The sequence below is a fragment of the Stegodyphus dumicola genome, chromosome 9 (genome assembly GCF_044657685.1).
Source record: "Stegodyphus dumicola isolate Sdum_Otavi_A_Nest chromosome 9, ASM4465768v1".
NCBI lineage: Eukaryota > Metazoa > Arthropoda > Arachnida > Araneae > Eresidae > Stegodyphus > Stegodyphus dumicola.
The window spans coordinates 110,033,932-110,178,110 of NC_140776.1; the positions used below are offsets into that span (position 1 = coordinate 110,033,932).

General features: G+C 34.4%; 2 protein-coding genes across 4 annotated transcripts; both read left to right on the forward strand.

The window, feature by feature from the left end:
* The first annotated feature begins 7,996 nt into the window (after positions 1-7,996).
* Positions 7,997-60,218, forward strand: LOC118179412 (uncharacterized). Of its 2 annotated transcripts, none has more exons than XM_085823897.1 (5): positions 7,997-8,067; positions 37,333-37,409; positions 47,511-47,551; positions 49,245-51,122; positions 58,901-60,218. In XM_085823897.1, the coding sequence occupies exons 2-5, from the start codon at positions 37,373-37,375 to the stop codon at positions 59,093-59,095; spliced, it is 2,151 nt and encodes a 716-aa protein (XP_085680023.1). In that variant the 5' UTR covers positions 7,997-8,067; positions 37,333-37,372; the 3' UTR covers positions 59,096-60,218. The 2 variants fall into 2 exon arrangements, with proteins under 2 accessions (XP_085680023.1, XP_035204472.2); XM_035348581.2 differs by lacking the exon at positions 7,997-8,067 and adding an exon at positions 19,680-19,773.
* Positions 60,219-68,068: 7,850 nt separating this feature from the next.
* On the forward strand, positions 68,069-91,860 carry LOC118179419 (uncharacterized). Of its 2 annotated transcripts, none has more exons than XM_035348601.2 (4): positions 68,069-68,158; positions 79,431-80,229; positions 83,028-83,166; positions 84,483-91,860. In XM_035348601.2, the coding sequence occupies exons 2-4, from the start codon at positions 79,468-79,470 to the stop codon at positions 84,725-84,727; spliced, it is 1,146 nt and encodes a 381-aa protein (XP_035204492.1). In that variant the 5' UTR covers positions 68,069-68,158; positions 79,431-79,467; the 3' UTR covers positions 84,728-91,860. The 2 variants fall into 2 exon arrangements, with proteins under 2 accessions (XP_035204492.1, XP_035204485.1); XM_035348594.2 differs by having other exon boundaries at positions 68,077-68,272.
* The last annotated feature ends 52,319 nt before the right edge of the window (positions 91,861-144,179 follow it).

Consider the following 144,179-nt stretch of genomic DNA (forward strand, 5'->3'; position numbering starts at 1 on the left):
CTAAGACGCTTCTGTATGGCCATGTACAATTACGTAAAATTCTTCAATAAACTCCCAAGGTGGCCTCATGAGGCTCCTGGGAGTTGCTGCCACTAGATAGGGGAGGGCGCGGGACATATGCCTGTTTACCTCTGTTAAACATCAGGCGTCCCCGTCCTCCGTCACCTGTCACCTGTATAAACCACAGAGTCTTGTAAAGGGTTTAAGTCCCTTTTTATTCAACGTAATAAATTACAATTGCGTTCTCTTGACGCTTACAAACGGTGCCAACTCGGCAGTCAAAATAAAAATAAGAACCTGAAAAGAAAGTAAAGACAATATTCTAACTACGAGGCTCTCTCAAATAACTAACTCACCGCGTTTTACAATACTGCTGCTAATTCAGCAGACTTGAAGCTCACTGGAACAATTGCAACTACTTCCCGCCAAGCACATAGGCCGCAACGCGGGGTTCTTCTATTCTCGATTTCTACCTCCGCGCTCGCTAAGTAAGAATAACTCTCACCGAACTCGTTTCCTTCTATTTAAATCATACTACTTCCGCTGATAATTTGAATGCTTGCGCGTTCTACTCAAATTTACATATTCTGGCATTGGCAGTTCCAGGGGAAAGTAAGGCTTGACAGGAAAGATAGTTTAAACTTAAAATAAATGTTAGTTAAAATAAATATAAACCCTACAAGCAACTAATTCGGACGGAGATAGAAAACTGGAAATAGATCCTGAACATAGTCGTGAATGCTGTATTTTATCTTTCAACAAACTTTCTTTCCGTGGTTCTGATCAAGACTCTAGCAGCCTGCTCACAAAATGTCCTCGGCCTAGTCAAGGAAATCATTTGAATTTAATGTCCGCACTCGCTAAATAATTCGTCTCTTAAGTACCAGTTAGAGCACCTAAAAGAGGAACAGCTTTATAAGAAACTTTTAAAGTGAACATAAATTTAGTTCGTTACATTCAATCCGGTTTGCTATATCAGATTCAAAACGAAAAGTAGACTATCTCTCAAAAATGTATGAAAAGTGAAAGATGAAAAAAAAACTGATTAACATTGCCTCACCTATCAAAAGAAGTAAATCAGAAATCTAATTTATAAGAAATTATAGTAAGATTTAATTACAGTTATTATTATAGCCAGTTAATAAAATTTTCGGTACTATTTTTCCACTTTCACTATATGTTAATCATTTTACATGATAAATTACTTATCATAAATATCATTGATCTGGTCTTTCTTTAGAATTAACCATTTAAATATACGATTAATTATATTATACATAATAATATAAGAAACCTTAAAAATAAATAAGAGAAAAATGCTGACCAGTTTATCTTAAGTAAGTTCTGGATTGAAAAATTATCTGTCATTTTCTGTTAGCATAATAATAATAAAAAAGGCAAAAAAAGATTCGATAACCTTCGTATAGAATATCCTATGTCTTGCAAAATGTAAGGAATGCAAAACCCTTATTCTAAGGACCTCACTTGGACAGTATTCGGACTCAAACAAAATAAACCTATAAAGAACAAAATTTCATTCTCTAAAACACGAATCAACTGTACAGCCCGAAGCTAACATGATTCATTACTTCTTTTTTCCTGAATAGTAAAAAATTTAAAATTTCCATTATAGCACCAGCTTTGAGTAGAGCTCTGTCAATGAAAGAATTTGGAAAGCTCAATGAAAGAATTAGATTGGAACCAGAGAAACTATTTATGTTTTTTGGTTCAGTGGTGAGTAACATCATGTGCTGTCCTATGAAATATGGATCTAAATATAATAAATGTGAATGATTATAAGGATTAATGTTTTTTTTTCGTCAAAATTTGCAGAAATTATGGAAAAATTATGAAAATTACAAAAAAAAAAATTCAAGGAAAGATATGCATGCAGTTTGTTACACCCGGTTTTAATACAGTGCGCTCTCGATTACCCGGGTGATGATTATTCAGTTTGCGGATCATCCGTGCATGGCGATGCCCACGCAACTACATTCAACGAGAGTGTGTAAAATAAAACGGACGGTATGTAAAATATATGTTATAGAAGAAGTACAACGGACGGTTAGATATTAGAAGTTCAATTTAGCCAATGGACCAAAATGTCATGTATTCAGTGAAACGACAGTACCTATCTGGTCTTATTCTCGAGACAGCAATGATTTCTATTGAAGCTCAATTGTTCTTCATATGGATTATCCATGTTTTTCAATTATCCCTGATTTGCTTCTCAAGCATGAACACGGATAACAGATAATACACTGTACCTGAGGAAGTTCGTTACAAAAGCGCAAAACAACATGCAAGTGAGCAGAAAATTGGACTGGACTAAAATTTTCTTTCGTTATATCTAGAGTTTTCTTATAAGCCGCATGCGTTATAGTGGGATTCGACTGTACTGTATATTAATACCAGTATATCTCGTTGATCAGTCATCTATCAATATCTAATCATACTTGCAAAGCACCATCAGGGAACTTCTTGGCAGCTATCACCATTTATAGTAAAAAAGGTTAATGATTTATTCTTTTTTCTTATCACTATATCAGAAGAAGAAGGCAATGTTTTGAAATGAAATGAGATATGATTGCGCCCTCGGGACATGAGTCTTAGCCGCGCCTTTCACGAGAATGAGACAGCGATCATCATGATAATTAGAGTATTGCCATACTAATAAAAAGTTTCAAACGAATCGCTTTGCTGGATATTTATTGTTGATTCGAGTTACGCCATATCTTTACTTCTTTCCAACAAGGGAATCATTCTTTCCAACAAGGGAAATGTTGCCATTTTGCAAAACGTAAAATATCAGTCTTTCAATTTGTTTTTTAACAAACTCAGGTATTTAAAAGCAATGTGTTACGAGTGCCTGAAATGAAATACCTTTACCTTCCATGAGCCAGCCCTTCTTAAAGACGTAAGATATTTATCATTCAAATTTAATGTGTCTGTTACTGATTAAGAAACCAAACGATTGAAAAGCAATAAACGCAGTTCTTAAGAATATTTTTTTGACTTTTCCGTCTGATCTGTTTAAATAAAAATGCATTTAAATCGTGAGATGTCTAATTAGAAGTATTTAATCTTTTTATCAAATGACACCAACTTTAAAAATCATTACACATTTTATTGGTTTTTAGAAATGTTTCTTTACTGCTGTTGAAACCGTTGTTAAAATCTTCGCAAACGTTTCAAACGACTAGCCCAGCAAACTGCTAGTCACCTAAAACATTCGCGATTTTCTTTTTTTGTGCTAGTAGATAATTATTGCTATCTGTTGATTAAACATCCTGTTCAAATTCATTAAATGCAATAATTATTGTATTCATTTTTTAAAAAAGGAAAATATAGGAAAAAAAAACCGAACTTAACTCACTTAATTTGAACTGAATATTATAAATATAGATATATAAATTTTTATATAGTTCTTTTGATTTTTCCCTTTCTTTATCTCCTCTTAGTTTTCTCTTATTGAATAGGTAGACTATTTTCTCTTGAAAATCTCCTAATACATTTGGTTTCTCTTTCAACATTAATTTATTTGAAATCAACTGGTTTCCACGGAGCATTACCGGAAATTTAATTTGCATGATTAATTGAAGTTATTCTCCAAATTAATCTTATCTAAAGTACAGGTAATTTGTTAACATCAATTTTTGTGTTAATTATAATACGAGTTATTCCTGTTATCTGAGCTTTTTACCTTCCGCCAATCTATATACATAGATTATAAGGTATTTCTCCCCGCCTTCTTGGCATGCCTTAGTGGTGTGGTGGTCTGCAATCTAGCGCGTATTCCAGAGGTCCGCGTTTCAATTCCCAGCGAAGGCGTTTGCTCATTTTTCATCATTCCTGCTTCGAAATAACATAATATCTCTACAGTGGCGCCCAAACTAAAAGGGTGGTGGATAAGGATTCTCCACACCCAGGATTTGACGACTGCATCTCCTAAAAACCCCAGTCGCCTTTTAAAAAGGGGTGTATATAAGGTATTTGAAATGATTATTTTAAACAAGAAAGAACAAAAAATTGTCATGATTTTAATCAGTCCTGTTACTGTAATTCCCTTATCCAGCGAATATTCCTAGTAATAGAGAAAGAAAAATGAGTTTGCTGCTTTTAAATCGCACTGACGCATGGGAGATAAAGGTATTTTATTTCGAGTAATGGCAACCACATATCCTTTAAATTACTGTTTTTTTTTTTATTATATTTCGAACATAAGTATCTTAACATTTCTCCAAGCGCTAGCAGTTTGCTTTTATATCGTTGAGTTTGTTGATCGAAAACTTATTAAATTCTTACAAAACATGAAGTAAATAAAAAATAAATTCGAGATTCAAAATTCGGATTCTAGGAGTACATAACGGGATGAAGGCGTACATGTCCTCAAACTTTGGTGGCCTTAGGTATTATTGCTTAAGCGAAATGCAAGGAATGTACAAATAAATGTAGGAATACAAGTGATTCGATACAAACAAATAACTAGATAAACAAATATGCGTACATGCAAATTCCTCCTTATTTAATAACAGAGAAGATCAATAAAATTTTTCTATACTCTATTAACTTTTAAAAAGCTCTTAGAGAGACGACTAAATGTTCATTAGAATGCATAACATTTTAATAAACTTTCACTTAGCTCTACTATAAAATTATGAAGAGTTTTTTTTTTTTTTTTTTTTGAGTATGTTTGCATGTTTCTTGCATTGTGAAATACTTAGAGCAACCAAATTTTGAATACAAGTACCTTACAATACCAATACAAACTACCTTATAATTTTTATATTGAATTTTCAGAACATTCTGATGTTGCCATTCCGACGCAGCATATGTCTTTTTCCTTTATTCGTGACTTGCGATCTTTAGTTTCTTTCTCACCTGCGAGGGTCATTTGAATTTTAAATTCGTAAAATTGTAAAGAATTTGAAATTTCTCCTTCGGGAAATTTTATATGAACTATTTAAAGTCTCACTAACCTATTTTCTTAAGACCTCAAATGAATTACGGGTTTTATTTGGTGCTACAGAACGCAATTATTTAAGAAAATAATCGCCTTACATACAGATTCTTCAAAGAATGGCCCAATTAGATCACAGATCTAGAAGATCTTTTCCTTGAGGAAGAACAACTGAAATGAAAGTTAATGTGACATTTTTCTTTCTTTATCCCTATTAAAACGGAAGAACAAATGAAGATGCGTTGAGCTGAGAAAAGAATAAAGTAAGAATAAAATTTTCTTGTTTGTTTTGAAATATTGCTTGCGATGATTAGAATTGATGCAGATTCCGCAGGTGCATAAAAAATAAATTATTAATTGCTGATTATATAATGCAATATGATTAAGATATTTCGACAAGATAAACTGAAACAGGACTTTTATCAACGAGTTCAGGCATTAACATGCACAGCAAATTTCTTAGAACCTTTATTGCAGAGATCTCAGTGCAATAAAGCTTCAGTTATCCTAGCTTCAGTTATCCGATCTCTAACTATTGAAGTAGGATCACTTTTTTTAAAGATCAAAAAAGACTATTAGTTTTGGAATGAAATTTTGTGATGTACCATTATAAATGTTGGCTCACTTTAGATGGCTGAATCCCTTTTCAAATTTCTAGCACCAAATACTATCGTCCTGTATTATTTTTAAAGTAATTAAGTAAATGAAGACCTGAATGTATATACGTATGTTCTTCGCATCGTGAAAGACGACGGTATCCAAAGCCATGGAATTTTCAATAACGTAGTACTCCACTCGAATATGTGCATCTGGAAGCCCGAATTTTGAATTTTAGAATTTTTTTTTTACAATTTATTTCATGTTTCTTAAAACTTTAATGCATTTTTATTAAACAGGATTTAAAAGCGAGCATGGCAACACTATTAGAAATTAAACACTTTTATCTCCGGTGGGCTAGACTGTTGCCATTTGCAGAAATGTAAGAAGCTTATCTTTAAATTTTAATTAACAAACTCAGCTCTGTGAAAGCAGTATGTTGCAGCGGCCGGAAATAAAATACTTTCAACTTCGATGCGCTAGAGAATTGCGATTCAATTTTAATATTCTAGTTAAATTAAAATTGCTTGGAACTTACTAGGACTGTGGAGCGACTATTTGCTAAGTTCTACTGGATCAGTAACAGCTGAAGATGAAACCTTTTTTATTCACTCAAGAACAATTAACAGAGGGCCCTTCTCGTGTTTACAAATACCTCAACAACACTTTTGACGGTAACTCAAAAAGAGAAAGTAAAATTAAAACTAAGTTGAATAAATGAACCGAAGTTTCACACAGCTATTTAACTTGCATTTGGCTCTTGACTGATACTACTGACTTAGATGATCCGACAATTAATATGCAGGGTCGTAAAATAGCAAGCTGTAACTAGTAGCGAAACAAACAGAACACGCTTTAACTGAAGTAACTCAGACCTCAGCTTAAATAGTAGCTTTCTAGTTTGTTTTGCATAATACGCGAAATGAAATTTCATTCAGGCAAGAAAGCGTGGGATGGAAAATGAGAGATTAAAGGAAAGGCTGTTTCCAAAATAAAATTGACTGCAATGAAAGTAAAATAAAATTCCACAGAGTAAAGCCTAAGATACTTTCAGATTTAATCTGGAGGTTTTTTGAGTGTTAAATTAAGCGATTTATAAGCAATAAATACAGTTCATAAGAGTATTTTTCTCTACTTTTTAATGTGATTGATTTAAAAAGGATGTATTAAAAATCATGATATGCCTAATTCGAATATTCAGTATTTTTATGGAGTTCACTAGGTAGATTTATTGATATCATTATACACTTTTTCTTTTTTTATGATAACTATTTTAGGCAGCTGTCCGCTCAGAGGGCTAGTTTTTAAAGAACTAATACAACGAATATAAAAATATGGGTAGCAACCTCTGACACTCTATCCGAAATTCTAAAGATGTGCTGATATGACATATTTTATGATTTTGCTGTTGATTTGAAATTTATTTGACGTAAGTGAGAAGAACGTGATATTTAATAAATAAAGTTAACACGCAAAAATTTGATAATGAAAAGACAAAAAACGGGGGTACTTATGTGTTATTCCTCCGCATCCATGAGAGGTGCTTTTTAAATAGCCAAGTAGCGATATTTAGCACCTCTTATGGATAACCGCTTCCTTTATGATTCTGCCGTGAAAACTGGCGATTGGTGAAAGCTGTTTGAATTTCGGCCAGTGGTAGATGGGAAAATGCGTGAATACCGAAAGCATTTTTTAAGTCATCTTGCTAAGAAAACTGAACATTGATATGATGAGCTGAGAAAATACTAAAAAATAGAAAAAGGTATACCAGCTCTTAACTCTACATCGGGAATTCTGAATATATACTTCTATGTTGCTTTCAAGAACTTTGTGACTTCGTTGTTAAATCGTATGCGGTGTAAGAAGAAAACGATTAGGTTAGGGAGGGGAAGCGGGCAGCACTTTTGGGGGCTGGTTAAATTTCACAATAAATCATAATATCTTGTAATCAGAACTAAAATTTTGAATCATTTTTTTTTTTCATATTTTTATCGCACTTTCAATTCGAACCGATTAAAATAAGCCCTGTTTCTAGCGACTGGCAACACTGTCTGTCTAAACTTTTGTCTTGATACAATTCCCCGTGTATTATTTTGTGCTCGCATTGTTCACGAAGAATAATCCGCAAGAATTAATTCTTTCATATAAAGAATAAAGTGCAATATTGTCTAATAACACCTGCAACATCAGTCGTTCAATTCACATTGACTCAATTAGCCTGCTACAATTCATTATTTTTTTTAAGTGCGTGTTGTGATTTGTAATTGTTAAATTACTGAACTTTGTCGAAGAATTGTATGTAAAGCATAAATCGATGATCTGCATGTTCGACTGTTGGTATATAAAGTATTTCTCCCACTTCCCTAGCGTGTCTTTGTGGTGTAACGGTAGCACGCTGGGCCGGTCTTCCAGAGGTCCGTGGTTCGATTCCCGGCGAAGGCGGTTGCTTATTTTTCATCTCTTTGGCTTCCAAAAAATCCTAATGACTCTACAAGTATACATACAACCGTGTGAGTATTACAATTTTTATTTTTGTTTACCTGCTAGTTACAAGTTATTATGCGGTCAATTTTATAAGTAATAACCAAAATCTTTGTACCTGTACTAATTTGGTTAGGATACAGTGGTAATTCAATATATGAAATATCTAAATAGTGAATATTATAATCTGAGTTTTATGCCCAATTACATATTCATTTTTTGATAAAAATAACGGGTTAGTAAATTAATTAATTACGTAATTTAAACCAATAAATTTGTTAATAGTTACGTTACTCACATATCTGTAATTTTGGACCTCCTAGTTTGTACCATCAATACAATTATTAATGGACAATCAACGTTAAGTATTCATTTCTTTGCAGCTAGGGAGGCGGCGACTTTGGCCTACGCCATTGACGATGCTTAATAATAAAGATAGCCCACCAGCGGCCGAACGGTAAAAGCCGCTGAACACTGGTAGTTTGGTCCGGGGTTCGAGTCCTAGCGAACGGTCTGCCTACATGGTCGTTTTCTTGGTTTTCCTCGTGTTAAACGTGGATAAGAACCTTTAAGAAGTCCTCCACGGGGCATTCTTCCCTTCCCGTGTAATGCCTAACAGCCGAGCACATAATAATTGAATTGAACATTAAAAAAAAAAAAAAAAAATTGAAAGGTTTCAGACATTAACGGTCACCCAAAAGAGTTTGTAAACGTTTCTTTAACTTCTCCTTGAGCTCTCAGTTTGCTGTTACATTCATCACTGCTAACCCCCCCCTTTTTTTTTTTTTTTTGTCTTTTTAGCTTTATCATCATTTTAGCTTCATCTTTTTAGTTTTATCTTCAAAAGAATCCCTTTCTTCTCAGTTATGCCATGAACAATTCAACAGCTAAATTACAAAATTTTAAAAACAGCGTAGCAATATACGTTTAGAATTTCCGTTGAAGCGTTAAGTGTTAGCATAAAATTTCGGTTTTTTTCAGTCTTTTTTGAGTTTATGATATCAATGTTCACTTTTCTTACTAAGATGGCTTTACAAATCTTTCTTTTATCTTTTTATTATTAACGCTTTTTGTGTTTACTTTAATTATTAAATATCACGTTCTTGGCGCTTACATAAACACGTTCTTGGCATATTAAATATCACGCTCTTCGCATATAAAACTTAATTTACAGCAAAATTACAAATTATTTAAAAACGGCACAAATTTTATAAATTTCCAATAGATAATCTTGCGCCCTGGAGGTTTTTTTTTTTTTTTTTTTTTTTTTTTTCCCAGTACAGTTAAACTTTTTTTTTATAGAGTACCTGTTTTCAGTACCACTGCTCACTTTGAAGTCGCTGAGTTTGTTAATCAAAAATTATACAAATTTTTGATATACATAGTTTTGAAGTTTTACAAAATAGAAAATAGGTTGTAAAACAAATTCGAAATTCAAAATTCGGGCTTCCAGGTGCCCAGGTTTGGTTATGCAATATTCGATGGGTCTAGGTACCGATGTTTTTTCACAATGCGAAAAACAGGCAAGCGTCCATGCAGATTCTTCATTATTTAATTTCTTTAACTATAATACAGAGCGATAATATTTGTTGGCAACAATTTGAAAAGTCATTGTTTATAGTGATTCAACGCAAAATGCCACTTCGAGACTTTCACCCTTTTCAGGTCTAACGTGCCTTTTGGGTTAATAAGTAATGAAGCTGAAAAGAGAAAACAAAACCGGTTAGCTGGAGCGAGCGCAAAAGCAGATTGGTAGATGCGAGCTCAACGAGAGCTTAAATGCCTAAAACCCTTTTGGACGACTGTTAAAATATGAAATCTTTTGGGATTTTTTTTCCTCTTTAAGCTGAATAAAATGTAATTTTATTGTTAATTTGTTTTGAAATTTTCATTAATTTGAATTGCTATATTTACTCGCACATTTGTCTACTTCGCGTATTTTCCTCCGTTCGGCAAGGTACGCGTACCACCAGTTGATAATCGCTGATGTAGAGTATCCTATGTCGTGCTTTTTTATAAATACAGTATATATTTCACCCACTGAATTTGTATTTCAGTATTAAACAGTGCTCTAACAACCAAAATTTTTTTTTTTTTTTTTTAAAGATCGGATGAATTGTTTTCCTTTTATTTGTTATTGGAAAAGTTTGTGTGGTATACATTCAAGGATCTGGAATGGATTTATGGCCAGTAGGATGTATCAAATGCTTAATGTACAGAATCACTGCTGATTGATTAGAATCCTCATTCGAATTGTCCTTCATGATTATCCACGATGATTTGCATCAGCGTTTCAGATTTTTGCTGTTGCTCCAGCGGTTTGTAGATTCGCTTCAGCAATTTGATTGATTTCCGTGAATGTTATTGTAAAGTTAAGCATATATAATATCAGTTCCATCTTTTTAAGGACAAAATTGTAATAGTACTGAATAATAACACTTTGCGAGTTTGTATTATAAATAATGAAGAATTTTTATGTACATAGGCATGTATAAAACAATGAAGAATCTGTAAGTATGTATGTAGACATGCATTAAATAGAGAAGAATCTGTATGTACGTAGGCATGCATTAAATAATGAAGTAAGTATACATTTCGACATATATTGAATAATGATTAATTTGTATGTATGCATGCAGGCATGTATTGAATAATGAAAAATTTGTAAGTATGTACGCATGTATTAAATAATGAAGAATCTGTATACACTCTTTTGCAAAAAAATCGAAGGACCGTGAAGGAAGTGGTTGTTTTTGATGAAATTGAATATGTGTATAGCTCATACACAGGTAATAAAATGATTAAAAAATCAAGGTTATAGTACCTGTTCACGGCTCACAATCACCCATTGAGTGATCAAATTAGTAGTTGGTCGAACGGCCCCTGGTGGCAATGCATGCTTGAATTCGTCTAGGCAAGGAGTGGTAGAAGTTCTTAATGTCATCCTGCAACACATTCTGCCGGGCATTCATCAGTTGTGGTTCCAGATCTGCGATAATTTGTGGTGCCCGAATCTGGCGGCCCCAGACATGTTCGATTGGTGAAAGGTCTCGTGATCTTGTTGGCCAAGGAAAGAGTATCAACCGCACGGGTACAGTCCAGAGATGTGCATGCGGTATGTGGCCTGGCATTATCTTGTTGGAAAATGGCCCCAGGATGATGTGCCATGAAGGGTAATGCAACCGGCCGCAGGATGGTATCAACATATCGTTGAGCTGTTACAGATGTACGGAGGATGACTAAAGATGACCTGCTGTCATAAGAAATAGCGTCCTACACCATCTCAGCAGGGGTTATGGCTGTATGCCTTTGTAAAACAAAGGCTGATTAGGACCGCTGGCCCCGTCCTCTCCAGACACGAAAACGGTGGTCATCTGCTTCAAGAGTGAAGCGGAATTCATCGCTTAACACTATACGATGCCAGTCTGATGGCAGCCATGATGATCGGCAGCGACACCACTCCAGACGACTCCGCCGATGTTGTGGGGTCAAAGGCAAACGTCTTAAAGGCCTCTGTGAGCGTAAACCCACCTCAGACGAGCGCCGTGAGATAGTGGGCGGTACCACGGGAGGTATAAACGTGGTTGTAGTGCGTTGAATAGTCGACAATGATACCGTTGGGGCGGTTCGGGCTTGGTGAACAATATTCCTGTCTTACCGAGTATTTGTACTCCTTGACTTTCAAGAGCCTTTATTTCGTCGGCAATTTCCTTATAGCAACACTTGCTGCCAATATCTTTGCACATCAGTGTCTGTACACTGCAGGTGGTGCCCTATTGCTCGGTATGACCACCCAGCTTCAAGCAACCCTACAATGCGACCACGTTCGAAGTCGTTTAGTTGTCTGTAAGGTCTTCGATATCGTCGTTATGGCATCTTTAGTTGTTTCTTTACTGAATTACAATGGCAGCAACAAAAAAATATAAATTTCCCCCCTCTGTTAGTGGTTTTATACTTTGCGAACTGCGCACTAGGCATGCGCGCTATGATCTCAATTCCTGCTCATTTGTCTTGAAACTTTGATCATTTGCATGTTCGATCAAGATGCTTTTGCATACTAAATTTCGTCACGATCGCAAAAGTCCTTTTTGGTGCTTCGTTTTTTTTGCAAAAGACTGTATATGTATAGGCATGTTTCTTCCTCTCACTGTGGAAAAACGGCCCACGTAGAACTTCCCAATTTTGAATGCACGTAATTCTCCAACGAATAATGACCAAAATTGTCCTGACTGTTTAATTTTAATTTAAAATTCCTGAAGCCCAAATTTTTAACTTCAGATTTTAAAAAAATATTTATTTGTATAAACTAAATGAAATTTTCATAAGCAAACTCAGCGCTTTAAAAGATATGTATTGTCATTCGGCATAGCCTAAGATATTTGACAATCAGTGACATACAGATAACAGACAGAGCAATTGAAAGGAAATGGGCTGCCATTGCTCAAAATAAAATATTTTTATCTTCTACGTCCCAGTGTGTTGCCATTCGGGAAAGTATAAGGCATTTATTTTTTTCTTTTATATTTAACTTTTTTTTAAATTTAACTTTCCTTTCAAATTTAACAAAGACAGCTGTTTAGAAGCAATAAGTAATTGCTCTATCTGTAATTATTAAAACAATTACACATATTTTTTTTTCTTTTGAACAATAACTGTTTTAACACCCCGTAGTGTTACATGATTTGTTAAATAACCTGTATCGTGACATGAAGCCGTTTGCAAGTTTTTCAGTACATTCATTTCTGTGACTGCATAAAGTAAGGAATATAATTTTTAGAACGTTTGTTGTCTTAAAATTTGTTGTGTTGTTTTAGAACGTTTGTTGAGTCATTTAAAAAGTATTGTCATGAAAGCCAAACCTTCCCTACATTAATTTTCTTTCGAGATGGTGAGAAGTGTGGAATTCGTAGATTCAGACATTTTATTAAACTAGCCGCTTGTGCTGCCTGCCGCCTAAAATAATTATCACATGTTATTGAAAAAGATATCATGGTCTTAATGAGTCCAGCTAGTGGCACTTCATAAAAACATTTTACGCATCTCGTGACTTAAATGCATATTTATGTCTTTGTACGAAATAAAGAAATCGTTTAAAATTTCAGATTTCAGATTTTAGCAAAATATCCATTTTGACCATTCCAGAATCCTTTTTGACTATTCTTTTTTGCGTCATATCTGTACTGACGAACAGAATAAAGGACTCTTTTTTCCAAAATGAATTGTAAAATATATTTAAAATGAATTTTTTTTCTGATGTCTGTATGTACGTGCGTATCCCGCATAACTTAAAAAATAAAATAAAATTAAATAAATAAATAAATAAAAGATTACAGTACAACTTTGAAATTTTATATCTGGGACTGCTATACTATCTAAATGTGCACCTCTCTTTTTTACTTCAATCGCCAGTATACCAAAAGTATTTTTTCTGACGTCTGTTCTTACGTACGTATCTCGCATAACTAGAAAAAGACGTTACAGTAAAAAGTTGAAATTTTGTACTTGAGACTTCTATAACATCTAGTCATGCCCTTCCGTTTTTTATTTCAATCGGCAGTACCAAATATATACATATCCAAACCCCTTACCTCTCTTAAAAGTCCTTACCCAGCCTTTATTTTCGCATTGTTTGGCCTTAGTCATATACTTCCAAAATGTTTGCCTAAGTCATATATTTTTAATTACATAAGTGTTTTAAATGACAAAACCATTCATGTTTTGACTATTTTAAATTAAAAAAATTTAATTTCGTACTAATAACGAAATCTGACTTTTAATGCTGTCTTCCGTCTATTATAGGCTACAGTTGCCTTCCAAGCGTGTCCCAAACGTGTTCTATTGATGAGAGGTCTGGTAATATATCAGGGAGAAAGAGGGAAAAAAAAGAGGGAATATATAAGGTATTTCTCCCGCCTTCATAGCATGCCTTCGTGGTGTAATAGTCAGCTCGCTCGGCCCTTATTCGTGAGGTCCGTGGTTCCAGTTCCGGCGAGGGTAATGCTCATTTTTCACGATTCCCGCTTCAAAAAAATCCAAATGACTACAGTAGGCGTTTTAATGGACGTCGGCAGCATATACCAGATTCGGTCAGTCGTCTCCGAATGGTTTCCCTCGATACCAACGGATGTCTGGAAGGTGGTAAATGACGCCCAATCCATGCCAGCGACGTTGTTGAAGCTGAAGTGTCCGCTCTAATGACTGCTCGATCCTTGAGCTCATTTATGTTTCTGGGCGGTCTGACCCTCTGTGACTGTAGACTATCCTTTCCATGATACATTGTCGCTAGCACCAAGCAACTACCATATCGCTCCGACTGAGGTGGCGGCCGATACGCATATTAGACCAACCTGCTTCACTGAGGTCCCTTTTTCAAAGTCGTATTGCCGCTGGTTATGTCTCAGAGGCATCTGTAGTCACAATACCGTCCATGCCATGGAGGTAAGAAAGGATACTTCCTACCTCCATGGTTTCATTCAAGTCGAAAGATTCGTTTGAATCGCCCTCCTGCACGAGCAATCATGCTTTTAAACTCTCCCAGCTGTGCATCTGATATATGCATAGCGCGCTTACCCCTGTTTCATTTTCGTCGAAATTTAAATCATTTGCATATCTCTTACCAGACTACATTTCTGCCGAGTTGCGTGATTGTGGCTCTATTTCTTCTGAGTGCATATGTTTTTTTTTTTTTTTTTTTTTTTTTTTTTTTTGTGTGTGTGTGTGTGTGTGTGTGTGTGTGTGTGTGTATGTGTGACAGAGTGTAATTTCGTTTTTATTGTAACTTCTCTTCTCTGTTCCCTCATCGAAATGTAAATCACTTACACAGCGTTTAATTCGAAGGTTTCGGACTGTAGAACAGAACGTGTTTCAGTCTTTCGAGGCCACGTTACATTTCTCAGGTTTTGGTAGCTCTTATAAGATTGCAGTTCATCAACTTTGCGTTATTGCTACCGACATTAAAACTGCTACGCCGGTGAGAAATTCTGACCCAACTTAAAATTTAAAATCAGTTGTGTAATCTTTGAGTACTAGACTTAGTTAACTTTCAAACTGATTGTGACTTTTAAGATGCATCGTAACAAAGGGCGCTGATTTGTAAGCACGAGACGTGCATTTAATGTCCAAATTCTGATTTAATAAAAAGGATGTTTTAAACCTTTTCAAGACTCTGTTGTTACTTCAGACCAAGCGATGATGCGCACCAAGTCTGTTTGATACTATTACTAACAAAGGACACTCTAGGTTCATCAGATGTCCGGCTTTAACTGGGATTGTCCCGGTTTCATGACATGCTCCCTGCGTCCCGGCAAGTTTGTCATTCTGTTCATATTCTTTGGTAGAAATTTTAAAAGTGTCGAATAGACAAGAAGAAAAATAATGCAGCGTCTGGTAAAACGGCTATTTAGCAACTTAAACATACCGTTATACTTAGTATACAGTTTAAATAACTTTGTCCTTTTCATGTTGTCTAGGTGTTTTCTTTCGAGATGACGACAGATGTCTTTCTTACATTCAGCTATAGGAAAACATTTTTGGTGGAATACGATCTTTTCAATAATCAATTTCGATAAACAACAGCGAATTAAAATAGTCTGCAATTGAAGCTTCAGGAGAAAACAATAATTGAATTATCGTAAAATAATACAATCGGCATGGATCAAATTCTTGATCAGAAAGGCTTTTGGTTAGCTAATGATGAAATTTAGAAAAATAAAGGTTGTGAAAAATAAGAGAGAAACTTTTTCAGTCATATAATAAAGGTAAAAATATGATGCGGACTACACATGACTTTTTTCTACATACTATTATATATTATACACATTTTTGCTGAGCTTCATTTAAATTTATTTTCTTGAATTATACTAACTAAATTAATAGTTCTCTCCAGAAAAGTTGAAAATGACATAAAAAATGCAAATTTCAGAATTAAATATCCCGATTAAATTTTGTAGTACGGAAGACAAACTTCTTATAATTTTATTTTTTCATAATGAGTATAAAGCTTTCCCATATATAAGTATGGGAATCGGGAGACTGTATTCAAAGTTAAATTTCGTTACTTGTCCAATTTTTTTAAATTTGACATTTCCGAAAAAGGAATATTTATGCCATTTAAAACATTTAAGTTATTGGAAGTATAAGACTACGACCAAAGATTCCGAAAATAAAGGTCGGATAAAAGCTATTGAGGAGGGTAGGAGGTGGTCGGGTATATATATATATATATATATGTAATAAAAGCAAAGTCAGAAGTAACTGAAGAGCAGGAGGAGGACTTTGGATGGCGCAGAAGTGCAGATCCATAATGACTAGGAAATTGGAGGCGAATGCAGATTAAATCTTCAGTTTTATTTTCAGAAACATGTTGCTGCTACACACAAGTCGACACATTAAATGTGCCTGTTCCAAAGGGCTTACATGTTTGATAGATTTGCAGCAAAAAAGAAGAAGCAGACAGACTACAGTTCAGCTAAGGCAAAGCGTAGAAAGCAAGTGCGTAATGTTCAGGATGAAATCTCAAGTCAGACTGAGTTAGTTTTGGATTTCAAAGCATTTTGATTGGGCAGTTAATATTGCTGTAAAATTACTATTGGCTGGTTAATTTTTAGTTCCATTTACATCATCATAATTACGTAAAAATCATATGACGTAGAAAAGTCTCGAAATGACGCAGTGCAGAGAGTGACTATTTTTGGAATAGAGAAAGGAAATTAATTTACGCTGCTAATTTAATCTTTTACATATTCCCTATTTTTCTTACATATTCCCCCCCCCCTTCAAGAAGAAAAAGGTGTAGCGACGTTCATGTTATGAAGTATTTTTATCTGTAATATGTACCTTTCAGATTAAAAGAAAAGAATTTAATCATATAATACAGGTTAAATATATCATATAATACAGGTACGAACTGCGCGAAATTTATGGAAATTTAATATATGAGTCTGTTTAAAGTGGATTTGCCGAAATAGCTGGATGTGTGTACTAGGAGAAAGCTATGGGGTCTTCTATTTTGTGTAAAATAAGAAAATTGTAAAATGTAGTAATAAAAGTAAAACCATAATTTCAATCATGCACTTGCAAATGATAAAGCATTACTTATAAATTTGTAAATTAATGTGGCGTAAAATTTCAAGATTTATGACCATTCGTAATAACTAATGGGTATATGAAATTTTCATAATTGTGATATTGTGTGTAAAAATTTTTGGAAATCCTTCCCTGAAGTATCAAAATTGCGATGTGAAACTTCCAGAAACAAGAAATTTCTACAAATTGGACTCAAATCTTCAAAGGACTCTTAAAATTATTTTTGAACTCAAAATGTTACGTATTATAATTTTATTGTTCAAAAGCTGATATTATATTTTGTATGTTTCAAAATTATATATCTCATGTTTTGCTACTCTAAAGTTATTTCTCTCAAAAAGGCTTCTCTATGGCTCTGCCTTTTCTCTTTTTTGAAACGGGGGAATGTGTAATACGAAAGCAAACTTCTAAATTTAATTCACTATAACCTCTTTTATTTTTTGTTTCATTTGGGAACTTCATCTATCTGTCCTAAAAATAGCGCTGTAAGTCTAAACTGCGTCATTCAAATTAATCATGCGATCTTACGTAACCCTTAATGCCAATCACCAAATTGTAAACCAAAACTAAAAACTGAAACTTTTGACTCCCTCCCTTTTTTTTATGAACTGATGCGTCACTTTTGCTTGTGCTTTTCCCTTGGCCAGACGCCTTTCTGCAATCACGTGTGTGCTGCTACATTCGCTTCTATGGCAATAATATCAAAATTGTAAATGTTCTTTAATAAGAGTGCCAAGTGAATTGTGGCCACAAAATGAGAATTTTAATAAATAAGAGGAATTTAATCCAGCTCGACTGCTTCTTCCTCAAAATGGATGAACGCTTTAAGCATCAAGTATCTACGTAATCAGCATTTCTGCGCATAGTGCTTCCGAAATTTGTGCTATCATTACATATATATATATAGACAAAAAGTGAGAAATGTAGAACTAATTTTACACAAAGACGTAAAATCAGTGAAATTCAATACCAATAAATTTCAAAATATCCTATAGATATACCAAATAAGAATAATAAAAATGCGAAACTAAAAGTTATAAAACCTGAAAAATATAAAAGAAGAGGAATTCAATCAAATCAGATGTAATGTTATCAACGGGGAGATATGTTAGACTCAATTACAGACCTCCTTCCATTTAAAAAAACACTGCGTTCTGTATCCAAAATTAGTTGTTGAACTAAAGTATTTAATTATAAAAGTTCATCTGAAAATTTTGTCCTTTCCAACCAGGGTATAAATTCCAATGTCAAATCAAGCAAAAGAATTAAATTAGAAATTTCTTACTCAATTTAAAATTGAAATAAAATTTTCTACTTTTTTGAAATTTTGAAATTTACTGGTATTGAATTTCACTGCTTTTGAGTTTTTGTATAAAACTGGTTCTAAAATTTCTTACTTTTTGTCTATGTTGATCAATTTTCAGCAGCATACTGCGCGGAAATACTGGAAATAATTATGTCTTTAAATAAACAAAAATTGTGACTGCAATCTGTTTTGAAAACACGAGTCCTTTATTCTGTCCTGACGTACAGACATCAAGCAAGGAAAAAGCCGTCCAAACTAATCCGGTAGCGGTCAAATGGATATCTTCTTTAAAATATTATACCTGAAACTTTTCGCAGTTACAATACTTCCTATAGCTCGTACAATGAAGTAAAACATATTTCATTGCCAGATCTTGCCCAGATAATAGAAAGAATACATTCTGAGCGTGCCAGATGCATTTGCAGCAGTTGAAAAATATTCTCAATAACGAATATCATATGATCCGAAGAACGAGACAGAACAAGTGAATCAACCTAAAAATTTTACAAAGCTGCAAAATTAACAAAAAACTAAACTGCAGTGAATTTTTCGATGTCATTAAAAATAACAAGGGGGAATTTTTAAAGGAAGTTCCCATTAGTGATAAATACTAATGACTTCTTAATAATAAGAGATGTTCTTTCAACTCACTGTTATCATATAGGTTGTGAATATTTTTTCAAAATTGTCCCTGTTTAAGTCAAATCCCTTATAGTAAGCCTATCTGTGCTGAAACTTCTGCTTGGTTTTTATGTCACCTATATAGAGCGGATACTGGAAATAAGGTATCTCCCAAAAATGCAACAACAGAACAATGCTTTCCAATTTACGCATCTTTCCCAACAAACGAGACTGCCACCTATCATTCAATCTTTTTCTTAATGATCAATCTCCCTAAAGCGGAAAAAATGATAAGCATCAGTAAAGATGAGCTAGAAGAAAATCAACACTTATATTTCTGGACAAAATCAAATAAAAACACGAGCGATGTGAATGAAAATTGATTGGGAAAAAGAGAAAAGAATAATAAAATAAAAATTTCTGTCCACTCTTGTTTCTTATCCAATGTCTGTAGTTGAATGAAATTATTGCTTATTTACATACGAGAGTAATCGAGCGACACGTGACTGACTTCATTGGCTTTTCGGAACCTGAATGGGCTTTGTTTCGGATGCGTCGATGACCGACTTCCGAGGGGTTGCGTGACCCCGATATTGAGAACTCTAGAGAACAGCTTTTCCTTCCTATAAATAGGGCTACTTCTGGTCAAATCTAGCTTTCGTTTATGTTGATACCAAAGGATAGCCTTTCCAGTAGAAAGAGGAAAATAGTGGCCCTTGAAAAGGTAAGAAAACATTGATCTTTCAAAAGTTCGACTATGAATAATTAAAGTTCGAATAATCAACTAATAAATAATTCATATTAAGAATATATATTTAAATAATATTAAAAAAAATAAAATTAGCAGAAAATTTTAATTTTTGTCAAACTTACGCAAACCTATTACAGAAATTTAAATTTTCTCCTAAATTTATTTGCGTAATTTTCAAAATAATTTATCTCTGTTATTAATTAATGAAGAATCTGTGGGAATGTATGAATGTATTCATGTGTTTAAAATGAATGTGGCCAGCAACATCACTTAAACGCTGAATCATAAAGATAAATTTACAGCCTTCCGGATTTCTGGATAAACGTGCTTAAGTTTCGGTAGTGCATCTGACAAAAAGCAATATTTTTTTTAGCCCATGAGGAGATTAGTTTCTTAAATAAGTTGGCCTGTAGCACCGGATAAAGCTTCCAATTTGTCTGAGGTCTCAAGAAAATAGGTCAGCAAAATTCATACCGAGATATCGAATAGTTCCTGAAAAATTTCCCGAAATAGAAATTTCAAAGACTGTACAGTTCTACAAATTCAAGTGAGAGCGGCAAGCGATGAAAGAAAATAACGATTGCAAGTCAAGAATGAAGAAAAACGAGTTATACTGTGTCGGAACGGCAACATTAGAATATTCTGAAGACTTGATATAAAAATCTTAAAATAGTTTAATTTATTTTTCAGCCAAAGGAGATTTATCCCAGAAGGGCTATTAGTCTGAAAACGGAATTTTGTGTTGAATCACTGTAAAAATCTGAATCACTTTTCAAATTGGTGCCACCAAATGTTAGAACCCTGCATTATATTTAAAGAAATGAATAATGAAGAATCTGCATAAATGTATGTATGTTTCTGTCATTATGATAAAACAACGGTACCTAGAGTATCAAATTTTGAATAACGTAATCCTCCACTGAATCTGGGAGCCCTAATTTAGAATTTGTTTTATTATCGATTTCATATTTTGTAACACTTTAACGAATGTTTGATTAACAAACTCGACGATTTCAAAGCGAGCAATGGCAAAACTTGGAGAATAATAAAGCGGTAAATTCTATCGTGTACAACAGTAAAGTAGGCTTGAGATTACACAAATCAGAATTAATGCAATTTGATAAGAATTAAAAAAAAAAAAAAAAAAAAAAAAAAAAAAAAAAAAAAACACCTCGTTTCACTTTTAGGCACAGTTTTCTAAATTTCATAAAGATAATTCTTTATAACTATAAGGTAAGTTTCAATATTTATGACAAGCGACAGAGGATCACACTTGTTTTCGGACACTTGCGTTCTTTAGTTTTATTTGCAAATATCAGTTATTGAATTTTAGGAAAAGGACTCTTCTTTTCTTTCGCATATACTATTGATCATCTATTTTGAAACTTACTTGCTTTGAAAGAAATTATTCGAAAGGGTTTTGTTAAAAATTTATTTATTTAAAATGTTCTAAAAATAACCCATGTAAGTACACACTTTGAATAAACAGTTTATATTTACTAAAAGATCAAAATAACGGAACATTCAGTATTTCATTGGATATCCTTTGGCTAAGATCAAACTTCTCATGTGTTTAACATGGATTTAACAAATGTTTTGGTGTAAGAATACAGTATTTGCATGAATTAAAGCAAACTGAGGAATTTGGGAAAACTAGAATGGCACATCAGATTTCCAGACATGGCAGAGTGATTGAATATGAGCCTTTCTGTTGTTTAGTTTACTTAGAGCCTGACAAGAATGTAGATAATAAGAAATAAAAAAAGAACGAGATCCTTGTTGTTTTCGGTCCCTCTATTTAGAAAAATAGAGAGAAAAAGAAAAAATGTTCGAAAGAATTCAGATCTTAACATCGCACCAGAAGATTTGTGAAGTTTTCTATGTTGCTACTGAACATCGCATATTTCTAGTCTGGCTCTTGGACTCATTCTTGCTTTTTTTTTTTTTTTTTTTTTTTTTAGCTTTATTGTTACGAATCGCTTTTTCCGTATTTGTACCACATAAAATTCAAGAATTCCGTATTTGTACCACATAAAATAATAATTTTCTTTTAAACAGGATATACTTAGAATTCCCAACATAGCGCTACAAGTTGCCGTACATTTTTTTATATTCGCTATATTATTTCTTTGAAAACTAGCCGTTGAAGCGGCCCACAGCTTAAATGAGTCATAAAAAGAAAAAAGTATAAAATAATTTGAATGAGTCCAACTAGTGTTATTTCCTAAAATTATTTTATATTTCTAATTAGTCATGGCATGATTTAAATGCATCAATCAGATTAAAAAGTAGAAAAACAAATGTTTTTAAGAACTGTATTTATTTCTTTTTAATCAACAGTTTGCTATTCAGTGAAAATTAACCATACTCTTACTGAATGGCAACACGTTGCTCACGGAGAAAATAAATATTTTATCTGAGGCAGTGGTTACACATTACTTTCAAACAGCCGAATTTGTGGATAAAAGTTGAAAGATAAATATCCTGTATTTTGCTGAATGGCGGCAGTCTTCCGAAGGAGAGATAAAAATGTTACATTTCGAACGGTGTTTCCACTTCTCGCTTTAATCACTGAGGTTGTTAAATTAATATTCGTTAAATATGTACAAAATATGATCTAAATCATAAAGAAATTTGAAATTCAAAATTCAGGCACCCATGTCCGGGTGGAGAACTACGTGTATTAAAAATTCGTTTACTGTAAGTGCTGTCGTTTTCTCACTGTGTGAAGAATATACATAAACTTTTGATAACTTTTGATAAACTACTTTTTGATAAACTACTTTTTGATTCCTTTTCTAAAATAACACATGAGCAGAACCTGACTAAGGGGCAGTTGCCTCTGGCCCCCACATCAGAGGAGGCCCCCAAATCGAATAGAAAGTTTATTTTACGTTTCCTTTAATGAAAATTTTTTAAGCAAAATATTACTACAGTATAAAATCCGTCAGTTTCATGTTAGCTTCTTCATTAATCTATCGTATGATCACAAAAAAAAAAAAAAAAAAAAAAAGAAAAAAAAAATCTATATATTTCGTAAATCCATGGCTTTCTAAGGCGGAATTAAGTTAAAGTTTCGCAATTACGATGGACGACAAATTTGGTAAATCAAAAGCCTCTATGTTTACATATCACAAAATGCGATAATGTTTACAAAAATACGGGCTTCTGATTGGCTTAATTGAGCCATCGTAATTGCGAAAATTTAGCTGAATTTCGCCATAATGTCAGCAAGGATATGAATTTTTCGCAGCAATCAATCAGAAAACTGCATTTCAGAAACTTGTTATATATCTATAACGAGGTGGAAAATTTAAATACCTCCATAAAGTTCTGTTCTGTACTACTAAAGTAGCGAAGCAGAGGGAAGCCCCCAAAGAAGTTTTTGCTCCGGGCTCCAATTAACTAAATCGGGCCCTGCACACGGGGAAAACATTTGGTGGCAACAATTTGAAAAGTAATTCGGGCACAAAAGTGATATGGACAAAAAATCAGTTTCGAGACTAATAGTAACTTTTAATATTAATAAAAAAAATTCTGATGCGGCCACCACATGACTTCCTTGTATGGCCATTAAATTGTATACATTTTTTGCTTCATTTCATTTAAATTTATTTCCTCGAATCATTCTAACTTCATTAACCGAGTCTTCAACGCAAGTTGAAAATGACGTCAAAAACTGCGAATTGTGAAACTAAATATTCCAGTTAATTTTTGTTATACGGGAGTCAAACTTTTTATTTATTTATTTTAATTTTATTTTCATAAAGAAAACTTTTCCAAATATTGTAAAGATAGGGAGCGAGAGAACGCATTAAATTTTAGATTTCGTATATAGTTATTTTTTTTTCTAAGCGTGGCATTGTCAAAACATGAATGTTTTTGTCATTTCAAACACTTCTATAATTGGAAGTATATGAGTATATATATCTATATATATACTGCTGATTGTAATAAAAAAAGGGAGATGAATAACTAAACGCTACAGAGTCTCACACACAACGTACGTACAAACCTCACGAAAAGGAGGTCTCTTTCGAATTCTTTTAAAACCCCTTTTAAAATCTATTTTCGAAAAAAAAAAAGGTCCTTTAATATGTCCTTACGTACAGACATCATGCAAGAGAATCATCCAAATGGGTTCAGGAGTAGTCAAAATAGATATTTCTGTTAAAATATAATACTCGAAATATTTCACAGTCACAATACTTCCTTTACTTTATAAGGTATTTTTCCCGCCTTCTTAGCGTGCATTTGTGGTGTAGTGGTTCTGCACGCTGGGCCGGTATTCCAGAGGTGCGTGGTTCAAATTCCGGCGAAGCGTTTGCTAATTTTTCATCTTGCCTGCTTCCAAAAAAATATCTAATGTCTCTACAACTTCGTTGAAAAGAAGTAAGAAGGACGAAATCACTGTATTAAAATTTAAAGTACCGTATCCATTCTTCTTGTTCGTGACTCTTGACAGGCTTAAAAATCAAGCATCGCAACAAGACATCATGAGATGCCTAAAAACAGGCATTTCTCCTCGTTATTTCTTATGAAAGTAGAGAATTTTTACTTCAGTTCACGTACCAATTAAAAACAATTCCTCATATCTTCCTCATATGTAATGCCAAAAAATGTGACATTTTGTTTTCAGATCGTTAAAATTGGTGTATATATGTGGCCCTTTGTTGTTTATACTTAAGAAGATATGATAACGGCACTGACCCATTTCTTTGAAGACATGAAATTCCATGCAGCTTTATTCTATTTTCTTCTCAACAGCCTCTAAATCACTACTTAAAAGGAATGTCTTATCGAGCGGCAACTTCACATGCATTGTAATTTCTCATCAGTAATTGACTTTAGGGCAAACGTACGTAGCATTCAACAAAACTGAATGATCTTCAAGATAACTGACATCATGAGGGCAACATTTCAAATTTAGGACATGGTAAAATATACCTCAGGCGGAAGCTTTGACCTTCCCTTTCAAGTTCATACCTCAGAGACAATGCTCACGAAAATTCTTTCGCATTAAATCCATCGTGAAAAGAATCTTTACTGCGTGTTAGAAATATTTTTATCGAATTACATGTTGTATACTTTAAATTCGAGGTTTAGGAAGTTAAAAATAAATTCTGAAATTAAAATAAATAAATAAAACAATAAGGGAATTTGCAACTGCTCCAAAAGATATCTAAATTAAAACGTTTTTACCCTATTAAAAGTTTTTTTTTTTTTTTTTTTTTAGTCCAAAGGGATTTGAATCCCGAAGGACTATTAGTTTCGTTTTGGCATTTTGCGTCGGACTCATAAATGTCGGTTCACTTTTCAAACTGTTGCCACAAAATGTTAGAGTCCTGCATTATATTTGAAGAAATTAAATAATGAAAAATCTGCATAAATGTATGTATATTTCTCGTATTGTGATAAAACAACGGTACATAGAGTCATCGAATTTTGAATAACGTAATCCTCCAACGAATATGAGCATGTGGAAGATCAAATTTGAAATTTGAAATTTGTTTTATGATCGATTTCCTATTTTTTAAAACTTTGACGAATTTTTGATTAACAAACTCAAGGATTTCAAAGCGAGCAATGGCAACGTTAATGCAGAAAAAACATTTTTATCTCCGGCGCGTGAATTTTTGTATCGGAAATTCTAAAGATATGCTCATTTTAAAACTATTTTGCGATATTCCTGTTGAATTGAATTTTATGGTTTAAGTACGAAGAACATGATGTTTAACAAATAAAGATAACGCACAAAACGTTAAAAAAACGTAATTTAATTTGGACGTAATTTAAAATTTGAAACATTTCAGATTTTTTTTTTTTCCCCTTTATTCGAGTACACAGTTTTCCTTTAGACAGCGTAGTAATATCGCATTTTTTCGCGTATTTTTTCTTCTAGCTTTTTAACGCTAAGTTCGGAAAACTTTAAAAATATTCGCGCAGTTTTCCCCTTCTTCAATTATACATAGTTTTTCCCTCTGTAGGCTAGCTTATTGGTAAATAGCATTCCCTTCATTAATTTTATTTTTATTCAATGTGTTTAATTTTTTTATTAATTATGTGTTCTGATATTAGGCACTACACGGAAAGAGAGAGTTGCCCCAAATGTATTTATTTGTATTTGCATATTTTGTTATAAGAGCATTTTATCTATTTTATTTTGCCTTGCATTAATTAGCTAAAACGTATTTTGTATAGATTCTTCGTTAAGCCACGATTATCGTGACGGATGTTCTCACACTTCAGAAAGTATCTAAACATGTGATTTCGCCTTACTTCTATTATTTACGTTCCAGCTAGTTGTAGCTTTATTCCCAGATGATGTGTTCCATCTTTCAAAATTCTGTCTTTTATTCGCCCCCCCCTTCTCCTTCGTTCCTTGGATGTCCTTGGGAACCGGCCATGACTCATTCATGCTATGTGCCCCTGGGACTTTATTAAGAAATTGAACCAGCTCAATTTACGTCACATATCCGTCAAATATTGTAATATTAATATTACTACGTATTCTTATTGGAATATAGAGGATTTTTTTTTTCAAACAAATAATTTTGAGATAGTTACCAGAAGTTTATCCTTGACTCTTTTTCATTTGTTATGTTCTTACTGTAACCATGATCTTCGATAATTAAATTACTGCCATAACTTTCCCTTCTTGGTTTTAGGTTGATCAAATCAGTTAAAAAAAGAAAAAAATATTTGCGAGGAAATGAGGTATATGTGGATATATGTGCAATATTATATTCGTCTGTTTAATTTAATGAACAAACTCAGCGATTTAAGAGAAATGTGTTGCCACAGCCCGAGTTAAAATATTTTTGTCTTCCATGCGGCAGTGTGTTATTGTTCGGCAAAGAAGATGGCATTTAATTATTTTGCTTTAATCCGCTCTAGTCTGAATTAAGAGACAATGTTTTAAGAAAGTTAAAATAGCCTTTCATTGAACTTCAGAAATTAACAGAACGGTGGAGTAATGGAAGTTAAGCTGCAAGACAAAACTCTGCCGTTTGCAAGTATTTCATATAATATAAAACTGAAAGATTAAATTCAAGTAATGTAGTCTGAGACTATTCATAAAATAAGCTACTTAAGCTGGCTGAAGTAATTAATGGCGCCTGTTTAAAGTTGGCTAGCACAATAGATGAAGTCGGTATAAACTTTGGCAGAGCTGGCGATACTACGTAACTGCAATGCAAGGCTGTAGAAGCTCTCACACTAAGATATTCGAAATTTCGGTTTAAATATTCAACAACAAATTTGCGTGTTGGTGAGGACTACGGTAGGAAGTAGCAATAATGATTGAAATCATAATAAGAAGTTAGTTAGCAGAAACTCCTGCAACAGGGATTCATTCGTCAAATTCAAATGATAACGAACTATCGTTCACCACATTTTAGTTCGCCCACTACCTGTGCAGTAATTAGGTTTTTATTGAAGTAGTAAACATTAAAAATGTATAAAGCCCTTGAGGGGATTCCGATTCCAGACCTCTCTATTGTTACCCGGATATGCTACCAATTACACCATGGCCACACGCGGTAAGAAAGAAGAAAATATCTTACAATTTGAAAGCGATTCTGAACCATAGAAAAGTGAGAAAATTTTGAATAATGTCCGAAAAAAATAAATAAGGGGAGAAAAAACTAGAGATAGATACAAATGGGCAAAATCGATAAAACAATCATTTTGCTTTCATTCGTAACATGGAAAATAAAGAACGATAGTTTTCTACAATAGTGGCTGTATTTCATCAATTGAAAAACTGTTTCTTAGAAGTTAACCACAGAAAGAAACTTTACATAATTTACCCAGCAAAAATTGGATAAATTATCTTTATTCGCTTCCCGAGAGTTTGCTCTAAAATATGTAGCAGATGTCGCTTAATGTGATCACCATTAATGTTATCATTTGGATACTGTTATCGATTTGCCTAAGTCCAACCTCTTTGTATAAGGAAACATGAAAAATGCAACGCTTATTGATATCAACAATTAGATTAATATGATAAAAATATTACAGAATAAATAATTTTTAAACTGAAGTAAAGTTGACAAATAAGGGCAAAATAGAGTAAAACAATTTGCCAGGTGACAGAAAAAAATCGCCAAGTAAGAGATTAAGTCACCAAACAGCTAGGTATCGATTTTAAATCAACCATTTAAAATTAGGGGGAAAAAAACGCAACCTCAGTTTGGTGTAGATTTTGATTAACTCCATCTGTTTTGAAGGCACTGGTCACTCTTCCTCAAAAACACATATACACACGTACTCAAAAAAAAAAAAAAAAAAAAAAAAAAAAGAACTACCTGCAGAGATTTCCTTTGTTTTTTCTCGCTGCTTGGGGAGAAAATATTTACTTTGGACTTTTGGGCCTAACATTTTATTTTCCCATTTACATATAAAATTTTAAAAGAATAAAATTCTTTCCAAAGAGAATTCCAAAGTTCTCTTTGGTGTATTCTTTTATAGTGGCATGTTGGTGAAATTATTTCCAGAAACGTTATGAACCGTTTATAAATGAAATTTTCCATTAAAGGCATTCATAACAATTCATAAATAAATTTTTCCTTTCTCTAACGAAAATGCTGTCAAAGTAATTATTTATATGCTTTGGGCTATTTATGTGTTTGACAATTTATGAAAGCCATCATTCTATAGGACATTTAAGCATTTTGTAGAATGACAAAAATTGACCGATAGTGTATGAAACGATTAACATTTCATACATTTCCTAAATATTCCATAGAAAACTAAACGACAAACCGGCAGAGTATGAAATATATTTCGGATTAATTTCGAATATCCGTATTCTTAATACATTCATACATTTAATATATTCATTCCATAATTTTATACATGTCTATACATTGTTTTCTTTAATACGAGAGGCATATATTTTGTTTTGCAGAACTTCTTTGCTTCCTTAATGTATTTTGAATAAAAGTTTTTGAATGCCACACTTTTACCGTTATTCCTTGGTGAGAAATAAAGGAAGTATTGTAATCACGAAAATTTCGGTTATCAGATTTCATCGAAAATATCCATTTTGACCATGTTCTTTTTAGTCGTGACATCTGTAGCTACAGAATATAGAATTCTTTGTTCCAAAACGGATTTTAAAATAGATTCAGCATTGAATTTTTTTTTTTTTTTCGTGACGTCTCTAAACACGAGTATATATCTCGCATAATGCAAAAACGATTAGCCGTAGAACGTTCAAATTTTGTACAGGGTTTGTTGTAATATCTAGTCGTGCACCTCTTTTCTTACTGTAATTGGTAGTACCAAAAGTATATATATATAATATATATATATAGAGAGAAAGAGATACACACACACTTTCTTACCCAGCTTAAAAATCATTACTCGGCTTTTATTTTTGCAATCGTTGGTTATACCTCCAATTACAGAAGTGTTTGAAATGATGATAATATTCATTTTTTGATAATGATAACATAGTAATAATTTTATCAAATTTAAGTACCGTAATAATTTTGGGCAAATACCGAAGTCTAACTTTTAATGCGGCCTTCCAGTTCCTATACTTATATTTGGGAAATTTTTAATACTCTATATGAAAAAAAAAAATACAAGTCATGTTTAACTTGGCTTGAGTTATTGGTTATTTAAGTTAGAACCATTCAAAGAAGCAAATTTAAATGAAGTGCAGCAAAAATTGTTTGTAATTTAACAGGTTGTACAAGGAAGTCATGTGACGTTCACATTAGATGTTTTTTTACAGAATAACATTTGTGTTATTGAGAAATGTATGCCTTTTACATAATGACCTTTTTTAATACTTTGCCTAAATAGCATTTGCTATTCTATAGAATATCTACATACTATATACAATGCCTAGGAAATGTATATAATAATTATTATATCTTTACATTGTCGAAAAGCGCTGGGCATGTCACCAGCATTTCACTAATTTTCCTGCTGGTGACGTAAAAAGTCTAGGTATTCTATTGAATGTCGGGTTTCATACATTTCCGGTAAAATTTATATTAAAATACCAACATTCTGTTGCTAGCTTGAAAGGCACTGTCTCATCGTTTAATGTTATCATTCAATCAATGTTATCAAAATAGCCGTGGACAAAAGGGATCACATTAAGCGGCGCCTTTTATACCATGAAAGTTCAGGAGGATTATACTCCAGATATTGCTAAGAGGAAATAGCAAACCGAATATCTGACCATCAATGTTTTTCAAACCACTGAGTTGCCATATTTAAAATCATGTATCAAAATGGCATATCCAAATACCTATCATTTCTGCTCGAAGCTCAACGGCAGGAAGAAATTTTACACCATTTACCTGATAGAAACTGGAAAAATTCGTCTTTATTCTTTGGAGATAGTTTTACAAACCACTGATTGGGTATATTTGTTCTAAAGTGGACAGCAATGACATGTATCATAATGGCTAGACCCAAACACGAAAAAGGCACTAGTGTGTGAAAAATTATGATGCAGAGAAAATTCACAGAAGTTTTTTTCCATTCACTGTATAGAAAAGGTCTAAACCATAACACATGAAGGAATCCTAGGGAATTACAGAACCGCAAATCTTTCATAGATATTGGCAAACATTTTCTAGTGGCAAGGCTAAAGCTTTCGCCGCGCCACTGCATCCTGGATTTTTCCGCGTGGGACGGTCTCTGAACTTGCCACGCCTCTTGATATACAAACAGTAACGAAAATATGTCAAAATGGTATTTAGGGAAGCAAATTTAAATCTCTATGTTTATTTTGGAAGAAAATCATTTTTAAACGGTATTATTGTTTTACTTGTTTTTTTTTTTTTTTTTTTTGGTTTGAAAAACATCTCCAGATATAATGATAATAACAAATTTGTTAATCTTGTTGGGGCCCACAAATAAGGATTTTGAAACTATATGAGACCCATGAGCGGCCAAACGGCCAAGACTCATTTATATAGTAAATCGGTACAATGAAAACGTGGATAAACTTACAACGATAGACTGAAAAATTCTCTTTCTCTCTGATACCTGTAAGGAAGCAACAAAATTTGCAAGTTCCAAAAGCATAAAAAAAAAAGGTTTTGCCATTTTCTACTGTCAAATAAGAATTGATCAATATTGTTGACTTGTTAATTACCCCTTTGAGTAGAATTATCCGTAATGTTTTGCACTTCTTGAGATCAATGCGATGTGTAAGGTGGAAATGAGCCTGTTTCCCTTAGAAAGACCTTCAGGAAGGCATCCCTTAACTCCTGTGTTTCGCTATAATCAAGTGAACTGGTCATATCGAAATTTGCTGAAAACATTGCGTAATTGCTCACATTGCGTAATTTAAACACGTGCTGAGGCAATTTTCTTTTTTCTTTTCATTACAGTGCTAAGAATGCAAGTCCAAAGTACATTTTCATCATATTATGCTTATTTATATTTAAAACCTGATGTGGACATCACATGAGTTCCTTGTACGGCGTATTAACTTATACACATTTTTTGCTGCGCTTCATTTAAACTTATTTCCTCGAATCTAACATAATTAACCGAACCTTCAAGCAAATTGAAAATGGCATCCAAAATTGCAAATTTTGAAATTAAATTTCCCGATCTATTTTTGTTGTATGGGAGCCGAACACTTTGTGTTTTTATTTTTCATAACAAATATAAACTTACCCAAATGTAGGAATCGAGAGATCACATTAAAAGTTAAATTTCGTTATTTCTCCAATTTTTTTTTAAATTTGACACTGAAAAACTAAAACTATTTTCTTTAAAACACTTCTATAACTGAAAATGTATAACTACATTCAACGAGTGCAGAAATAAAGGCCAGGGTAGAACTTTTAAGCCGAGTAAGGCTATATGGGTAAAACATATATATATATATATATATATATACTTTTGGTACCGCAGATTGCAGTATAAAAGAGAAATGCATAATTAGATGTTATAACAATCCCATACGCGAAATTTCGACGCCCTACCGTTGCTTTTTAGTTGTGCGGTTGTTTTTGAGTTTATCGCGAAAAAATCCACTTTACAAACCGTTTTGGGGAAAAAAGAAACCCTCTACTCTATTCGTCGCGCAAAAAATTAGTCAAAATGGATTTGTGAAATGCTCAAAATGGATTTTTCAGCCGAAATCCGATAATCGAAATATTTTGCGATTACAATACATCCTTTGCTTTATACAAGAAGGGAAAAAATACTAGTTAGACTGCTCGTAAAATTTGTGCTTCATGTGGACAAAGTGCTGATTTTGATTATATGGTTCAAAGGTGGTTTGAGAAGTCAGGCCTAGGAATTTTGTCTTCAAAGATGATACCTCTTCTAGACCCACGGTTCTCAAACTGAGTGGCGTGAGCGTATGCCAGGGGTGCAGTGGCAGATTTTTCAAAATCTGCTCGAGATTAGCAAAGGCAGCAGTTTAAAACGGAAAAACGTGAAGTACGCCAACAGAGTTCTGGGTGTGTTAAAAAAGCAGTTTTGTTGGCAAGGTTGTTGCAATTTTGTTGCAGTGAAAGATTTGTGAGGTTTACATCAACTTATGTCTGCGAGTCTGAATGTTCAACGTATGCTTACATAAAACATAAAAACAAAAAAAAGCATAAAATGCATGCGAAAACATATGCAGGAGCAAACTTTCTGGCTCGAATGATTTAAAGGTAAAATTAACTGAACTTCATATAAACATAAAGAAATAATGAAAAATTCATCGAAATAGTTTGTCATAGCATTAAAGACAAATGAGAGGTAAAAATTAACTGTTTTTTCTTCTTTTTTCTCCTATTTAAATCGCTTTATGGGTAACTGCTCAGCAAAACTTTTTCAACCCGATTAGGGTCCGCGGAGAAAAGGATTTGAGAACTGCTGCTCTAGACGACCATGCTTCGTAAACAAGAACTTAAACTACCGCTGAAAATCTATGTTACACTGTTCAGGAATTATTTGACAGACTAAATATTCCAAAAAGTACAATATATGGTCATTTGTAGAAGACTGGGTATGTAAGCTGCTACGGCGTTGTGGCACCACATATTTTAACAGAACAGAATATATTTGAGATTCAGCATGTGATTCTTTGCTGAAAAGAAATAAATAAGCTCTTGTTCTGAAGCGGCTCATTACTGAATAAGAAGTATATAAGATACAATTATGTTGTCCCCCTCCAAGAAAACAGCATGGAATAAACAAAAAACAAAACAAAACAAAAAACCCTTATTAACATTGAGAGGGAGCTCCATCATATTTTTTTTTTTTTTTTTTTTTCAAAGCGTAATTCTTTGTGTATGGTAGGACTACAAGCAATACGATGAAATGCTGCTACCAAATCAGATGTAAAATCGAAAATCAACTTGTTCCCAGTTAGCAGTTTTAAAAGCAGAAAGCGAAGCAAAGCGCTCAGAACTGATCAGTCGCCGAGGTGTCGCCTTCTATCATGACAATACTCGGCTCCACATTTCGATGAATGTCAGAATTATTGAGTATGACTATGATGTTTTATGTCACCTCCCATATTCACAGGATCTTGCTACCTCGAATTTTGCATCTCCCCAGGTCAATTCAAAATTTTCTGAAAGGTCTGGAATTCATTGAAGACTTTCAAACAGCACTTCGATAGCTTCTTTACGAATAAATCTAATAACTTCTTTAAAAAAGGAATTTTCCTTCTGCCACAGAGATGTCAAAAAATCATAGAATAAAATGTTGCTTATAAAATTCAATAAAATTGCCTTATGTTTTTTTTTTTTTTTTTTTTTGCTGAGCTTTGTTTGTATTTAGCACTAAATGAAATGCCTGACATTGTTCTGACTTTGCGCAGAGTATAGAGACTTCATTTAGCGGAATAGAGGTACTTTTTCGAAATCCGGTTTTTGAAATATTCCCGAAATCCTGATAGACAGAGCATATAAATTCTACTTTAAAGGTTCTTCACGCTTCTCAAGAGTAAGCGAATATGACGCGATTTAATGGTTTTAGTAAGAACTCAGTGAACTCATATAGACAACATAAGCCTATAATGGGAGACATGATTTGAAAATTAAATTATGTAAAAATATTAATAGTTTTTTTTTTTTTTTTTTTTTTTTTTTTTTTTTGTAAAAAGCAACTAAGAATTCCATGCTTAGCATGTATGACTTCCACTGATAGCGGGTATGCAACAACGACGACGTGAACCTAAGATGAGTACTGTATACGCAAGGTGGGTGCCGTGAGTGCACGCTTCTAATATAAATACTTCGAAACCCTATGTAGGCAGTGACCTTCCTCTTGTTTTGAAGGTAAAGTAGGCCGAATTTAATCAAAATTGAAATAAAACTGCAGGTTTGTATGAATTATACGCATACAAGCAAAAATTGGACATTCTTCTTTGTATTTATATATATATGGGTGATTTTAATGAAACCAGCTAGTGTAATTTTCCGCTTGCAGGTAGTAATTAATAGTAACCAAAATGAACCTGCATTTACTGCTTTTGAACCCCTTTGTTTATTAATAAATGATTGAATGCATTTGAAAGAAAAATTAGATATTTTACGCTTTACTGAAAGACAACGCAGTTAAACCTACTTTAATTTGCTCAGTGGCAACAAATTTCTTTTAAATTGTTGAGTTTATGTATTTAATTCGAAAGACAAATATATTGCGTTTTGCTCAGTGGCAATATGGTTATTTTCTATTGCAGAGTCTTCCGATTAAATTTGAAATGTAAATAAATATCTTATGCTTTGGAGAGTGGCATGCTTAATCGTCGAGTTTTTTTTTTTTTTTTCAAAAGTTCGTTAAATTAGTGTAAAATATATATAAACAAAGAGTGCTGACCACGTGGAGTGGCTTCTGAAAAATCTTATATAGACAATGCCTCTTACTTTGAAGATCGAAACTACCAAATATACTGACTGAAAGAGAAATTCTATCGAAATTGATCGAAATCGAAATTCCCCCCCCCCAAAAAAAAAGATACCAAATTTCAACAAGATGGGAATGCAACTGTAGATTTGTATGCGAGACGAGCAGTTAGACTCTCTTGATTTATATAGATGAAAAAAACGCAGAACTTTACCTATGGCCCATTATATAGAAATGGAGGACAGTGGCAAGTTACTGAAACTAAAAGTCTTTATCAAGCTAGAAGGCGGACTTTTTAATTACTATTTTATTTCCCTCTCTTTTTTAATTGGCTGTTAAACAATCAAACGCCCAAAAGTAACATTTTCATGGTCTGGGGCAGTCTTGCTATTGTACAGGTGCAGTATTATATGTAACACACGCACACACACAAAAAAGAAAAAGAAAAGGAAGAAAGAAAACAATATGTTGCTCTAAAACAGCAGGAAGGTCACGATCACTTTATTTTTGAAGAGCAATATCGCAAAGAGGGAGTCCTACTTACGTAATGACAGTTCTAGAACGTGACGTAAATAATAGGCAAAGAACCGCTGCCATCGGAGGGCACTAAATAATCGTAGAATTTCGACCCGTCGAAGTCTTTGCTGCAGGGCGCAAACGGAAGCTCCCAAAAAGTGGGAGAATCGGTTCCCACACGCACAGGTGTTCGGCCCAGATGCAAATTTAATCAGATTAGCTATCGGAGAGAAAATAAAACGAATAACTCATGAAAGAGTAAAGCAAATATTAAAAACTTCTAAAAATTACTTTGTATTCAGGTCTTAGGGAGCCAGATCTCAGATTTTTTATTATCTCAGTTATTACGAGTAATGTTAATGTGCTATTTACAGCGGTAATTCTGAAACTCATATTGCCGACGGGCCGGATGCAGGATCTGAAAACAACTGACGGTCTAGATTTTTTTTAACCCAAAAGGGGCTATTAATTTCGAAATTGGATTTTGTGTTGGTTCACTATAAAAAGATTATCACTTTTCAAATTGCCACCAAATACTATCGCCCTGTATTATTTTTAAGGAAGACAGATGATGAAGAACCTGAATGCATGTATGTTTCTCAGATTGTGAAAAACCGCGGTACTCCAGAGCCTCAAATTTTGAATAACGTAGTCCTTTACCCGATCGTGTGCACCTAGAAACCAAAATTTTGATTTTCGAATTTGTTTTATTGTTTATTTCGTATTTTATAAAACTTTAACGAATTTTTGATTGAAAAACTCAACGATTTAAAAGCGAGCAGCGGCAAAATTCGAAATAAAACATTTTGATTTCCCCCTGCGCTAGATTCTTGCTCTTCGGAAATATGCAAGATAGTTAGTTATTTTTCAGTTTAAAGTAACAAATTCAGGTGCATGAAAGCAATGCGTCGCAGAGGTCGGAAATAAAGTACTTTTATCTTCCAAGCGCCAGGCTGTTGCCATTCAGTAAAACTTAAGATACTTTCAGATTTAATCTGGAATGTTACTGAATAATAAACTAAGCGATTCAAAAGCAATAAGCACAGATCTTAAGAATATTTTTCTCTACTTTTTAATCTGAAATGCATCATATCCTCGACTTGGGGGAGAACTGAAAAAGTTCAATCAGGAATGTGAGCGTTTGCTAGGGAATGGCTATATCAAATTACGGATGTAAAAGAGAGCTGATGAAATTCATCTGTTAGCGAAATTAGTGAAATTAGAGTAAATTAATTTTAATAAAGAGGACTCTTTATAACTGGGTGCCCTCTTCCTCATTCGTCCTTTAAGTAGAGGATAACGCAATGTATTTTCTTCCTCTTTACCTCATGCCTTCATCATAAAATTGGTAGCAAGCCCGGTTGGCATCGGGATTCCCGAAGTTCGAATCCCAGCGGAATGCACTGAATATTTTTTGGTACCTGCTTCGAAGTAAAATGCCTAAAACGGATACCCAATAAAATTCCTAATGATTCTCGAAATGGTGCCTGAACTAAAATGTGGTGGACAGTAATTCGTCACCACTTGGATTTAGCGACTCTCCAGCTGTCCTTAAATTCGGGAATAATGTAAGGAATTTTCTCCTCCCTTTTCTCGTACCATCGTGGTGTAGTTGCAAGCACTTGCTAGCAGTAGGGAGATTCGGTGTTCGAATCCCGGCGAAGGCGCTGCTGATTTTCCGTTTAGCTTGTTTCGAAAGCCTAACCTTTCTACGAACTTCTCAAAATTTAACTGTTTGACCCTTTGGCGGAGGTGAGGATAAGCAATTCTTTCTTCTTAGATGAGCACAATATTTGTCAATCGTAAATTAATATTGGGAACTATGTTCATTTGCGCCCACTGCAGTGCGTAGATGAAATGCGAGCTGAGCCCATTCATGGCCATCAAAAGATTAAAAGCACAAGTAAATTATTGAGAATACTTTTCTTTTAATTATGATATGGATTATTCATCTTTACTGTGCATTTCTTAACAGCTATAAGTATTAACCGAAATTTTGGATTAATCGAGGATGTTACTCCGGTTAATTTGGAAGTTCGGAAATTCTGCCTTCCTTTTTAAAACTGGTCTCTTCCTCTTCACTACATTAATAAATTATGTATTTTATATGTTTATTTATTCAATGTTTCTAACGTTATTTATTTACTTGCTGTGGATTAATGTGCTCAATTTCTTTTGGTTTAGGTGGTTTCTCTTCTTTTGAATACCATCAAGCGAGTTAAACATGAAACACTTTTTTCATCTGAAGATACTTATAATAGGTAAGTTAACAAGGCGCACATAATTGTATATCAATTGTTTGATTTAAAATTAATGTACCAAAAGAAAAGAAAGCAAGAAATATAAATACCACATCTAATAACTATACTTTAAGCAGTTTCACTCGGAAAATAGGACACAAACATCCATTTTTTAAAAATATAAAAGAGTTCATTAAAAATTCATAATACTTTTCCTTTTTATGCAAGGACCTCGTTTCTCTGAAAATCGAAAATATAAGACAAGAAAGAGAAAGCTGGGATCAAATTTTACTTCCTTGTCCGAAGTAAAGGAAGTATTGTTATTGTGAAAAATTTTGGGTGTCACAATTTCAACGAAAATGTCCGTTTTGACGCTTTCAAATCCACCTGATCCTTGTTTTTTTTTTTTTTTGTGTGTGTGTGTGTGTGTGTGTGTGTGTGTGTGTGACATTTGTACGTACGTAGCAATTTTTCCCAAAGCAGATGTTAAAATGGATTCAGAAGGGATTTATTCGGTGATGTCTGTACGTACGTGTAGGTATGTACATAACTCCAAAATAATTAGCAGTGCAATGTTGAAATATTGTATATGGGATTACAACAACATTTAATTCTGCCCCTCCCTTTTCTGTTGCATTCGGCTGAACCAAACATATATATATATCCACTCTCTTACCCGGCTTGGTGAGCTCTGTTTTCTTATTCTTATATGTTGGCAAATTGAAAGTTTTTTGCTTTAAAAGTGACTGAATTATTCTTTCCGTATATTCCGTTAGCATATTTCGTAAGTGGACATCTGTATCGCCACCGCGGAAATGGTTTCTAAGAGTAGACCAATGACCTTCCAGTAATGTTTTTGTCATTTCACATGACCTTTGCCGCGGTTAAGCAAGATGGTTGAAAATGTTTTGCCATGCAATTTCCTGTAGAAAATCATTAAAGCATCATGGATTTCTGGTAAAAATTTTCAGTGCGACGTTATATCAAATATAACCATAATTATATATATGTAAAAAGTAGTAATCCTAGTATTTTTTATTCCAGTCTATATGAAAATATATTCTATAATAATAGCTAATGCACAGTTTTATTCAAAGTGAATTTTCCAAATTTGCATTCCTAGACATTTAGTTGTGTTAAATTTCACATTAATGACTATTCACTCTTAAATGCATTGCCTGCACAAGAAATATTCTTCAAACAGAATGAATTTATCTTATTCACAATGAGTACATTTAATTTCTTCATATATAACTTTTAATGTTAACAGTAGGCATAGTCATATCATTCACAATATATATTTCGAATCCTACACTTTCAAAATCGAAGGCATGCAAACATTGAAATAAGAAAGTACTAGATTCATTGTAACACTTGGAGTTATTCTCAGCTAAATAAAAAATACTTATTTAATTCTCTTAATCCACAGGTACTGCTAAATGTATAATATTCGAGGCTAACTGTAGGCTGATTCATTTTCTCGATATAAAGAGCTATAATATGCCACGAACATGAATCTGAGTAGCAGTGTGTGATAAGTTACGCAAAAGTAAAATATTAACAATTAAGTAAACTTACAAAACGAATACGCTACGAGATTTTCTACTTAATAGTAGCAGCATTTATACCACCGTACCTTTATGGCTACGAAACAAATGCAAAATAAAACGTAAACGACAACATTCGCTCATATACACAGTTTCAAAGATACAGAGTCACAAGAGCAATAGAAGCTCATTGATGTATTTTTAAAACCCCTTCCTCCGTGGCGATACTGATGTGCATTTGTTAATTATGCTCCTCGTTAAGATTTTTTGCCTTTATTTAATCCGCATACAGTAGTTGTAGAATTATCAACAATTTAGTTAGTACTAGAATTAACAAATAGTTGTAGAATTAACAATAACAGCTCCTGGACAAAATTGTGTGACGCAATGCCTCATTAGGCCGCCCTTTGTTTAAATTTGAAATTGTTAGTAGAATCGAGAATAAAGTCAGTTGGTGCACCAACTTCTGGAGTTCGGGCTTTAGCAGGAAAAAATTCCGGTGTTACTTCTCAAATAAAGAAAGTCGCACCTGAAACTAAATTTACTCACTGCTCCAATCATCATGAAGCTTTAGTAGCCAAAACAATCTCCCAAAACTCGAAAATCGTTTTGAATCAAGCTGTGAAAATTATTAATTTTATTAAATGCCGAGCTTTAAATTCAAGAATATTTATGATTCTATGTCAAGAAAATATTTATTCAGTGAACTATGGTTGGCGCATTTAGCATAATTAGCTGATATTTTTGGAAAGTTAAATGAATTAAATTTAGGATTACAAGGGCAAAGTTTTAATTTGTTTACCATTAGAGAGAAAATAAAGGCAATGATAGAAAGAACTCAAGCTAATAATAAAAGAATTAGATAATACTATTTTAAGCTTTTTACCACTTTCAGAATGTTTTCCAATCGAAAATAATTTGAAAATAAAAGAAGAATTAGCATCCGACATTAAAAAATCATTGTTTTTCATTTATAAATAATTTCAATATGTATTTTCCCGAGGATTATGAAAAAGAAAATTGGATTAGAAATCTATTCTGTTCAAATGTTAATGGGATTTTGTCTCGTGAAGAAAAAGAACAATTGATAGAAATTTCCGCGATCGAACTCTAACTGAAGCTTTAAAAAATAACCCACTTGTTAACTTTTGACTGAACAAAAAAAAAAAAAAAAAAAAAAAAAAAAGATTTTAATGTCATTTCAAATAAAGCTACTAACTGTTTATTACCTTTTCGCACAACTTATTTATCTGCACAAGGATTTTCTTCCTTGTTCCCAACATCCTGTTTAAAAATATTGATATACTGAAATATTTGAAAAATAAATACTGAACAAAATTAAAGTGGATCCGGATTTATGGTTAAAACTAAGTGAAATAAGACCAGACATAAGTAAACCTATCTCTCTTAAACAGGTCGAAATTCTACACTAAATTTTAGAATTAAATTATTATATCTTAATTCTAAATCTTATTAATTTTGACATTTAAAATGGTAAACAATTTTTAGTTAGTCTAATGTTGTTTTAATGTGTCCATAAGTAATAAATAACCAATAAGTTATAGAAAGGGCAAAATTTTGTTTTTAATATTTCTATTCAGAAATTGAAAAATAATGATTGTAAAATGTAGTGGTGGTACTGAAGTTTTTCAATTTTTCTTTAGATGGTAATCCTTAGTCAAATGGTTGAGAACCGCTGGGCTAGACTGTCGTAAGGAACGACTTTAGGTTTAGGATTTGATGACTTACGCGTCCGAACTACTACGTCATTAAGCCTGTTTATGACTGTGTAAGGACTTTCCCAGGGTGACTGTAATTTAGAAAAAAGTCTTCTCCGTTGAATTGGTTTCCATAACCACACATTGTCATCTTCGTTGAAGAGATGTCTTGTAGCTCTTGTGTCGTATCGAGGCTTCATCTTCTTCGTCTCCAAGTCGACTCCCCCTCGTGCAAAACAGTGCATCACTTAAAAACGTATCTGGAGATGTTGGATATACTCCTCAAGCGAAGAAGCCATATGCGAAGGACGACTAAACAAGAAATCACAAGGCAGTTGAAAATCACAACCAAAGAACATCTGGGATATGGAATATCCGGTCGTCACATAGACAGCACTGTGATATTCCAGTAACCAGAGAGGTAACTTGCGTGCCAGTCGAGTCGGTTTCTGGAAAACATCAACAAAAGGTTATTATGGATGTTTCGATGAAATCTCTCTAGTCTGCCATACGACTGTGAATGTAAAGTTGTCGTTTGGGTTTTGTCTATGTGGAGTCGTTTGCAAATTTCTTTAATAACCGAGATAAAATTCCTTTCTGTATCGGAATGTAACTGAAAAGTCATTACCTCTGCTACCGTGACAGCCTCTTAGTCAGCAATAGAATATGCTTCCGTCCACTTTATGAAGTAATCAGTGACAACGAGGATGTATTCATTGCCATCAGCACTTCGTGACTCAGAATACAAAACACTATGCGTTCAAAAGGCGCTCTGACATTGTAACGTTGCAGTTTCCTTCGGCTGCGTTTGTTCGGTCTTTTCCGACACGCACAATCAACGTAAATTTGGCATCAGTTTTGTACGTCACCCTTGCATTCTTCTAGTAGAAGTGTTCTTGAAGTCTCTGCGAAATTTTTATTATTTCGAAGCTACCTCCTGTTGGACTGTTGTGTGGTTCTTTAAGGACGTCTGAGATTGATAATCTTCGAAGTATCAGCTGCCATCGGAATGGCTTCCTATCATCCGATTTGAACTTCCGGCACAAGACGCTGTTTAAATATGAAGTGAGTTCCAAAGAGCCCAGTATTGTTTTGTTGTAGAGCAATAGATCGAAATGTCCTGCCAGGTAGGTTTCCTACTTGAATACTCCATTAAAACAATTATGGGTTTAATGTCATCATCTTGTAACTGGTCTTTCCTGTCTTCCTTGTCCCTCCATGGGCAATTTAAATCAAAGGATTCTAAAAGTTGATGTTTATTATGAAAATTAGATATTTATATATTCTTAGATACGTTTCTTATGAAAGAAGTAAAATTTTTCTTAGTTTATGGTAATGCAAGTTAGTGATCATGATGATTTCGAAAAAATATTCAAAGTCCATATGAGTTTGCTTCACAATCTCTGTTATCTACATGAGAATACATAATTGATACATCAGTGTCAGAGAAAACTGAGTCAGATGATACTGAACTTGTAACTTGACGTGGGACTGCATTAACCGACTAATTGAAATAATTGTGTAGACAATTTTATGTACTCAATGCAACGCATGCAGCTTTATACTTTGCGTTTGTATGGCCATGATATGTCTTGATTTCGGAGTGTTGCTTTAGATAGTTGTGGGACCTTGAAGGCACCAGATTAGTCTATGCAATCCGCTGGGTGTACGGATATACTGTCACCTGCTGCCTGCATTGACCGGATCGGACTGTACTTTGACATGGAACAATACCTGCAGCTTTCTGGGCAGGGCCTTTAAGACAGGGCTTCGGCGTTTCCTTGTGAAAATCGTTTCTGATGACGGATGATAATGTCATACTCCTGGAATCTCTGTTTCGAAGATTCGGCTACTTGGACCTCGGTATTCTTGAAATTTAACAGTTAGGTCAATGGTGTGTGATCTGCATGGAGCAGGAATTTCCTGTCCCAGAGGCAACGGTGGAAATGTTCTATGGTTTTAACTACGGCTAGTACCTCCTTACTAGTGACACTATAATTCCTCTCCGGTTTAGATAGACATTTGCACCAATATGCTACGACACATTCTATAACGTTTATTTCTTGGGACGAAAAAACACCGATATGCTTATTGCTTGTATCCCTATCAAGAATAAAGGATTTGTCAAGCTGAGGATACGTCAGGATTGTCTCAGAATTTAAAGCTTTCTTCAGTTTGTTAAATGCATCCTCAGGTTCTTTTGTCCACACGAACTTTTGCTTGCTCTCTGTCAGCTCATGAAATGCTATTGCGATGGGAGAAAAGTTCTTCAGAAATCTCTTCAAATTAAGTTGATTCATACTAATTTGATTTTTTTTTTCAAATATGAGATAGATATACCCGGACACGATCTGATTCCAAGAAAAATTTTAAATCTTGAATGACGGGCAAACCATTGAAAAACCCGAATGCCGATCAAAACACGCCAAAATAGGAATAAGAAAAAAAAAATCAAAATATTATTCTTCTAAAAAAACTCTAAAATATTTTTTTTACCATATGTAACAGAAAAAATTAATTGTCCTATAAACCTGAAAATTGCAAAAATATGACCAAAAATTAAATTTGCTTACAAATAACTGGAAAACTCCTGCAGTGACGCTGGATAGTTAGCCATTTTTCTTAATCAAAGAGGTAGAATAGTCCTACTTAGGTTGCAATTCTTAAGAGTTGTAATGTTTCATTGCATACAGATTCTTAATTGGTTATCAGTGGATGTTCATTTGGCCAGAAAATTGTGAAAAGGAAGATCTTTGATCGGCTGCTAAATATATAAATCCTCTCTGGGGAAAAGTTGTTCGTCCTGGTCGTAAATAGTGTAAGATATCCATTAAAATTCTAAGAGAACCATTTTGAAATGCTTACAGCTTCTTGAGTAGTGATTTACAAATATAGTTGACTGAATATTCAGGTACAGACAAAGCGTGACTAAGACAGAGGCATACGGAGCAGTTGCCGTGGGCCTCCCATCAGACGGGGTGGCCTAAATCGAATAGAAAGTTTGTTTTATGTTTCCTTCTTTAATAAACTTTTTTTTAAACAAAATATCAGTACAGTGTAAAATCCGTCAGTTTTGTGTTAGCTTCTTCATTAATCTAGCGTATGAACAAAAAAATTCTATATTTCATAAATCCATGGCTTTCTAGGGCGGAATTCAGCTAAATTTCTGCAGTTACGATGGATAAATTTGGCTAATCAAAAGGTTGTTTTTTTACATATCGCAAAATGCGATATGTTTACAAAAACACTGGTTTCTGATTGGCTTAATTGAGCCATCGTAATTGCGAAAATTTAGCTGAATTCCATCCTAATGTCAGCAAGGATATGAATTTTTAGCAGTTAGATGGCAAAGTTAACAATCAGATAACTGATTTCGGAAAGGTGTGAATAGTTCACAAATTGCAGCGATATGATTGTTACCTAGGTCATCTTAACTCTTCCGGCACGCTACCTTTTAAAGTCGGAGTTTTGATTTTTTTAAAAACGGTAGGCAGTCTAATTAGGCCTAGAGGAGTACACAAGTAAAATTTTGTGAAAATAGCACTTATCGTTTGTGGTTGTGCCCAAAGTGGCAAATTGATTTAATAGAGCTTCGAAAAGAGTGCTGAAACGAGAATTATTGTCAATGAACTGACCGATGAGATGCGGAAAAACAAAGAATACAGACTCTCTGTTGTCCTAGATTATCGGTGAGCCCGGTCTGGGCACACCTAGGGTTCGCCGTTTGATTTTAGGCAAGATTTCAAGGTAAAGATTTAAAACTAATATAGAATAAGGAGATTAGCATACAGCCGAAAAATAGCATAGAAATTTCTTTTCAAACAATTCCTTTTATACCCTAAAAAAATCTGGAAGATTTCTTTGAAAAATGAGGGTCTTAAAAAACTAAACATGGCTAAAACATATGGACTGGTTTGTGTTGAGCTGCCATCTACTATAAATAAAGAAGGTTCAGAGTAACCTATAGTAACCTATAAATCCTTTTTCATTCAATTTTTCTGTGCGTACAGAAGGAAATTTTTAGGTTTGTCCAGACTGGACACACTGCGCCGCAAAGGGTTAATCGCAACTGCGAAAAATTCAGTTGCATCGTGTTCAGTGGATTCTGTTGGATTCTCACAACACTGAGAAATCACAATAATCATTTATAAATTGTATTTTCTCAAAATTCTTACAAAATGTCAAATATTCTTTTGATTAATTAATTTCATTTGAAATACTGTGAAAATCTACCTGGATCCCTTCCCAAATATCGAATAATAACGCATAGTGATGATTGCAACCGGTATCTTAACAGTTTGTTATTTTTCTTGCGCGTGGTATTGCATGTTGTACGCATAAGAGTTTTATTTTTTATTGGATAATTTATTGAGATTTATTTATTTTGACTAGGTTCTTATTTACACTGTATTAAAGTTACAATAAAATAAATGGAGCGGTCTTACATGTTTGGGAGCCAAAAAAAAAAAAAAAAAAAAAAAAGGAAATTAAAAAGACTTAAGAACTTGGCCAAAAAAAAAATTTGGTAAGAGAATGGCTGGTGTCATCAGCGTCAGAAAATAAAATATTTTGCTGGATTTGCAAATTATTTGGAAATACAACAACTAGCCTTTCAACATCTGGCTTCAATGATTGTAAGCATGTTGTCATTCGGCTAACAGAGCATGAAAATTCTTTTTATGCACAGGTAATCTATTTTAAAGTTTACTCAAAGATTTAAAACTGAAGAAAGAATTGATTCTACACTAATCAAGCAATATCAGGGTAAAGTGCATTACTGGCGGTCAGTATTACGAAGAGTTGTTGAAACAGTTAAATTCTTATCATCAAGAGGTGCAACATTTTTTGGAGAAAATGAAACATTCGGCTCATCTCATAATGGAAACTTTTTGACTTGCCTCAAATTGATAGCCCAATTTGACCCATTTCTTGCGAAGCATATCGAAAATTCTGGTAATCAAAACGCTGACAATGTGAGTTATTTATCATCTACAATTGTAAATGAATTTGTTAAATTAATGGGTGAAAAAGTCGTGAATGTCGCAATTAAGAGATAGATGCCAAAGGTTCATAAAATTTATACAAATTTTTGGTCACAATGCGGAACATTTAACTAATATTATACAACAAGTTTTGGAAGATTTAGGTCTTGACATACAAAACTGCAGGGGCCTAAGTTACGATAATGTCTCCAATTTGGGCAGGGAATATTCAGGTATTTGAGCAAGAATTAAAAATATTAATCCTACTGCAGCTTCCGTACCATATTCTGTTCATTCTTTGAATTTGGTTACTATAAATGTTGCAGAATCTTGTACTGATGTTGTATTTTTTTTCTTTACTACAAGAATTATATAATTTTTTTCTAATTTAACATACCAATGGCAGATTATTATTGAAAAATTTAAAGAAAGTAAACAAAAACCGACTTTAAAATATCGTTCATATACACGATGGTGGGTTGATGCAAATTTTACTAAGGCATTGTGTGAAAACTATGCTTCGGTTCTAAAATCTTTGAGTTATTTGGCAGATGATCAAGAGAAAATTCCTTCCACTAGAAATGAAGCTAAAGTTCTTTATAAAAAAATTACTAAAGATTGAAAATGCACTAAATACAGTTGTGTGAGATACTATTTTACAAAGATTAATCAAATAAGTCAAGTTCTCAGAATTCTATGGCACAATTAGATTTAGTATCATCGTTATTTGAAACTTTAATAGATTTTGTGCAGTCTGCTTGAAATGAATTTGAGAAATATGAAGCTGAAGCGCTAGAATTGCCAGAAAACAGTGTGTATGAGGTAAAAAAAGAAAAAAAGTTACACATCGAAGTAGAAAATAGAATAGGAAGAAATCTATTATAATAAAATAGAATAATGAAAAAGAAAAGGAAGAAATCAATTATAATACAATTTAAGTATCAATTTATAAATAAATAGTAAGTATTATAAGATCTACATTATACTGATTTATCATGCAAAATTGTCTCATATCAATATTGTATAAAATTGCAAAATTTAAGTTTTATTACTGTACTATTTATAATCCCCCTCCGGTTGCATTGAATTTCTAACAAAGTATGTTTTTATTCATTGTTATTATTATTGTCTATGATATTTTTCGTTAATTAATTCGAATTGCTAAAAAAAGGTTTTACATTTTCTAATTATAAATTTAAATAGCATTTTTGTCAAATTTTGGTCCTTTAGATGTGCTATATACTTTTATTGACGGACATAGAATTATCAGAAAATCAATAAAATGGACAGAACGATATTTGGTCTGACCATTGGGAGGGGCGGGACTTTTTAGCTATTTTAGGTTCTAGTGAATTTTCTTGTTATATATTTATAATGAGATGAAAAATTTAAATGCCTTATTAATGCCTTCAACTTAAATAAAGCTAATTCAGAAGTCAAACAACTAAAATCAGCATTATGTTTTCACAGGATTAGTCCTGTGAAAATTTGAAAATAGAACGCTGATTTTTGTTGTTTGACTTCTGAATTAGTATTTGTTCGGCGTGTTATTGTGTCTTAATTAAATAAAGCTAATTTGCTATCTCCTAAGGAATACAGGAAGAGGAGTTTAAAGATCAAAATCATCGTAATAACTGGTTAATTAACACGTGGTTAATTAATCTTACACATATTTTGTGCGAAATTAAGGAACTTTTGATTAAAAACTGAGCAATAAACCACTCGGCAAAAGTAAGATATTTATGTTTTTTGAAATTTAATCATAAAACTCAGCGATGTAAAATAAAAAGAAATCTTGTGAAAATCATTGTTATTGTATTTTCAATTTGTGATTTCTTTAAAATACAGCAGATACTGAAGACACTTTATTTACAGGTATTGCACTGATAACTTCCTGTGAAAATCAAGAATTGCTGGTAAGTAAAATTCTATTAACGAGGCAGATAACATTTAAGAATTACAAAAATCAAACCATTTAATAGCTTTTCGCATCCGACGCGCTTTCGCACAGTGTGTTTTGCCTCAGTGTGCTTCTTTTTTGTACTTTTCCGCAATAGTTTTAATAATTTTTTTAATGTGTAAGTTTTTTTTTTTTTTTTTGAATTTGCCGCCTAAAATTGTTATAAAATTTTTTTAAATAAATACTGTTTTAATGAGTCCAATTAGTGTCATTTCATAAAAACATTGGATACTTCTAATTAGACATCTCATTTAAATGCATTTTTAATTAAATCGATCAGGTTAAAGAGGAAAAGAAATATTCCTTAGAACTGCGTTTATTACGTTAAAATCATTTGGCTTTTTACTCAATAGCAAACAGATTAAATTCGAAAGTTCAGTTTCTTAAGCTATGAAATAGATAATTTGCTGGCGCGTGAAAGGTAAAAGTATTTTATTTCCGGCAGTGACAATGCAGCGCTTTTAAAAAACGGCGTTTGTCGATTAAAACTGAATGAAAATTATTTTATTTATTTCCGAATGGTAATAGTCTGGGGCCCCGGAGGAAAAGAAATGTTTTATTTCGAACAGTATCGTCACTTCTCGCTTTCAAGGTGCTGAGTTTTTTAATCCAAAGTTCATTAAATTAGCGCAAAAGATGAAATAAAGCAAAAACAAATTCAAAAGACGGGTTTGAGGGATTCAAGTTGAGGATCGCGTGTCTTCAAAACTGGGTGGCTCTAGGTACTGCGGTATTTTCGCAATGTAAGGAATACAAAAACATGCATACAAACAAACAGATTCTTCATTATTTAATAGTAAATATTGGCCGAATGATAAAGTTAAACGATGAGAAAAAATAGCTTTCAAAATAGCAATGGAATTTAATTTAATATAAATATAACTGGAAATATATAGACAGTCACTTTGACAGTATTTTAATGAGGAAATTGCAAAAGTTTGTTTATGAATTGTTCATAAAGTTTCTGTAAATTATTTGACCGATGCTGTACCATTAATCTTTATACTCGGTGGGCATCCCTCATTGCAAGGAAACCTATCGATGTAAAATTTAAAATTAGACGAAACAGCAATCTTTGGTTGGCGTAGATGTTTTCAAGTAAAAAAAAAAAAAAAAAAAATGCAGATTTTTTTGCTCCTAAAAAAGAGGGACATATATGGGTTTCTCTCAAAGCCGATAGAGTTATTAAAAGTTTATGTCACACTAAGGGCACTTAAGGGGGGGCTAGTTTTAAATAGTTGACTATAAATGAAACCAAATTGTTTGGCAACTTAGTTCCTTACTTGGCGACATTTTTATGTCACTTGAATTCATTACTAATGGAAGACAGCAATTCACTAGTGGAAGACAGCAATTTTTACAATGCATTTTAAACCTATCTGGAGATTTTACTTAAATCTAAAAAATGTATTCTATAATATTTTGATCACATTAACCGAGTTGCTAATGGCAATAAGCTACGTAGTTTCCGTGTTTTGCATAAGAAAGGGGATACTTCGGCAATTTGATAACAATATCCGAATGATATCATTAACCGTGATCATATTAAACGGCATCTACTGTATTATAAGTGAAATTTATTTAATAACTAAAAGAATAGCATTTGGTTGTCAAATATATTTCTTGCATTTATTTAATCTTTCTTTCAGACGTTAAGTGAACCATTTAATCCCCATTTCGGATTCTTCCCGGAGCATCAGGCGGATGATTTAAGTGTGGCACTTACTGAACATCACCCTCTTTTTCTTTACGCTTCTTCTCAGAATCAGTTCAGTCATGATCATTTTCAAGCACCTCAGAATCAATTCAGAGAACACTTTCAACATAAAGAGCAACCTACAATACATTCTTCGAACAATAATGCGAGACCGAGAGAAGCAAGACAGCAGTTCTATGACTCTTCATTTTTGAATGAGCAACGTAACGCGAACAACAACAACAGGCATTCGAAGACCGATCATCCGCCACTAACATATGGATTTGTACCGCGCATACAGAAGTCAACAGCTGATAGGCAACAATCCAATTCTAATATTGCATACAATACACCACCCGAACAAAGAAATAATAACTTCCGAAATAACCCAAACAATGAGAGAAATCAGCAGCAATCCTTTAGAGTTGAAAATACTCAAGGACAACATTTCAGACGAAATAAACAGTTCTCAGAAAATGCCCGTGCTATTTTCAGTCACGACCAGCACGAATCTGCTAACTTAGCATCGATAAAAATCCAGAACGACCATTCAAAAATTTCCGGTGCTAATCCAACCGCCCAGAATTTTGCCTCAAATGCTTTCAACCCACAGTTCTCCACAAGTGGAAAACAGCATGAACTTAGGAATCATAATCTGAATACGGAAAATATTGAAGAAAGCGTGAGGCAACATACAATCTACGCCAATAATGGAGCCACCGAAAAGAATAATAAAGACCACAACAGAGAAAAAAATCCAGTTTTCCGACCAAACTTCATTACCAGATCACAAGTGGACAGAAATGTAAGAAATAGAAATCAAAATGAGAATCTGAACTCGTACAATAACGCTCGAAGAATTCCCGACCATAATAAGCCACAGTTACCATCGAGAAAATCACTGCACAACAATGGCATCAGAACAGAGATTCCAGAAGTAATTCCAGTTTTACACCTCGGTAGTAGCAACAGCAATACTGCTGGCAACAGCCCTCCTGTTTACATACGAAACACAGATGCACCCGAAAGCACTGCTCCGAATGATCCTGAAAAGAAAACGTACCTTGTATTCAAAGCTCCAACGCAAGTGACTACAGAACAACCTCCGTCATCATCGAATAGCATCAGTGATCTGGGAAACTTCTTAACAAATATTCACACTCCTGAAATTAATTACACCACACAGCTTCCTACCCTGCCAGTGTTCCCTCCTCAAAATGTCGGCAATGAAGCAATAATATTGGATTTAGTCCAAATACCAGACGAGGAAGCTTACACTAAAAATAATGACCCAGTTTCTGAAGGTTCTGCAAGTACTGATCATCGAATATCTGTAAATAAAGCTCGAAATAGCCTTGAAGATATTTCAGACTTTAAGAACAATGCTGGCACTACATCAGCGGATATCAATGACGATGAGTTTTATCATCATGATGAACAATATACAAAAGCAACAGAAGATTACCACCAGCTGAACACACAGAGCGTACTGGATCGTGTATTCCCAGAGTACAAAAAAGCGTCAAATGTTTCCTTTCTTCCAATATCCTATTCTTCTTCTATATCCGTTGCAGTGGATCAGGGTACTAATAAGAAGCCACAAGCATTAAAGAGTTCAAAGTTAACGTTAAAGAAAGCTTTATCTCAGAGAAAAAAGCCCAAGCTTCCCGAGAATCATGATTACATTTACTCAGATCCATATGGACAGCAAAATATTCCAGGCAAACCAGGAGCAGATTATCCAACTTATGGTGAAATTCCATTCACGAATTTCGATTGCAGAACATTCAAAGCTCCAGGATTTTATGCAGACTTAGAAGCTGGATGTCAAGTAAGTTTTATATGCATTCATCTTTCTTTATTAATACAACAAACTCTTACCAAACGCGGGGGTTACATCATTAATACATTGCGCTTACGCAGGGACATTCTTAGAGGGGATGCAGCGCGTAAAAGTACGCGGGAGGCGAAAAAGTACCCGGGCGGCTGTACTCTTGTCATACTACGACCAAATAATTTAAATTCTTTGTAAGTACTTGTCATATGTAATTACTTTTTATACAGTTTGTTAAGTGTAAGTACTTAATGAATATGAAATAAAAATTTTATTAATCACTGAGCACATTTTTTTTTTTTTTTTTAATTTGGGGCCTGCAATCTTAGAAAAGTACGCGAGCAGCCAATGACCTAGGAAGGGTCCTGCGCTTACCTGCGCTCAGCAAAGTTGACTTTCTATGAGAAAATTACGTTAGGTATAATTCAAATTAAGGATGCATGCGGAATCTAAACGAACCTAAATATTATTATGAATGAAAGGGAAAAACGAAACAATTGTTTATTGAAAGGATTTTTGCTGCTGCTTAATAAGTAAGGGATACAAATATTTGTTATAAAAAGCTGGTGATTTTTGCTTGGGACAATGATTGAGAAAATTCTTTAAAATTTGGCGGTAAGGAGCGCAGAGTGTTTTAATGCCTTTTATAGAATGACCTCTTCTTTCTCCATTGCAAACTCCGGCAGTTCCTGTGCCTTTTCTAACAATTCGTTTAACAAGAAGTTAAAAGGTAACTTCTTGCAAATCCAATCATTTTATCTTCATTTTATTCATCCTATCTTCTCCTTCACTATCGCTGCTTTCATAGTCCACTAATGTTATAAGATCATATAGTTCTTCATTCTTTATTTCTCAATCGTCATTACTCAAATAATTTTTTAATTTCTCTTTCTTAAATATCTGAATATCTTTTGCCCAATTGCTTTTGCAATTTGTACGATTTCTTTCGTTATATTCTCAATAGATGGAAATCCTTTAAACTGTTGATAACTTCTTGCCAAACCTCATATCAGCAAGCATTCAGTGTTGATTAGTGAACGTTAAACAGAGCATAAATGACACACTTGCGTTAGAAATTCAATGGGTACAATTAAAATAACACATATACGCGAAATCGTGCTTTGTAAATACTCAATTTTCAAGGGTTTACTCTAATATGATGTGCGAACTACAATATTTTAAGTTTAGTTTCGGCTGACATAATAAGTTCAACTTTATATTTACACCTGTTCTACAAAATGTAAATCATTATCAAGCTGGAGATGATTTGTTAAGTAATCTCAAATTTTATATTGACATTCTTCTTTGCTACATTCTCTTCTTTATATTATTCTAGTTTAACTTCAGTTTTGCTAAGCTTAAAGTTAGTTATTCTTAGTTTAATTCTTCATTCTCTTCTGACTTTTACCAGTTCTTTAAACATAAATACCATTTCTCTTAAATGAGATCTCAAAGCTAAAAGATATTTTTAAAAATTATATTTTTTGTACTTTTAGTTTTTAGACAGGATTGCTGTTAATGTGAAAAAGAATATAATATGCTGACAGAGTAATAAAGAAAATGTATACTAGATTTTACGTTAAATATCTAAAAACATTACTGTAGAATATGTAAGAGTAGCCTGTTAACTGTGAAGTTAGACGAAATTCATTCTTAAAAAATTAGCTCTAAATTTGTAAAGGGAAATAAGTATTTATATTGCCTTTCGAGAGGTAGTTTCTCTTTTTCTAAGACCGTTGCTGCAGAGTGTTTCGATGAAATCCTATTCTAAATTTTAAGCGAATTTATGTATTATCAGGTTCAATGTTCCGCCTTACTTTCTTTGGGAACCTGCAAGGACCTGACTCGGAACAGGGAGCTTACTAAAGCTGTGTCCAATAAATGTGGGAAGTAGACAAGATACACAGGAAGGGTATACGAAACCCTTTATTTTTCACTCTTTACAATAATTTCCGTACTTCGGAATACGAAGACCAACTACTTGTGGTCTGAACGAAAGAATATAAAAATATTTAACTAAACTCTAACTTAACTTTGGAATAATAAACAAGCGCCTACGTGGAAGATTGGCCGTATATTAACAGGAAGCCGTATGTAGTACAGAGAACTGTTAACCCTACAATACGTTTAAAATTATCACGAGGATTAAACCTCTGGCCTGGAAGGCAACCAGCAACCGAGTAAAACTGCTAAGGTAAGCGGCCTGCTTCGACTAACTCCTTCCTCTCTCTCGCTTGGCAAAAAGCCACAACTTAAGTACTTGGCGTTCGCCAGACAAATTTGCATAAATAAGTTAAAGCTTTTAATTCTGGCCGGAAGTAGAAAATAAGAAGTGATAGTAAAGATTTAAAATAAAAATAAACTTTAGTAAAACTTAAGATCCTTACATACTTCCCGCCAGAGTTAATTAGTTTGAAACTGAGGTCTAAAACGACCTTGATGAAAACTTTTAGCTCTAGAATCTAACGCGAGGCCAATCTTTTACAAACATTTCTCACTAGAAACTAGAAATTTTAAAAAAAATTGTTTTTACAATATCAGCTCCATGGACAACCAATTTTTCATCTGTACTGCATCTAAACAGGAGCTTTATTCAAATCTGGTTCCTTCCAGAGATCTGGAAGGAAAACTAGTTTAATGAAATGTTACACAACGAAATGGCAAATAACATGAATATTTATATTTCTCTTAACATTCTTATTTCATTCAGGACTTTATTTTAATTATCTCTCCCCGTGCTCTCTGACATGTGTTGTAAAAGAAAACACTAAACACGAATGTGTTTATGTATACGTGTTCAACACTGCCGCCTACAATCAAAACACTAACGTGTTAAAATTCAACATAACAAGACCTCGTAACACACCCTATCTTCAACTCTAAACCCTGAGGTACTATTCTGAAAGTGGCTAACTCTGAAGTGTAGCGTCAGAGAGCCTAACTATATTCATTCAACCTTTAACACATATTCACCATAATTTGGTCTTTTTACAGTCACACGAATAAAAAACTTTTTTTTTTTTTTTTTTTTTTTTTTTTTTTTTTTTTTTTTGCATTACTTTCACTTTTACCATATCATACTATTTCTTAACATTTAAAATAACAGTTCACATTGTATATAAGGTCATATTGACATGCCGTTAATTTTACGCATTTTAAAACATACATTAGTAGTACATTGTTAACTTGTATTCTTTTCAAAGCAAGTGCCAATTCTTCTACATTGAAATACTACATTTCAAAAAGTCTTTCAGACTAAAACTTCTTTCTTGCCAGAATGTTTTAAATAAAATTTATACAATAACTTTTACAATATTTAAGTATTTACACATTCCTATTATACATCAACTTTAGTTTTACGCGCGAGTAATTGAAAAACATAATACCAAAATCGGTAACAACTCATTTCTCGCCTTTTTGGCGATAAAGGTAGACCTCACATGAGGTAAAACTTCTTGAAATCTGCCACTTGCAGTAAGAATGAAAGATTAACTTAAGTTTGCAAAGTAACATAAAATTTTATTTATCTTTGTGATATTCGGACATTCTTTTCTGAGCCCAGTCCTGGAAGGTAGCGCAGATTCTGGTTTGATTTATCCTCCTTCTTGGGCGGGCTCGCCCTTCAGTGCCTTCCTCTAGAAGCTTTCTTTTTCCTCCAGTTCGGTCACCCTTGAATACCTTCTTTTTCGCCTCTGCCTGTGGTCTTGGCCGTTTGATGGCAGCTGGTGTTGGCGGAACCGGGATACTTCTCGCTCGTTCCTGCTTGGACCTCGTTGCTGGCCGTTCAAATTTTCCTTGTATCTTTTCCTCCGCCGCTGGTGGCCCTTCCGCAGTTCGGCGACATTTGCTGCGGAGAGTCCTGTCCGATGAGTCGATCTTCCGTTTGGAAGCCGGGTTATAGTTGCCGTTATTTCTCCTGGCTTTCTTTGCATTCGTGTTACTTCTCTCTTCTTCATTCTAGGGGTGTTCGTGAGCTCTCTTTTCTGGACGGTGGAACGGCTTCTTTTTCTTGTTACCTTCAATTTTCCAACGGGGAAACTTTCTTTTCAATTGCTCCTGCCTCCTAATGGCTTGTCCTTGTGCTTACGTTGTTCCACCTCTGGAGCTTGTGTCTGCCGTGCCGGATCCTGCAAAAGATCTTTGAAAATTTGCATTTTATTACGATCATAGTAGGGTTTTATTTGATCAACGTTTGCGGTGCAGGTTTCACCATTTCTGGCTTTTAACACCACTACAGCGTGAGTTATTTTTTCTATGACATATGGTCCTTCAAATCGTGGAAAAAATTTGACAGTTTTATCTTCTGGTGCTGAAGAAAGTGAATGCTTAATTTTTAACACTTCATCCCCTACTTTATAATTTACTCCCCGTCGTTTCAAATCATAATAAAGCTTGTGTTTTCTCTGTGCTACTTCAGTATTCTTTTTTGCTTCTTTAATTAATTTTTCTATATCACCCATTTTAAATTCTGGGGCTCTTTGTTGCACATAAAATAATTTATCTAACGGCGTTATAATCTTTCTGCCTAAAAATAACTCAGCAGGAGTTTTGCCCGTTGTATCATGTTTTGCGGTCCTAAGAGCGAAAGCAAATTCATTGACATAGTTATCCCAGCTTTTATGAAAATTTTTAACATAACTACGGATAATTTTCACTATATTTCTATTGACCCGTTCCGCTATATTTGATTGCGGCCGATAAGGGACCATTTTTAAATGACATATGCCCAGTTTTTGGCACATGTCTTCAAATATATTACCAACAAATTGAGGACCATTATCCGATATAACTTTTAGGGGCGCCCCGTATTTTAAAATATATTTATTTAAAATAGAATCAGTAACTAATTTCGCTTAGGCTCGTTTTAAGGGAACAATTTCGGTCCACTTACTAAAATGATCAACCATAACAAGGAGATAGCGACTTTTATTTAACTGACTTTTTGGGAAAGGGCCCAATAAATCGATGCCAATTATTTCATTTGGAAATTCGGATTTAATACTATTTAGAAACTCGGCCGGGCGGAAATTAATATAATTAACTGCTTGACATGTTGGGCAGGACTGGACATACGCCCTTGTTAACTTTTGCAGTTCAGGAAAATAGACTGCCTCGCGTACGCGTTGTATAGTTTTTCGAATACCAGCATGAGAAGCTAAAGGGCTGTCATGCAACTCCTGCAGGATATTTAATCTAAGACTATCTGGGATAACAGGTCGAAATTCGTTGTTGGAATTCGTAGTTTTTTTTATAAAATAATAGACCATCTATTAGTTCGTAATGGGCCGCCCTATTTCTTATCGCCACAATATCTTGGTGGCTAAAATTTTCAGCACAGGTTCTTCTTGAAACTCGGCCATGGTTATTCTTCTTCGTTGGGCGCCACTATCAGGTTCAATGTTCCGTCTTACTTTCTTTGGGAACATGCACAGACCTGAATCGGAACAGGGAGCTTACTAAAGCTATGTTCAATAACTGTGGGAAGTAGAGAAGATACACAAAAAGGGTATACAAAACCCTTTATTTTTCACTCTTTACAATAATTTCCGTACTTCGGAATACAGAGACCAACTGCTTGTGGTCTGAACGTAAGAATATAAAAATATTTAACTAAACTCTAACTTAACTTTGGAATAATAAACAAGGGCCTACGTGGAAGATTGGCCGTATATTAACAGGAAGCCGTATGTAGTACAGAGAACTGTTAACACTACAATACGTTTAAAATTATCAAGAGGATTAAACCTCTGGCCTGGAAGGCAAACAGCAACTGAGTAAAACTTCTAAGACAAGCGGCCTGCTTCGACTAACTTCTTCCTTTCTCTCGCTTGGCAAAAAGCCACAACTTAAGTACTTGGCGTTCGCCAGACAAATTTTGCATAAATAAGTTAACGCTTTTAATTCTGGCCGGAAGTAGAAAATAAGAAGTGATAGTAAAGATTTAAAATAAAATAAACGTTAGTAAAACTTAAGATCCTTACAAACTCACCCAAAATGGGTGGCGCATTACCATAGGTAGATTATGAAGCACACAGGTATGGCAAAAGCATCTGTGTCAGTGATAGTCCACATACTGGGATACAGAAAAATTTGTGCTCGCTAGAATTCCAAGACTCTTAAAAAGGGAGATGATGTGAACTAGGAAGAACGTGTGTGATGGTCTTCGGCAACATTTCTCTTGGGATTTAAGTCACTAGTGATTGACCTTCAGCATCACAACTGAAGAAAATGCAGCATTGCAGGATGTAACTAGAAGGATAACTGTATATTTTCGGAATGTCTTGAGAATATCCTGAGATGTGGCATTAAGCACTTAGGAGGAATGGCTTAGGAGGTTAATGGGATATTTCGGGATGTCCTAAGGATATCCTGGACATTAAACATTCGTTTAGGAATTTAATGGGATATCTCAGGACGAACTTTTTTTTTTAATCCTAATGGCAGATTGTTAACAATTACAGTTATAACAGAGTCCATTAATGTATACTAATGCCAGATGTGATGGTCTCTTTATTATGGAGGAACCTAATAGGTGAGCCACCATTGCCCCCAATAAAGGGACGGACAGTTACAACCATGCCTTCTCCGGGATTCGACCCCTGGCCCTTCGGTATCGCAGTCAAGCTCCCCTAACCACTATACCATCTAGGCGGCCCTCAGGATGTACTAAGAATGTAGGAAATTGGACTCCAAATCCTAAAATAATAAACCTTACTTTGTAGTTGGACCTAGAGAGGATACCCTGAATATATCCTGGGATGTGACATTAAGTTCTTGGAAAGATGTGCTTAGGAAAATAATAAGATATTTCGGAATGTCATAAGGATATCGTAGGATGTGATGTTAAGCATGGAAGGAGTGTTGGGAGAATGTGTTTAGAAGATTAATTTAATATTTCGGGATGTCCTGAGGATGTAGATAGTTGGTCTTCAAATCTTAATAACATCTCTAACTTTGTCGATGGACTTCGAGAGATTGTCCTGAGAATATTTTTAGATATAACATTAAGCACTTGGCAGGATGTGTTTAGGAGGCTAGGGAAATATCCCGAAGGTGTTTCTTGTGCTGTGTGGGAACGTGCGAAACCTCGCTGTCGTAAACTAGTTTCTTGTAATTAGTGGTAAAAAAAGAAAGTTACCAGATTTCATAGGTTTCCGTATATTTGTTTAATGTCATCCCTATCGATCCACATGGATTGTCAAATCTTTGTCGATTCGCATGGAGCTGATGTATTAGCCTTTTCCCACCAGTCGTGTTTACAGATCTATGACCAATTACTGATATATTCATTTCTTATCTACAGCTCTCTGAGACTTATTTAAAAGTTATACCAGAGCATAAATAATCAAAATGGGAAGGAAAGCACAAGCTCAGCACCAGATATAGATATTTTCGTGCCTAGGGCAAATAGCGTGCTTGGCGCCTTTTGATATAATACGAGTAGTGTCATACAAGCAAATAATATTTTGACAAATTTGACGTTTCATAAGCCTAGCGTTCATGGGTGGCTGTTATAACGTATCGCTTAATCCAGTGCCGCACACATTAGTTATTGCGAGTAAAGTCAGTGAAAAATTCTGACAATAGTTATGGCAAAGAATCAAAAGTAACATAGAAATCCATCTAAGAAATCTCGCAATCACTAATATAAGTATCTTTGTTTATTCTGTGTAATATAAAACTAAGTATACTTTCACGCAACATTAAAAATGTTAGTATGGAAATTATTATTTTTCATTGTCTGTTAATAATTTTTTTTTCCTAATTTTCCTTAGGTCTTTCACAATTGTGACATGGATATGACAAAACATAGTTTCATGTGTCCTAATGGTACAATATTTCATCAAGAACTACACATCTGCGATTGGTGGTATAATGTACGATGCGATGACTCGCCTGAATACTTCAGTCTTAACTCTGGCTTATTTACGATTGATCAGCATCACAAAGACTCTCCGAAGCAGTTCTAAACTCGTCAAAACTTAAAGATTAGTGACTTAAATACACTCAGCGATATCAACACTCCTTGAGCGAAAAGTGTTTAAAATGCTTAAAGTGCTTGGAAACTTATTTTTAATGAGAAAATTATACCAGATTTCATCAGTTCAGAAATTTTAGATAATGTATATTTGAGCAAACTTTATGTCTCCACTAATTTTAGTATTTTGTTTTATTTGAGAACTGATATTTAGTTTTAATTAAGTATGATAGTTAAAAAAATGTTATTTTAAACCATACCGCTTTAGAGAACTAAAACTTTAATGAAGAATTAAGCCCCATACGAATAGAGACTTAATGTTCATTGCTTAGAAAAATGCAGAGAATTTACTAAAATTGCATGGTATTCTAACAACATTTGCTGCTTTAATTCAGAAATAATTCCCTGAAAACTTGGCCAAGAATGGATATTTTTCATATTTGAATAGACTAGTAATAAAATTTAGTTTTATGCAGCCAAAAATAGCAATAAAAAAAGGAGAACATTTTCCTCTAATTCTCAACTAAAAAGTATCACCGGCTTTATATCGGATAATGTTTCTCAAAGTTTTACAATTAATTCTCTTATGATTTTTCTATACAAAATGGTAGTCAACTGTTAGCTGTAAGAGTCAAATTATCTAAAATAATTATTCGAAAAAATTTCTTAAATTTACAGGTGATAATAAGATGCATTATGAAATATACAGTAATCGGTTTTATTACTTTAAAAGTTTAATGTTACGTAAGTATGAAACTTATATAAAAGGTACTTATATAAGAGGAAATTCTATTTGGAAATAAAATATACACAAACAATTATAATCCCACTGTTTTTTCTGACAAATAAATTTCGAAATTATGTTTCTTGAAAGGTGCCATAACTTAAAATTAAGTAGTAAAATCAATAAAAAAAAAACCATCTCTTTTCTTTAAAAGAAAAATTTACAATTGCTAATGATTATTCTTTCGGATGTAATAATAAGTAACTATATATTGTATTTATGCTTGTAATATGTGTGTTAACAACTTAGTGATTGGCTGGCCAATCACTAGGTTCTCTTTTGTAAATATGTGTAATGAATTTATATTCAATAAAGAACTTTCACTCCTGCATTGTGAATCTTTGATATTGAAACACTTTGTTAGTTATCGTTTAGTGGAACTTATTCAGAATGAGTTGCAGGCATCAAAATTATTGAAAATTAAAAAATCAAACTGTTCAGCTGTATAGACTTTCTTCATGGCTTTGCAAATTTACACAAACAATATTTTTAGAAAATTAGTTAATTAAGCTAGGTAACTTAGTTGAATAAACAATTAAAGCTAGGTAACTTAGTTGCTGAAAAGTTTCTTTGTAAGCAAATTTCGCAGTATTTTTTCCAAAAATATAACTACATACATAAATGCAAATAGAATTTATGTCAGTATAAAATTTCATGTTTAATAGAGAATTTAATTATGAATATTCGTCAGGCTGGAATTAAAATTGTTGTGATTCAGGACTCGCACACATGAAACTCAATCTGTGTTCGCCTATGTTTCTTATTGCATTAAATTATTCTCAGAGGGCCAGTTTTAAATAAAGCTGCAAGTTTATTTTATGAAGCAAGTTTATTTTTATGTTGAATCTTTAATACTCTTCTGTTTTCTATTAATCTCACAGAAATGCTAGTTTAAATTAAGGGAAAGTATCTTAGTTCTGTTGCACGTATCAGCATGCAAAATGTCATTAATTTGTGTTAACATTTTAGTTTTATGATTGCAAGCCGAAACACAAATAAATGTTTTTGTTTTAGTTGATCTTACGACTTTTACTCTCACTTTGTGTTGTTGGATTATGCTTTGAAGTCTGGCAATGTTCCCCGTTATTTAGATTAAGTGTTAATTAGCCAAGTGCAATTAGTATGCAGCCTTAAGCAAAAGAATAAGCTAAATCAGATTAAAATATTATAGAACAATAATGTACACTTAAAGTAAGAAAAATGCACAAAACATAAAAGAAGATAATTATTTTTCTTTTTAAATTAAAAGATGAAATTATCCATGTAAGTTTTGTAAAATAATATTATGCTCAAAAAAAGAAAGAAAATCTAAAAGGATTCAGATTTTAACGTCGCACTAGAGGATTTGTTAATGTTTTATGTCCTCGATGAGCATTCCAGGTACCAATCTGCTCTTAGACTCACTTCTGCTAATACAAATTTTTTGTCTGTTTTGTTTTATTATTAAGTGTCTGGAATTATTCTGTTGGAACTTACGCCACATGAAATTCAACAACAAAATCACAAATTTTTTAACAGCAGCATACTTTTAGAATTCCTGGTAGAGTGTTAAGTGTTGGCATACATTTTTCTATTTTTTTCCCAGTCTTTTCTAATTTCATCCTATTAATGTTCAAATTTCTTAGTAAGATAACTTACAATTTTTTAAATCGTTTTCTTATTAGCCTTTATCAGTTTATTTACTAAACATCACATTCTTCGCACCTTACGTCGCATAAAATTCAGTGACAATGACAAAATATTTACATAAGAATCTTTGGAACTTTTTTCTTCGCCAGGATTTATAACACAGACATTTGTTTATATATTGACATGCAACATTCCATCGCAATCAAATATCCAAAAATTCAAAAACGGCTGATTGAATTAAAATCTTAAGAACAAAACATCGTTTCACTTTTGGCACTGAATCACAAAAAATGTGAAAGCGCACACGACTTCCTGACTTGTTACAAAATCTAGAAGATATTGGCAGCTGCATTAGACCCGAAACAGCAATGACTTCTGTTGAAATTCTATTCAACTTCGTCGACCTAGGAAATCGAATATAATGATAAAATAGCACTCCCAAAAAATAAGCAATGAAATACGATAAATAATTAAATTTTCGCAGAAACAAAGTAAAATTACCGATTTTTTTAAAAGACTTACAATGTGCATAAAAACTGATAGTTTGGATTATCCTTTTTTTCTCCCCCCCTACAATTATCCGGGATGTGTTTCCTCGGCATTAGCTCGGATAATCGAGAGTACTCTGTATATTTTAAGAAACAAATAACTGGAAGCTGAAGGAAAAAAATTTTTTTCAAGTTATATTTTTAGCTTAAAAGTAAAGTGAGAAAAAACTATGCTAAAGAAAAGTCACAGCTATCGAAATTATCTGTTTGCTTCAATTCTGTACTGCTAACAAATGTCACATGACATGCATGCTGGATGCTGCAATATTCAAAAGTAGCTGACCGTTACTAGACTAATATACAAGGCATAGCGTATTTCCATGGAATAGTTTTTTATATTCCCCAATTTAAGTTTCACAACTTTTATATTTAGTGCATTAATTACGCGCATTGAACATCTTATATATATGCGGCTTAAGTGTTTGTCGCCGATAGCTTATTGGTTGCTTGCGTAACTGTACTAGGCAATGGTTTCTCATACACTTGGTTTTCAAATCCATGTTCAGAATTTTCTTTTATTGTTGCCAAAACTAGATACGAAATACAATGTTACCAATAAATGCATTTTCCTTTAAAATTGTTAAATCTGTTTTTGTATTTTAAACTGAATTTTCAGCTGAACGCAAATTGAGCATGTCAGGGGGAACGTGAACATTTGTTTGCATTAGCAATCATCTGTTTTTGAAATGATTTACAACTGAACGCAATAGTTCGTGAGTTCTTGTCCAAGAGTTCGTGAAAGAACGGACATAAAATTTAAATTAATTGATGGTCCTCTGCAAGGCGAGCTTAAAAATGATGGAAAGATCTACACAAGAAATGTTGTGTACAAAGAGATCTTTGACATGTGAATTAACATTTTATTATTTAAATCACCTTTATTTATTGAGCTAGCGGTGACTCTTAAGAAATGCACCGCCAGTGGTTTCCTTCATTGCACTCTACTTTAAGGAATTAAGCAAGCAGAAGGGGGAAACCCCGTGGGGCGGTAAGCAAAGGGGCGTCCTCGCCGCCTGCCCTGGGTAATTCATTTTGAATTAGCATACACCTTTGCACAAATCATTTTAATTACAATTTACAATATCTAGAATAGCCGTCATTTCGTATGACCGCCAGGCTTTCTAGTTACTGAATATATGAACAAAGCTATCTTAGATCAATTATATTTAAAAGGGCTAAAATTACTTGCAAAAAAGGAGCATAATGAACAAAAAAATGTTTTATATTTTGAAATCCAAATGCAATTTTTGTGCATGCTTTTAGTTTAAAAATGAAAATAATGTAATGGACTAATACAGGAATGAGTTACCGGAGACTAATTTTTTTAAACATATTTATTAGATTTAGATTTTTTTATATATATTTCAATGACATAGACGTAGATGTTAGAGAAAGAGAAGGTGTTAAAGTTTAATGTGAAAAATATGAACCTTTTATTAAAAGCAACATAAGAAATAGCTGAGCAGAGAATGAACAAATTGATTTTTTCAGTATTTACATTTTGCTATATATTATCCAGCACAATTGATTTTATACCTCTTTCAGTGAATAATAATAATATATGTGAGATAAAAAATGAAATTATTAGGCCATATTTCCAAGCTTTTTCAAAAATGGTTATTTCATATTTTCATCTGATTGAAGCATTAGGCAAAGTCCAAAGTAAACTTGTTTTGAGTTTTGGTTTATTTGATATGGTAAAGCACTCGAGTCTTGCCTGAGTAAGGGCAGGAAGACGTTCGTGAAGGAGTTTTTAAGGAAAATCGGTTCTTATCCAGGTTATCCTTGGGAAAAAATACAAAACCGCCTATGCAGCTGACCCTTTCGCCTGGAATCGATTTTAAGTCGAACTAACAGTGTTCAACGACTTTACCGCTCGACAGCTGCTGGGTTGCTTCACGAACAGTTTGCATTGCTTAAAAAGATTGAAAATGAGGAAATCAAGTAATAATGCAACTGAAATGTAAGAAAATTTTGATTCAAATAATTCTCTCAGATAATTTATTCTGAAATAATCAGCTTCCTAGAATATACTTTGACAACTCCATCTTTCTAAATATCGCTAGTTCTTTAATTTGCATGTATAAAGTTTTCCCATGAAAAAGCACTTTATTTAAATTCTTTCTTCAAAGCATGCGTGTTAATTTGCGTATTTAATTGAATGCAACAAATCACACAAGAGATATGCCCTTAACGGTAAAAAAATCTTTCCTGAAAGATTTTAAAAAGAAAAAAAAAACCCTCTCATATGCATTTGTTTGATGAAAACCTCGAAATCATTTATTCAGTCAGGGCCTTCCCAGCAATTCAAGTCGGATCATACTACTAGTGTTTAGCCCCACGTAGGCCTACGATGTAATTATTTGCATTTATTTTACTGAGTGACAAAGAAAGCTGTAAATTGTTATCAATCTTCTGTCTCTTACTTTTGCATATTCTCAGCATGGAGTACTTAAGAGACTGAATTCTAGTAGTTTGAAATGAGTTACAGTCCACACGAAGGGTGTGGTTACTTAGGTATTTTTCCGATAGGTGCGTTGAATACGACTGATTTTCGCTTAAAAAGTCCTCCACAAAAGCATACCCTTTTAGGCAGATAACCTTTTTGTTTTTTTACCATGTCCAAATAACCTAACTTAACCTTATGATTTTATGTCTTTGTGAGGCTTTATTTTATTTTCCTAACAGTTAAACTTATTTTGGAAACAACCTTTCCTTTAAACTCTCATTTTCCAACCCATGCTTTCCTGCCAGAATTAGATTTCAGTTTCGCACGTTATGCAAAGTAGGATAGAAAGCTACTATTTAAACTGAGGTCTGAATTACGTCAGACAGTACCAGTTCGGCTTCAGACACGGACATTCAACTACTACGTAAATTTTAAACATCATTGAAACAATAGGAGAAGCCTTTACTAATAAATCATGCATAGCAGCCTGCTTTTTAGATATAGAAAAAGCTTTTGATTGGATTTGGCATACCGGTTTAATTTACAAAATAACTTCATCAGGTATACCTCAAGGAATTATCAGATTATTCAGTTCATATATAAAAAGTCGAACTTTTCAGGTCAGAGTAGGGCAAGAATTGTCAAACAATATCTCAAAGCTGAAGTCGCTCAAGGCTCGGTACTTGCACCGACTTTTTTTAATTTATATATAAATGGTCCTCCAGAACCACTTTTGTGTTAAAACAGCCAAATAGGCTGACGATACCATTATTATGTCACGTTCACGCAAACCACAGCATGCCATAGAAAATTAACATTTTGAAATTAACTACATAAATCTCTGTAAATAATGGAAATTCAAAATAAACACCAGTAAGAGCAATATCGTCCTGTTTAAGAAGGTATCGTGAAAATCAGCCAATTAATATTAACATTACAATAGATAATTCTCCACTTCCACTTGTCAGTTCAACAAAATATCTAGGAGCCATTCTAGATGAACAATTAACGTTTAAAGATCATGTGGCATATACTTTAAAGAAAGCCAGCGCCGCCTTCATGTCGATCTACAATTTAATACCTCCTAGACGGCAGTACTTATCAGGCATTCTATTTCTAATTGAATTTCATCCCGGGTTATATGAATATTCGCGCCATTTTACAGTAGATACAAGACAGTGAGAGATCTTCAACGTCTACTCAGCAGAAAAAGAGAAAAAAATGAAGCTGTGAATTGGAAAGATAAGAAGGATATCCGTTTGATGAGTACAGTCCATAATAAGTCTATGACTGATGTTGAAACACGGAAAAGAACTGTAAAGAACCCAATAATTGTAAAAGATTACAACAACAAAATGGGAGGAGTAAACCGCCTAAATCAGATGTTATCAAATTAATCCTGCTGTTAGAAATAAATAGAGATATTATTACTTGCGATTATACTCATTTGCGGTTTTGCAACTGAAGATGATGGTTCGGTAAAACCATCGAAACTAGTCCTGTGAAAATTTTGTAAATTAACGCTGATTTTTGTTGTTTGACTTCTGAATTAATATTATTACTTTTCCATTATATTTTATTCCCTTATAATTTTACTTAATATTCATTGACATTCATCCACTACGAAAGTTATGTATGGAAAATTATGATGTACAGAGAAAACAACATTACACGCTATGAAGAACAGACGGCCGCTGGGGAAAAATTTTCGCTGTCAGGAGAGGACGGCGAAATTCTATCCGCGGGCCGGATAGAACCTTTCGGCGGGCCGTAGTTTGCCCATCCCTGGTTTAGAAGTCTTGTAGTAGGTGTAGAAGTAACCTGTATAAGTATTGTGTTATATATCTTTCAACTTCAGTATTGATTGATTTGTAGACTTTAGTAGGTAAGTAACTCTTTTGTTTGACGTCACCATAATTTGTCATATTTCAATAGGCTTTCACCCTATTTCAATCTTGGATGGGGGATATGATGTATGGGTGACGACAAACAACGAGATGTATAGAGGGCGCTGGCTCTTAATCTGAAGGGGGCAAAAGTTTTAGTTTCCAAGAGGGAGACCGACAGAGAGGTCATGCGGAAGGCTCGTGGAAACCATTAAGGAAAACGAAATTTACTTATATTACTTTATATATTTCAGTTATTAGTATTGTAGTTTAGTATTAGTTTTGTTTTTGTGAAATAAATGTTTAAAAATACAAGAAGGTGGAGTTATTTCTCTATGAGGCGGTGGATGAAGAGAGGGATGATATCACAGAGGGGAAACTAGTATTACCACTTTTCCCAAAAATGGTCCACTTATTGTCGCATTATTTATAGAGGGCGCTGCAATCACTAGCTTTCTGTCTTTTCGTAGTTTTGCATAGACAGTAATAGCGAAAATACTGATTTGATATAAATTTTCATTATGAAAAAGTCAAAAAATGGAAACTGTTTTGTCCCTGGATGAAACAGTGGTTATGGAATTGTTAGACTGAAGAATAAAAGCTTGGAAATCAAGAAACCAGATATATTTAGAGTTCCAAAGGTGAGCAAAATTTATCTTATGCCTGATCATATATACGAATCGTCTAAAAACAGATAAGGGATTTCATCTGGTGACAATCTTTTACTGGCGAATACTGCACATTTTATTTACAATAATATGTTAATTAAAGATCTTGAAGACACATTATTTAAATGTCTATTGTTTTCAGCATCCTGATATGAATCTTGAAAAATTGAAAATATTTCCTTTCCAACAATTCAATTGAGAGTAAATTGCAATTAAATGGGTTTTTTAAATAGTTTTCTATATGAATTCGAACTAGTATAAAATTATATAGACACGTACACATTCAGCAGCAGTACTTTCTAAGTCACAAACAAAAAGAAAAGGTTTGGTTTGCTCTATTTAATAACACCAAACAACTTGCGGGCTATCTGCCTAAAGGTAAGAATACCTTAATTTCTAAAGGAAACTGGCTTGTATATATATGTTTCACGTGGAAAAACCAGGAAAATGCCCATGCAGCTAGCCTGTTGTCGGGATTCGAACCCAGGACCAAACTGGCAGTGTTTGGTGACTTTTGGCTGCTCAACTGCTGGTGATTGAACACAAATTTAACGAATAGCTCTAGCCTCCTATAGCTCAACCCTGTGTGTAACAATATAAAACAATACTATTAAGATTGTTTCAGGATTATTTATATAATTACTGTTACATTTTTGTTATTTAATTGAAATTGTTTCTTTCACTGCGAGTTTTTAATCGTTGAAAAAGAGATATTAAATTGAGAATAAAAAAGTAAATAATTACTGCAAGAGAAAATAGACTTTACTTTTACATAGTTAATGATATTTTTTAAATACCGCAGCAAGCATACATTAGGTATTCTGATATTAAACTGGTAGTTTTGCAACAAATGTAATTAGATTCAATAAATGAATAAATGATTCAATAATTCAGTTCAATAAATGAAAATAAAAAATAGGGGATCTTTTCCAGTAAAAGATAACACATGCACGACATCTTTTTCAAAAAAAAATTATGACAAATGCCCAGTCTCTAAACAATTCAACTCTATATCCTCATGTTTAACTTTCGGATCTAATGTTTTCGTATAAAATTTCAGCGCATGCTAAAGCGTATTGAAAGTGACAAGTGTAGGTTTTGTCTGAAACTGAAGTTTAAAAAAGTGCCTTAGATTGTAACAATTTATGCTTATGCTCATAAACGACATTACTGTTGTTAATATTTAGTATCACTTAAAAATTCAAGTAAGCTTATCAATGGGGTTATAAAGTTCTGTATTTTTTTTTTCCCTCATGATCTGTTTTTTTTTTTTTTTCTGGTCATATTGTATATTAATAAATTTAAACCTAACTATAAGTTATAGATATACTTTTTTTAGACGGCCCCTCCCCAATGTCGCTAATTATCAAGAGTAAGTATAGGCGTGATGAATTTGTTCATGCGGGTTAAAGGCAGCAACTACGTTTTAGCACATAGAAGCAGCCCCGACATTTACGCATGGGCCCACAAGTTTAGGAGTCCTTGGACAAACAATCCATCTCTACGAGAGTTTGGTGTAGGAGCCGCTACGCACTAGTTTGCTGAGGGGCCAATAATGTTAAGATAGTACTGATAGTTATTGGCTCATTATGTGCCATATTTCGCGGTTTATCTTGCTCCCTAAATACCTAGAAGATACATTTTATCTGACTAACAGACAAGTACCCTCAAAATGTTATACTAAATTGTTTGTCTGATAATTGTTGCTAATGTTTTCTCCTTAGCATTAATTATCTCAGAAAAATGCTGCACTAGACAGTTTATGTGGTAGTTATTGCTTGTTGTAGAAAATTATGTGTGGCTACTTTTGAATGATAATCCATACAGCTAGTAAATTCTGATTTTGGAGCTCCTGGGCTGGCTGTCCTATCCTGGTAAAATATTGAGACATTTTATGAATGTTTAATAGCATATGAAGAAATAAAGTCATTAAAAAATGATAGCAATAAATTTAGGGATGTTTTATTGTTTGGTACTAGAGTGTTTTCAATATTTGTTCGTAAATAGAAAATAGCATACTGTGTATGGAACTTGTTCTAAGTGACATTTACTAGTTTCCTGTTAATATACAGTTAAAAAAGATAAATGCAGGAAATTTTATTATTCTTACATAAACTACCATTTTTGTATTGCAGTATGTTCATATTTATTAATTTTAACTTAACCAAATTTATTCACATCAAATTTGGTAATAGCTCAGATTAAAAAAAAAGTTTTTTATTCAGGACTTGAAATGTAAGCAAGTGGCTTAAATTTTGTTGTAATATTTGTCTGCAACAGAATTATCTATGTATTTATATGGTATAAGTGGCAGATGTACCGCTTGTCAAATATGGCAGTTTTTGTCTCGTGCATGCCATCTTATTGGATTTTATTTCCTATGGCAACTCATTTTTATATATTTCTATTATTTTTTTTACTAACCTTTTTTTTTTTCTTTGGTTTGTTTGCTTACATTTTGCACCTGATGCCCAGCAAGTCTGCGAAAACGGAATTTTCTCACAGAAAATTTTTGACAGTAACTTCATCAACGTGGTGTATCTGATACATCTGTTCTATATTTATTTTGTTACATTAGTTGCTGCTTTATGCGATTGCAGCCCAAGACCATTTTAATTACATTAGTTGAATGATAATATAAAGCAGTGAAAGTAGTATCCTTCAGGATTTTAGTGGAGTTTTAATTATTGCATGCTTGTTTGTATAAACTGGATGCCAATATCACTAGAGTAGTTGCCTGCACTATCAATATTGCAGTCATATCAATATCCCACAGCACATTTTTTGGTACTATTCCATTTTGAGGGCCGTAAAAAAATTGCAGCGAAAATGTATGCGCAAAAGCACCAAATCTAGCAAACGCGCCCATTTAAACAGCGCACCAAATATAGCGTACACGCTGATTTTACACTGCGTAAGTTTATATAGTTCTATATTTCTTAAGACGCCATTGAAATACTAGTTTAATTTTTAAATCCTTTTTTTGATATCCTATGGATTTAACAATTTTGGAATTGCCCGTGACGAAAAGTCGGCAATAGAATTTTGGGTAAAGTGCAGAATCACCCACTGCTTGACGCGTTTTTAAGAATTGCACATACTCAGTATCCATGTGCACATCGACCTATTTTCACTTAAAAAAAAATCCTAGAATTGCACAAAAATGGCACTGCACACACCCTTGACTTTATCTATGTACACATCGACCTATTTTCACTTAAAAAGTAAAAGAAAATTGACAAAAATCCAATTGTTTTTACCCTTGTAAAAAGCGGTGGAACAGCTTGAGTATAGGACCCCATTGGCAATTTTTTGGCTTGGCGACCAGAAATGTCGCCAAGCCATGGAAAAGCCGTTAAAATTGAAAACAGAAGTTAGAAAGCACATTTTAACCAGAAGCAATTTTAGAATATATGTTTAAACAGCAAATTTGAAGGTACATAAGTAAGTAGGGGCATATTTTAAGTAGTAATATTGAAAATAAAAGTTTAGTCTTGTAAAAGCAGTTGAAATTGAAAATAGATGTTAGAATGAACATTTTAACAAGAAAAATTTTAAATGCAAATTTAGAATATATATTTAAACAGTGAAACTGAAAATAAATAAATAAATAGAGGCATATTTTTAGCAGTCATACTGAAAAATACAAATTACAAGCTGTAAAATTGAAAATAGGAGCTTAGAATACATGTTTAAATTAAAAGCATGATGAAAATAGGAGTTAAGAATGCATGTTTAAATTAAAAGTAAAGAAAAGTTTGAAAATACACAAGTACATGGAGGCATATTTTAAGGAGCAGTATTGAAAATGCAAGTTTTGAGTTGTAAAACTGAAAACAGGAGTTCAGAATACATGTTTAAATTAAAAATATAAGAAATGCTGGAAATTTAGTAAAGTTTACAAAATCATGGTAAATTTACAAAGAAATCCTACACTTTGCCCAATTTATGTCCCTTACAATTTCTAGAAATTTGTTGAATACATCAATATTTTGCTCCTTGCAAGATTTAGTGAAAATATAAAAAGCCAAATAAAATTTAAAATCTGTTTGCCGATTATGTGTTGGCAAGGAGCTTTTTACATGCCTCCATGTACTTTCTATTGTGTTTGTATGGCACCTGGTGTCTGAATCAACAAAATACAAACTATGATTTACTTTCAAATGCTCAAAACCCTTTCTACTTAAACAATTATAGCTTTTCCAACTATCAGAATAAATTGTGGTCCCTGGCTTAATCTACTCCTTAATAATGCCCAATAATGTTCTCTCACTCCTATCATGGACAGCTACCAAAAATAGTTTGCCAGAATCTCTCTCAACCCCTCCAAAAACCCACTGCCCCTCAACTGCATGCCCTCTATTGTATTTCCGTTCTTTCATCTACTTCTACTATTTTGCCAATACCACCTATTTTTTCCGATGATAGTTCTATATAATCTAAAATAGTTTTGTTTATAATTTGCCTCCAGTCTGCTAATGCATTAGAAGCCAAAAAGTACTCTTCTTCAATAGCTGCAGTTTTATTCCCTCTAAATATTTCGTATGTTAAAAAAAAATTTCATCTATCCTCAACTTACTGTTACAAAACCATGATCCATATCTAATTGACTTCTGAGATCCACATTCCTTCCCTGCCATCACTTTCCTACACACCCACATGAAACCATCTGATTTTGACTTTTTAGCTTTAAATTTCATTTCGGAATTACATTTCTCACATATAAATCCCCCCTTTATCAAGCCTGCTTCCTTTAAAAAGTCTAAGAATAATTGCTGATTTTGACATAAATGCACAAGAAACAATCTGTTGGCTATGCCACGCTTTCCTAAGGTCATCCTTCCATTTGAAAATTCAAATTTTAAATTCCCCTTTAATACCCCCTGAAACTTCTCTACAACGCTTAACACAGATGGCATCTTAATCTAAAAATATAGAGAAATAAAATAGAAATAATAGAAAAAAAAAAAAAAAAAAAATCAGTAGAACCAGTTCACTCAGTCAGCTTCTGCTCCAGCAAAGAAAATGGCACTTTCCAGTTTAAAACATGCGGGAATGCGACAGGGTTGCCATAGTGGAGTATTCTAGAATTTACTGGGTTACCAGAAAAACAGTGCGCCAAGCCAGAAAATCGCCAATGGGATCCTATATTCAAGCTGTACCAAAGCGGCAAAGAAATAAGTGAGCGATTCTGCACTTTACTGAGAATATTTTCAAAGAAAAGGCATCATTCATTATAGAAAATTACGTTTGAACAACCAACGAGATGAAATTATGCTTTAGCGATAAGTCGGTAGCGAAATAGCGATGCAGGCATCCATTCAGTTATGTTTAGCAATTTTTATATAAATTATAATAATGATCTGAAATAGCTATTTACTGTTATGCTTCCATTCAGTCATGTTTAGCCTTTTTCATATAAATTATAATAATAAAAAAAGTATTATATGAAATTAACATCAATCTTAGTTATTTACTAGTATACTTCCTTTCTTGCTGCAATTATTTTTCACAGCATTGGCATCAACAATAGTTGGCAATTTTTTACGGCCCTCGAAACCGAATGGTACCCATTTTTTCCACTGGTAAGTGATATAGTGGCAAGTGATTTTTCTTCATCCATGTTCAAATGACATGCTGCAGTTTGGTTTTGGTTTTCCTCAGAGAGCTGGGTAATTCGTGTTTTTTGAAATGCATACTGTCTCCCAGTGCACCGCAAATGTACAACACAGGGCTTACAAAAGTAAGTTAACTAAAACATTAAATAGTACACATATAAATGAAATGAACAAAAACAGAAAGCAGTCTTAATGAAAATATTAAAATTTTTACAATGCTGTATTTGCAACAAACACATAACTGAAAGACTTAGCAGGCCATGAGTTTGAGATGACTATTTTAAACTGTTGTTCGGTGTGTTGTAGCCAGTAAACTTATCTATTTTCACGAAGTCCGGGTTTATGTTAGTTTTATTACTATTAAAATTGAACATGAATAATGCACCAGAAAATCTAAAAGTGGATTATAAATCATATTTAAAGATTTGATGATATAGATTGTATTTTTTCTGTTATTAGGACCGGATTCAGAAATGTATTTATGTATGTGTTCATGTATGATATGTACATATGTATGTGTGTGTATACATAAAAATGTATGTATGTGCTTTTATGTGCATATTTTACATATGTATGCACATAAAAGCACATACATACACACATGCATACAAGCATACATTTCTGAATTTGGTCCTAATAACAAAAGTGTATACAAGTTTTGCACTAAGAATAATTTCTTTGTTAAGTAATACATTTATATGTGAACAGCTTTTTTTTTACATTTGAAAATTAATAAAAAAAAAATACCTCATTGAGTGATAAGCATCTACATTCATTAACAATAATAATTTCTCTCCAAGGCTATAAACTATCAAAATCAGAATGCTGTCAAGTGTCAAGCTATAGTCTGAAATAATGGTAAAATTTATGTAGTAGAAGTTTATAATTATTTACGTATAAATTTAACGTATTTTTATTTATATGAAGAAGATTTAATAAATAAGAGAAGAGATTAAGTTGTCATTATTTATTCTCAAATTTTGTTCACCTTGGTAAATTTTTTCTGAAACTTTCAAATATTTTTACCTTAAAGTATGTTATTTAATGATTAATTAACCATTCGACAACTATTTTAAATTAGCATTAGTCGAAAAATTTAATATTTAGCTATTAATATACAGTACAAAGTCCATAATCTGGACGTCCATTATCTAGAATAATCTATAATCCGGACCTCAAGGCCATAATTTTTTTTTTTTTTTTGTATGCTTTACGCATGCGTGTACACAAGCACATTTAATGTATAACGGACGGTATAAGCTAGGCTAAAATTATCTTTACTGATTCTAAGGCATTTCAGTTATTGTTGCAGATTGTGCTATTCTTTAATATTCTAATTGGATCCGGCTTATTATTTTTTTGCAGACTGTTAGAGCAATTTTATAAAAATTAAGCTTGAACTTTCGATTATGTCAAAAAGAGTTTCAAATTCTGGAGCTGCCAAAGAATCTACAATGCGAAAGCATGTTTCAATGTCTATCAAACAAAAAGTGGAATTGCTGCAAAAAATGGATAAAGGCATATCCGTCTCAAAATTATGCGAGGAGTATGACATTGGTATTGGACAAGTCAACTGTATATGACATGCTGTATTGGAAAGTCAACTGCATATACAAAAAGAAAAAGGAACATTTTGAATTTTTTGTGGATTCCGACACCTTACTTGCAATGAATAACAGAAAAAGTTTTCGTTATGCTAAAAGTGATGATCATGACAAAGTGATGATTGAATGGGTCAGACAGCATCGCAGCGAGGGCGTGCTATTGACGGGTCCAATGCTAATGGCTTTTAATAATTGTGCATTTCTAAATCAGATGACTGTGATTCACAAAGTTTTAACACTTTTACATTTTTAACAATATTTTACTTCACTATATACAGAGCGTATTTTTAGGCCGCCCCTTTCAACATAAACAAACTTTATTCTCTCCCAACAGTGCGAGCACCAGCACACTGTAGCCTTTTTTCCTTTCAAATTATTCAACACTCCCTACCTGAAATCGGTGAAAAGTTTATCTTTCAATAATATATTCTAGAATATTCAATTAATATTTCGACAATCAATCCTGGAGAAATGGTTAAATATAACAAACATGCATACGTAGTTATAAGCACATAAATTTTACAAAACATTAAATGGTACCTATCAGCGAAGTCGGGAGAATCAAACTTAGAAATACAAAATACAAACATTAGTTAAGTTCCATATTATATAACAATTGTCTTTTAGGCCTTTTTAAGGTACCAGTAGGTGTTTTAATTATGCAAGATCTTATTTTACCATCTCTGCCATGCATTCATTCCAAAATTTTACCTATTGTCCAGAAATTTCTGGGATGTTTATCGTTATGAATCAAGACAATATCGTTGATTTTAAACTGAGATGCGTTTGAGTGTGGAGGACAAATATTGGCAGATCTCAGATTAAAAAGGTACTCCATTCTCCAACACTTCCAAAAATGGTTTAAAATATCTTGATGGTATTTATATCATTTAATAATTGAATTTCTTGATCCAATCGAATAAGTTGATGTTATTTGATTAGCAGGCAGAGATAGTAATTGTCTACCAACCAGAAAACGAGATGTTGTTAGTGGAGAAGGTTCATTGGAATCGGTAAACACGTAGGTAATTGGTCTACAATTAATCATTCCCTCGATTTCAATGAGCACTGTTTCAAGCTCTTTCACAGTAAGGGATGATCGATCAATAATTTTGCGTAAACTGGATTTTATGGTTTGTACCATACGCTCCCAAAACCCTTCCATGTACCCCTCTCAATAATAAATTTCCATTTTATGCCTCTAGCAGAAAATAATTCTTTCACAGATGAGTCACTCAAAGTTTTGAAAATATGTTTTAGTACTTTGTCAGCTCTTTTAAAAGTCTTGCCATTATCACTGAGGTACACTGTCCTCGGTGAGCTAAAAATCTTTGGAAAGCTAGTAAAAAACTTTCAGTGCTGAGATCAGTTACTATCTCTATATGTAAGGCACGAGTGACCGCACATGTTAACAACAACATTTAAACTTAACCTTGCCTGTCTTTTGTAAAAAATGGACTGGTGAAGTCCAACCCGGTCATGGCAAATGGAGGTGACTCTTGGATTCTGTCTGGAGGAAGTGGAGTGATATCCTGTACCCCAGGACGATCACTATATCGTCTGCATATCACACATTTGCTGACGATAATCTTAATGCGCTGCCTTCCATAATGATCAAATATTTGGCTCTGATCTGAGTTAGTGTCGAATTAACTCCAGCATGGAATACCTTTTCATGAGAGTCCATGTTGATCAACTCGGTGAACTTGCATGTAGAGGGTAATATAATAGGGCGTTTTAAATTCTCGTGGCAGTCTGCAAATTGAATGCGACCTTTCAACCAAAGAATTCCCTCCTCATCAAGCCTTGGATTAAGGGAGTAGATGGAAGAAACGAGAATTGATTTTTTTATTTGATAACTTAATTACAGTCAAAAGTCGTTAATTTGGACACCCATAATCCGGACCTCAAAGCTGCAAACTTTCTGCACATGCGTCGCGTTGACGCATGCGCCTAAGACCTTTACTGCTGTGAATATGCGTGTGCGCATGCGGGTTTAATGTATAACGGACGGTATGAGCTAAGCTAAAATTATCTAATTCAGTTAATGTTGCAGATTGCGTTGTTCCTTAATCTTCGAATTGGATCTGGCTTATTATTTTTTGCAGACTGTTAGAGCAATTTTATAAAAGTAAGCTTGAACTTTCGATTATGTCAAATAGAATTTCCGATAAATATTTACTAATATGTAAAGGATCTACAAAGCGAAAGTATGTTTCAAAGTCCATTAAACAGAAAGTGAAATTGCTGCAAAAAATGGATAAAGGCATATCCTTTGTTTCTCTAACCATTCCGAAATCTGTTTATCAATTTCACGCTGCTCTGCGGCCGGGGGGGAGGGGGGAACACCGGGGCGCGTAATGAATTGGAAGTTCATCTGTCAGCACTATCCTTATCTTCAGGACAGATGTTTTTATTTTATTTGGCTTATAATTCCTTACTAAATGTAGTATTTCATCTCGATGTACTCCGTCTTTGATATGATTTAAATCAAATTTCTCGTCATTATAATTCGCTTCCGATAGTGAAGAAAGTGACACAGAGGTTATTGAAAACGAAAAAATTTCAATTGACAAATTAGTCGGTATTTTCGACACAGCAATTATAGGGCTTGAACAGCGGAACTTTGTAACTGAACAAGAAATTATGTCTGTTTATAGAATTAAAGAGAAAGTATTATCACATAAAACGAAGCAACTTAAACAACTTACATTGAAAGAAATGTTTAATAAAGTAAACAAATAAATATTAAGCTTTTTTTTTTTTTTTTTGTAAATTTTGATACCCTTTAGATTATAATTGTTCTTTATTTCATAAATTACGGTTTCATATTTTTAATTTTAGAATTTCTGCATGCCATCTTACCTGATTTAAACTGATGATCTATAATCTGGAATCGCCGAAGTCGCGACGAGTCCGGATTAACGACTTTTGACTGTATTTCCACTTGATACAATTCTCATTGCGTAATTTTTACCTAATAATGTTCAGGGTACGACTCTGATATACATCCTAATTTCATCAAATGTGGCGATATTGTGTTCTGCGCTGGTTTTAGGTGTGATTGCGTGTTGTATGGCAACCCTGTTGATTTTGAAAAATCTTCCATTGGAGCTCATTCGTTCGCATCATGCTCTGTGTCTGAGAAGATGGGGGGGGGAGATAAAGTGGTGGAAGTTGTTGAATTAAAGTTCGGCAAAAGGAAATATCATTGTGGCCATCCTGTTGAGGGGCAGTGAGTATTTGGAGGTGTGGAAAGAGGGTCTGGGAGATTAGTTTTAGTGGCTGTGCATGACAGAAGTAGGGATTTGTGATTTTATTTATTTGTGAACCATAGTATGAATTTTCTGGATAATGTGTCTGGCTGTTATATAAATACGATAGTGATTATGTAGCGGCATGTTAACCTGCGAGCACGCGCGCCAGGTATCTGATACCCAGGGGCATATTCTATGTCCCTTATCTCAAAACTGTTTTCCTGGAAATGGGCGAAACCTTTTGTAGCTGAATTCAAGATCACATTCATGAAGCTGGAAAATTCGTGGAGTGATTCTTTGAATACTTTTGTAGGAATTGTACCGTTTGGGTATGTGACACCCGCGCGCCTTCTCGCGTCTCTCAGATTTTCACCCTCACTTTCTTAGTTAGTCAGCATGGCGTAGCATATAAGTTATGATAAAGAAATGGAAGAGGTTCAGAAATATGCTAGAAACCATTTCAACAGATGATGAAACGTTTAGAGAAGAGGAGGAAGAATTAATAGATGAAGAACACAACAGCATTTATAATTCATCAATAGACAGTGATACAGACACTGAATTAGATAGTGAATTAGAAAATCAATGAAATGATGAAAATTATGTTGGTAAAAATGGCTTGGTATGGAAGAAAAACAAATTCCAAATGAATGTTGGGACTAGTTCTAAAAGCATTATCTTTAAAATTCTAGGAAATACTAGTTATTCGAAAGTGGAAGATTACTCAAATCAACGGCGGTAGCAAATCATGCTCCCTTTGAAACTAAAAGAAAAATACTTTCAAGAGATTGCAACATAGAAACACCATCTAAAAAGATGAAAAACATTTACAGAAGATGCGCTGAGTGCCCTAAAAACAAGGACAGAAAGACACGGTTTCTGTGCAAGAAATGTAATATCAGTATTTGTATAGAGCATATGTGTTCAGTGTGCCCGAGATGTGCAAAATAATTGTATGTTAAGTACTTCATTTATTTTATTCTTTAAAATATTCTAAAGTTCATTGTTTTTTATGTTAATCCACATTTATACTCATATTGATATTATTAATGTAATTTAAAACGTGTTAATTGCTTTCGGGTATGACATACCCACCGCCTTCTCGTGTTCGTAATTTTGGCTCGCGGGTTAAAGGCGGTATGAAATTGGTATTTCTGCTTTTCTAAAAAGCATTAATTCATTATAAGTGCATTTTATTTTATTCTTGTTCTTATTTTGTAGAATGTTATGGTTATTGTTTTTTTTAGTATGAATTTGTCGTTATTATTGTTTTTTTGAATTGTTCGAAATTTATTTTAGTTTTTTTTTTTTTTTTTTTTTTTTTTTTTTTATTATTATTATTATTAGTGCATAGTGTCTAGATTGTGCAATTCGTAGATTTTTTTTAAAGTTTAAACAGGATGCATTGTACATGGATTCTTGTCAAATATTTTTTGTTAGAAACTTTACGTTTTGCTATCTAAATTTTTTGTTTTTCTTTCGGATTTTGAGCTGTTGTGTGTTCAAAACAGGGTTTTTGCATGTGTGAAAACCGTGCTTTTGGAGACATTTTAGGTTTAAAGTTTGAAATGTAGACAAAAAATTTAGATAGTAATATGGCAACTGTTGTGTAATATGGCAGCTGTTGTGTGGGTGTTTCATTTTTTAATGGACAGCTTTGCTTCAGTTAAAAAAATTATTCTTTAATATTTCGATAGCATTAATTGACTTGATCACAATAAGCAATGTATTTTCCATTTTTTCACATGCAAACGGATGTGACTTTCGCTATTCGATAAGAATCGAATAACATTAATTGCAGTCACATTAAGTGGCATCTATTGTATTAATAATTAATAAATATTCACTTTATAATATTTAATTATATTCTGTTCTCAATTTCAGATTCTGTGGAAACCTCGAAGTTTTTTGGCATATCATAATGTCTCACTTTTGTTTTAAATTGAAGAATCATGCTTCAAGTACATTAAATGTACTTGAAAACCTTAGATCAATGGAGAACTTTGTTGATGTTACTCTAGCTTGTGAAGGACAATTAATTAAAGCCCATAAAGTCATTCTTTCTGCAGGAAGTAAGTTTTTCCATAACTTATTTACAACAAATCCATGCAAACATCCTATCATTGTAATGCACAATGTAAAATACAGCATTCTTAAAGATATCATCGACTTCATGTACAAAGGGGAAATTTATGTAACCTATGACCAATTAGAAGATGTTCTGAAAACGACCAAGACGTTAGATGTGAAAGGTCTTGTAGAAATTATTCAAGATGTAGGTTTTCAAGAGACTCACAATCCATTTACTGCTTTGAGTTCTACAACTGGATCTATGGCATCAAGACAGAAAAGAATATGCGTGCAAAATAAAGTGTCTGATTCTGCATCAGTTGATAATGAAATTGTTTCCAATGTTAAAGAAGTACCACATTTGGTAAGTGGTGAACCAACTGTGAGCCAAACAAGTGCATCAGCAAACATTAGTAATTCAAATACTTTATTACCAAGTGGTGTTATAATTCTGCCTAGAACTACAAAAAGGCTTGTAAATTCTCCACTAAAATCAGTTTCTGTGCCGTTGTCTGAAATTTCTATACCAGAACTTGAAGTCGATCCAGTTCCTGATCATGACTATAATGGAAGATCATTCAGGATAGTGCAGATGAACTCAGCATCTGAACAGGTATTTAAAAAAAATTTAGTAATAATTTATATCAGTAAATAATACTCACATAAATTAAAAAAAGTGTCACATTTAATAAGCAAAATAATTAGTATTGAAACTTCATTGTTTATATGTTAGTGAAGAAGGATTGGCTAACTTTGGCAATAATTTTAATACAAATGGTGTCCCCCCCCTTTTAAATTTCGGGTGAAAAATGTTTGGCAGTCACTTATAAAATAGCTTCAAGGAATTTTTTACCCTGAACTATGACTTTCTGCTGCTCTCTACACTTTAACTTTGCTAAGTATGATTTCAAATGGTGTCTTGCCGTACTCCTATATTTTTTGTTTATTTTGCCATTTTTAATAACCCCATTCCCACTCAATATTTTGTGTATGAACTTCAGAATGTGAATCCACAAAATTAAATCTGTGGTGGAAAATTGAAAAGATTGAAACTGGCTTTTAGTAATTCTTTGCTTTATAAGTCGGAATAAATGGTCGTTCCTTTTTTGATATTTTATTTAATTGCATTGAATGAAGTCATGGCATTTCATTCAGGAACTGTAACAAGAAAGATTTCTGTAGTTTCTTGTTAAACACCACCTAAATTCCATCAAGGCAGCAGAACGCGGCCAACATTATTTTTCTTCTCAAGAACAGGGTTTCATAGTCTCTGCAGTTAAGCCTTGACAACCTATTTTTTTAATTTTATGACTCTGCATCTCATAGACACATATTTCTCCCAAATATTTGTTCTAGTCTGTAACAGTAGTATCAGCCATAATGAATTCTTATATGCAAAATTTTATAGATGACATTACTTCAGACCAGCAGTAGATGAAACTCATGGCAGTAACAAATGGCCAACTACTTGCTGCAAACCAGATGCCTATTCGCATTCCTTCCAGTTTTAAGTCTTTCGAACATTGCCACATGCTCTTCTATAAACTTGAATAAAACTTCATTTTGTGCATATTAGCATAGCTACTTGGCAATATATAGGTAATAGTCTGGTAAGAAACTAATAGCATCACTTTCAGTGTTTGGTAGATTCCATGGACCCTATGATCGCACTATAAACTCTGAGGGGGATAAAAAATATGGCTTATTTGCATCCTAAAATCTCGACTTCATATGATTGCAGTGGCAATTAATTTATATTATGATGCCAAAGTTGTCAAATTTGATCTTTTTCTCCATTTATGCATAATGCAAATTCCAGCGAAAATGCCTAAATGTGGATAAGCTTAGTTTTTCTAATCGTAAAGCAAAGCAGATGTGTCAGGGCTCATGACTAAAATAACAGCTTCTGTTTTTAAATTAGAGGTAATGTTATTTCCCTTTTCTCTTGGGAGCACTCCTGAAATTGGTATCCCATCACTTGGTCACTGATGGAACCACTCGTACAAGACAACATCAAGATTTGACAATTTCGCCTCATGCAAATATTTCTGGTGTTAAAATCACTATTGCTGTAAAATTTCAACAGCTTTTCATAATTTTTCTGTATATCAAATATGATCCATATCGCAGTTCCATACAATTCTGTTATATATCGAGTAGCATCTACCTCCATCTTTTGCAAAATTTTCACTTTTTGCATTACCTTCAATGCAACATGTTCACATTTTTCAACACTGTAAGCAGTAAAATCATGAGCTTGTTTCATACCTCCCATTGTATTAAGAAGCACTGAAATTAAAAATATTTTTATCTAAAAAAATCTGGACAAAACAACAAAATGACAGTGCTAAACAATCTCGTGAAATAACAAAGCTCAGGGAATACAACCACAGGAATCGTGAATTAGAAAGAGAAGTTGAGTGATGTCGTCTGCTTCTTTACCTTGAGGCAGATTGGAGTGGGGGAAAAATACTTTTAGCATGATATCAGTGATTTGGTATTTCCGTTATGACACTATTATTTGGTAAATATAGAAGACTCCCTCTTAACTGACCTAAATGGGAATGGGGTTAAGCTAGTTAAGCAAAATTTTGGTTAAAGTGGTGAATGAAAAGAAAATTATTTAATTGATGGAAATGGATATTTTTATAGTAAGTATTTATTAAATGTATCAATTTGTTACAAAAATTTTACATATCATTAGTAGGAATGTTTAAGAAATTCGGTTCTACTGAAGGCTGGGAATTTGGAGACTCGCTGCTTAATTTCATCATTTCTTTAATATGAATAGAATGAATCATATGAATAAAGGAAGCTGATGCATGTTGTTCCACTTAGCATAAAGCCTTTCCAATGCTTTTGTTCCATCTGTATGTGATATGATGGAAGTGGCTCATCATTGTCGGATTCTTTGTAAACTACATCAGCAACAGCTCCGATGATGTCGTCATCTGACAAAAGTTTCTTGCTGAAAATCCCTGGCATTGTATCTATTTTTAGTACACTCAAATGAACAAATGCAACATCTATTTAAAAAGCATTCAAAAGTAACTTTATCTTCTCCCAGAAACAAGTTTAAAAATGGTGCAACAATCCTAATTTATTATCTAAACCAATTCTAGATAGTCAAAAGCAGACATCCAGACATTATAGAGAGGGACCTGCTATTGCCGGCTAGCAACCAACTTAAAATTGTGTGAAAAAATCACTTTCTCCCAATTAACTTGCACTCTATTGTCTGTTCTCAGTTGTTAGGGGAAAATGGTAGTAAAGATTTTGTAAACTGAAAAAATGTTATATAATAATTTTAGCATGAGAAGGAAAATTGATTGTGACTTGAGTTTTATGATACAGAGAGTTTTTAATAGTTTATTGTGCCTAACATAGCAATTATTTTTATATTTATTACAGTCTGAAATATCTAAACCTTCTGCCAAATCAACTGAACCACTGATACATAATATTACAAGTTCAGATTTAGTTCCTGTGCCTATAATTCCTTCAAACCCCTTAACTTCAGTAGTTATCTTAGACCAAAATGCTTCAGATAGTAAGTATAAATTTTCTTTATATATTTTTAGTTCTGCTATGCATTGTAAATTTTTGAAGTTCGTTTCCCTTTAATTTGTGCATTTTTTTAGTTACTAGTTTATGGCAAAAAAAAAAAAAAAATGTTTATATTATGTATTGTTTTATTGTAAGAATAATTACTTAAAAGAAGTTTGCATAGTGAGTCATTCTGTATGTTCTTTAGATTTGTCTTTTGTGATTATTTCTGCTTTCACAAAATTAAAGTTCCTCATTAAGGAAAGTTTTTTTTTTTTTTTTTTTTTTAATGGGAAGAGATAAAAGTATCTATCACATTTGCCTATTGTACTTTTAAACACCTGTCGCATTTGCATTAAGATAGAAAGTTGTATCAGTGCATTCCCTGAAATATCTCAATTTCTTTAAATACACTTTGATTACTTAATTATACTGACAGCCTTTCATTTTCACACATAATTAGTTCCTGAAAATGTGTGCGAATGTTGAATGTTTGAAAGTAGATGGATGTTAAAAGCGTAAATTGTATTTAAATATATTTTTTCATGAATATGCATAATTATTGATGTGTTTTCTTTATAAATATGTCAAAAATTAGTTGAATACCACCTTTTTTTTTTAATGATAAAGGGTTCTATCACATACTGTATCTTTTTCAGTTGCCCTATGTGATTTAGATGTATGTTCTCCATTGCAACCACTTTCTTCCATGATAGTCAAAAATTTCCCAAAATGCTAAGGCTTCATTCATATTTATGATTGTCAAAGGGTTGACAGTTTTATCAGATTCTTCTTCTTCCTCTCTTTCATTGCATACTGCATTTAACTCATTTTGCTGAATTAAATATTCATTTGGCTGAGATACTGAGTGAAATTCAATTAACTTGTTAATATCTCCATTGTTGCCATGCATGTTTTAAGTTCATTCATTAAGCTAACTATTTTATCTGTGATATTTCCAAAGTTTCTTCAAAATATATAAAATCACACAACCTTTGTGAACATAATTATTATTAGAACTTAAAAGTCTTGTTTGAGCCCACAAATGACCAGTATTTTTTATTGTGTTCAGTATATTCCAAAAAACCTCTTAATAAAGTTCCTCCGAAAAACCTCTTAATATAGGCCCATCTTCTCTACAAACTGCTTTGATGGCCTGATTTATTATTTTTCTTATATAGTACAAAGTCCAAGATCTGGACTCGTCGGAACTTCCGCGATTCCGGATTTGGGATTTTTCTGGATATTAGATCATCAGTTTAAATCTAGTAAGATGGCATGTAGAAAGTGTTATTAAGTGTTATTTTATGTATATTTCAGGCCATTTTCCAACATGCAGTTCACCTTCTGCGAAAACTCTCCATCGTTTGATGAGAGCTAGGATTAGTGGTGAAAACGAAAAAATTAAAAGGATAAGACGACGTTGTGTGGGTTGTTATAGACGTCTCCGTGTGGATCAGTCCTCAGCTGAAGCACAGAGGTTAGCAAGAAGAGTAACTACGTATTGTGACGACTGCCCAAAAAAACCTTTTTATTGTCTAAACTGCTTCTTTGATAATCATTAATCTTACTACTCTTTTAACTTTTGACAATTTCTTATTAAGTAAATTCTAAGCGGAATACACAAGTTTCAGCTTCAGAAATTTTATGCATTAACAGAAAATGACACTGTAAATTTAATATTGAATTCTGTAGTTATGTAAAGTTATAAAAATTGTGCTAAAATTTAGCACAATTTTTTATGCTTCTGTCTACAATCTACTTCACAAATATTTTACCAAATAAAAAAATTAATTTTTATAAAATTTAATTTTTTTTATTTGGTAAAATTTTTGTGAAGTAGATTTAGAGATCAAAGTAGATATAATTCTGTAGCAGCATGTTGTTGTGCATTGAAGAAAAACATGGAACTTAGTGAGACATCAGCTGCTCCCTGTGCTGGCAGAAATGCAAGCCATGCTGCTCCATCCTAGATATCAGTCTTTATTTATGAATCTAGTGTTGCTCTCAGCAGCATTTTGGAGGGATTCAGTAAAGCATAAATCCAGAAGTCTCTAAAGCTCTGTCACTAAGCCATTACCAATCAGAAGCCTCCAAAGCTTTATCACCGAGCCATTATCACCCAGAAACCTCCAAGCCTTCAAAGCTTCTGAAGCGAAGCCCTGGAGGCTTCTGGGTGCTAATGGTTAGTGAGCAATGCACTGTGTTGAATGACTTGGTAAGTAATGCACTCTGTTGAATGAAACAGAGCACCTTCTTCGCAATGCATAAAAGAGTCTTTAGGCTGGTGCAGGATGTAATAATCTTTTTTAACAGCTTAAATACTATTTTCATGAGGAAATATTATGCTTCATTTGTATTTGTTGACATTAATGTTATTTAAACTAGGCTGATAGAGTTGCCATCATCACTAAACCATTTCCATGTAAAAACATGCATATAGACATGTTTTCCATTCCATCACAGGCAAAAATGTTATTTAGCACAACCGAGACAAGTTGTTGCCAGTTTAAATGAATTCACTCAATAACATGGTTCTTTAGAATCACATAATCTAAATGATTTAAGAACAGTGTTGGTTCTATAGCTCCTGCTGAATAAGTAAACAGCGTTTATTTGGCACCATGATAGCTGATTTATTTGTTTCAATAAGAGCTTTTAGTAAGAAATGTATTTTATCCTTGGCACAATTAATTTGTTATATAAACCAGAGATTGCTGTTTATTAGCATTAAGGAAGTTCTTTAGATTGTTTTTCTATTCTATTTTTTTTTCATTCCTGTTAAATTTAATTATATTATTGATGTAGAACTTTTTTTAAGGGGGGCGGAACTTTCCAGATTTTAAAATATTACCAGTTTTTGCCAGAAAATTGGTATAACTGATACTGTTATTTTTGAAGTTATAGAATCAATAGTATTGACTCTTTCATTTCAGAAAAAATAGTGTCTTTTTTTTTGTTTTTTTGTTTTTGTTTGTTTGTTTTGTTCACATAAAGCTGAAGTTTGGCAAACTTTTCTTATTAGTAAGACATGGTATTTGCCCTGTATAGTTATGATTACTGACAAGCAGTATTAGGAGGAGAAAACTTGCATGTCATTGGGCAACATTTTGCCTCATGTGTATCAGGCTTTAATAAAGATATATTGCATGAGAAAGCTTTTCATGCCGTTTTTAATATGCCATGCTTTTTAACAGATCATGTAGGTCCATGTTCTCAGGATCTTGGTATCACACTCGTTTTTGTGTCAACTCTGTATAGCTGAAAACATGGTACATTTTGCATGCATTGAGCTACTTTTCATAATTTTGGTACTGAAGATAGGGAGCATAATCCAATAACCCATAATCCACAATGGCATGGCAATAGCACATTATTTATTTTAGGATCTATATCATGTACCATACCATCTACTCATATTTCAAGACAACAGCATTGAGTTAAATATGATCTCCACTGCCTTGATCAGTTTGTACTGTCTTGGATAATCTGTGTGGATCTCAGTCATCATTGTACAGGGAAACACTGTTTGGTATGTGAAAAGTAGTATATTCATCAGTGGTATATTTGTTACAGATCCTTTATTGATTGGTTGCTCCTGAATATCATCGGTTCTTGACCTTTAAACTGAACCATATGTCTTGTATTGATAATGCACTTTTGAAAAGTTCATATGTTTGCCCTATATATAGCTTATGTGATATATGGATATGTTCCATTTTACTTGAAGGGAAGGAAGACATTGTATATTTTTCGTTTGTTTCATTTCAAATATTTTAATTACAGAGTGTAGTTTTAGACTGTGACTGAATGCAAGTGTTTGATGATATGTGTACAAATGCATAATCTCTAAAATTTTCCATCAGTGATTTTTGTTTATGAAAGAAAGCATTATATATATTTTTTCCATCATTATAAAAGGCCCAAAATAATATTGAGTATACTTAATTAGTCAAAGAAAAGGCTTAAAGTATTTGAATATTTTATGTTTATTTTATTACTAACCTGTTTCATTTATTTTCTTTCTGTGTGTTATTTGAGAAGTATATTTGTGAGGGATTCTCTCGGATATATACATAGTATTCTGCTCATTTAAGAGTTATAAATCGTTACTTCCCCTTCAAAAAATTAAATAATATGTGTGCTTTCATTTATGTTTCTCTAAATATCCACTTGTCTTTTTGTGTGTGTGTGTCTTGTAAATAATGTCATATATCATAACTTGAGAAAGCTCAGAAAATCAGTATTTATATAATATTCATTAATATAGTTTCCTGAAGTAATTTAGATCACTATTTAGAGAACTAAGACTAAAAATGAAAAAATATGAAAGTTTTTAAGTTTCATAAAATCACAAGGATACTTTGAGAAACAAATATTGATCAATTCAATTCCTCAAAGACAAGGGAATCCAACCTTCCAGAGTTCTTGTGTATTTGAAGTGACAGAAATGTTCTAATGGCTGCATACAGAATTTGATGTTTAATGATCACATAAGACCTATACTGCTGTAATGTCTAATAAAGTTGCATTTGTTTCTTAATCCAAAATATATGCAAAGAAATTCAAAATTAAGGGAATAAAATTTAAAGAATGGTAGAATATGCCAAAATAAATACTTTTCACCGTAGAATGCAGACACATTTTAAGTCGTTAGGTGCTAGAAGATGCTTGTGCTTTCCATTTCCCCCACATGCACTGCAAAAGGTAATGCAAAATAGATAATGATGTCTACCTCCTCCTTCTTCATTGATCCTTTCTGTCACTCATTATGGTGCATGAATTGTGAATCTTATGATTTAGCTGTGAATATCATTCAGAATGTAATGTGTCTGACTTATGGAAAATGATGTCATTGAAGATGCAAGATGTAATCAAATATGTAATTTTCTTCCGAGAGAATGACAAAGGAGAGGGCCGAAAAGTGAGGCTGTTGTATCTTAGCCATCCACTCTGATCAGTACAGTGGTTAATGATGCTAGATGCCATATTGTTGGTCCCAGGCTTGAATCCCAGAGAAGGTGTAGATGCTTCAAGTTTCTGGTAAGTTACCCATTAATCAACACTCCAAAATGAAAAGAAACATAATTTATTTTCTCCATTAAAAAAGCAAAACAAACATTACACCAAATACATTTTTGACATTTTTATTGTTACTAAAATATGTCAGTTCTTAAAAATTAAACTTTTACAATATTTTCAGTGTTACCAGATTTTGCATCTAATACATTAACATCGTAAACATACACCATCCTTCCCAGTGTTTGATTAGTGGGTTTCTAATCAGAACTAAAATCAATTTAAGTTCACCATTAACAGAGCTCTTTACTTCATATATCTGGAAGGAGGTATAATTCTCATTCTACTTTTAGTTATCATAATTTAATTTCTAAGAGAATCTGGGGCTAACTTTTCAAGACTATTTTGGTTTTTTGCAAGTTCATTGTTTGTAGATTCAGCTGGCAGTATTTCAAGTAAAAAAAAATAAGTCTTTTGGGGTAAATTTAACTATCTCGCTATAAATTGTTTTGACATGCACAACTCTAATTTCACCATTTTTCTCTAGACAGATCTGAACTAGTCTTGCCATAGATTAAAATTTTCTTTAATGTCTTGAAGTTTTCGTACCTTAGATTGTCTTTGTAATGGTTGACTGAGATACTCATTTCTAAATCTTTCCCTCAAAGCATCTCTCAGTTATTGCTTTTATTCAAATTTATGCATTCAAGATGATCTAAATCTGGTACATTCACTTAAAAAATCTCACGCATAAATATTGCAGGTGTCAGAGTGTTAAACTCGTTTGAGTTCTCAGATATATATATTGTGTGGTCGTGAGTTTTTCGTACCTTCACAGTTGCAAAAAATACTAATCAGTTTTCTATAAGCCAGTGATGGTAATCTGAAGACTCTGCATGTAAGCTCTTTAACCATTTGAATCATTCTTTCCCCAAATCATCCCCACAAGGGGCTGCAGGGGGTAAAAATATTGGCAGGATGAAGGTCCTCTCAAGTGGTTTAATTATAAGAGAAGAGGGATAGTAGTGTCTAGAATCCATTTCTCGAGGTGTCCTACATAAAAATTATGACAGAGCTGCATGATTAGTATGGTGGAACTGTACCTGTATTACCAATAGTGAAACTCTGGTGTCTGCCTATTTCTATCTGTATGTTTACTTGCATGCACAGATTACATTATTAACATGCTGTACATACAGCAAAATCACATTCTGCATAGTTTATTATCTATGAAGAAACAGTTCAAATATAGTTCAATTAACGAAAGTATGTACAATTTATATAAACTTAAATATATAGCAGTTAAAAGGGGGAAATGAAACAAATGTTAATCGAAAGGATTTTTGTTACTGCTTAGTAAGTAAATACAGTGTGCTTTTATTTTTTTAAATAGCTAGTGATTTTTGCTTGGGACAATATTTGATGAAACTCATTAAATGTTTTGTGGTAAAGGAGTAGAAAGTTTTCAATACCTTTCATGAAGTGTCCTCTTCTTTCTTCAGTTTAATCAATCTCCATTTTGAAATCAGATGGCTCCTGTGCCTTTTAAAACAATTTTTATGTAATAAAGGCTCCTTATGTTTGTCACTATTGCTGCTTTCACCATCAGCTAGTATTATATGATCATTTAATTCTTTATTTGTCATTTCACAGTTGTCATTCTTAACTAATTCATTGATTTCTTCTTCCATATCTGAATATCCTCTGCTGCCTATTGTTTTTGCAATTTTCCTTGGTTTCATTTTCAGTTGATGGAAATCCTTTAAAACTGTTAACAATTTCTCCAGCAGTGATGCTATCAAGCATTCATTATTGATGAATTCACTTGTTCCCATGCAACTGTAATCACTTTTATACTTTTATACAGTGTTGTATGTTAAATTGTTTCCAAAATGTCATTAGTGTGTCGTTCTTTCCTTGTCTAGAGCTTTATTTGCAGAGATATAAACATGCCATACATAATAGACTTTGAATGTTTTAATGATTAATTTGTTCCAGTGGTAGGATTAAGGAAGTAGTATTTGGTGGAAGGAATAAAATCTCAGCATTTTGATTCATGTTGTGAGGGTTCGATACTGTGTCCTGCAATATTATCGAGAATTAGAACTTTAAAGCTCAGATTTTGCTGTTCTTAATAATATTTGACATCTTTAATTAATGAATTTTCAAACCAGTCATTAAAGAGTACTATCGCAGTGTGGCTGACGCTGTGTAGCATACTGCATATAATTGAAATTCTCCCGTTGGACAAATTAAAAGTAGGCAAACAATGCACATATGCAAAATTATATTCTGTACAGTAAAGTACTTTGTTTAAATATTTTATTTTCATCTCTTTTTTCTGTATCATATGAGAGCATTTTCATGAAAACAAGCTGAAATACAGCACTAAAAGTTAAATTCAATGAGATCATAAAGAATCATGAAAAAATTTTAATTTCCTACAATCTACCAACACTAGTAAACAGCATATATAAGATAGTTAAGAAAACAAGTGAAAACTAGCTAGTCCTTCTTAGCATAGAACTGGCGCGATCTGAGCTTCTCTCATCCCCACAAAATCCCAACTGTTCTGCAGCTTTAGAGTGTTAAACTGATATTCCTTTTAATGATTTTGAATGTCAGGTAGAAATATATTTGAAAGTATTAATGCGTGAAATGTTAGGAGATGAGCATAGACCTTCTAGTCCATTGATGGCACACAACTGACGAGGAAATTCTAAGGCAAAAAACAAGTAAATAAATAAAAGCAATGTGAATGGAAAGAAAAATATAAATTACTGTATATATAAAATGATGTACCTGTTGTAATTTAAAACCTGTATATTTTGATGCATCAGTTCTTCCTTAACATGACAGTAACAGAACAACAAATGATTTTATCGCTTCACTTTTAAAAAGTATTGAAATTCTTGTGCAGAATATCATCAAGCATCACATTTTAATTAGGGAATGGACGAGGACAAATTAAAGAAAGTGTCTGGGATGAAAATGAGTTTTTTCTAGGCCAAATTGGAGGCATGATGTCCATTCCATGGCATGAACTATCAATACTACAGTGTAATTAGTGTTTTCTTGAAATCTTGAATTGCATTTTCAAAATCATCAAATGAAGTGAATGGATTTCCTTTAACAAGATTCCTGGAATTTCAATCTTAATGTCAAATTTTGCGATTTTTTGAAACATTGCTCATTGAAGATGCATTTTCAGTTTACTTCAGTTAACAGTCATATCTATTTCAGAATTGCTTAACTAATTCTCAAGTTCAGATTTACTAGGACTCACCATTTCTCTTAGTTTTTGCTTATACAATAAACTTAGAGTTGGATGTACATGTGGATATGTGTCCAGATGAAAGTAATTGTACTTAAATATATTCAAATAATTGTAAGTTGAATCTGTTTTTCTTATAATAACATAACTTCATTTTGTGATACTTTTTCTTTAACTTCAAACTAAAAGCAAAGTCAATAAGGAAAAAGTACATTTCTATATTTTTAATTAAAATTGCATTGATGTTAGTTTTACTGTTAGGATATAATAGTAATATTGTATTATATTTATGCTTCCTATGTTTTTGTAAATAGTATGAACTGGCAGGCCAGTCATTGGATATCATTTTCCATTGTAAATAGACTAAATTTCATGCAATAAACAATATTGTTTTGTATTGTGGGCTTTGATAGTCAAAACAGATCCTTTTATTTTGTGTGTGCTTTGTTTTTTATCATTTAAAAAAGCTTCAGTAAAAAAAAAATAATAATAATAATAAATAAATAAAATAAAAGATAAACATAATAAATAAAATTTAAAATTATTAAATATATTTATTAATATTAAAAAATTATTAAATAGATGAAGACTGCATGTAATAAATGGTTAATTATTAGCACATGTATTTGATTTAGAATTTAGTAAAAACAAAATAAAAGAGTATTCAGTATTCTACAACAGTAAATGGACTTATTCAAAACTTTTGTACATTATGGACAACCTTGGAGCAAGTAGCTTGAAAATTTGCATACAGCACCTCACAAGAAGAATCGGGCTAGATACAGTGATTCTCAAACTGTTATGAATTTTAGTCTGAGCACTTTACTTTCCTCAGAAATGTGAATCTGAACTGTACTCGGACTATGAGATGATGCAAACTGCAGTAGTTTTCATGGTATAATTTCTAAGTTATGTTGAAGTGAATTGGATTTTTTTGATTATGACAAAACACACCGGGGCTATCTGCCTAAACAGAGAAATGTTTTCATGGATGATATTTTAAAACAAAGTAACTTGTATTCACATTACAGATGAAGAAGAGCCATATGCAGTTGTAAAGTCTTGTTTTCTTAAGTCAACTTTAAAAAGACTCTAGAATTATCTTCTACTTTTGTGAATCAAAACAGAAGTCAGATGAAGACCCTTTTATTTGAACACAAAAAAGTAACAAACCCTTTTATTTGAACACAAAAAAGTAACAAACCCTTTTATTTGAACACAAAAAAGTAACAATGACTCAACTTGGGTTTACACAATCCAGTGCTTCTGGCTTGACTTAAATTCATAATGTTAAACTAAATTAAATGTAGTAGATTAGCTTAACAGCTCACAGGATAAAATAATGTGAAGAAAAGGCTCTGGTTTGTAGAAAACTGCCAAGACAAGTCAAATGGCTAGAAGTACTCAATGCCATAGAATCAAATTGCTAATAATTCACTGCGTAATGTAGATTGAAAGTAGGCAGAACACGCTCTAAAGTTAACTTGCGAAACCTTCGCTTAAATAGCAACTCTTTCTCCCTTAATCTGAATAAAAGCTCGCTATCTCATTCACATTCTGGCATGAAAAGTGTGGATGAAAAAGAGAGTGGCAGAAAAGTATTTGAACTTAAAATTAACTATTAGTTAAAAATAAATATATAAAGCCTCGCACAGTCATCCCATTCACCAATATTTAAACCTGGTGGAATTATCACTTCCGGGGTACAACTGTACTTTGGTAATCCCATCATATGGGAAAAAATTGTTGAAAGCTTAAGACGCCTACAATTATGCAATGGATGGAAGTTTTCCTTTGTTTTACACAGTTTGGAGGAATATGATTATGCTTTCAACATTCTCAAAATTGTGAATGGGAACTCATCTGATGAAATTATCCTTTCCCGTTTAATTTTTATATAAGGTAATGCTTGGTTTGGATAAAAAGCTTCAATCTTTGAATTCGCGTCAATAAGACTTTCTTTTAGGCAGAAGTTGTCAGTACCGTATCCTGTTGTTAATAGCTGTTGCCAGATAAATGCAGCTGTTAGTGAGTGACATTAAGATCAGTTCAAAACTCTCCCGGAGAAGGTATGGGTGTTTGTAAGCATATAGTGTCTGAGCAACAAGGAGACATTCAAAATACATTGATACGGCTGAAATCGTCTCAAAATGTTGTGGTAGTAGAAGATGGATGCTTCTTTTCGACATTTCCATCCGGAGCGGAAATTTAGGAGATAGTAAGGGCCGGCAGTACCTAATATGCATGGATGGATGCACAGTTGCCGACCTTCCTTTAACCTCTATATGTAAATTGTTTCTCATGATACATACTGCTGCAGCTTGATAAGAAAGTAACTTGATGTGCGATTTTCTTTGGAAAATTTTTGTTCAAAACCTACCACTGCTTCATCTAGGCATCAATGAGTCATTTTTCCTTTACTTTTCTGAGCTCGTTCAGATTCAATTGTTTGCTAATTTTTGACAGCTAAATGTACCCTACCATTCTTTTCTGTTATCCTGGTATGTAGTTACCCTATTTTTGAACTGTTAACAACATATAAATAAGACTTCCGATTTTATGCTACCCTTCAATTTAATTCATTAACGTGAAAAATATAAAGGAACAAAAATTTGCACATGTAAACAAAAAGAAACGCAGCAATGCTGAATGCCCACGTATGTTTTGTCTTTCAATTTTGTGAAGAAAAGTGCTACCACATGCAAATAATACTTAAATTGGTTTTTACAAACGTAGTTCAAAAGCTACTTTGTCGATCAAAAACGTTTTTGATGAACTGAACGCAATTGAGGGCAGAATAGTCCTTCGTAGATAAAATAATGTCAGCCTAAAAATCCAGTTATTCAAACTCTTCTATTTCTCAACTACCATATTTTGACGGCACATTCTTTGAATATATCATATTTACATTGCATTAAGACCCTCATCTTACTGGATAACAAGATTTTCTCTTGTACTTCTGCAGTGGCGTGGCTAAAGAGCGACCATCTGCCCCTAGCTGCGATTGGCTGATATCACCGTAAAATTTTGGAAATATATTTTCGGTAGTTTAATGCGTTCTCGTCTGTTACTTTCTAGTGTTGAGCAGATAATGGAGAATGAGATGGGTTTGTATCATGAACAGTAAAGTTTTGAGTTGGCAACTGAGTCCGTTTTTTCGCTCTAAATTTCGATAACAGAGTTCTTTCACAATATTCTTCTGTATTTTGAATCTCTTCATCTAATTCTTCAGGTTTCAAAACATTTTCGATTTCAAAGTCAACTATATGAACAAACTTAAGACATCATTCAACAGTTCTGTGTCTTCTAGCAAATTTATATCAACAGAAGTCATTTAGTTCTAATTCTATTCTCTTAAGAATTCTGATAATGGGTGTTTTCAAACCACATCTTTTCATCACCATCACCTTCTACCGATATATTTATTGAATCAAAATATATAAAATCTTAAGAATTCAATCATTGTGCCTTTCAAATTCAAAATACATAAAATCAACAATATTATCTTCAATTAATTCACTCATGTCGCGGCAGGGGATGCCAAATTGTATGAAAACATGTCAAGAATAAAGATTATCGATAACTAAGACTTCTAAGAATAAAGGTAAAATTTTTCATATAATCCAAAAGGAAATCTGAAATTTTTCTATAAATTGAAGACCATCTACTCATTAAAGCATTACTCATCACAAAAAGGAGGTACTTCTAAGGTAACAATATTTTAATACACAACACATTAACTAATTATATACACAATACACAGAAGAAAAATTATGGATTACATCTTTTCCATGACTATTTCTATAAAGTTCAGTTTCGAGGCGACGCACATGCGCGGATCATGTGATTTGAACCGTTGGTAAAAGTTTCAACATGCCTTTAACTTTGTTGACCAATCAAATTTAAAATTGTAATCTTTGGACAGGCTTCACCTTTCAACCTCCCTTTTTGTATCTATCGATGGAATCATGTCGCTGTAAAATCTTGAGGCGAGTCATTATGAACATCAAGATCGGAGTATGTTACCGTCTTATCAGAAGAGCTGATTGTCGTATTTCTAAATTTGGATTCTTCATCTGAGGATGTTATCTCTAAAGGATATAAGCGCTTGGTTGGTTGTAAAATGTCTCCAAGCTTGGGTTTTATTTTAAGTAATCGCACATGTCCATTTCGAGATTTGAAAATCTTGGTTACTTTCGCCACTAACCAATCTTATTTCTAAATTTGGATTGTTCATCTGAGGATGTTATCTGTACAGGATATAAGCGCTTGGTTGGTTGTAAAATGTCTTGAAGCTTGGTTTTGATTTTAAGTAATCGCATATGTCCATTTCGAGATCTGAAAATCTTGGTTACTTTCGCCACTAACCAATCTTTTCGCTTCTTATTATCATCGGACGCTAGAACTAAATGTCCTATTTTCAGAGATTATGAGACTTTTACATGTTCATAATTTTGCCTTAATTGACTGAGATATTCAATTCGAAATCTTTTACGTAGATCTTGTAAAAGTTTTTGTTAGTAAATAAACTTTTTGTTCAAAGTTTTTGGATCTATATTATATAAGTCAGGAATTCCAATTTCTGAAATCTCGTGGAGAAACGTGGAATGTTGACCGGAAATAAATCTTCAACATCTTCCAAGACATATGTCAATGGACAACTATTCAATATTGCTTCCCATTCGCACAAAATTGTTATCTTTTCTTCATGATTGAGAGTTGATCGTCCCAAAACTTTGCGAGAAATTCTTTTCAGGACATTCTATTAATCGCTCCCATTATCCTCCGTACAGGAAGCTGATGGCGAAAGAAATTTCCATGCGATCCTGTGGATGCTAACATGTCCTAAGATTTTATTCCAGTGTAAGCTAACAGCTCTAGTCGTGTTAAGGAAATTCTTTTGATAGATGTCACTCTAAATCGAGCTGAGATGAGTTAACATCTAACTTAATTTTCGTTACAGCTTCGCATAAATATGCATGTGGCATAAGTAGATTTAGGCTGCGTTCAGACGGCAGCGGACATAGAGGCGTAGTCATAAAGGCATAAAATACGGGAATTCCGTTCACACTTGCGAGAACGGCGTGTAAGCCGCGGCCGACGAGAGATTCTAAATTTGCGCATGTGTGGATGTGTCTATAACTTTCCCGCGCTGTTCTCCTGCTCGATTGATTTCCAATGCCAATGATTTAAAAATTCCGGAGTGCCTATGGTTCAAAACCATGTACCTCCACATCAGAATTACTAAAAGTGAGCAGAAATAGGAAAAATCTGCATAAGTAAGTTACTTGATGCTCAATAGAGGGAGCCACAGGCTCTAGAAAGCTTAGGGATAGTATGAGAAATTAAAACTTAAACATCGTTAATTTTTATAATTTTTTTGTACTTTTATATTTTATATATATATATATATATATATATATATATATATATATTTTTTTTTTTTTTTTTTTGGTTTTTATAAATTTTTATACATGATACAAAACACTAAAGCAAAAAGCAGATAGGAAAGAGTTTAAGATTAATAGGCTTATTGGCATGTGACGCGTGTTGGTAGTGCAAATAAAATACGAGAGCGCGGTGAAAATATTCATAGGCAGATTAAAATCTGCGGGAGATGTGATTCTAAGCGAACAGATTGATAACTTTGCTTGAAGATCTTGCTAGTTGGTGCTAGGTGAAGATTAAACAATTATATGGAAGCTCGGCGAGGAGACGACTCAGGCGAACGCAGTTCGCTAAAGCGGGCTCCCGCGCGGGTGCGCTATCCCAGAATAATATGTGAGGGCGATTTTCGAACTTATGATTCATCATAGCATCAGGATTTCCTAAAATATACAGAGGAAAAACATGGCATGGTAAAAGAAAAACAACACATATGTGGAAGGATGGGCAGGAAAATAATATGCCCAAGCAAAAGACATAAGTGAAGAGAAATTCTGAAAATAAGTCGCCGAGGACAGTTATCCGCTACACAATAGTATGCGCTACGCTGATTGGTCGAAGGTAGAAAGTCTAAGTGCAGAGTCATGGCAAGCTAGGGAGAAAAAGGGCGGAGTCAGGTGGCTCAGGGAGCTGATACTAGGAGCCAACCAGGATATCAGGAGTCTGCCGTAAGCAAGCAGTGTACTTTTATGCAAATGAACATATCAAGAAATGCTGGTACTTTGAAATAATACTTAAAATATATACAAAAGTCAGAAAAATTACTGTATACAAATTGAAATAGTCGGACGTATCGCCCTGTGAGTCAGAACTTACAAAAAATGCCACAGACACAACAAAAATACAAAAACAAGAATGCAAAAACAAACAGATACAGAAACAACAGAAAATGGAGAGTTTAACTATTACATACATAGTTAGTTGTAGACTATGCAGACTACAAAATACAGTGCCGTACTGTATGTACACTGCTCAAAAAAAAAATGGGACAGTCCTATATCTCCCGATCTACTGGGCCGATTGACAAAATTCAAATTGCGTTCTTCATGTCTCGAAAGCGCGACTTAGGATATATATTAGATTTATATATAGCACTATTCTAAAATAGGTATTTTGACACAAAATCGGACTTTTTCTGAAATAACATACCAATTTTTTTTACATATTTCGATTCTACGACTCAAATTACGCCTAAATATGAAATTTTGTAAAATTTGGAGCGAAATTTACGGAGAAATTCACAAATTTATGTTGGCACTTTTTTGTCAGTTTGCGCCAAGAATACTTCACTTGGCTAACTTCTTAATATATGGCAACCCAGTTTCCTTAGGAGAAAAAGTCACCATCGTTCCTTTTTTCCAAATAATATTCTTTATATTATATTTTTAATTATAACTTATTTTTTTAAGTAATTTTTTTCTTTTTCGAATTTCATATTAATTGTTTAAGTTGCACTTTTTTTTTTTTTTTTTTTTTTCGAATAACTGTTTTAAAAATTTCTATTTACCTATTCGAACTGCGTAAATAAAGGTGCAGCGTTTATTTTATTTTTTTTTTTTTTTTTCCAAATAGTTTTCTTTATATATATTTTTCGTCATAGCTATTATTTTAGGTCATTTTTAAATTTTTATACTTTTATTTTAATTGTTTGTGTTGCATTGTCTCTTCAGATAATTGTTTTAAAATTTTCTATTTATTCCTTCGAACTGAGCATTTTAAATATATTTATTAATATCAATTTTCCAGAATTTGATTTTATTTATTTGAACTACAGTTATTTTTCGGAAGAATACTTTGTAACCCAGACTACGAAACCCAGACTAAGAAATATTTATTTTTCTTCTCTGTTTCTTTAAGCATTCTGAAAGTATATTGAAAAGTATCCAACTTTTCGAAACATTTTGGTATTTCTGACAATCATTTTAAATAAAGTTATCGCCTTCCATTTCATAAACGCCCACAAACGGCCGAGCGGTAAAGTTGCTGAACACAGGCAGTTCACTCCGGGGTTCGAACCCCGGTAAACGGGCTGGTTGCATGGGCGTTTTTGTGGATTTTCTCACGTGTAACGCGTATGACAGCTGGTTTCCCTTAGAAAGTTCTTTACGAAGTATTTCGTCAGAGCCTTTATCAGTCTTTAGAGGCTAAACATTTTGAAGCTATGAGATGAAAGACTGGTTTCATCAAAAGGTTTTGGTTTATTTTATTATGAAAAAGCACACTACGGCTATCTGCCTAAGGGGAGGGATGCCTTCCTGGAGGACTTTCTAAGGGAAACTGGCTCGCATACACGTTACACATGGGGAAAACCACGAAAACGTCCATGCAGCCAGCCCGTTCGCGGGATTTGAACCTCGGACCGAACTACCAGTGTTCAGCGACTTTACCGCTCGGCCGCTGTTTCATCAGGAAGGGAAAAAAAACATCTTTAGGTGACATCCACATACATCACTGGATAAACTCCTGAATCTTCAAATAATTCGACTGAGTAAATCATGGGATTCACCATTTATGATACGATATGATGTTCTATAATGTAATTTACACAACCATATAGTTTAAAACCAGTCGCTCTTCACTTTAATCTGCAATGATATCGTTTTGTCTTTTCTGTTAACACAAGCTCAATTGATGGTATTTGCTGGTGTACTCGTCCAAGTGTTTTCTCTTTGAACACTTAAATTCTTTGAAGTATCCTGAAAGTATATTCGAAAGCGTCCAACTTTTTGAACATCTTGGTACGTCTGACAGCCAAATTTCCCTGCAAATTTTTGCTTACTTTTCTCCCTAATTTTCTTCTTTCCTTCTACAGTTATTTTCAGTGCTCACACAAGAAAATTAAGATTTTTCGACTGCTAGACTTCCATACATTTTGCATTCTTGTCAATTTTTTAAAATATCAATTATATGAATTGCGTTTCAGCTAAAGACAGCTTTTCATTTTCTAGTCATTTTAGCTATAAATAAAGTTTAAAGCGAAGTCCAAAGGATAAATGTTTTAATTAAAAGATTTTTGCTAAATGACAAAGAAATAAAACAGTCCAGCAGGGTTTATTCTGTACCACAGAGTGACCCGATTCTTATATCGGCTGAAACAATCTAAATCATATTAAAGATCATGTTTTTTTTATAAAATCTATAACGCGAGAGAAAAATTAGCTTCTTAAAACATGCTTTCTAAGAGAATTAATATAAAAATTTATATTTTTATATATATTTTTTAAAGTTGGGACTTGAACCAAACTGTCAGACTTTCAAAGCTTATTTTACATGGTGGTTATTATTAAAGTTCCACTTTGAAATGGTCATAAAAGGAAAACTACCGGACCAAATGTTATCAAACTTGGGAATCGTGTAAAGGAGGTTATGAGAATTTATTTTCGGCGGAAAAAAAGAGTTCAAAAACTCACCATCAGGGGAAAAATGGCGCTGTATACAATATTGTTAAATGAAATAAGACACGAAAACATCTGTTTAAAATGTGTTTAATATTTTCCGAAACGTCTTACAAAGCATGTTCAATGTAGCGTCCATCATTTTCCGAAAGCAAGTTAAATCATGTTACTGCATTCTCAACAGCAGCTCTTAGCATATCAGGTTTGGTTTTGGTTTGGTTTATTAGATTACGGCAAAGCACTCGAGGGCTATCTGCCTCAAGGAAGGGATGCCTTCGTGGAGGACATTTTAAGGGAAACTGGCTCGTATACACGTTACACATAGCATATCAGGAGGAATGTTACAGTGTATCACATTTTTCATTTCTGCCAAATTGTTTAGATTATCACCATAAACAGTGCTTTTGAGACAAAAGTCACAGAGGTTGATGTCTGGTAGGAAGAGGGGAAGTGATGGCCTATAAGACGTTCATTCGTGAAATGTTGCCTAAGTAACTATGCGACGCTCTTCAGGTGGTGCCCAGCCCTGCATAAAAATCGTAGTATCTAAAATGCCACGTTACTGCAGTTCATGTATCACGAAACATTTTAATATTGGCTCTAAGTGAGCTGCAATCGCAGTGGTCCAGCTGTCGACTGCTCTTCAGAAAAAATGGTTCAGTTATAAAACTAGCTGTCATTCAACAGTAAACGGTGTGAAATGACTGTTATGCAATCGAATGCAGTAGGAGAATGCAATGGAACTAGATAGATAACATGAGAGATTTTTTTGGCCCAAATCGATTAAAAGCGTTTTGAATCAGTATCTTCATGTTTTAGTACCGAATTCAGGCTTAAAAAATTACAAATTGGCGATCTGTAAGAAAACGATTTCCAGATTGTACGCACTTGTGAGAGTGATTTGCGATCTCACATTTTCTAATCGCTAATTCGTGGTTTTCACGGACGAAATTCTCACTTACAGGGATGGCGCACTCGACATTTATCGAATTTAACGTCTTTAAATGGTAATTTGCCTACTTCAAAGTTTCTTAAGGGTATACAACATATTAAACCCGTTTAACAAAAGGTTAAGTTAGATTCCGACCCATATTTCGTTTAACAATATTGCATACAGCGCCATTTCCCCCCTGGTGGTGAGGTTTCGAACTTCCTTTTTTTCGCGGAAAATAAATTCCCATGACCTCCTTTACACGATTTCCAAGTTTGATAACATTTGATCCAGTAGTTTTCCTTTTATGACCGTTTCAATGTGAAACTGTAATTATAACCACTCTGTATATTATTAAATTTTAATTTGAAGCTATGCGTTATATGTATACCATGCGTAAAATTTTCGCTTTTATGGAAAAATAAAAAATCGAAGCAAATATACTTAGTATAATGGACCAAAACTGAAAACATTTCCCCTCCCTCCGAAAATAAAATATTGAAATTTCGAACTTGAATTTACTGGGTTATCGAAATATTCAATTTGACTTATCTTCTAAGTCCTCGTTCCGACAACAATTCCGTCAAAAATTCCGAATTACTTAAGCTAAAGTAAAAGATTTAGTATATATTCACTGTATGTTAATAAAGTAATCAGAGTGTAATAAAAATAGATTATAGAATTTACGCTGATGTAACTTTTTGTCTGACTGCACAGCATGTAATGGAAGAGAGGGTTTGTAGAGATCTGTTTTTGACATGCCTCTAAAAGTAGATGTCATATTAATTTTGTCTCTTCAATGTCAAAAAACTTTCCTTTGAGAGGCAACTTTAGTTTTTGAGAAAGAAAAAAAAATCACAAGAAGACAAAATTTGAAGAACATGCAGGACGATTGAATATACATACTTATTTTCCGAACACAAGCGGTTCTCCGACTGGTTATTGAATAATGAAAAGATGCATTGTCATGCAATACAAAACATTTGGAATACATTTTCTGGCTGAATATTGTAAGATTAAAAGTCATCTGCTTAATTCACATCCATTTACAAGTCAACTACTCGGGCAATTGCAGAATCGTTTTGATCCTGAGCTTGTAAGACAAACCTAATATCACTGGATTTAAACACTTCTTTAATCTTCCGAGAATGTTCCTTCGTTAGCTCATATTCCAAGAATATTAAGTGAATACAATTATTGCCAAAGAAATTGAATATTCATTTGCACTACGGCTTGGTAGTTTACTAACGAGTTAACAAAACTTAAATTCTGGTTTTTGTGTCAAAGAATACAACAATATTTTAAATATTTACAAATAAAATATTAAATTGGAGATTTAATTGGAGCCTCATCCGTCGCCTAGCATTTGAAAAAGAAAAGATTGTTAAATACTAATTGTTTGCTGCTCAGTCTAACCCAGGCTGCATGGTTGGTTTTCGTAGTTTTTTAGGTTCTCTTTACAAAGATTCTCTATGAAAGCATCTTAATCAAATAGCTCCCATGTTCTTTCTATGTTCAAATAACCAACTAACCTAGTTTAAGCTCGATTTCCAGGTGAAGTTACTAGTAAAATCCGAATACTCATTAAAAATCATGTAGCTAGCCAATCGGGAGTAACATGAAAGATACGGAACCAATAATTGAAATGTTGTTACATTACGCTGTTTCTTAACTCAGATGGTCATTCCTTAATTAAATAGCCCACCAACGGCCGAGCGGTAAAGACGCTGAACACTGGTAGTTCAGTTCGAGTTTCGAATCCCGCGAACGGGCTGGCCGCATGGGCGGTTTCGTGGTTTTCCCCATGTGTAACGTGTATACGGGCCAGTTTCTCTTAGAAAGTCCTCCACGAAGGCATCCCTCCCTTTAGGCAGATAGCCCTCGTGTGCTTTGCCATAATTAAATAATCCAATCCAATCCTTAATTAAATATAATTGATTTGTAAATTCTACTAAAACTGACGGTAAGAATTGAAGTGGAAATAAGTAATATGGTGTGCAATCTTGATTAATATAAAATTAAAAATATTTGCATAGAAAAATGTTTGCATTCAGACAGAAAGTTTTTTGAAATATTTGCAATTACTTTATAAGAAGGATTTATTAATAACCGCAATAATTACTTATTATATTACTGATGATTAGGATTCAGTTCTTGACAATTACATTCTAAATTAGAATTTTAAGGATATAATGAAAATACGCTACGCACAAAAATACATTTTAGGAAAAAAATGAGTTGCTTTTTTAGGTTTTAAAACTTCTTAAATTCATTTAGTAAACATCGTATCCTCGTTGTTTATTGAATCCAGAATGTTGGTGTCGTTTATATAATTATTCTTACTTGTCCACAGAATCTGCTGACTTATCCAGCCATTAAGTAGCTGCAGATCATTTCTACATAACCATTGAACTTCCATTAATTCAGTCTCTAGAGGGTTGTATGTTTATATCATAATTTGACTTTTATAAAAAATGATTATTCTAAATATTATGTTTCTATAAAATATATTGTGCTTTAAAAATATGGATAATAGTATCAGTCGCTCTTTCAGCCACTACAAAAGCAACAGTTTGTTTAGAAATAAATTATGCAGTTAATGTCATAAAATTCAAATAAATATCAAACGAAAATTCTCAGTTTTAGACAATTCGATTTAAACGAAGTAAAGTAGCAGACGATAAAAACGCCGAAGGTAAAAATTTACTCTTTCAAAAACTTACTCTTAAATTTTTTAAAAAAAGAAAAGATACGAGAGAAATTAAAAAAAAAAATAGTTAAAAATTTGAATAATATCATCTATAATTTAAAAAAAATAGCCTTTCATATAGTATTAATAAATATTTATTAAGCATCATTGAGGGAAAAAATGTCATATAATTAATTCTCCGTAAAATTTTACTTGAAGTTTAAGGTTAAAAATAGCTGTGGCAATTTGGCGTTATTATCGCTCAAAAAAAAGGTGCCAAATTTCAAAACGCGAAATTATGTAAATTCGTGTATATCTTAGAAAATTTTGAATAAAAAAGTCTAATTTTTTGCAGATATGCTTAAAAATACACCTACTTTAAGATGATGGCAAAAATTTTATAGGTTATAATTCAAAATTTTTTTCGAAAAATTTATAAAAATTATTTAAAAAATAAAACGCAAAAAAATGGGTAAATTTTATTTGGAATGAACCAAAATTTCGAAATGTGAGAGAAAAAAATCAAAAAGGTTTAGTAAAAAAAGAGATATTAATAAATATTTGCCAAATTCAATTAACATTGAAGAGCTAAAATTTTGAGAGCTAATATTTTAAAAACTATTCGTACGATTTTTACAAAACTTGGTATTCTGGCATAATTTGAGTCGTAGAATCGAAATATGTAAAAAAATTGGTATATTATTTCAGAAAAAGTCCGATTTTGTGTCAAAATACCTATGTTAGAATAGTACTATATATAAATCTAATATATATCCTAAGTCGCGCCTTCGAGACATGAAAAACGTAGTTTGAATTTTGTCAATCGGCCCAGTAGAACGGGATATATAGCACTGTCCCATTTTTTTTTTTTTGAGCAGTGTACATATGCATTACAACTAACTTCATCATTATTACTTAGTTAATAATATATGCAGTAATAGAATTTTGATTATTACAATATTTTTTATACATATATGTTTTGTCTAATTAAATGATATAAATATCATTTTCATTTATATATAATATATAAATTCAATCACGTAGACAAAATAGACAATTATCTGAGAACTGCAAGTGGTCTTCTACGATATCGAGGGTGACGATAATTATACTGCAATCGAGTTATCGTACGATTTCCCGTGCGAGAAATTCTATTGAAAAATCTCTTTGCCAAGTGCTTGATGTGATTACTTATAGTGGGAATATTTAATTCGCTGTGTAATGCTTCATTTCGTATAAACTACCGGTAGCGCGTGATTTGTCTAAGATAATTGTTCTGGCTCACTTGCAATTTTTTCATCCGAGAGTCACAAACAAAGCCCCAAGCGGGACTTGCATAAGTTAAAATTGGTCGTAACATGGATTTATAAAGAAGTAATTTATTAGCTAATGATAAACCGCTGTCCCGAACAATTAAGGGGTTGAGTACATTTTTACGAGCTCGGTACTTCATAATAACATGTTTAATGTGGGACTTCCACGTGAGATGACTGTCAAGAATAATGCCTAAATACCGGGCTTGCTTGGTCCAGGGAATAGTAGTGCCATTCATAACAATATGCCATGAGTAGTTCATTTTGGTCTTGTGAGTAGACAGGATTGCCTCTGACTTGTCAACATTAACCTTGATCTTCCAGTTATGAAGCCAGGTTTCCAGTGCATGAACGTGGGATTGGAGTGTTTGTATGACTGAACTGACCGATGCGTTTTGAGCAAGGATTGCAGTATAATCTGCGTACATTGCGAGTGTTGAGTTGTGCATGTGTGGAATGTCGTTCGTGTAAAGAGTAAAAAGTAAGGGCCCTAAAATGGATCCTTGTGGAAGGCCGCTGTAAATAGCCTTGTTGAGTATGTATCATTAACACGAACGACAAAATTTCTATCGTGTAGATAGGAAAGATAGTGTGTGTAATGTAGGCAGGGAAACCCTGCACTATGAGCTTTGTTATGAGGCCCTCCAGCCAAACCCTAGCGAAAGCCTTAGCAACATCGAGAAATATGGCACCAGTAGTGAGTCTATTTTGCAGTCCATAGGAAATGAGCTCTGTAGTGCGATAAAGCTGATGTGTGGTAGAATGGGATTTCCTGAAGCCATGTTGTTGTGGTATGATGAGGTTGTTTTCTTCCACAAACCGGAGGAGTCTCTGAAAGGTGACATACTCAGCAACTTTACTGAGTGCAGAGAGCAAGCTGATTGGCCGGTAGCTGATTGCCGCTGTAGGGTCCTTTCCTGGCTTTAGCAGTGGAGAAATGATAGCAGTTTTCCATGTAGAAGGAAAGTAGCCAAATTTCAGAATCAGGTTGATAATATGAACAAATTTGAAGACAGTGACGATGCCCATATTCTTTATCATCTTATTGGTGATCTTGTCCAACCCTGGGCTTTTGCGTGTTTTGAGTTTCACGATGTGCGTAAGAACTTCCGATGGGAGAACTGGAGGAATGTTGTGAGTATTGGTATTGGAGTGAAAATTTGTAATGGTGTCATTAACGAATTTTTTTGTAGGAGGGTGTGAAATGTTGTGCATGTGAAACTGATCGGCGAAGTGATCGGCAAGCGATTCCGCCTTTTCAGAATCAGTGTAAGCAACTCCTTGCTAGCCATTAAGGGGCGGAATGGTGTTGTTGCATCTTTTGTACTCAGCAGCCGCTTCCCAAGTAGAGTTATCTTCCGGGTTAAGCGACTGTAAGTAGTTAGTCCAGTCCTTGTGTGCCTGTTGTCGTGTGAGGATCCTGACTTCGTGATTCAATTTGTTGAGCAGGATTTTATCATCAGGGTGTCTACACCGCTGCCACTCTTTTCTAGCAGCATTTCTGCGTTAGTCAAGTTCTTGATCTCGGCATTTCTTTGCAATTTTCTGTCAGGAATGACTTTGCTGCTTTTGTCAAGAGCTGCGTGCATTTCGGCAGTAAGTTCATTCACCAAGCGATCAATCTCATCCCTACTGTGTATTTCATGTGTTGCGTAATGTGCGTTGTTTAGGGCTTTAGTGTAAGAACACCAATTTGTGATGAAAGCCCTTTTGACTGGTGAGTTAGGGCGAGCGACATCTAAGTTGATAATCACGGGATTATGGTCAGAGGAAAGTTCATCAACCGCTTCGGCTGTACTGTGCATTATTCCTCTGATTAAGAAAAAGGTCCAAAACTGAAGCAGTAGTCGTGCCGTAGCGTGTTGGTGTGGGTGGAGCTGCGATGGTAATTCCAGCCGAGTGGGCGAAATGGTGAATTACACGTCCAAGGTAAGTACTGTTTACGCAGTTCCAGTCGCGCTGGTGTGCATTAAAATCTCCACCTAAAATGATTCTATTGTTAAGGTTAAGTTGAGAGAGTAGTCGCAGATCAGCGGCTACATTCTTATGCATGGGTCTATTATGTGGGATGTAGGCGGAGATAACAGTGTATGGTCGTGATGTGCGTGGAGTGACAGTAATAGCTAGTGCCTCTACGGCTAAAAGCTGTGGAATTGTAATGCGAGTATGAGGGATGGAGTGCTTAATAAGTACGAGCAAACCGCCTTCAGCATGTCGCGAGCTCCTAACTCTGTCTTGCCGATACATTTCGTAGTTATGAATGCTCAATTGCACATTAGGACCATGCATGTGTTCTTGTATGAGGATAATATCGGGGTCATACTCCTTTATAAATTCTCTAAATTCGTGGATTCTATGGAATAATCCATGTGCATTCCATGTTACGATTCGAACGCCACTGGCCATAATTAATTGATGCTAGCTATCCCATTAACGTCTTCAATAACACGATAAAGTATGTTCACTTTATCTCCAAGGGAGGTACAATTTTTAATATTTGTTAGTTCATTTTTAAAGATTATCATAATTTTGTTTAAATCAGAACCAAAGGCTTTTTGGAACTCTGACATAATTTGCATCAATTCTATGAAATCAGACATATGAGAAAAATTACTATTAGCAGTTGCATTGAAATTAAGAGTTCCAGAATTATTTCTATTGGCAGTAACATTATTCTGTATGTTAGGATTGGCCAATGGCGTTCGCATTGCAGCAGCAGGGCGTGAACTAGGGGCGTGGCCAATGGGCCGATGCAAATTCTGAGTGTCTACTGATCCGACCTTAGCCGCCTGTGCATAACTGTATCCAGATGCAGTATTTACTGTTTTTGGTATATTTTTCCGGACTGATGGGAACCGTGGGCACCCACGATAGCTTGCTGGATGGTTTACACAGTTTACACATTTCGGTTCGTCAAGATGGCCTTTATCGCAATTTCTTGTCGGGCGGTCTCCGGCGCACTTCACACACTTAGGAGCGAAGTGACAATTTTCAGAGCTGTGGTGCCACTTCTGGCAGTTGAAACATTGAGGCATGAGGTTTTTAGCAATATATTTTTCAACTGTGATGGAAAACCTCAGGAGGCCTTGCAGGGAGTAGATATCTTCCAGTTTTTCGTTTTTAAATAACTGCACCTGGAACAGCGGCATAGGGGCTTTGATCCTAAATTTGGTTAACTGCGCGACTTTATGCACATAAAATCCCCTAGTACTTAGTGCATTGTGAATTTTAGCAGTATCCATATTGGAGGGAAGTCCTCCCAGAACAACTTTAATAGGCCTTTCATGCCGTAAATTAACTAGAAAGTGTTCAACATTATTTTTCAGGAAATAATCGCTAATAATTCTATTATCGTCGGGAGTTTTTGGCAGAATTTAAAGAAATTCGCCGCTTATGCGACCAAGAAATTCGATGTTGGGTAGCTTAATTGCTAAATCGTCCAAATAATTATCAAATCTGACATCCTCATCAGGTTTAACCATGATAGGGGGTAGCATTTGGGTTAGCCTGTTGCTGCTGCAAATTAGAACCGTCAGTTATTTTTAAATTACTGAGGCTAGCAGTGACATTACAATCATTAGAAATGGTATCATTAACAGTATCAGTAACATCATTAGTGGCAGTACCATCATTACGAGCATTAGCGTCTGTATTTGCCAATACATCAAATTTATTCTTAACAGCAACACCTTTTTTTTGAGAATTTTTGATACGAACGGCTCTAGCCGTTTTGCAGGTTTTACGAAGCCATCGCTATCTAAGGAATCACTAATGTGTGATTTTCTTTTAGCAGCACTGCGCCTGATGGCGAGAGAGTGCACATAATTTTCGATAACTTTTTGACTATGGGCATTAGAATTGTTACTTTTATCACAAATGTGGTCAACATTATAATTTTCGTTAATTTCTAGATTAGAAGTTTCATTACCAGTTCTACATTCGTTATCTGTTACACAAGATCTATTAACATTACTAGCGGTAACATTCTCATCAATTTTATTAGAACAAAAAGTAACAGCATTTTCAATATTTAGATAAGGAAAATAGCTTGCCATAAATCTGCACTTATTTTCTAGGTATTCGATATCTGAAAGGAGCTTCTCCGCAGCCTTTTGCATATTCGTATAAGTTTCCGATGGGGGGTCCGAGCACGGTCGTATTCTTTCCATATCATATAGCGTTTTCTCGTGTAGTTTCAACTTAGATCTTAACTTGAGAAGTTCCGATAGGTTTTCAATGTAGTCGTCTTGAGTAGTGGAGAAATCCAGGGTAAAATTCGTCACAGAAGCGGAAGTAGAGGCGACACCACACTCCATATCCGTGTCATCAGAATCATGCGGTAGCGGCGGAAAGCTATCCGCGGTAGGGACGTATGCACCGTTCGGCTCACTCATCATCAAGTTTCTTCGGACATCTCGCTCACAGTTTTGCAAAGAAATCAGGCGAGGAGACGTCCTTCCTTCATGGCGCGGGAGCTGGAAATGATGTTGAGACTGACTGACTGACTGGCAGGTTATTGCCGGCAATGCAGTCCTGTGAACTGCGTATACGGCTCTATCAAACTAGCCCCAATGGCGACATCACGATAAGTCAATCGTCACGTACATACAGTAAATAGGAGGTGGCAAAGGGGAGACCCGCATCATTCGGTCAGGAGAGCTAAGCATTATGGACAGAGCTGGAGATGTCATATAATACAAACAAACTATTTTCAAATATATACAAAATTATCAAGTGGGGAAGTTTGAGTTACAGACGTGGGCCGCGAATGGACGTAGGTCTTTATCCTCCATTAATATGACATAGTTGAAAGTCAGAAAAATATTCATGTGATCACACTTAAGTGCCTTATCATAAAAGTGCCTATTAAGTTTGCGTATGTGCTCCTCAAGTGTATCCAGACGCAAGTCATGGTGAAGAGTTAAGTTACTGACATACATATGCGCGTTAGTAATAGTACGAAGCACTCTATTCTGTATTAGTTGCAGCCTTTTAATATCATTTTTACATATCGTCGACCAAGCAGGCGATGCATATGTGATGACTGGCCTAATAGTAGTGAGGTAAATTAAACGCTTTCTTCTTAGGTCAAGACTTGAAAATTTCCCTAGAAGGGGCTTTAAGCTATTAATAACATGGAACGCCTTTTTGCGAACATGTGTGATGTGCTCCTTCCAGGTAAGCTGTTCATTAAAGACTATACCAAGATAGGTGGCATTTCGAACTTTTGGGACAACTTCATTAAATAATGTAATATTATCCTGCACAGGCGTCCTGGTGTGTTTACGTCGCACTATGAGCAAGTTAGATTTTTGGGCGTTAATGGATATTCTCCAATTTGCGCACCAGTTCTCAATACTAGGCATGATGTTCTGCAGCTTACGAATAGCAAAATTTGCATTTGCGGACTTAACGGCCAAGGCCGTGTCGTCCGCATAAGATCCCAGGAAGAAATTATTATCTAGCTGCGACCTAGGAAAATCTGCTACATACAAAAGATACAAAATGGGACCTAAAATGGATCCTTGAGGGACCCCTGCATTTATTGGCCTGACGCTGGAGTGATCTTTTCCAATAGCCACCGTAAAAGTTCTATCTTGGATGAAAGACGCAATTAGCTGAATTAGCTCTCTCTATATATTATAATGGATTAATTTGAAGATAAGTCCCTCATGCCAGACGCGGTCGAAAGCTTTCGCCACGTCTAGCATGAGGATTGCCACATTCTGTTTCTTATGAAGTGCGTCTCCGCAAAACTGTAAGTCTTACTAACTGCTTTGTGGTGGATAACTTGCTTCGAAACCCGAACTGCTCCGGGGGAAGGACGTTCAGATAAGGCTTTAATCTGTTAAATATAACTCGTAAATCTCGTAATCTTTCCAAAGCCTGGAAGCAAACTGATAGGCCTGTATCCATCAGGTTTTGTTTTATCTTTGCCGGGCTTTGGGAGAAGTATGACCTTCGCATGCTTCCATTTAACGGGAAAGTAACTTAACTTTAAACTTGCATTTATGATGCTAGTAAATATCGTGATGCAATTGACAGGCAGATTTCTAATAGCCGTGTTACTAATCATGTCATAGCCAGGTGCCTTTCGTCTCTTTAATTTCTTAATAATATCCGGGACCTCAGAGGGCAATGAAATTTTGGGAGATTTCTGACTGTTGGCGCGTTTAGCCAGTCGCGTAAATAATCGCAAACTTCGTAGGTAAAATCAATATTACGTGGGATGCGATTTGACACAAATTGCTGTTCAAGGTGTTCCGCCAGTACGTGTGCTTTTGCGTTGTTAGTAGTGGCAATATTGTTGTCAGTATAAATGGGCCTGTTGCAAGTAGCAGTACCTTTAAGGTTTTTAATAAACTTCCATAGCGAACCGTCCTCTGGGTTTAAATTCAAGATCCTTTCTTCCCAAACTTCATTTCTATGCTCAGCAATTTTCTTTTTAATGAGCCTGTTTAATTGATTTAACTCTCTCTTAACCAGAGGACTCCAAGTCAAATTCCATCTTTTCCTTAGTCGGTTTCTATCTATAATTAAATCCCTAATGCTCTTCGGCAGTCTACCGGCAAATTCCTCCTTATTAACCTGACGAGAGGCGTTATTGACTGCAGTGTTTATGCTGTCTGTCAAATTATCAATGGCTGCATCTATATCATTTCTGGTTCTTAGACTTCCAATATTCGGAGGGTTCACCTGCAAGATGTCTTTGAAAAGGTTCCAATCAGTAAGATTTATTTTTCTCGCAGCTTCTTTCTTTGGTTGTACCAAGTGTAACGAGGACCGGCAAATGATCAGAAGTCAGCTCATGTACTACTTCAGTGAACATCGGAATTGAGGTGTTAGTAAATAGCAAGTCGAGGATGTCTGCCTGATGAGTATTATCAGGACGATATGTAAATTCTGCAGGCGCTTCTAGTGTAATTGGGTAATTGTTCAAAGAGTCATACAGGGTTTTCCCGTTTTTATTTGTAGAACGACAACCCCATTCTCTGTGCTTAGCATTGAGATCGCCTGCTAAGATAAACTGGTTCTGTTCAGGACAAATATTCTTAAAAATATCTTCGTTGAATTTCACTTGAGGAGGATTGTAGAAGGCACTAAAATAGATGGTACCCAGAAAGGGTAATAAAACCGAAACTGTAACTAACTCGTGAGAGTTGTTTCTATCCTCGGCAATTAAGCAAGACTGAAGAGAGTTTCGAACGTACACCGCAACACCTCCCCCCTCTGTGACTCAGCCTGTCGCAACGATATATACGAAAATTCTTGATCCTAATCCTACTGCACGGAGTAGCGTAGGTCTCCGTAATCAGGGCGGTGTCAACTTCATGATCAAATAGAAAATTTTCAAACTCCATTAATTTATTTTGAATGCTGTGCGCATTCCAATACACTAATCTGATGGGAACCTTAGTAATCGTGTTATTGGCCATTATGTTCACCGGATTTGGGAGTTTCATCAATTAAATTTTTGGCGTGTTGTAATTGTTTTGAAAGTAAGAAGCCGGAGCTTTTAATGACACTTACTAATTCCGCTAAATCCTCAAAAACCTTTTTTGCTTCTTTGATAATGTCCGTGTAGAGGCCAGCGGATAAAGCCTGCGCAAATGTTTTATTTTCTACTACACGGCTTGGGAACGTCTTAACCTTGTCTTGTTTCTTCTTAGGGAACTTTGCACATCCCCTGAAGTTCGAAGTGTGTTCTAATTGACAGTTCGCGCACTTCGGGGGTTTCTCCTTACTTTTATTTGGACATTCATAAGAATAATGTTCTTCCGCGCATCTCACACACTTGGGGGTAAAGTAGCAATCGGCTTGGGTGTGGTGGAACCCCTGACAACGGAAACATTGCAGGGGCCCAGCCCGACCGCGGTAATCCTCAATTTTGGTACCAAGTCCACATAAATTAGTGATATTATAAATTTCTTTCGATTCGTCTTTTTCGGGAAGTGTAATTAAGAATAATGGTAACTTTATAACGTCACCGTTACACCTACGGGTCATCTGCTTAATAGCTTTAACAGTAAAGTTTTGAGCTTCGAGTGCGTCTTGTATGTCATTGATTTCAGTATCAATTAGTAAACCCCGGATTACAACCTTTAAGTCTCTATCCTGATGGAGTATAAATGAGTGGTGTTCAATTTTGGCAGCACGAAGTAGTCTAACAATGACTTTGTAGTCATTAGCATCCTTTGCAAAAATTTTAATACCTTTAGGGGTATTTTTACTCATGACATCTATGTTTCTCTCCATGAATGTGTTTCTTAAATTTTGAAAAATTTTATTACTAACTGTGATGGTAATGGGCGGAACTCTACTTTTCTCAACAAATTCCGCTTCAAGGTCATCATTTTGCGTGGTAGTGTCTATTTTTGAAGTGCTAATCTGCTCATTAGCAGCAGAGGAAGTATCCATTATTTCGTTATCAGCTGTATCTGCATTTTCTACATTCTCTTCAATATCAGAATTTTTAGCTTTATTCATTTTATCCTCATCATTATTGTTCACCTTAGAAGGAGATTTAGTCATATTTTTATTTTTACCCGTACTCTCTGTGTTGCTTTTAGCGGGTGCAATATCGGGTTTAGTTAAGGGAGGTAAGTTACTTATAACAAGTGCTTTGTGCTCTTGTTTTGATTTCATCACCGTCGCCTTAACAGTACGACTACGTACAATTTGATTGCCTCGCCTTTTCCTGTAAAATTCCTCATCGGAGCTTACATCTTGATCTAATGTTATTTCATGATCCGAATTAACCGCAGAGTTTTCATTCAACTTTATAGGGCTACGAGAACGATCGTTGTCACTGTGTGTAGCATTCCTGTCATCTCTATGTGCATCAATGTTATGTCTAGTAACGCCACGTGTGTCACTATCTGATCCTGCAATGTAATTTTCAATACATGCTAGCATTTGTTGATAAAATTTATAATCGCGCTCCTTATCACTCGCAAGTGCACCAGCAACGCTACGTACCTCATCCAATTCAGCTAGAAGCTGCTGAAACACTAGCCTTACTCTGTCCATGATCCAAACGAAAAAGGAAATCGAAGTGCCCAAAAACGCTCAAAAGAACCTGCGCCCTGTTATCAGGTTCAATGTTTCTTCTAACCTTCTTCGGAAACATACAAGGACCTGACTAGGAACAGAGAGCTTACTAAAGCTATGTTCACTAATTGTAGTAAGTAGACAGGATACAGACGAAGGGTATACAAAACCCTTTATTTTTCTTTATATACAATGACTTCCGTACTTCGGAATACAATGACCCTCCACTCGGGGTCTAACGTAAAAGATATCAAAATAAAACTAAACTCTAATTTAACTTTAGAATAAGATTGGCCTTATAATAACAGGAAGCGTATGTAGCACAGAGACTGTGAACACTACAATACGTTTAATTTATCAAGAGGATTAATACCTCTGGCCTGGAAGGCAAATAGCAACTGCGTAACTTCTAAGGTAAGCGGCCTGCTTCGAACTCACTGCTTCCTCTCTCTGCTTGGCAAAAAGGCCACACTTAAATACTTGGCGTTCGCCAGACAAACTTTGCATAAAATCCTTAACGCTTATAATTCTGGCCGGAAGTAGAAAATAAGAAGTGATAGTAAAGATTTAAAATAAAATAAACGTTAGTAAAACTTAAGATCCTTACATACTTCCCGCCAGAGTTAATTAGTTTGAAACTGAGGTCTAAAACGACCTTGTTGAAAACTTTTAGCTCTAAAATCTAACGCGAGGCCAACCTTTTACAATCATAACTTCCTTAGAAACTAGAAAATTTAAAAGAAAGAAATTTGTTACAATAGCAGCTCCCAGGATCTACAACAATCTTTTTTTTTTCATCTGTACTGCATCTAAACAGGAGCTTTATTCAATTCTGGTTCCTTCCAGAGATCTGGAAGGAAAACTAGTTTAATGAAATGTTACAGAATGACATTGCAAATAACATATAGAATATACTTCTCTTAACATTCTTATTTCATTCATGACTATTTTAATTATCTCTCCCCGTGCTGTCTGACATGTGTTGTAAAAGAACACCAAACACGAATGTGTTTCTGTCTACGTGTGCCACACTTCCTCCTACAATCAAAACACTAACGTGTTAAAATTCAACATAGCGAGACCTCTTAACACACCCTACTTTCAACTCTAAACCCTGAGGTACTATTCTAAAAGTGGCTAACTCTAAAGTGTAGCGTCAGAGAGCCTAACTACATCATTCAACCTTTACCACATATTCGCCATGATTTAATCTTTACAGTCACACGAATAACAAATTTTTAACATTACTTTCACTTTTACCATATCACGGTATTTTTTAACATTTAAAATAACAGTTCACATGTATATAAGAACATATCAATATGCCGTTAATTTTACACATTTGAAAACATACATTAGTAGTACATTGTTAACTTCTATTCTTTTGAAAGCAAGTGCCAATTCTTTCTACATTGAAATAATACTACATTTCAAAAAGTCTTTCAGACTAAAACTTCTTTCTTGCTAGAATGTTTTAAATAAAATTTATACAATAACTTTTTGCAAGATTTAAGTCTTTACACAACGCTATTATACATCAACTTTAGTTTTACGCACGAGTAATTTAAAAACATAATAAGAAAATCGGTCACAACTCATTTCTCGCCCTTTTGGCGATAAAGGTAGACCTCGCATGAGGTAAAACTTCTTGAAATCTGCCACTTGCAGTAAGAATGAAAGATTAACTTAAGTTTGCAAAGTAACATAAAATTTTACTTATCTTTGGAATATTCGGACATCCTTTTCTGGGCCCAGTCTTTAAAGGTATAGCAGATAGTAGCTTGGTTGATCCTCCTTCTTGTACGGGCTCGCCCTTCAGTGCTTTCCTCTGGAAGCTTCCGTTTTTCACCAGTACGGCCACCCTTGAACACCTTCCTTTTGTCCTCTGCTTGTGGTCTTGGCCGTTTGAAGGCAGCTGGTCTTGGTGGAACCGGGGAACTTCTGTCGTGATCCTGCTTGGACCTCGTTGTTGGCCGTTCAAATTTTTCTTGTACTTTTTCCTCCGCCGCTGATGGCCCTTCCGCAGTTCGGCGACTTTTGCTGCGGAGAGTTCTGTCGGATGAGTCGATCTTCCGTTTTAAAGCCGGGTTATAGTTGCCGTCATTTCTCCTGGTCCTCTTCACATACGTCGTCCTTCTCCCTTCTTCATTCTGGGGGTGTTCGTGAACTCTGTTTTCTGGACGGTGGAACGGCTTCTTTTTCTTTTTACCTTCAATTTTTCCGCGGGGCAATTTTCTTTTCACTTGCTTCTGTCTCTCATTGGCTTGCCCTTGTACTTGTCGTTTTCCCACCTCTGGAACTTGTACCTGCGGTGTCTGCCGTGCCGGTTCCTGCAAAAGATCTGAAAAGATTTGCATTTTATTACGATCGAAGTAGGGCTTAATTTGATCAATATTTGCGGAACAGATTTCACCATTTCTGGCCTTTAACACTACAACAGCGTGAGTTATTTTTTCTATAACATATGGTCCTTCAAATCGTGGAAAAAATTTGGCAGTTTTATCTTCTGGTGCTGAAGAAAGTGAATGCTTAATTTTTAACACTTCATCCCCTACTTTATAAGTTACTCCCCGTCGTTTCATGTCATAATAAAGCTTCTGTTTTCTCTGTGGTACTTCAGTATTCTTTTTCGCTTATTTAATTAATTTTTGTATATCACCCATTTTAAATTCTGGGGCTCTTTGTTGCACATAAAATAATTTATCTAACGGCGTTATAATCTTTCTGCCTAAAAATATCTCAGCAGGAGTTTTGCCCGTTGTATCATGTTTTGCGGTCCTAAGGGCGAAAGCAAATTCATTGACATAGTTATCCCAGCTTTTATGAAAATTTTTAACATAACTACGGATAATTTTCACCATATTTCTGTTGACCCGTTCCGCTATATTTGATTGCGGCCGATACGGGACCATTTTTAAATGACGTATGCCCAGTTTTTGGCACATGTCTTCAAATATATTACTTACAAATTGAGGACCATTATCCGATATAACTTTTAGGGGCGCCCCGTATTTTAAAATATATTTATTTAAAATAGAATCAGTAACTAATTTCGCGGAGGCTCGTTTTAAGGGAACAATTTCGGTCCATTTACTAAAATGATCAACCATAACAAGGAGATAGCGACTTTTATTTAACTGACTTTTTGGGAAAGGGCCCAATAAATCGATGCCAATTATTTCATTGGGAAATTCGGATTTAATACTATTTAGAAACCCGGCCGGGCGGAAATTAATATAATTAACGGCTTGACATGTTGGGCAGGACTGGACATACGCCCTTGTTAACTTTTGCAGTTCAGGAAAGTAGACTGCCTCGCGTACGCGTTGGATAGTTTTTCGAATACCAGCATGAGAAGCTAAAGGGCTGTCATGCAACTCCTGCAGGATATTTAATCTAAGACTAGCTGGGATAACAGGTCAAAATTCGTTGTTGGAATTTGTAGTTTTTGTATAAAATAATAGACCATCTATTAGTTCGTAATGGGCCGCCCTATTTCTTATCGCCACAATATCTTGGTGGCTAAAATTTTCAGGATCCTTCAAATACTCATAAATACTTCCAAACTCAGGATCCTTACCCAGTTCGGTTATTACAGTTTCTCGGGAATTTATTGTACACACTGTCAGCATTGCAACTTTTACGGTATTACCCTGTTCGTCTAATTTAATTCGTGATAGGGCATCTGCTACGATATTTTCCTTTCCGGTTGTATGCTTGATTACCAGATTATATTCTTGCAGCTTGAGTGCCCATCTTATTAACCTTGGGGATAAATTTTTCCCTGAGTACAATCTAGTTACCGCCGCATGATCAGAATATACTGTTATCGGCGCCTTTCCAAAATAGACTCGGAACTTTTGCACTGCTAACAGAACTGCAAGTGCCTCTCTCTCGGTCGCGGAATAGTTTCTTTGTGTTTGATTTAAAGTTCGGCTAAAAAATGCCACGGGCTGCTGATTTTGCGAAAGTACCGCTCCTACCGCATAATCCGAAGCATCCGCTGAAATTTCTAAATTTTCAGCCTTTTCAGGAAATTTCAACACAGGGGCTTGCGTTAATGCTTGTTTTAATTTTTCGAAAGCACTATTGGCTTCGGCCGTCCACGAGAATCTTGCCTTTTTTCTTTTTAATTTTAACAATGGCTCAGCGATAGCCGTAAAATCTTTTATAAAGGACCTATAATATGAACAAAGTCCTAGAAAAGAAGAGAGCTTCTTTGCCGTGTTTGGAGTCGGATACTTTTGTACAGCGATTATTTTTGATTCATCTGTCTCGATCCCTTTTTGCGATATTTTGTAACCTAAATATTTTAATTCAGGGGCTGCAAATTTGCACTTTTCGACGTTAACTTTTAGACCGGCCTCATTTAATAAAGAAAACACCTGTCTTAAATCCTGTATATGTTGGTCGAGATTATCACTAGTAATAATGATATCGTCTAAATAGATAAATGTGGACTTTCCAAGAACAGGTCTTAACACAATGTCCATGCATCGCTGAAATGTTGCTGGGGTGCCTGAAAGGCCAAACGGCATACGCAAAAATGCATAAGTGCCAGACTTGGTTATAAAAGCAGTCTTAGGCACGTCCTCAGGCCTGACCCCTATTTGAAAATAACCATTCGTTAAGTCTAAAGTCGTCATAAATTTGGTTGATTTTATGTTCCTTAAAATTTCTTCTATGATCGGTAACGGATATACCGGATATTTCGTTATGGAATTTAATTTACGGTAATCAATAGCGAATCTCCACCTTTTTGGATGCTCCAAAGGATAATCATTATTTTTCTTACATAAAACCACCGGGCTAGCATAACTACTTGAGATGGGCGTTATGATCTTTTTACGTAGCATATCGATAATATGCCATTCTATAATTTTTTCCTTATTCTTATCATACCGGTATGGTTTTTGACGAACTGGCAATGCATCTCCGGTGTCAATACTATGGTTAGTAACCTGAGTAAATCCTGGAATATCACTAAATAAGGAAGCAAATTCACTTACCACTTGTCGGATTCTATCTTGCTCGTCATTAGGCAGGTGGTCAAGATTTAACCTTGGCGGTTCAACCTTTTCTACACGCACTGGTTTCATTGTCAGCCTAAGGGACGCTTCATTAAAATCCAGTGTAGCTTGTGCGTCTGAAAGAAAGTCTATTCCTAGGATTAAATGTGCTTGCAAATTCTTTACTATAAAAAACATCACCTTTACTTGTTCGTCCTTGATACGGATATATAAAGGTACTTTACCTACGCACTTACATTCTTTTCCTTGCGCCGCTAATACTGTCGTATTATCCGCATTATATATGCGGTATTTGCGAAAATACTTTCTAAAAAAGACTTCTGCCACACAGGAACACTGCGCGCCGGTATCCAGGAGTGCGGTGGCCGGGATATTATTTACCAAGACTTCAATCTTCGGAAGAGTTAAATTTTTCACCATTACTGTATTTAACTTGTAGGAAGAGGGGTTTTCGTGGCCTTCGGATTTCCGCACCCTCTCGTCAGCAGAAATCCGTTTTAGTTTAAATTATTTTTCCTTTCCGTGCTTTCCTTCTTTTTCCCCTGGCCTTGAGACTTTTTTCCTGGGTTGCCATTGACCTGTCGACGTTCGCCGGCTGTTTTTGAATGCTCGGGTTTCCTTGCCCAGTGATTCGCTTTTTCTCCGTAGCCGTATGCTTGAGTTTGCTGTAGTCTTGGCGTATCAAATTGGTTTCGCTGTTGATATTGGCGTCTTCTTTCGACGTCCGCCGTTCTTCTACTTTCAAACTGCATTGCTAGCTCAAATAACTTTTCCAGTGTAGTCGGATTTCTTAATTCAATAAAGTCTTGCACTTGGGGTAGTAACCTCGGCAAAATCACTTGAATTATTTCAGGATCCGGACGGTTTCCATACAAGAGCTTGAAAACGTGAATTTTTCTTAAAATAAAGCTCGAGAGGTTTTCCATTCTTTGTTGATATATACTGAAAAGTTCTGTTTCTAATTTCGCACGATCCCTTACAACAGGGAAGGCTTTTAGTAGGGCAGTCTTGAAATTTTCGTAAGTATAGGTGGGACTTCCTGCTTGACCCAAGAGACTTCTGCCGATACATTTGAACCAGTTAAGCTCTTGGCCCCTCAAAGCGCTGGTAGGTAAGGTAACTTTTTGAAACTCGTGCACGGGGTAGAGCATGAAGTGGTCATCCAATTTTTCCAAAAAACTGGTTACCGGTGAGTTTCCATTAAATGTTGCTTCTGGTTTCATCGAAGCGCGCATGGTCTGGACGATGTACCCAAATCCTTCCAGGGCGGCAGCTGGCATTTCTGGATTCTGAGCCGTTTCTGCAGGGAGCACAGGTTCTTCTTGAAACTCGGCCATGGTTATTCTTCTACGTTGGGCGCCACTATCAGGTTCAATGTTTCTTCTAACCTTCTTCGGAAACATACAAGGACCTGACTAGGAACAGAGAGCTTACTAAAGCTATGTTCACTAATTGTAGTAAGTAGACAGGATACAGACGAAGGGTATACAAAACCCTTTATTTTTCTTTATATACAATGACTTCCGTACTTCGGAATACAATGACCCTCCACTCGGGGTCTAACGTAAAAGATATCAAAATAAAACTAAACTCTAATTTAACTTTAGAATAAGATTGGCCTTATAATAACAGGAAGCGTATGTAGCACAGAGACTGTGAACACTACAATACGTTTAATTTATCAAGAGGATTAATACCTCTGGCCTGGAAGGCAAATAGCAACTGCGTAACTTCTAAGGTAAGCGGCCTGCTTCGAACTCACTGCTTCCTCTCTCTGCTTGGCAAAAAGGCCACACTTAAATACTTGGCGTTCGCCAGACAAACTTTGCATAAAATCCTTAACGCTTATAATTCTGGCCGGAAGTAGAAAATAAGAAGTGATAGTAAAGATTTAAAATAACGTTAGTAAAACTTAAGATCCTTACACTGTAACCGGGCTCGCTCGACGGCGTCTCGGCAGACAGATGGGCAGGCGGGAAAACTCACTGGGCTCCTGACTAACGCGTAACTGCGAAAGCTAGGGAGTAATTAAGTAAGTTAAAAAACCAGCAAAAAATCAAATAAAACAAATCAGTGCTAAACCAACACCAATAAGCAAGCAGACGTTTTAGAGCAACGACGTGATAAATCAATCCTCTGGCGTTGAGTCGAACCGAGCATCCACTAAGCCTAGCACGTGGCTGTACTCATCAAAGTGTGAAATCGTCGCAGAGTCCGACAATTTCAGATCGGAAAGAAAGCACAAATTTGTACGCTTGTATCCCACACAAGGCCTGGTAAGTATAAAAGCAGTACAAGTACATCATAAAAAGAAAACAGTATAATATAAATAAGAGAGATATAAAATAGCACACAGTTACATAATCCAAATATTTAGTAAGGCCAGTGGCCTGTCTTTGTTATTCAGATCATTGAAATCATATGTTGCAATCTTAATGGCAGGGTTAGTTAGGGTACTTTGTTTCATGTGGAATTTTTTTTGCAATTTTGTAATAAAAGGACCTTAGCATACATACACCAAGTTCCTCATGAATACGGTTATTCCTGATATACCAGGGAGCATTAAAAATCTGCCGAAGCATGATATTTTGAGCAATTTGTAGTTTTCCACGATATCGATTGCAAGCATAAGCCCAGACAGGGCATGCATAACAAGAGTAATGGACGCGTAATGGTTTTATAAATGAGCAGTTTGTTATCGACAGATAAAACACTGTTTCGAGCAATTAAGGGGTAGAGTCTAGCTTTACGAGCTCGAAACTTTTGTATACTAGCTGTAATGTGTGGGTTCCATGAGAGTGTCTTACTGAGGATCACCCCTAGATAAGGGACCTGCTTGGCCCAGGGGATGGAGTTTCCATAGAATTTCAGGTTAGACTTGAATTTTTGCTTTCTGGTGAACATTATTGCTTGAGTTTTGTTGATATTGATTTGAATTTTCCATTTAATCAGCCAAGCCTCTAGTGAATGTATGTATTTTTGTAATCGTTGTATAACTGAACCAGCAAATGCACTTTGTGTTAGGATAGCAGTATCATCAGCATACATGGCTAATGTTATGTCGTGTGATGTTGGGATGTCGTTCACGTAGATATTGAAGTATGTGGGTCCTAAAAGGGACCCTTGTGGGACCCCAGCCCTGATGGGGTGAGGTGTAGAATTTGTACCAGATACGTGAACGACAAAGTTTCTACCTGCTAGGTAGGACTTAGTGATGTTTATGGTATAGCCAGGGAAACCCAGGCTGTGTAATTTGTAGGTGAGTGCCTCAAGTCAAACTCTGTCGAAGGCTTTTGCTATGTCAATGAAGACTCCTCCAGTGACTCTTCAGTTCTGAAATCCCTCAGAGATGAGTTCCACGACTCTGTATAGCTGGTTGGTGGTGCCGAGGTCTTTTCGGAATCCAAACTGGTAGGGAATGATGATGTTGTTGCTTTCAAGATAGTTGTTAATTCTATTGAGGAGTACAGCTTCAAAGACCTTGCTTAGCGAAGAGAGCAGACTAATCGGTCTATAGGATTCAGGACTGGATGAAGTTTTACCAGGTTTTAGTATGGGAATTATCTTGGCAGTTTTCCAGAAGGCAGGGTAGTGTTGTAACAGAAGCATTTTATTGAAAACTTTGCAGAGGAGAAAGATGATCTTGGTAGGTAGTTTCTTAATCATTTCATTCGTGATTCCATCTAGGCCAGGACTTTTCTTCTTCTTGATTTTATTGACATAGCTAGTCACCTCCGAAGGCATGACAGGAGGGATGTTGTTAGTGTATGGATTTGTTGGGAGCGTGGAGTGAAAGTAGTTGACAAGTGTATCTGTATGGGGGTCTTGAATGTTGTTAGTGCAAAACTGAGATTCCAGGAGCTGTGCAAGTAATTCTGCTTTCTCAGTTTCAGTGTAGAAGATCCTTTGTGGGCCTTTAAGGGGCGGAATGTTATTGTGGCATTTGGTGTACCTTCTAATAGCTTTCCACAGAGAATTATCATCTGCAGAGAGCGAATTGAGGTAGCTGGTCTAGTTGTTTTGTGCATGTTGTTGTGTGAGAGACTTGACTTTGTTGCAAAGTCTGTTGAAGATCTGCTTATCCTCTCGACATCTAGTTCTTTGAAATTGTCGTCTAGCAACGTTGCGTTCCTTGGTAAGCTTGGCAAGCTCTCTAGATCTGTGAATCATTTTCTTGATGATTTCCTGCTGTGCATTTTTATAGGCCTAATTTATTTTGATGGTTAATTCCTGAATTAAACTATCAATGTGGTCCTCAGTGTGTATTGTTGGTAATGTGTATGGGATGTTGTTTAGAGCTTTGGCGTACCCTGCTAAAAATGCCCCGTAGAAACCCATAAAATTTTTTTACGGGGAATTGGCCTACGGGTACCCGTACGGCTCTGTGGGTACCCGTAGGCCAAATCCCCGTAAAAACCCACAGACAGAAACCCGTAGGCCAAATCCCCGTAAAAACCCATAGAAAGAAACCTGTATGGTTGTACGGGTACCCATAGGCCGTATACCCGTAAAAACCCATAGAAAGAAACCTGCACGGCTGTATACTCAATGCGAATAAATAAAAATTTTAAAATATCTAGAAGCCTACGAGCCCGTTCTTCTTAATGCACGTCAATATCTATAAACATATTACAAAATATTTTTATAAATTCTCTTTACAAAATTTTAAACTACCTTTATATAATTCTGAAAATAAAATGAATAGAAAGATAATAACCAAAGTCATGATTCACAACCATCGAATGATAAATGTACATATACATATGTAAGAAAAATAAGGAATATGCAAAAGATTAAATTAGCACCGTAAAATTAATTTTCCTTCTCTATTCTAAAAACAGTAATCTTTCTGCACTGCATCATTTGGAGATTAATTCATGTCATACGACTCTTACATAATTTGATGTTGTAAAAGAAACTAAAACTCAAACAGCCAATAGTAATTTTACAGCAGTATTAACTATCAAAGACGAGTAAAAATGCATCGAGAACCAAAATTAACTCGGTCTGAATTAAGATTTCACCCTTAACATAAAACATTTGCTTTTTACGCTCTGTATTAGCTGGATTGCAGTCTGTTTGCTCCTTGTTTCTTACTACAGTCAAAAGTCGTTAATTCGGACACCCATAATCCGGACCTCAAAGCTAAAAATTTTCTGCGCATGCGCCGCGTTGACACATGTGCATAGGCGTTTACGTGTGCGCGTAAGACCTTTACGAGCACGCGCATATGTGTGTGCGCAAGTGCTGAATACGTTTTCGCGTGCGCGTTTAACGTATAACGGACGGTATAAACTAAAATTATACAATTATCTATTTCAATAAATGTTGATGCTTGCGTTATTCCTTAATCTTTGAATTGGATGCAGCTTATTATTTTTTGCAGACTGTAAGAGCAATTTTATAAAAGTAAACTTGAATTTTCGATTATGTCAATTTCCGATTCTGGAGCTCCCAAAGGATCTACAAAACGAAAGTATGTCTCGATGTCCATCAAACAAAAAGTGGAATTGCTGCAAAAAATGGATAAAGACATGAAGAAGGTGACAGAGAGGTTAGTGAAAACGAAAAAATTTCGATTGACAAGTTAGTCGGTATTCTCGGCACAGCAATTACGGGACTTGAACAGCGGAGCTTTTTAACTGAACAAGAAGTTATGTCTGTTTATAGAATTAAAGAGAAAGTATTATCACATAAAACGAAACAACTTACATTGAAAGAAATGTTTAATAAAGTAAACAAATAAATATTAAGCTTCTTTTTTTGTAAATTTTGATACCCTTTAGATCATAATTGTTCTTTATTTCCTAAAATACGGTTTCATATTTTTAATTTTAGAATTTGTGCATGCCATCTTACGAGATTTAAACTGATGATCTATAATCTGGAAAAATCGATAATCCGGAATCGCCGAAGTCCCGACGAGTCCGGATTAATAACTTTTGACTGTACACATTTATCAAAAATGTTAATTTTTGGAATAGGCATAAATAATGTGCCAACTTGTTTGTGGCTGCAACATATTTGCTGAAAGAAAAGTTGAATTAAATCTACCTCGACTTCCAAATTTCTTATTCATTGTGGATTGGAGTTTCAACATCTCTAAGCCATCAAAATTCTTGCTGTTCATTACGGATTCAGCTGCTTGTATTCGACTACAGAATCTATTACATATATATATATAATATCATTTCATTTGATGGTTGCGAATCATTACTTTGACTGTATATATATTATTGATTTCATTATAAATATATACATATAGTACTGTACCTCACTGCATATATTTGTATTTCAGTTCTTTAATTGGGAAATAAAACAATTGTATTTAATCACATCAGCTTGTTTAACAATTTGATACCTAATGAGAAATGTATTGCCAAAGGATGGTACTTTCTAGCATCTGCTTAAATTTTAAGTTACCTACAATGCACTAAACCAAATTAAAAAACAAAACTAGAAGAAACCCAAATTTTCAGGAAGAGAAACATTATTAACAAGCAAGCAAAAAGAATACGGGACTTGCAAATTAGAAACTTAACATAGAGTTCAAATTTAGCATACTTGCTATCCCCTTAAAGCTCGCTTACCAATGATAGTAACACCCTGCAGCTTATTATGACATGCATACACATAGATGTTTTGCGTGGAAGAAAGGATGAATCCAAGAATATAATGTAGTGAAGAAATAATAATATACAAACACTGTGTCGATCCCTTATTACAATACTTTGAATGTTACCTGTATCTCTCAAAAGATAAATGAAACATGAAGATAACATATAATAAACTTAATAGTACCCAAAATACAATAAATTATATTGTAACAAAATGAATTTTAAAAAATTTACAAGTTTCAACAAATACCAATTCTCAACGCACAGTTCGGGAATTAAGAAAATATCTCATAGTGTATAATGTTTTATTCCGTATCTCACTTTTAGTGCTATATAATCTTCCACAGATTTTATATAAATAAAATCTATAACAATGGGTATTTATAGTATATGTAGTTCTTGATGTAAAAAAGATCAACTTTTTTACTGTAAAAATTCCATCTATGTGAATAAGTATGAATATACTCATATACACGTAATTATACTAAATAACTAATTTAATGAAACTAAATTCCTATAGAAAAATGGGGAAAGTGTAGAATCGCCCACTGCTTGGCGTGTTTTTAAGAATTGCACATACTCGGTATCCATGTACACATCGACCTATTTTCACTTAAAAAACATCTCAGAATTGCACAAAAATGCCATTGTGCACTCCTTTGACTTTATTCATGTACACATCAACCTATTTTCACTTAAAAAGTCAAAAGAAAATTGACAAAAATCCAATTCCTTTTACTTTTGTACAAAGTGCCAAATAAATAAGTGGACGATTCTGCACTTTACCCGAAATATATAAAAATACCATTTACCTATATATATTAATAATTTATTATTACACAAGGTTTTTCATATATCATCTCAAAGGAACATAAATTTAATTAAAGCGATGCATTATTGGAATAAATTTGAGTCAGTGTTTTATGTGCAAGTTATTTAGATTTCTATTGTAGAAAGAATACTTGAAATAATGCATAGAAATATTATTTTGAACCATAAAAATTCTCAATAGTAAAATTTAAAGTACTGAAATGGTAGCTATTGTTTTTGACAGTAGATTATATAATATAAAAATACCTCATGCCAAGCATTTTCTGAAATTACAATGCTAAATGAAATTGATATAGTGCAGTATTTAGCAATAATAACTTTTTGTAAACAAATGTGGCTATATTCGCTTAATTGTAATGACAGTAATTTTAACTGCATTTGTATAAGGCTGTACAGAAGATTTATTTATATGGGTTTTCATCCGCAGAGAACAACCGGATTCCCTGTGGAAGTGCTTCCGAAAATAATGTTTAAATATTACTCTAACTATATTTGAAAGCAAGGAAGCACTTCCGCAGAGGATCCGTTATGCTACAGTCAAAAGTCGTTAATTCGGACACCCATAATCCGGAATGATCTATAATCCGGACCTCAAAGCTAAAATCTTTCTGTGCATGCGCCGCATTAATGCATGAGCATAGGCGTTTTACTCGTGCGCCCAAGACATTTACGACTGCGTATATGCGTCTGCGCAAATGCAGAATACGTTTTCGCGTGTGCGTTTAACGTTTTATAACGGACGCTAAATTATATAATTTATAAGCTAAAATTATCTAATTATCTATTTCAGTTAATGTTGATGATTGCGTTGTTCCTTAATCTTCGAATTGGATCCGGCTTATTATTTTTTGCAGACTGTAAGAGCAATTTTCTAAAGTAAGCTTGAACTTTCGATTATGTCAAATAGAATTTCCGATGCTGGAGCTCCCAAAGGATCTAGAAAACGAAAGTATGTTTCGATGTCCATCAAACAAAAAACGAATTGCTACAAAAAATGGATAAAGGCATATTCTTTGTTTATCTAACCGTTCCGAAATCTGTTTATCAATTTCACGCTGCTCTGCGCGGGGGGGGGGACGTCGCGGCGCGCAATGAACTGTAAGTTGATTTGTCAACACTATCGTTATCTTCAGGGCAGATGTTTTTATTTTATTCGGCTTATAATTCCTTACTAAATGTAGTATTTAATTTCGATGTACTCCGTCTTTGATATGATTTAAATCAAATTCCTCGTCATTATAAATATCACGAATACAAATCAAATAGTTTTCTGGTTGCAATTTTCTAATTTCGGCTATGCGTAAGGTATGCTTTACGCATCCGCGCGTTAAAAGAAATGTTTAATAAAGTAAACAAATAAATATTAGGCTTCTTTTTTGGTAAATTTTGATACCCTTTAGATCATAATTGCTCATTATTTTATAAATTACGATTTCATATTTTTAATTTTATAGTTTCTGCATGCCATCTTACCAGATTTAAACTGATGATCTATAATCCGGAAAAATCGATAATCCGGAATCGCCGAAGTCCCGACGAGTCCGGATTAAAGATTTTTGACTGTGTAACAGTGCCCTTATGACTCATGATCCGAAGAGCTTTGGTTTTAAATGTCTCGTAAAAACTTTCAATTACTTCTGCAAAATTCATACCCATGTAAAAATTGCTACACCGAAGTCAATTGATTATACAGCAAAACGTTCCTAAAACACTAAAACAATCAACTCCACAATTCGAGATAATGCCAATTTCCTGTAGCCTGACAAAACTATGAATGATTTTTAAGTCCTGTTATTTAATTATTGTCCTGACAAATGTGCCATTATCAGAGGTGGTCATTTAAGAAAATAACCACTATATGAGGTTTCAACTTAATGTAATTTTTTTCAAATAAATAATTCACTTTTTATACTCCCAAGACTAGTACATTTAATATTACATAAATCTTATTCACGAATCTATTTCTATTTCAAAAGCAATTTATGAAAAACACATTTGAAATTTTCTTCATCAAACTAATAATAATGAAAATTAAAGTATGCATAAAAATGATTATATGTGTTTTAACAAAATAGCACAAAATATTTAATGTAAAAATGTGGTTCTAGTATCATACTAGTACAGAAAAATAGACCAAAAAGAAAAACAATGTAAGCTACTATGATCATCTAAATTTTCACATAATTTTAGTAGTGGAATAAAGATTCCTTAAGCTTGTATGTCTTGTCTACCCCATTCAATAAGTAATAAACACATTAAATACTTCAAAGTTTATTTCATTAATAAAACTTACCTTTTTTGCTCGCGAAATATAATTAGTACATTTTTTAAAACATAAAAAAACATTCTTTTTGCTCGGCCACATCACATTAGTCGAAAAATTCAAAATTGAATCATGCAAGATCATTTTTAAGTAAGGTATGCTCAAATTTATTAGTACATAATATTCAAATGATAAAGCATCTACATGAACAAGCTTTAAAAAAGTATTTCTAAACTGTAATCAAAAAAATAAATTTTCCAAAATACAGTTTCAGTAGAATGCAAAAACTACATTTCTGTATCTGCACACTGAAAAAAATTATCAAGCCTGAAATTATCACTTTTCAGTCTTTAAGCACATTGTTTTTAAGGACAAAAGTAAAGATGGAAAATCAATTTCACGCTCAGAAACTCCATTTCACAACTAGTCAGTTATCAGCAACGTTCTCTCAAACATTAGACACGATTACACGTGCATGGCTTTAGTTGTATATTCATAGTCAGTGCTGGTATTTTATTATTTATTACTAATTTCTACACAGTAAAACATAGTAAAATTTGTAATACAGTAAATCCTAGTAAATAATATACTGCATTACTTCAACTACGAAGAAAATAACACCACCATCACACAACAATAACTAGAGCGGCGCCATATTGCTTGTTTGGGAAACTTCTGAAAGTGGGGGAGGGAGGGGGAATTTTTTCTTTTTCACGTCAGCGTTAACAGGGAGAAAAGTTTTGCGATTGTGAATGAACTTGTTCGCGTTAAAGAGATGTTGGTTGATATCGGTGTTTATTTGTAATACCAGAAATGTAAGTGCTTATGTGTGTGTATTCAGAGAACCAACTCGTAGCAAAAATCACCTCCCTAAGACGACCGCCTCTGAAAGAAACCAGTATTTCTGAAAACATAAGTATACTTTGGTATTAAATATTCCCTCTGTAAAGCGACCATTCACAAAGAAAATTCTGCAAGTGTGTCTGGTCGCCTTAGAGAGATTCATTCCGTAGATGCAATCTCCCTAAGACGACCACCTCTAAAAGATAAACGTATGTCTGAGAACGTGAGTATCTATTGGTATTGAGCATCACCTCTCTAAGGCGACCACTTACAAAGATGAATTTTTATTTGCGGCTGGTCGCCTTGGAGAGACCTCGTTGTGTGTGGTGTATATGATTACTGTTATTGTTTCCGAAAAAAAATTTAAATCAAATAAATAAGCATATTTAGTAAAAAACCCTCTCTAAAACGACCACCTGCGTTTCCAGGTTACTCTGGTGGTCTTAAAGAGATCATATTTTCATTCTGTTAATTTTATTGTTTACAAGAAGTATATTAACGTCAGATAAAAAAATAGCACAAACCCATATAAACCAACAAAAGATTTATTATTATATTAATACCAGTAAGAAAACCAGTAAAAGTCAATATAAACCTATACAAACCAGTACAAAGTTCTGCCATTGAATGTTGGTTGTATGGGTGTCAATTGATAGTAGTAAGAAAAACCCACAGAGATCAATAGAAAGCAGTAAAAGTCAATAGAGACCATCAAAAATTCTATAGGTACCAGTAGAAAGTTTTACTGGTTTCTATGGGTCATTTTGAAACCAGTAAAAAAAACCCACAGAGACCAACAGAAACCAGTAAAAGTCAATAGAAACCCATAATATCTTATGGGTACCCATAAAAAGTTTTACTGGTTTCTATGGGGCATTTTTAGTAGGGTAATCACGCCAGAGAGTTCTGAAGGCTCTGGTGTCTGTTGTGGTATAACTACTAATGTCCAGAATCATACGAACCGGATTGTGGTCAGATGATAATTCATCCAGCACGGAAATATCCAGTGGGATACTGGTATTTCCGAGCAGGAAGAAGTCTAAGATTCCAGTAGACCTAGTAGTGTACCGTGTTGGGGTTTTTGGAGCTGCTATGTGTAACTGGGCAGAGGTAGCCAAATTAAAGATTACACGTCCATTGTCATTTGAGTTAAGCAGTTTCATGCTCTGTGTCGTGCATTTAGATCTCCACCTATGATGATATATTTGCCAAGAGTGAGTAGAATTTGTAAGTCAGCCAGGACTGCCTGAGCATTATGTCCTGGCGGTATATAGGTGGAGACAAAAGTGTATGTTGTTGAGGTGTTTGTAGTGAGTGAGATAGCTGAGGCCTCAACGACCGAAAGCTGTGGTATTGGAATTGGTGAGTGGGGAATACAGCGTTTAATCAGTAGTGCAGTTCCACCCCCTGGGGTGGAGAGTGGTTGGTGGCCTGTTAGATCTATGCACAGCATAGTTTTGAACGAAGATTGGGGTGGCAGGGCCAAGCTTGTGTTCTTGGAGGAACATAATATCTGGGTCATGCTCATTTATAAATTCCCTTAACTCTAAGATTTTTTGGGACAGTCCATTACAGTTCCATGTAATGATGTGCAGATGAGTAAATACATTATACATTATTATTACAATTAGAACCAAATACATCTTCGAAAAGTTCAAATAAAATAAACAATTTATCAATAGCATTTTCATTTTTATGGATTTCAGGTAGTTTAGCAGATATTTTCTTTAAGACATTTACAATAGAACAACCTTTAAAAATGTTAACAACTTCTTTAATTAATTTTGCTACATCGAGCAGGCCTGCAAGGCCGTGATCATTATTGCTGTCGTTAGAGCCATTGGGCTGAACAGCGTTACGTGCATTGTCATTATGTTTGTTGACATTCATATCTGAAATGACAGGCGGTGTGTTATGCCTTTTGTTTACAACACTGGCATATGAAATGCCTGCTTTAATACTAGAGTCCTTAATGATTTTTTTATCCCCAGCTGAGTCTGGTTTTGAAGTAGGGCCGTGCTTATTGACATTGCCAGCTCCTTTAATGGGCAGGTTGGCAGGAAATTTCGGACAACCTCGGTAGTTAGCCGGGTGCCCTTCTTGTAGACAATTGCAACAGCGTGGTTTGGCTAGGAATTTTTCTGTGCAATCCTCAGTTTTGTGCGCCCCTGCACACTTCACACACCTAGGTTTTAGTTTACATGTGTCAGAGGAGTGATGGAAGTGTTGACAGTTATGACACTGTGCAACACTTCCATTCACTTGATACACTTTAACAGAAACGTAGAAACCAAGAAATTTATTCAAGTCATATATTTTTTCAGCCCCTAGTGCTTTTTCAATTTGTATCTGGTATAAGGGCATGAGGACCCTAGTTTTTATTTTGTGCATCTGCGCCACACGACGCACTTTGTAGCCCTGGTTAGTCAGTTCGTCATGTATATCTTCAACAGGGCAGTCTATTGGCAATCCGCGCATAACAACCTTTAAGGGTTTATCCATTTTGGTTAAAATCACATAGTGATCAATTTTTTTTTTTGAGTCTAAGTAACTTATGATGGCCCGGTGGGCATCCTCATTTTCTGGAAATATTTTTAAAAAGTCCCCATTGATCTTACCAGCAAATTCCCATTTTACATCATCTTTTAATTTTTTCATGAAATCGTTAAATTTAATGTCAGGTTTGACCATAATTGGTCTTGGTTTGTGAATTTTCACATCAATAACATTATTTGCATTATCATTAATTATCTGCACATCATTATCATTACAGACATCATTTTCTTTAGTACTTAATTTTTCGAACTTGTTAGTTAAAGGCAGGCCAACATTGCATTTGATTAATTTCTTGGGTCTGACGGTATTCTTAGGCAGAATGAAACCGTCTTCATTTCTGTCATCATTAATAGATCTTTTGCTGTTCTTTTTGGATGGCCTCTTAGGCTTAGTTTGAATTTCAGAATTTTTCACATTAATTATTTCAACATTGTTTACATTATTACAAGTACTATTTCGTGTAACAATTTCATCTTTCAAGCGAATAACATAAAATTCATGTACATTTAAATTAGCATGTTCAGGATTACTGGCACCAAAAAATTCACACTTACCTTGGAATTCTTTAATAAGTCCTTCACCATATGCACGATGTATTTGAAAGTCCTGTTCCATAGTAGCGCGGATTGTAACGTCCTGGAAAGCCTGAAACTGTCCTTGAAGCACAATCCCTCGCGTTTTGATATAGGCATTTATGATTTCGATGAAATGCGAAGCTCGTATGAAATCAGAGACATCCCATATATCTTTCACTAGAAGCTCTTGCCAGCGATCATCAAGTATATTATTTCCATATTCAATAACTTCCATAGCCATATTCAATACCGGTTGTTTATCATTCGGGGTGGTATCCATATCAGAGTTTAGCGGGGGAAACTCATTTCCCTCCATGAGTGCGCTGGTTAAAACACAAAGATGAATTCCAAAAGAGCGAGAAAAAATAAGCAGAAAATTCACACAGCACAAAACCGTAGTGAACACACACAAATCATATGGGAAAAATTACAGGATAATCCGTCGAGAAGGCACTAATCCAAAATTGGAAAAACACATTCAAGATGTCGGCGAAAATGGTGCAGTACGAGCACGATCCAAAAAAAACTCCAAAAAACTGATGTTGAGAGGGCGTGTCTTGCCCTTTTGGATGGCGGGTAGATGCCGAACTCTCGGCCAATCACGGCTCTCGGTCTCTTCTGTGAGCTGCGAATAGATGGGTCGTATGCAGGCATCTGTTGAAGTGCTCGGTTATCAATCTGTTCAATTTTGAGGAATAAATTTTGACCAAGTTTTTTGATAAGATAATCCACAGGTTTATTGTTTAGGTCCGAATGAATCACATCTGTACGGACGTACCAGGCTGCATTTAAAGCCATACGTAGGGTTTTACTTTGAAAAGATTGAAGTTTCTTCACATGAGTTTTTGCAGCAGTACCCCAGATTGTACATGCATACATGAAGATTGGTCTTATAATTGATGTGTAGAGAATAATTTTGTTTTTAATTGACAGATGGCTCTTGCGAGCTAATAAAAGGTAAAGTTGGGCTCTAGCACCTTTTGCTTTATTGAGAGTATTTTCATTGTGAAGGTGCCAGCGTAATTTTGAATCAAGTATAACTCCTAGGTACTTGTAAGAATTTGACCAGGGAACATAGTCGTTGAAAAACTTTAAATTAATGGAAGGGTATGGGAGGGGGCTACGTTTGAAGATCATAGCAGCACATTTTGCAACATTAATTTTATTTTTCAAGTGATTAGCCAATGCTCAAGGCTGGAGAGATATCTCTGAATGATGTGAACCAAGTTTTCAAGGTGTCTGTTTTGAGCTAGGATGGCCGTATCATCTGCATAACGTGCAAGAGTGATACTAGGTGATTTTGGTATGTCATTGATGAAAATGTTGAACAAAGTTGGGCCCAAAAGTGACCCTTGCGAGACGCCGCTGAGTATAGGACGGGGCCCCGAAATGAAAGAATTAACTCGTACAGAAAAAGATCTATTACTGAGGTACGAGTTAATTATGTGATTTAAATGGGCCGAAATGTCAAGTCGTATGAGCTTGATAATAATTCCTATATTCCAAGTCCTATCAAATGCTTTGGCTATATCAAGAAATAAAGCGCCAGTAAGCATTTTGTTACGAATGAACTCCACTGTCCTCAGCAGCTGGTGCGTAGTGCAGTGTTTTACTCGAAATCCAAATTGTTCATCAATTAGAACGTTGTGATTTCGGAGAAAATCATTCAAGCGTTTAAGTAACACAAATTCGTATTTCTTTGATAACGATGATAGGAGGCTGATAGGTCTATAATTTTGAGAATTTGAAAGGCTTTGGCCTGGTTTTGGAATAGGCACAATGAGTGCTTGTTTCCAGCTTTGAGGAAAATAGCATCTGTATCATATAATGCTGTATCATATAATTTATAAGCATTACTAGGAAAAATAGATAACTGGAGGGTAAATTTGTAATCATACGATTAGAAATAGAGTTCATACCAGGTGCTTTTTTGGGTTTGAGCTTGGTAATGTATTCACTTACCTCGCTCATGGATGTGTATTGTACGTCTCTCACAAATGGAGAGGATAAGAAATGTTCAACATCTTGTGGGAAAGAATTTGCGTTGTTCGCAAAAATTCCTTCATTATGTTTTGTGAATTGTGTTTGAAGAGAATCCGCAATTAGTTCGGATTTCTCAGCGTCTGTGTGAGCCACCACTGCGTCCGATGCTAAGGACGGAATGTGAGATGCATATTCACAAAGCCTACAGACAATTTTGCTACGGGCTGCTCTCATTGGAGGAAACATCTGCTTGGCGGCCATATTTGGAATGGCGAGTTATCGCCCTGTAGGCGTGGTAATTAACGCCAAACAAACGGAAACAGCGTTTATTTCATTCAATATTTTTTTAGTTTATGAATGAAAGCTTAGATTAATTGTGTGGAATATATCTTAAATAACCTACTGATCTTATTAATAGTTTATTTGTATTTGAATTTAAACTTTTAAAAGTACGTAATTTTTTTACAAGAAAAGATGTTTATATCGAGACAGCATATGCACTTTTTCGTTATTTCACTTAGAGTCTGTTGTGTAAATTTTCATAGTGCATTTATTTATGCAAATAAAGGAATATTAAAAAAATTAACCAAATGAAAACATTCAGTAAACATTTAAGGTTGTCGGATACCTATTCTTTTTACGAGTAAGTATAACTAAAATTATATTTTATTCCATTATGCGCTATATCTATTGAAACGCTTTTCGGGATCTTGGATCGTAATCTTGCTTACTGGTACCTACTATAAAGAGTACAAACCAGTAAATAAAAATAAGAAAAATTAACATTAACAAAAATAGAGAAAATAAAGGCGTTTAATTTTTAACACCGTACCCGAAGGCGAAAAGACAAATAATGACAAAGTCATTCAATAAAGTTAAAATAAAAATAAATCCGTATAGAGCAGAGTTTATGAAAGCTACGAGCGGGGATAGAACCGGTGACTTAGAAGTTTGAGAATTATTCTTGCGCTCGTTACCACTGAGCTGCGGTTTCTCCGGGGGGGGTTATGCTCACTTTTTGGTACACCACGCTCAGATACAAATTGTAAAGGCGATGAACCAAAAGTCGCCAAGCACTAGATTCTGTAACCCTACCTCTTTTAACCAATCGGAGCAAACAGCAGAAGAAACGGTCTGTAGGCTTTGTGAATAAGCATGTGAGATTTGTGTTTGCGTAGGCGGGCAGATGCACGCCAAAGACTGTTATCATTGGTCGTTAAGGACTGAATGTAATTTGTGTATTGTGATTGGTAGAATTGGTCACATGATGCCTTGGTCTCATTTTGGAGAGTACGGAGTTGAATTTTTAAGCCAGGATTTCTATTTCTTTGCAAAGTCTCCGTACTTTATTCTTTTCTTTAATTTTGAGTTTAATCTCTTGAGGTAATTTACGAAAATTGGGTCTGAGTGTGGGTTTTGATACTTCCTTATAAGTATTTGTTAAGATGTTCGTTAACTGATCAACTGCCGTGTCTATATCATGGCTGGATTTAATTTCAAGGGGGAAGGGGTAGAAGTTTATTATTAAGTTTAAAACGAAAGTTGTCCCAATTTGTAGAGACGAGTGCCGGAAAATTTTTGATTAAAGATAGTACAGCTAAGGTCAATGATCACGGGGTTGTGATCTGAAGATAAAACAATTTTCTACAGTCACTTTGTAGCCAAAAGGGATATTTCGAAAAAGTGCCAAATCAATAAATGATGGGGCACCCCGTGAACCATATCTAGTGGGGGAATCCGGCGCAATAATTTTAATCGATTGATTTCCCGCGTTCGCTCTGCTTGTTTTGTAACAGCGAAATCTTCTGTAAAACGCCGCTTCGCTCTGATTGGTCGACGCTTATCCCAAACTCGGCGTAAAGTTGAAAACTTTGAGCCCTAAACCAGATTTTGTGACGTAGCACAGACTGGTTGCCTTGGCAACGGAGCTCGGCTTTAACCACTTATGCCCTTTACGCCCCCGTCTGAACGAAGCTTTACTCGCGTCACAAAACACATGTAAAGATAGTTCAGAGATTCTTTCGAAATCATCAAAAATTCTTCTGAGTATAACTAGTTTTTTCAAATTTTGTAATTTGTTTTTTCAACTTTCGAATTTGTCCGAAATGCTTTTAGGTGAATAGTTATCCCATGAAATATTTTGTTTCCCGCATTCTTGAAGTAGTAGTTTTGGACTGAAAGTAATAAGGAGCAATAAACCCTATCGGGTCAAAAGTTCTGCGTACTGTTGTGAAGATATTTCTTTTGCTGAAGGTTGTTTTACAGAACTGTTTTTAAGTTTATAGGACAATGTGTCATCTGATAAATTCCATTTTAACCCAAGAACGGATACGATTTTATCGAAGTGTTCATTGTCTTCACTGTAAGGATTTCTTCTCAACGTTTCACTCCTAGGTTCATCTTAGCACCATCCTCTTAAATCAGATTTAGCAGTCGACATAATTTCTTTCGATACACTAATGAAAGGTTTAGTTCTTCAATAGTGTCCACGCTGGCCACAGAATTGTCAACATACATTGATTAACGTAATTTCTTAACTACCATTTTTTTTTTTCTTTGTGTGTGTGTGTGTGTGTATTTGCAAACATTGAGTTGATAATTCAGTGTAGCGGCGACAAAAAAGGGCCGGCATCAATATCAAATACCACGCGTTTATGTAGATAATTTTTCAATTTTTCGGAGTCTCCTTCCTCCCACCAGAGGAATCGAAGAAAGTGTCTAGCTCGAGGACAAACACCTATTTGCAAAAAGGCCATACGTGTATTTGAAATAATCCCATATTTACCTAGGCGAAATATATTTAACTTACTATTAATTCCAAATAATTTGGTTCCTTTTCTAAACAATTTTTTAAGGACACACCATTTCCTTTCCTTCGCTGATGCATCGAATACGGGTCCTATCTTTGCAGTCGAATTCTCTTTAATTACAAACATATGCCGTAGATAATGACAATTTTCGGTTTTCTCATCTTCTAAAGATTCTGTGATTTCTTCTTCAGCCCAATCGTTAAAAATACTTTCATGTTCTTTCAGACAGATTTTTGACTGAAGATATTTTACGCATGATTTTAACTTTTTGTGTGTTATTAATCTGTTATCAGGTAAAACCGCTTGCCTTTCTAACAAAGGAAGAGACACTTGATATCTACCCTCAAGTATCACTCTTTAACCGACTGACGAAAATAAGTTTAGCGGCTTTATTCATTTCCTTTCTTGTTTGGGTCGTAGCAAGATCAGTTATTTCTAAGGAGCCAAGACACCATAAATCCGAAATTTTAGCATCATCGACATGAAGTGACAATACAGTTTTCGTACTGTTAGGGAATTCAGGCTTTTCAGTTTTACCCATCCTTGTCCACGGGGCTTAATTTCTAAAATTAGAACTCCCGGAGCCCTGTGGAAGACTGTGAAGAACAAAAGAAAAAAAATTAATAGCTAAAAATTAAAATGATGAAATTTAAATTAAGAGAAATGTAAACAGATAAAGAGAAATCTAATAAATTATTAAATTAAATTTGAGTAGTTAAATAGAAAGAAAAAAAATTATCGGACCTTGTGTTATTTGAGGCATTGGCTGGAATTACAATTCCACTTAGAAGCTACAAAGTAGCTCAGCCGATCTCCATCTGAGTTTAAGCCCTGGTTATACGTTTAATGTACTATTTCAAGGGATGACCGGTACTACTCATATTTGCAGCTCACCAAGGAAAAAAAATAAAACGATTAAAGCTCCCCTAAGGAGAATAATGAAAATTCTAGAAACAGCATGAAAATACGGAAGGAAATTTTAACGGAAAAGTGTAGCTTTGCAAATAAAGAGGGAATTGTTAAAGACTTTCTGATCGCGATGACCTGACAATGTAATTCTAGCCGTCAAGCACAAATTTTCCCTGAATACGATTCGGTCACAACGTGAGAATAAACGTAACACTTCTGTACAAGTGACAGCAGTGGTCCTCTCATTTGGTTACGCAATTCAAAAAGTCTATAGGAGCTCTACAATACGAAGTTACTATCGTTTAACGTCTACGACCACGGTATCACTTTTAGTACTTTCAGGAACACAAAATTTGCCCGCTTTTGTAAATTTATTGCACATCCTTTGGCATATGATTGGAGAGCTTTTCTTTCCTCAAAAGTCTCAACCTCTGTGCAAGGCTTGAGTTCGAGGGAAAGACAGGCTTGCATTCAGAATTTAAAATTGATTTTTAAGGTATTGTAACGTCAGTACACCCGTGTCGGGTGAAAGAAAAACAGGTTGTCTTTTAAATTATTTATTTGATAAACTAAAATAGATTTTTTGATTAAAACATAAAAATAAACTGATCATTACAGCCCTAAATCATACAATATCCGCTAACGCAGATTGGACGCAAAAAAGCGTCCTTTTACTGTAGTTACAGCATAAAAAAACTATTGTTCTATAGAAACCACTGGCGTGGTTTAGAACGTAAAAGATGCGTCTGTCACCTTAAAATCACATGAAGAACTCTTACACAAAGATTTCACTCGTTTTGTTATCTGCGAAGAGAAATATAATTAGTTCCTTGTGTCCGGAAACTCCCAGGGGGTTTTATCTGCAGTCCTGTTTTATGCAGGTATGGTCCATTTTGTCCGCGAACAAACAGGAAGTTATAATTCAGCACCTGTGCCCGCGGAGGGGGGGGGGGGTGCTAGTAGCTGTAACGTCACAACCACTTTTCTCCCCGGGGGGCGGGGGTTTTCAGAACTCCAATTCCCGGTAGCTACCACAGCAAGTTTTCAAAGTAAACTAATTAGCAGTTATTAGCATTAATACATTTTACCACAACACTGGGCTAAGTACCAAGGATAATATAACAAGAACTATATTGAGGTCAGTAAAAAAACAAACATATAATCAACATAATACTGAGAAATAAACTTAATTATACACATACAAATAAAGAACGTATAATTTTCTGAAAAATGGAACATACATTCCTAAGTTTAATATTAATTATATATCTAGCCAGGCTGAAAAGGGAAACCTTGCAGATTTTTAATTTTCCGTTTGTGATAAACTCTCAATGGTAACCCAACACCTGGATGAGAACTACTACATTTGACCTCAAAATAAGCATGTACATTTAATTTGGCTTTAACATCAGAAAAAAACCACTTCATTACAAGTTGGATTTACATCATTCATGAAGTAGCTATATTTAATCCCCTTTGACCGTTCAGTATCAGGCACTAGTATAGATAAATGATAAACTGGGGATTCTTCTACTTGCCTTGGTAAATTTACACTACTAGGTGTCTTGGGCAATTCTCCTACGGAATTTCTAGGCATTCGCAAACCTCCCGAGTCTGGTTGGTACGAAACGTCGTTTAGCTTATCTACAGTTTCTTGTTCGTGCCGAACCGAAAAGGTAATTCTTAACTTGTACACCTTTCCCAGAGAGTTACTGTGATCGTTTAACGCGACTAAGTCACAAGATGGCTTTACAACGTCACTTTTCTTTTGTAGGTCCGCTATAAAAGAATATTTTATTGTAGGCAGTGATAGTTCATTCACTTTCGTTTCAGGCAGAAAGAAATTGGATTTCTCTATCCTATGTGTTTGAGACAAGACTTTACCCCTTTCTATAATGAGGGAAGAAACTTCGCTTGAGGGTTCGAGTTCGCCGCGTTCAGACTCCAGTGGACAACTTTTTCCCATTTCATGCTTTGATTGACTCGGAGCTCGAATACCTGTTTTCACCTGAAAGAAAAGTTTATCGTGTTGATCTGCTGCTAATTTTTCGGCGGTTCTGTTTCCTAACAGATAATGTTCCAATTCATTTCGAATGACCGCTGCTTTTGTTGTTACTTGGCCAAAAGTTCCTTCCATTGTAACGTTTGCTAAGGGTAAAAAAATTGGGGCCTCATCAAACGGGTGTTTCACCCAAACAGTCTTGCCCGTCAGTATCGAAGGAGTGAGATATTTCTTGCAAATTACGTCAATGCATAACCCGGTATCTCTCAAAACTGGCAGATCAAAACCGTTCACTTTAGCCATCGTTAAATACGGGGCTAAACAATCTTCTTCAATCTCCTGGACTCTATTTACAATAAACGGAGTTTTGAGATCCCTTTTAATTTCCGGACATTGAGGCCTTAAGTGTTGGGTTGAACCACGAGAATAACACTTAAATGGTCTTCTCATATCAAATTGACGCTCATCCTGATTCCGGAAATGTTCCTTTCTGTCAGAGGCATATCTATCTTCCCCTCCAGAGTGGTGATGCTTTTGCGGATCCCTCGAATTTAAATTATTTGTATTCCCCTTTGTGACTCTGAACTATGAACAGGAGAGATCTTCTTCCGGGGTTCACGCACATTTTCATATTCTTCCAGCATTTCCGCTAATTTCTCCGGAGTCGTTATCTTCGACCATTCGTCAATAAAATGTTGCCGCACTTCGGCATTTACATGACGCTTCATTTGGTCCGTTATCATGAGCTCCTTTAAAAGTTCAAAATCCGTAACTTCCAAACCTGCAATCCATTCTTCAAAGTAATTCCTTAATTCAAAGGCAAAATCTCTCTAAGTGGTTTGGGGGTGTTTCTGAGATTGCACGAATTTGATGCGAAATTTTTCTGGACTAAGTTTGAACCTTTTAAGCAGTATTCCTTTTATATAAGCGTAATCATAAGCCTGCTGTTCTGGTTCTCGCATAATCAGCTGAACTATGTCAGTTGGCAAAATTGTCAATAAAACCGAAACCCAATCTGATTGAAGATTCGCACGCTTTGCTTGGCGCTCAAACATGACTAGATACAAACTGATATCATTCTCTTCAGGATCAAATTTTGGCATCATTTTTTTAGATCGTATCGGCATTTTTTTAGTCCATTTTCTTCATTCCTACCATTTCCAGAGTCATTTCCGTTAGCGGCTAGTAAACGTAACTTGGATAATTCAAATTCCATTTCTTCTCTTCTAATTCTATCCTGCCTTTCTTCTTCTTCTCTCCTAATTCTTTCTTGCCTTTCTTCTTCTTCCTTCCTAATTCTCTCCTGCTCCTTTTTTTTTCTCTCAAGCCTCGTTGAAGTGATATTTTCTAACAGGCCTTTCACTAGTTCCTCCTCATAGGATTCATTTTCCATAATCAGCTGTCTTAAATCCAATATCCTAAGTTCAGGGCTAACTTTTTCCCCTAATTCTTCAGCCAAGGATTTAAGATCCTCTTTCCTAACTTTTGCTAAGAATGCCATGATATAACCAAAATTATGATCCTACACAATTATAGCTCCCTCACACTACAGATACATACAATTGATTTAAACAGATTTCATTTTCACAAGAGAGAGTAAAAATTAAACTTTTATAATTTTTTTCACAATCTATTTTACAGATGTTAGACAAAAACAAGCAGTTTACACTATAATATGCACATTGCATTCAAAAATAAAAACAAAAATTGTCTACTTGAGGACATATGAAACTACAAATAATATTATCCTGTGAAAAGCTTTAAATTCAGTTGCGTAAAACACACTTGCTTATGATAATACAATATACTTTCCTCAAAATTTGGGATATGTTAAAATATGCATTCAGAAATACAATAAATTACACAATACCTATCCATATGCTAGTAATTAACATTAATGTGACAACAGTTAAAAGGAAAGATACTGGGGGTTTTATCATTCCCCTTTTACTCCTTTAATAGAAAAGAAAATTCTCAGTTCTTACACAAATAAAAGTTTGACACACCTTAACTGAAATTCTAATATTTATAACATTCAAAACGTCTTAGAGATGATATGTCAAAATGCCACCTAACATTAAAACCTTCAAGTTACAGTAATTCTTCTCCTTTACACAATCCAATATATAAGTTTAATTTAAGCACAACACATTAACATTTCAGATATTAATAAAAAAATCTATTAACACAGGTTTAAGTTCTAAATTTTATACTTTCTTATTGTAACATAAAACCCAAAAAGCACATTTCTTTAAGCTTTACAGGAACAAGTTGACTTAAAACAGTTATGTGAACTTACATACTGATTTACAGAAATAAATTAAATTACTTTACTGCCTCAATATAAAAATCCAAGGTACTTACCCGTCTGGATTGGAGAGTTGAAATGATTGCGATGCAACTTCGCTTCTCACAATTTAACATTTTATGGACACTGATGATCCAGGCACCTATAACGCACACACACAAGATCTGTTGATCTAAATTTTCTCGATCACAAGGGTAATCACCCACATATCACTTTTTCAATACTCTACACATCACAATGATCTGATTATCTTCGGACAATGATTGTCCCACATGCTCACTGCGGTAAATTTTCTCGAACACAAAGATGATCGCACAAGTAACACCTTTATCACCGCTTTTAAAGATGAGCTTATTTCAGGAGACTGTCGTTCCTCTTTTTCTGGACTGATGTCCGTAACTTCTTCGTGGATTCTATTCCCTACTTCGAAGAGCTGTAAATCACGTTTCGAACGGATGTTCGTAAATTCGTGCTGCACTTCAGAGCCTGGCGGTCTGTACTATCTGCAAACACTGATGATGTTCGGACAATGGCTGTCCTACAAACTCGAGATGAATTTCAGACTCGGACGGTCTGCAATTTCTGCATGGATTTTCTTATCTCGTCACTTCGGAGAGCTGTAATCACTTTTTCGAACTGATGTTCGTAACTTTTCGTGCTGCACTTCAGAACCTGACGGTCTGTAATATCTGCAAAACACTGTTGATATCCGGACAATGACTGTCCCACAATCTTGAGATGAATTTTTAGAGCCTGACGGTCTGTAATTTCTGCATGGATTTTCTCATCTGAACCGCTGCCACCATTTATTATAGCTGTAACGTCAGTACACCCGTGTCGGGTGAAAGAAAGACAGGTTGTCTTTTAAATTATTTATTTGATAAACTAAAATAGATTTCTTGATTAAAACATAAAAATAAACTGATCATTACAGCCCTAAATCATACAATATCCGCTAACGCAGATTGGACGCAAAAAAGCGTCCTTTTTACTGTAGTTACAGCATAAAAAAACTATTGTTCTACAGAAACCACTGGCGTTGTTTAGAACGTAAAAGATGCGTCCTGTCACCTCAAAATCACATGAAGAACTCTTACACAAAGATTTCACTCGTTTTGTTATCTGCGAAGAGAAATATAATTAGTTCCTTGTGTCCGGAAACTCCCAGGGGAT

What these genes read in the sequence shown, in the direction of transcription:
- LOC118179412 (XM_085823897.1), top strand. Translation starts at nt 37,373, where the DNA reads ATGAAACACTTTTTTCATCTGAAGATACTTATAATAG. An exon ending in GTGAAAATCAAGAATTGCTG is followed by an intron (nt 47,552 to 49,244) that starts GTAAGTAAAATT and finishes TCTTTCTTTCAG; the next exon opens with ACGTTAAGTGAACCATTTAA. An exon ending in ACTTAGAAGCTGGATGTCAA is followed by an intron (nt 51,123 to 58,900) that starts GTAAGTTTTATA and finishes AATTTTCCTTAG; the next exon opens with GTCTTTCACAATTGTGACAT.
- LOC118179419 (XM_035348601.2), top strand. Translation starts at nt 79,468, where the DNA reads ATGTCTCACTTTTGTTTTAAATTGAAGAATCATGCTTCAAGTACATTA. An exon ending in TGAACTCAGCATCTGAACAG is followed by an intron (nt 80,230 to 83,027) that starts GTATTTAAAAAA and finishes TATTTATTACAG; the next exon opens with TCTGAAATATCTAAACCTTC. An exon ending in AGACCAAAATGCTTCAGATA is followed by an intron (nt 83,167 to 84,482) that starts GTAAGTATAAAT and finishes TGTATATTTCAG; the next exon opens with GCCATTTTCCAACATGCAGT.